Source organism: Eubalaena glacialis, chromosome 9 (assembly GCF_028564815.1).
Source record: "Eubalaena glacialis isolate mEubGla1 chromosome 9, mEubGla1.1.hap2.+ XY, whole genome shotgun sequence".
NCBI lineage: Eukaryota > Metazoa > Chordata > Mammalia > Artiodactyla > Balaenidae > Eubalaena > Eubalaena glacialis.
In genome coordinates, this window is record NC_083724.1 from 22,839,706 (window position 1) to 22,983,884 (window position 144,179).

The following is a 144,179-nucleotide window of genomic DNA, read 5'->3' on the forward strand; positions in this document are numbered from 1 at the left end:
TGCTGCGGAGCAACTAAGCTGGTGCGCCACAACTACTGAGCCTGCGCTCTAGAGCCCGTGAACCACAACTACTGAGCCCGCATGCCACAACTACTGAAGCCCACGCGCCTAGAGCCCGTTCTCCGCAACAAGAGAAGCCACCACAATGAGAAGCCCGCGCACTGCAATGAAGAGTAGCCCCCACTCACCACAACTAGAGAAAGCCCGCGCAGACCAACGAAGACCCAACGCAGCCAAAAATAAATAAAATTAAAAAAAAAAGACTTGATGCTGAACTGTCTCATTCTAATAAAAAAAATCAAAAAATTTTTTAAGAATTAAAAAATAATAAATAAATAAGAATCCAAGGGGAATAGTACTGTTTGCCTGATTTCTTATCTGTTTTTATTCTGTGATACAGAATGCATTTTTGTAGGTAGCATAATTTGGGGAATAAGGTAGGGCATAAGTATTGAATGAAAATAGTCTTGAAAAGAAAGAGAAATACTTATCCATAGAAAGAAGAGAGTAAGAAAATGCCAAATGAGGCTACATAGGCATTTTGAGACAAAAAGAGAAAAGTGAAGGAACATAACTTCTCATTCAAGAAGAATGTGAAGCCATCTGCAAGGAATGAGGTAGGTTTTATATATATGACTAGAAAAGTGTGGAAATAGTTTAGTCTTTAGTTAGTTAATATCAGGATTTCTCAACCTTGGCACTATTGATGTTTTGGGATGGATAATTCAATCTTTTTTAGGGAAGATGTGGGGTTTTCCTCTCCGTTTTAGAATGTTTAGCAGCATCCTGGACTCTACCTATTAGATGGCAGTGGCAGCCTTTCCCCCAGCTGCGACAACCAAAAATGTCTGCAGACATACTTAAATGCCCCCTGGGAGACAAAAATACCTCCATTTGAGAACCACTGGTCTAGGTGTTGTTGGAATATGATAAGGGGCCTAAAGATACAGACATTGTCTTGTTTGAAGCTATTTCTCACATCTAGGACATTGTTGGCACATTCTGACTCTCCAGATAGATAGATAGATAGATAGATAGGAAGAAAATGAAAGGAAATAATGATTGATAATTGGCATTGAAGGACGAGATGAAGTTGCATAGCGTATATTTGTAGTGGAACCAATGAGACTGATTTTATAGTTAATATTTTCTCCCCAAATTATGGAGATTCCAGGTCCAGAAGAGGTGAGAGAAACCAGAAAGCTAGAAGTCAAAAGAGGAAAGTATTTAAAGGAGAAGGAGGTCAAATAGTCTTAGTTTTTAGTTGTTTTTGCTTCCAGCTATTTTTCTTTTTGTTCTTTTTTTTCCTGTAAAAGACAATACAAGTTGTTTAACTTCCTATTAACTTTGTACATACTGAGCACATAGTAGTTGTTAAAAAATTATTTGTTAAATTAATTTATATTCTAAAGTACAAGATTGGGTCTGAATTCAAAATATGAAGTGGTCTGAAAGGGAAGTTGAGGAATAGGATAGAGATAGGTTAAAAAGTAGACCTTAATTTAATTACATCCTTTGTTACTAAAAAACAAAACAAAACCTAGTTGAAATAAATAATACAAAAATTGAATATTTGTTAGTTCTGGATGGTGGGAATATCTATGAAATATCAAATAAATAGAAAAATAAGGAAAAATAAAATAAAATAGAATAAAATATGAAGTGGTGAGAATTGCTGTTTACAATTCAAATCTTTTGATTTATGGGAAAAGTACTCCCTCAGTTTTTCATATAATTATTTTTCCTGCATTTGGAAATGTAACTATTAATGTAATATCCTCTTCCCAAATTTAGTTTAATGCCCAGTCTCCTCCATTTAAAAAATATAAAGCATAAATACAATCAAGGATGCCTCAAACAATATTAAGACTTCTTCTGGAGAGAAAAAGAGAAGTAATCATTTTCCCACCTTTTATAAGTATGATATTGGCTACCTTAGATATTTGTGATATTTGTTATAACTAATTATAGTTTGAATTTTCAAATTTAGACCTTAGGAAGTTATTTATTTTATAAGTTGGTTCATTTTTCATTAGGTACATAGTAGTACTGTTACGGCTTTTGTGGCTCAAACAGCTAGATTTCCCATAGTTGTGGTTAATCTGGTGAAATATCTAAATGAGTTACCTAATCAATTATTCTTCTGTATCTCTACAACTTATTTGTTAAAATAATACAACAGGGGTTTCCCTGGTGGCGCAGTGGTTGAGAATCTGCCTGCTAATGCAGGGGACACGGGTTCGAGCCCTGGTCTGGGAAGATCCCACATGCCGCGGAGCAACTAGGCCCGTGAGCCACAACTACTGAGCCTGCGCTCCGCAACAAGAGAGGCCACGATAGTGAGAGGCCCGCACAACACGATGAAAGGCCCGCACAACGCGATGAAGAGTGGCCCCCGCTTGCCGCAACTGGAGAAAGCCCTAGCACAGAAACGAAGACCCAACATAGCAATCAATCAATCAATCAATCAATAAATAAATCTTTAAAAAAATAATACAACATTTTCTCCTTTTTATACTCCCATAACTCTCAGGACATTAATTTTCTGAGGGAATAACTAGTTACTTATGTGAATGTCTTCTTTTCCCTGCCACAGTGACAGAGTAGAATCATCTGCTCTCCCCAACTAGCATGGTTCCTCCATATAATATACGCTTAAAAATAACTGATGGATAAATCAGTGACTGAACAATTACACCTCACTGGTTGAAGTCAGAAGACTTGTGTTCTAGACCTACCTATGTAATTTTGGGCAAATCGCTTAACCTCACTGGACCATGAAGTGTTATAACTGAGCAGGACCTTATGGGGCCTTCCCAGGACAGACTTCTCCCCCATATCCTCTGCTTTAACTCCTCTCTGAAGTACCTACATAACAGTATCTGATGCATATTTCCTGAGTTGTTTTACAGATGGTAAAACCACCAACAAATGGAAGAAATTAACTACTTGATGATCATAAGCACTAGCCCCCAGACCTACTGGTGCCTAAGGATTGATAATGTTGGCCCCTGTCACACGCCCTGTTACCTCACTATCAACCAATCAGAGAATTGTGCACAAGCTTATCACATACCCTGGGATGTCCCTCCCTCACTTTGCCTTTTAAAATGACTTGCTGAAACCCATTGGGGGAGTTCTGGCTTTTTGGAGCACTAGCTGTCTTGAACTCCTTCCTTGGTGCCCTGCAGTAAATGCTGCACCTTCCTTTACCACAACCTGGTGTCAGTAGATTGGCTTTACTGCATAAGGGTGAGTGGACCCAAGTTTGGTTCGGTAACAGTATGAAAGGTGTTAGGGTAAATGTTACCCAGGGAAATATTAAAGTGTAGAGGTGGCTTTTTCATTTTTCTTAAGGAAATGGACACTCAAGCATAACTGTTTATCCCAGCCTGTGTTTTCTTTGGTGGGTACAGAGTCAAATATAAGCATGGATAAAGTTTTCATCCTGGCCAGAAACTTCACTTATGTGAATTTTCAATGCGTGTGAAAGATCTGATAAACATGTGAGGTATGAGATGGTTCATAATTAGAAACATGTTGAGGGGTTGGACATGTGGAACAGAGAAAAGTGATAGTGTTTATAGAGACAAATGTTGCAAAAATAAGCTACAATAACATTTGGCTTCTTTATGTGAAAAATAAAAGTAAACTAGTGAATATGAAATGTTAGGTTTCTCTTCTATACTTGAGAAAATTTCTTTACATGCTGATGCTACCACAGCTCTTTTCTAGCACTATTATCTAGGTTAATTAGATTAAATATGTTGTGCTAAAATGTTTGCTCTCAATCTATTTATGTGAAATAGTCCCTTACTGATCAAAAGATAGTATGTGAGGCTACACCCATAAATTAGCAAACAAGACAATAAGCTACTTATGCAACACATTTGTGCAATATTATTTCATTTCATATATCCAGATTTTCTCCATTAGCAGTTTCAGACTAATCTGCAATTCTGTTTCAAGATGATTATTTGCCATATTCATGTCATGTTCCCTTTGGCTGGTGTGTGTGTGTGTGTGTGTGTGTAATATTTCATACACATTAGTGCTCTTGCAAAAACATCAAAAACCTAAAAATACCAAAAAAATTTTTTTTGATAGCTATTATTTCAAAATGACCTAGTGCCAGATTTTAAGTAAATTAAATATTCATTTCAGAGCTTATTCTAGATAAAGCATTGTGCTAGTTACAAAGTATATAGTTAAGACACGGTCCATGGTCTACCATCTCAGGAAGACTACAGTCTAGTGGGGGAAGCAGACACAAACAAAACAATTATAAAGCAAAGCATGAACATTTCCCAAAGTGGGATGTTGACAAAAACTCTAAGAGTGCTGAAAAGGTAACAACTAATTCTAAAAGTATCAGTGGGAGGAGGAAACATTTGAACTGAACCTTATAGAATAAATTGGGTTTCAACATGTGATCAGAAAACAAAATAAAACAGCAGGAACAAAGACTTGGAAGTGGGAGGATCTGGGAGATGTTCAGAGAATGGCCAGAGGTTCAGGGCTGCAAAGTAAATGGGGTTGAGTGAGTAGTTGTTCCTTGGTAAGGATTTCAGATTTTATCCTGTATGTGAGAGAAAGATGAAAGAATGTGCAGCAGAATGATATTCTCAGTTAGTTGTTTTAGAAATATCATCCTGGCAGCAGTGTATAGAATTGTCTGAAGAGATGAAAAACAACCTCAGACAAGGATTTGTGAGCTTCTTAAAGGTAAAGATTTGTTTTCCTTATTTTTGCATCGTCAGTGCTTCGTATTGTGCCTGGCACAAAGTACGTTCTCAAAAACATTGAACATTATTACTACGGCCTCGACACCACAGCATGTGAATATAACAATGAAGCTTAACATCATCACGGGAGATTTCCTCAAATGTGTGGAATTAATCTGGATAGAAAGGGAGCCTTCCCCCCTTCCTTTACGGCTCCTCCACTTAGTTTATATTCAAGTGTATCTAAACATTTATTTCCACCTAGATTCAAAATAATAATGGAGCAAATAATGGTGAATTAAAACTTATGGGGAAAAGTAATTGTCCTAAGATTCTCTTTAAATGCATAATTTTAGAAATTATGCAGAAACATTACTGAGAAAAAATATAGATGATCTAGATATGATAAAATTCACTGTAGATATATAAAGAAAACTTTTAGAAATTTCCAAAGATAAGCAAGGAGAAAATATTCGCAAAACATATAGCAGACCAAGAACAAATATTCTTTTTAAAGAGTGTATGGCCTAGCTAAAAGCATGGATTCTGAACCAGACTGTCTGGATTTGCAATTCTGTCTCATACTTTCTAGCTTAACACTACTTAAATTAGATACCTAAGTTCTCAATGTCCCAGTTTTCTTATCTGTAAACTGGGGTTTGTAATATGGTATCTAGTTTATAAAGAGTGGCAAAGTGTTTATAATAGTGTTTGTCACATAGTAAATGCTCAATAAAAGTTAGCTGTTTTTAAATTATTATTCTTAATGTGGCAGAGACTACTATGTATGTCCCCCAGATCTGTTCTCTCCTTCCTATTTTAGTAATAGAATCTCCAAGTTGTAACTATGCACATGACTGTCCAGAATAAAACCTGAATCTCCTAACCTTTATTACAGAGAGGACTGACCATGTGACTAGGGCCTAGCCAATGAGAGGTAAGCAGAAGTGTCATGTGGAAGCTTACAGGAACCTTCCTTAAAAGACAGCTAGATACTTACCAGATTCTCAAAATTAAATAGAATGAAATTGATCAGGGTCAGTGAGAATATAGAGCAACAGGAACTCTCAAACGTTGCTGGTGGGAATGTAAACTGGTATAATCATTTTGGAAAACAATTTGGCATTCTTGAATTAAATGTAAAAATATGCACATTTCTCAATAATCAAGAAATTCATTCCTAAATTTATATTCTAGAGAATGGTATATGTGTACTAAGATACATGTACAAGGATATTGACAGCAGCATTATTTGTAATTGCCCAAAACTAATAATCCAAAGATCCATCAATAATAGAATGGATAAACAAGTTGAGGTATATTTATATGAAGGGAGTATGAAATTGAATTAACATATATACGTACAAGAACATCCACTGAATGGAAAACGCAAGAACCAAACTAACACAAACAGTAGGATTCAAAAATAGGCAAAACTATATCATTTAGAAATGCATACTCGGGTGAAACTTTAAAGAAAAGCAAGGCAATGATTATCATAAATCAGGATTATAGTAATCTCTAGATCTAGGAGGAGAATTCCTCTAGGGAGAGTTATGATTAGAAAAGGAAACAGAGAGCTCCTGAAATTCTTGTAATGCTCTGTTTCTGAGTAGAGTTTGCATGGATGTTTCTTTAAAATAATTTTTAAACTACACATTGTCTTATGGACTTTTCTACATGAACATTGTATTTCACAATTTAAATTACAGATTATATAAAGGGACATTGTGCTTTTGGTCTCTCCTCTTTTTCATTCCTTCCTCCATCCTGATGCCTGAAACATAGATACTGTCACCTGAGACCATGAAAACAAGGATCACAAACTAGGAACATCAGAGTAATGAGCTGGAAGGTAAGTCCCTGAGGACTTTGTGAGGACAGCTGCCATATCAGTTTTGAACCTTTTACCTCTATGCTTCATTTACATGAAAGAGAAATAAATTTTATATTATTTTGGAATTTTCTGTTTTTTACACAGCCAAACTTGATATTAACTAATATACCTATACTCAAGATCTTCAAAAAGACAACCTACTCAATAGAAAAATTGCCTGATCTCATACACACACACACACACACACACACACACACACAATTCCTGGGCAATTAGTTCCTGGAAGAAGAAATCCAAAGGGCTCATAAACTTCTAAAAAGTGCTTAATCTCAGCAGCAATCAGAGAAATGCAAATTAAAACAAGATAGTATTTTTCACGTATCAGATCAGCAAAAATATTTAAAGAGCAATATATTCATTTCTGTTGAGTATTCAGGAAAATGGTTCCTCTCAGGCACTGTTAACATAAAATGCATAAATTTTTGGGAGGTAAATTGGCAATATCTATTAAATCTGAAATGCTCTCACTTATGTGAGTCAGCAAAACAACACAAATATATACCACAGAAATAACAGCAATAATATTCAAGACCATATGTCCAAGAATTCTTACTGCGGTATTATTTTCAAGGTAAAAAACTGGAAACAATCTGTTAAAATCCATCAGTAGTCGAAAGTTTGGATAAATTATGGCACATCCTTACTATGAAATATGTGGCTGTTTAAAAATGAGTTAAATCTGTATGTCTTGATCTGGAAGGTTGTTCAGGATGTATTGTTTAGTGAGGGAAATAAGTAACCCATTTTTATATAATTGGCCAAACTATTTTGTGCATGCATACCTGTATAAATTTGTATTAACATGCAGGAAAGTGTGAAAAGATACACCCCAGATTGTTAACATCATCTACCTGGGAGTTGGGGTGGTAACAGAGATTACTTTTTCTGTATCCATCTTCGGATAGTTTTACTGGTTACGATGAGTATAACTACTTCGTGTTACTTTTGTAATTTTTGCAAAATTAAATTAAAATTGGTTTAATAAAAGGTATACATCCAAGAACACAGAATAATTAATGTAACTCAATGCCAGATGAACACCTTTACAATTGATTCTTGCTAAACATAAAATCCGTATCGCTGTAGCAAACTGCACAAACCTCTACAACGTAGAACGAAGTAGGTAACTTACTGTGGCTTAACCACTGAGTTTCATAATTAGTATTTCGTTAATAATTAACTTGAAAGAAACCCATGTGTTAGTAAAATAAATAAGTCTATGTTACTTCTTGCAATCCTCTGGGAAGGAATCAAAGGCCAAGCTATGTCAGGAAGGCAGGAGTTAAGAAATGGAGAGAAAGGGACAAGTCTCCTTCCTTCTCAGGTGGCTCTAGGGACTCCTAAATGACTCTGTCGGTGAAAGGGCGGCTGTGATCAAGGTATACAATTCGCATTTCCCCAGTCTAACTCGTTCTCTTCCTTCCCCTCCTCGAAGGTTCTTCTGCCAAGGCACGACCATCACCTAGCCAGACATGTCTGGAGTCACGTTTGCCTCCTCCCTTTTGCTTTCCTTTGCCCCTGAATCTGGCTGCTAAATCCTCTCATCTGCCCTCTGGCACGCCTCTGCCCTTGCCCTCATCTGGTCCCTCCGCGTTCGGCGCAGCCACACCAAAGAATTCCAGACTCCTGTGGCCGTCGCGACTTTTCACACCGGCTCCTCCGAGCTTCCCGCCACCATCCCCACGGTCACTGTCCATCCTGTGCCGCGAAGGTTTGCTCACCCGTGAGTACCTCGGCGCTGACCACATCACGTGCCCGGGCCGTCTCCTGCCTGGGCGTCCCAGGATGTGGGCCACGGCAGACGGAAGTGCCCTTATCCCGAGGGGCGGGGCAAGAGGGCGGGGTGGGGCGACGCCTGGCCCGGCTGGCCAATGAAAGCACTGAGCTCAAGGTCAGAGGCCAGGTGTCCAGTGGGCGGGAATTTTCTCCTGAGAAGAGCGGGAGGACGCGATTTCACCTCTGGTAAAAACCCTGAGAGGCTGGAGAGAGGAGGGAGGTAAGGTGTTCTTGAGCTGAGGGGAAGAAAAGGTCGGGCTGGGGCCAGAGTATGGCGACTCCGAAATCTCTAGAAAACAGATTTGTGAGGCCCGGCTGATGTGGTTCTGTGGGGACAAGACCCCAGAACCAGCGCCCACCTAACCTAATTGGGCAAGAATAGAGGGTGTGAAAGGAACAGAAAGACCAATAGGATTTCTAGCCACTAATTAGGTTGCATAGATTAAACAACTTGAGAATATCCGTGAACCTTGCCTCCTCTGCGATTTGACAATGGTGAAAGTGTGGTTTTTATGCAAGGAAGTGAGGAAGGGAAGAAATCTCCCGATACCTGAGGCTGGTGGAAGGAGATGGGAAGACTGCAAACCACACTCACCTCTGTGTGATCTTAAGTAATCTTGGGAATAATATTCCATTTTATATTTGTACGCTGTAAATAGATACAATTTTTATTTGTCAATTCTGCCTCAATAAAGCTAGGTGGAAAAAATCTTGGGAAACCTAACTTCTCTAGCATTGTGCATAAGAGCCTGACCTAATGATTTGTATGCATTTCTATTCTGACCCAACAGAGTCCTGTCAGGAGGTAGCACAGGAGCAATAAAATTTTTAGGAATATGTAAGGAAAACTATTTCAGGAATTGCTGCAATTCAGAAGTTGATTATTTTAAGATACCTTCTCTCTAACCATGATTTTGCTTGTTTTCCCCCTTGTCTTGGATTTTAGAAGTAAGGCCAGTTTCTCTCTCTTCCTGTCCACCCACCGCTATGAGATGGATTCAAATATCTGTAATGCAGTGAAATACAGTTGACAGATGAAAGAAATTTTATGAATGTATATGATGTCCGGTATCTTATTTAAGTACTATACATTTAGCATGAATTTAAATGATTAACTTCAATACAACAGTAATTATTGTTTAAGGTAGTTGATGAGAGTGATGAATCCAAAGCTGATAGAATATTAGGCTTCACAAGAAAGGAAAATTTAAGATAAACGCTGACAATAAACTGAATGGATATACTAGGTAGAGTTGGTTGATTTTTAACTTTTTCTACTATCGGGCACATTCAGATAATTTTTCCTGAAAGTGCAATATCAAGAAGTAGAAATTCTAGAATCAATATTTGCTTCAAAGATCAGTGATACTCTGTATGGAAAAGGTATGGAAGTACAATGATTGGAAATATTTCCAGAGAAGTAATCACCAGTTAGAAGATGCTTATGTTGGCATTAAGTAAGAGTGAAAGAGGGTACCAACACTATGTGTTCCCCACATTTGTTGATATCACAGAATCTAACAACATTAAAAAGTATTCATATAACTTATTGGGTTTGTTTTCATTGGAATGCTTATTATAATATCCAAAATGTCTTCTGATTCATTAGTGAAATAAAATAATTGCGCTCTATATTAAGAAGTTTGCACTTAGATTTTTAACCCAGTAATTGAGTAGTTAAGAATGTTCACTTGACGATAACTGAAAATAGGAATAGATTCATAGCCAATTAACGTAAATGAGATCTTCAGTTCTTCTGGAGAGCAATTTTACTATTTGGAAATAGGTAAACCTCAAACAGATTTTAAATGATAATGAAACTAAGGCAAGACCATTTGGATTAAAATGTATATTTCATTCACTGAAAGCTTACTGAAAAACTACTACTGTATGAAAACTTCTAGTTTATATCTGAATTCCCAAAAACATTTTAAATGATTGATCAAAATGCTAAGAACTTTCTGATAAACTGGACTGTGTCCTAGAGTAAATATTCTAAGATGTAATTCCTCTGATTCTCACATAAATGAGAACCATTTTGGACTCATTCAGCATTCAAAATTTATTGAGACAATCTGGGACTAGCAGATGCAAACTATTATATATAGGATGGATAAACAACAAGGTCCTATTGTATAGCACAGGGAGCTATATTCAGTATCCTGTGATAAACCATAATGGAAAAGAAAAAAAATTTACTTCATTAGGTGAATTTGTTGATTTACTAATAATGACCCAATGACCTAAAAATAATATACCATAGTTGCTTTATTCCAAATGAGGTAGTAGGGAATTCTAACTCAGGCTTTTTATTTTCTAAGAGAGTGGAATTTTCCAAATCCTACTCCACTGCTTCAGCACAGTTTTGCCCTTGTGGTTATTTGATTTCAAGACCACTGAGGAAATACAGTTATCCTGAGAAAATCACTCTATCAGTCTTGTGAACCCCAGCCTCTTTTGCAACAAAATGATCACATTAAATATATTGCAATCCACCAACTAGGAGTTGTATGGATAAAATAGTATGAAAAAATATATGAACAATTTTATACCAATATATATTATTTTCATATTAGATTTAAATCATAGTAATAAATGTTATTTTCATAGTTAAATTTTTATCATTCAGAGCCTTTTTTAAAATGAATGAACCAATGTTTTGTGATTAAGAATGGTTTTCTGCTCCTGGCTTTGCTGTTTTACCAACATTTACTTTTAATTTTTATATTTCCGGACGTTGAAATTTTTACTGCTTCCAAAGAAAGAAGACATGTTTCCAGCATTCAAATATTGCGCAATAGACTATTCATATGAGGTAGAGTGTTACTGGATCACTACCTATTTACTAAAAATTATGATATAAAAGTGTTATCTACATTCACTGTATGATTATGATCATTTTTCAGTAGTCCTTAGAGTAATCCTTAGTCTAATTACTTTGAAATTCATTTAAAATTACTTTCCACTTTTAATATACCTTAAAAATGCTACTTTGGGAAGGAAATTATTGACAATTTAACATGAATTTGAAGCTGTCAGCAGGAAAAAATATAGAAACTCTTGACAAGTTTGGACTGCTTTTATGAATGATCTTGAGTGATCTTGAGAGGAGTGGGGAAAAAGCAATCCCAGTTATCTTTATGATAAAATGACAGTAACAGTTATGTATTGGCCACTTACTATGGGCCAGATACTTCGCTCTTTTGATGGATTATATCATTTGATCACTTGCTCTTTTGATGGATTATGTCATTTTGATGATCATAACTACTCCATGAGGAAGATACTATTATCTTATCAGGTTTTACAGTTTTACAGGTTAGAAAAATGGTGTCTAGAGAAGTTAAATAGCTTGTACAAAGCTGAAATTCAAACCAGGCACATTGTTAAGAAACTAATTAAGGACTTCCCTGGCGGTCCAGTAGTTAAGACTCTGCGCTCCCAATACAGGGGACATGGGTTCGATCCTGGTGGGGGAACTAAGATATCGCATGTCGTGCAGCAAAAAAAAAAAAAAAAGAAAGAAAAAAGAAACTAATTAGAATAGTTGTCACACAACAGTTCATAGTTCTTATGATCTTAATTAACAAGTTAAATTTTGGGTTTCTTTATAACCTTGACCTCCATCTATCAGGAAAAAAGTTGCTCCACTATAACTAAAACTGTGTTATATTTTATAGGAAATAAAAAAGGTATATAGATGTCTTCAGGTTTTCTTATTCCCTCATAACCGAGGAAGGCAAATGTATCATTATAACACATATATGGTGGGGAATCAGAGGTCATTGTTACACAAATATTTATGAATATATTATCCACTTGCAAAATTAGTCTATACTCAAACATCCTCAAACTTTTATCCTCGCCAATGGTATCTTAGTTTCTTGCTGATATCTTAGTTTCTTGCCATGATGCAATACAAATATACTAATCAATGGCAAATCTTGCAAAAGATACTGGGTTTTGTAAAGTTCGTGAAAACAGTGTTGAAGAACCACTCAAATAACAGGTAAAGCTATTATCAGATGAAGATTTTACAAAATTAGACCAGATTACAGACAAGAGAAAGAGAATGGTTTGAATATCAAAGGAGTCAGAGATGCCTTGGGAAAATTTGATTAAATCCTCAAATATTTTCTAGAACTATTTATGATCAAAGGTGAAATAATGATTAGTATCATGCATATCATCATATAATACAGTTTTGAGGGAAACTATGACAAAAAATCAGTTATAAATATAAGCTAACTATGAACAAAATTTCATTAAATATAAATTTTAATTTTTATAATTTTATTTCATTTTTTAGACAAAGTTCCAATCAAGCTTTTCTTTCCTTTTTACTATGAATCTTTGGTCCTCATTTTATATAAATTACTTTAACTGAGCTTTTCTTTGTACCATTTATTCTTAGATAATGAAGACCTCTTATTTAATATGTTACTATACCTTCAGCAAACATAAAACTCTTGGGAAGTAATGCAAGAAACTATCATTTGTCCAAATACATAGAATAATGAATTCTGTGGGAAGTTGAGAGTCACTGAGGGACGGCTTCATAGAGGAAATATTGCTTAAGATGAGCCTTGAAAGATGGATAGAATTTTGATAGCTAGAGAAGAGTATGAGGGCATTTTTCAGAGGCACAGTGTAGACCACAGTGTTGATGAGGAAGTGACCACTAAATGTTAATGGGGTAGTAATTGATCTATTTAAAGACTACAGTTAGTATTAAAGAGTAATGGGAAATAAAGCAGGAAACTAAAGGCAGACCCAAGTATAGAGAATTTTGATTTATAAGCTTACTTAACTGATTTAACATCCTTTTAAGGTTTAATTATTAGATTTTTTAAAAAATTAGTAACATATTTGCTGGATGTCACAAGTGAAACTGCAAAGACGTAGAAAACAAAAGTTAAGATAGCCATATTATACTGTTAAGTGAAAAACAGCACATCGCTAAATGGTATATAAATGATGTGATTCCATTTTTTTTGTCACACGCGCACACACACTCACACTCACACACACATTTTAGCCTAATCTAGAAAAGAAAGTATCTAGGAAAATACATGAAACTATTACTGATATGACTAGGGACCTTGACTTTCTCAGTTATGTGGTTCTGTGTTAGATATTTTATAATGAGCATGTATTACCTTTAAATAAAAATAATATAAATTTGAAAGAATAGAGAATTTTAATATTCTGAATATTGACAGATAAGTATTTTAAATCCACTATCTATATATTAAAAGATTTTATAATCTTACTTTCTTACATAGAATGTAGTTAGAAAGAAGTTTTGCAGAGATGCTTTATTGCTTCGAATCCCTTCATGTTTATATCAAGATGAAAATTATCCTGCAAGAGTTATTGATAATAAATTTAGGAGGCCATGGACAAGAGGTATGTTTTATTTTTATTTTTTAAAAATCTATTTTAAAAAGTATTTCAGAGTTTAGCATAATAAATTATTAAGAAAATGCAGTGATTTTCTCATTATATAAAATTGTATTCATATCAGAATTCCAAGAAGTTTACAAATTAATATTTTTATGACAGAATTTAGGTGACAAAGTAAGGAACTGGAAAGCTTATACTAGATATGAATAGAACAAATAAAAGATATGTAGGTGATGAAGTCTTAAAATATTCTAACATTGTAACATTTGTTGTACTATAATAGGATCTTGTTCAACTGTAGGAAGGCTACTTTAAGTTGTAATAATACACTGAATATAAAACTATTTTTAAATGTATATATACAAAATACCATCTTTTGCTTTTATCATGTCATAGACTTAAGAAAGACTAGCCTCCCTGGAGGATACAAGTCAGTTAACATTTATTTACCCTGTATTCTGTATAGGCACCATTACAGGTGCTAAGAACACAGTTACTAATAAGACATAGAAATAGTCCCTGCCTTCAGTGGGTTTTCAGACAGGTAAGGAGGATGCAACAATAAAACCATTAAATATGTAAACTAATATTTGGTATTGATAAATGTATAGAGAAGACACATAGTGTAATGTTATATGAAATTTCAGGAGTAGGGAATGCTATTTCCTAAGATGGTTAGGGTAGAACTACAATGAAGAGGTGGACATTTGAGTTGAGATCTGAGTAATAAGACAACAACAGCCATAAAAAGATATAGGGGAGAAGCCTTTCAAGCAAATGCAACGTTCCTGACTCAGGAATAAACTTGATGTGTGTAAGGACCAGAAAGTTAGGCCATCATGACTACTTAATGAAAAAAGGGGACATCTGACAAGTAGGCAGGTTCTGAAAGATATGAGGCTTTGAAGGCCATAAGATGGAGTTTGTTTGTTTGTTTATATTATGGCTGATATGGTAAGTCATTGGACAGTTTTAAGAAAAAGTGGCATAACCTGATTTTTGCATTAGAAAAACCATTCTGGTTGTTTGGAGGTTGGAAGGGGTAGGGATTGGGAGGCAAGGGTAGAGGCGAGAAAATCAATCAGGAAGCTACTGGTATGGTTCAGAATCTAGACTACTAGGTGAATCTATACTCTACATAAAAGATGGTACCTTAGACTAGGCTTATAGTAATAAAGATGTGAGAAGTGGTTGAGATTGGGATTATTTTAGAGGTCCAGCCAACAGTGAGAGGGTTAAAAAAAAAAATAGAAGAATAAAGAGTTTCTTCTAGGTTTTTGACCCGAGCAACTGGGTGGATGGCAGTGCTATTTCCTAAGATGGGGAAAGGCTTGTGGGGAAGCCAATTCGTAGCTGGAGTCAATAGCTCTGCTATGGCCAGGTTAAAATGCCTATTAGGCATCTAAGTGGAGACATCAAGAGGCAATTGGTTATATTAATCTTGAGCACAGCTGGAGTTTCAAATTGGGGTCATTGATATGTAGACTGCACATTCATTTGTAGAACTGTATGAAGTCACTGAGAGCATGAGTATAGATAGAGCAGAGAACCTAGGACAAAGCAGTAGAACACTCCAACCATTAAAAGGCTGATATAGAAGGTGAACCCAGCTAAGAAGGCAAGTGAGGTAGAAAAACCAGAAGAGTGTGGTGTTGTAGAAGTCTAAAGAAGAAAGTGTTTCAAGAAAGAAGAAGTGGTCAAAAGCATTGGTCCCTGTTAAAGTGTCAAGTAAGATGAGAATAGTGTGTTGATCATTAGCTTAACTAAATGTAGATCATTGATGACCTTGGTAAGAGCGGTTTCATATTGTGTATGAAAGCCTGATCAGAGTATGTTGAGAAGAGAATGGGAAGTGGGATGTGAGATGGTAGTTATAAACAACTCTTTTGAAGAATTTTGCTATGACGGTAAATAGAAAAATAGAGGTGCATTAGCTGAAGGGAGAAATAGGGTAAAGAGTTTATTTTTTTAGATGTGCGAATTAAAAAAATATATGTGTGATAAGGAAAGAGACTATAAAATGTTTGTCTGCCAATGGAAATAATCTTGGTAAAAAGAAAGAAAATGATGATGCAGGAAGTAAAAAGGATAACTTAGTAAAAGAGGATAGTATCAAGAGCACAATGGAAGGAGTTGGTATTAGAAGCCAGGATGGTTCTTCCACTATGATAGGATAGGAAGGCAGGGTTTGTAGGTACTTATGCTAGTGAGATGTTAGAATTGGTGATGGAAGATGAGGTCGTTCTTTTCTATTTGTACTAAGTTTTTGTGTGGAGGCAAGGACATAGAGAGTGGGTAGGGGGATGAGTATCAAAAATTTGAGGGGGGGGAGTGTCACATAGTTGTCCTGAAGAATGAGAAAGTCAGTTTTATTAAGAAGGATATTAAGATGAATTACCATTATCATCTGTCAATGTTGGATGCCCATTTAAAAGTTATGGTCAAAATCTCAAGTGAGCTTATTCAGAATGGCTTTTTTTTTCCAAATAATTTTCAGCTGTTCTAGTGTACATATACAAAGTGAAGAGTAGGGGGTTTCCTAAGTTGGTATAAGGGAAAGAGAGGCAAGGGAATTAAGAGTCTTTGTAAGGGAGTGATTATGAGACTGGCCGTGGAACCTAAGCTGTATGAGAAAGGAAGTGAGGACATGAGGGAGGATGAATATATTGTAAAAATGGAAGGGTCAGTGGATTGAAGGTCTCAGTCAGGTTGGAAATAAGGTAGAGAGTAGCTTTCATCAAATGCTTCTCTAAAGCTATAGAAGGAAAAAAATGAGTTAATTATTTTTCCTATTTCTTTTCCTTTTCTTCTTTTTAAAAATAATAATAACAATAACACCAAAATTTATTAGGCATTTACACCATGTCAGGCACCATTCTAAGCAATTTACATGTCTTATCACATTTAATCTTTACAACAACACTTTGAAAAGGCCATTATTGTTCCTAATTTGTAGATAAGGAAACTGAGGTAGAAAGAGGTTAAGAGATTTACCCAAGATCATACAGTTAATAAGTAGCAGTATAAGTATCTAGGCAGGGTGATTCCAGAACCTGTATTCTTTTTTTTTTTTTTTTAAACATCTTTATTGAAGTACAATTGCTCTACAATGGTGTGCTAGCTTCTGCTTTACAACAAAGTGAATCAGCTACACATATACATATGTTGCCATATCTCTTCCCTCTTGCATCTCCCCCCCTCCCACCCTCCCTATCCCACCCCTCTAGGTGGTCACAAAGCACCGAGCTGATCTCCCTGTGCTATGCGGCTGCTTCCCACTAGTTATCTATTTTACATTTGGTAGTGTATATATGTCCATGACACTCTCTCACCCTGTCACATCTCACCCCTCCCCCTCCCCATATCCTCAAGTCCATTCTCTAGTAGGTCTGTGTCTTTATTCCCATCTTGCCACTAGGTTCTTCATGACCTCTTTTTTTTTTTTTTTTTTTTCCCTTAGATTCCATATATATGTGTTAGCATACTGTATTTGTTTTTCTCTTTCTGACTTACTTCACTCTGTATGACAGACTCTAACTCCATCCACCTCATTACAAACACCTCCATTTCATTTCTTTTTATGGCTGAGTAATATTCCATTGTATATATGTGCCACATCTTCTTTATCCATTCATCCGATGATGGACACCTAGGTTGCTTCCATGTCCTGGCTATTGTAAACAGAGCTGCAATGAATATTTTGGTACATGACTCTTTCTGAATTATGGTTTTCTCAGGGTATATGCCCAGTAGTGGGATTGCTGGGTCATATGGTAGTTCTATTTTTAGTTTTTTAAGGAACCTCCATACTGTTCTCCATAGTGGCTGTATCAATTTACATTCCCACCAACAGTGCAAGAGTGTTCCCTTTTCTCCACACCCTCTCCAGCATTTATTGTTTCTAGATTTTTTGATGATGGCCATTCTGACCGGTGTGAGATGATACCTCATTGTAGTTTTGATTTGCATTTCTCTAATGATTAATGATGTTGAGCATTCTTTCATGTGTCTGTTGGCAATCTGTATCTCTTCTTTGGAGAAATGTCTATTTAGGTCTTCTGCCCATTTTTGGATTGGGTTGTTTGTTTTTTTGTTATTGAGCTGCATGAGCTGCTTGTAAATCTTGGAGATTAATCCTTTGTCCGTTGCTTCATTTGCAAATATTTTCTCCCATTCTGAGGGTTGTCTTTTGGTCTTGTTTATGGTTTCCTTTGCTGTGCAAAAGCTTTTAAGTTTCATTAGGTCCCATTTGTTTATTTGTGTTTTTATTTCCATTTCTCTAGGACCTGGGTCAAAAAGGATCTTGCTGTGACTTATGTCATACAGTGTTCTGCCTATGTTTTCCTCTAAGAGTTTGATAGTGTCTGGCCTTACACTTAGGTCTTTAATCCATTTTGAGTTTATTTTTGTGTATGGTGTTAGGGAGTGTTCTAATTTCATACTTTTACATGTACCTGTCCAATTTTCCCAGCACCACTTATTGAAGAGGCTGTCTTTTCTCCACTGTATATGCTTGCCTCCTTTATCAAAGATAAGGTGACCATATGTGCGTGGGCTTATCTCTGGGCTTTCTATCCTGTTCCATTGATCTATATTTCTGTTTTTGTGCCAGTACCAAACTGTCTTGATTACTGTAGCTTTGTAATATAGTCTGAAGTCAGGGAGCCTGATTCCTCCAGCTCCATTTTTCGTTCTCAAGATTGCTTTGGCTATTCGGGGTCTTTTGTGTTTCCATACAAATTGTGAAATTTTTTGTTCTAGTTCTGTGAAAAATGCCAGTGGTAGTTTGATAGGGATTGCATTGAATCTGTAGATTGCTTTGGGTAGCAGAGTCATTTTCACAATGTTTATTCTTCCAATCCAAGAACATGGTATATCTCTCCATCTATTTGTATCATCTTTAATTTCTTTCATCAGTGTCCTATAATTTTCTGCATACAGGTCTTTTGTCTCCTTAGGTAGGTTTATTCCTAGGTATTTTATTCTTTTTGTTGCAATGGTAAACGGGAGTGTTTTCTTAATTTCACTTTCAGATTTTTCATCATTAGTATACAGGAATGCAAGAGATTTCTGTGCATTAATTTTGTATCCTGCTACTTTACCAAATTCATTGATTAGCTCTAGTAGTTTTCTGGTAGCATCTTTTGGATTCTCTATGTATAGTATCATGTCATCTGCAAACAGTGACAGCTTTACTTCTTCTTTTCCGATTTGGATTCCTTTTATTTCTTTTTCGTCTCTGATTGCTGTGGCTAACACTTCCAAAACTATGTTGAATAATAGTGGTGAGAGTGGGCAACCTTGTCTTGTTCCTGATCTTAGTGGAAATGGTTTCAGTTTTTCACCATTGAGGACAATGTTGGCTGTGGGTTTGTCATATACGGCCTTTATTATGTTGAGGAAAGTTCCCTCTATGCCTACTTTCTGCAGGACTTTTATCATAAATGGGTGTTGAATTTTGTCGAAAGCTTTCTCTGCATCTATTGAGATGATCATATGGTTTTTCTCCTTCAATTTGTTAATATGATGTATCACGTTGATTGATTTGCGTATATTGAAGAATCCTTGCATTCCTGGAATAAACCCCACTTGATCATGGTGTATGATCCTTTTAATGTGCTGTTGGATTCTGTTTGCTAGTATTTTGTTGAGGATTTTTGCATCTATGTTCATCAGTGATATTGGCCTGTAGTTTTCTTTCTTTGTGACATCTTTGTCTGGTTTTGGTATCAGGGTGATGGTGGCCTCGTAGAATGAGTTGGGGAGTGTTCCTCCCTCTGCAATATTTTGGAAGAGTTTGAGAAGGATAGGTGTTAGCTCTTCTCTAAATGTTTGATAGAATTCGCCTGTGAAGCCATCTGGTCCTGGGCTTTTGTGTGTTGGAAGATTTTTAATCACAGTTTCAATTTCAGTGCTTGTGATTGGTCTGTTCATATTTTCTATTTCTTCCTGGTTCAGTCTCGGCAGGTTGTGCATTTCTAAGAATCTGTCCATTTCTTCCAGGTTGTCCATTTTATTAGCATAGAGTTGCTTGTAGTAATCTCTTATGATCGTTTGTATTTCTGCAGTGTCAGTGGTTACTTCTCCTTTTTCATTTCTAATTCTATTAATTTGAGTCTTCTCCTTTTTTCTCTTGATGAGTCTGGCTAATGGTTTATCAATTTTGTTTATCTTCTCAAAGAACCAGCTTTTAGTTTCATTGATTTTTGCTATTGTTTCCTTCATTTCTTTTTCATTTATTTCTGATCTGATCTTTATGATTTCTTTCCTTCTGCTAGCTTTGGGGTTTTTTTGTTCTTCTTTCTCTAATTGCTTTAGGTGCAAGGTTAGGTTGTTTATTCGAGATGTTTCCTGTTTCTTGATGTAGGCTTGTATTGCTATAAACTTCCCTCTTAGAACTGCTTTTGCTGCATCCCATAGGTTTTGGATCGTCGTGTCTCCATTGTCATTTGTTTCTAGGTATTTTTTGATTTCCCCTTTGATTTCTTCAGTGATCACTTCGTTATTAAGTAGTGTATTGTGTAGCCTCCATGTGTTTGTATTTTTTACAGATCTTTTCCTGTAATTGATATCTAGTCTCATAGCGTTGTGGTCGGAAAAGATACTTGATACGATTTCAATTTTTTTAAATTTACCAAGGCTTGATTTGTGACCCAAGATATGATCTATCCTGGAGAATGTTCCATGAGCACTTGAGAAAAATGTGTATTCTGTTGTTTTTGGGTGGAATGTCCTATAAATATCAATTAAGTCCATCTTGTTTAATGTATCATTTAAAGCTTGTGTTTCCTTATTTATTTTCATTTTGGATGATCTGTCCATTGGTGAAAGTGGGGTGTTAAAGTCCCCTACTATGATTGTGTTACTGTCGATTTCCCCTTTTATGGCTGTTAGTATTTGCCTTATGTATTGAGGTGCTCCTATGTTGGGTGCATAAATATTTACAATTGTTATACCTTCCTCTTGGATCGATCCCTTGATCATTATATAGTGTCCGTCTTTGTCTCTTGTAATTGTCTTTATTTTAAAGTCTATTTTGTCTGATATGAGAATTGCTACTCCAGCTTTCTTTTGATTTCCATTTGCATGGAATATCTTTTTCCATCCCCTCACTTTCAGTCTGTATGTGTCTCTAGGTCTGAAGTGGGTCTCTTGTAGACAGCATATATATGGGTCTTGTTTTTGTATCCATTCAGCCAGTCTGTGTCTTTTGGTGGGAGCATTTAATCCATTTACATTTAAGGTAATTATCGATATGTATGTTCCTATTCCCATTTTCTTAAATGTTTTGGGTTTGTTATTGTAGGTGTTTTCCTTCTCTTGTGTTTCTTGCCTAGAGAAGTTCCTTTAGCATTTGTTGTAAAGCTGGTTTGGTGGTGCTGAACTCTCTCAGCTTTTGCTTGTCTGTAAAGGTTTTAATTTCTCCATCAAATCTGAATGAGATCCTTGCTGGGTAGAGTAATCTTGGTTGTAGGTTTTTCTCCTTCATCACTTTAAGTATATCCTGCCACTCCCTTCTGGCTTGCAGCGTTTCTGCTGAAAGATCAGCTGTTAACCTTATGGGGATGCCCTTGTGTGTTATCTGTTGTTTTTCCCTTGCTGCTTTTAATATGTTTTCTTTATATTTAATTTTTGATAGTTTGATTAATATGTGTCTTGGTGTGTTTCTCCTTGGATTTATCCTGTATGGGACTCTCTGTGCTTCCAGGACTTGATTAACTATTTCCTTTCCCATATTAGGGAAGTTTTCAACTATAATCTCTTCAAATATTTTCTCAGTCCCTTTCTTTTTCTCTTCTTCTTCTGGGACCCCTATAATTCGAATGTTGGTGCGTTTAATGTTGTCCCAGAGGTCTCTGAGACTGTCCTCAGTTCTTTTCATTCTTTTTTCTTTATTCTGGTCCGCAGTAGTTATTTCCACCATTTTATCTTCCAGGTCACTTATCCGTTCTTCTGCCTCAGTTATTCTGCTATTGATCCCATCTAGAGTATTTTTAATTTCATTTATTGTGCTTGTCATCGTTTCTTGATTCCTCTTTAGTTCTTCTACGTCCTTGTTAAATGTTTCTTGCATTTTGTCTATTCTATTTCCAAGACTTTGGATCATCCTTACTATCATTATTCTGAATTCTTTTTCAGGTAGACTACCTATTTCCTCTTCATTTGTTAGGTCTGGTGTGTTTTGACCCTGCTCCTTCATCTGCTGTGTGTTTTTCTGTCTTCTCATTTTGCTTATCTTACTGTGTTTGGGGTCTCCTTTTCACAGGCTGCAGGTTCGTAGTTCCCGTTGTTTTTGGTATCTGTCCCCAGTGGCTAAGGTTGGTTCAGTGGGTTGTGTAGGTTTCCTGGTGGAGGGAACTAGTGCCTGTGTTCTGGTGGATGAGGCTGGATGTTGTCTTTCTGGTGGATTTGTCCACGTCTGCTGGTGTGTTTTGGGGTGTCTGTGGCCTTATTATGATTTTAGGCAGCCTCTCTGTTAATGGATGGGGCTGTGTTCCTCTCTTGCTAGTTGTTTGGCATAGGGTGTCCAGCACTGTAGCTTGCTGGTCGTTGAGTGAAGCTGGGTCTTGATGTTGAGATGGAGATCTGTGAGAGATTTTCGCCGTTTGGTATTACGTGGAGCTGGGAGGTCTCTTGTGGACCAGTGTCCTGAAGTTGGCTCTCCCACCTCAGAGGCACAGCCCTGATGCCTGGCTGGAGCACCAAGAGCCTTTCATCCACACGGCTCAGAATAAAAGGGAGAAAAAATGGAAAGAAAGAAAAAAAGAGGATAAAATAAAATAAAATAAAGCAATTATAATAAAAAATAAGAAAAAAAATTATTAAGAGTAAATTTATTAAGAAAAAAAATTTTTTTTAATTTTTAAAAATAGATTTATTAATTTTTTATACTAAAAATAAGAAAAAAATTATTTAGAAAAAATTTATTAAGAAAAAAAAATTTTTTAATTTTTTAAAATAAAAAATATGAAAAAACTTATTTAAAATTTTTTTAAAAATAGAAAATAAGGAAAAAATTATTAAGAAAACATTTATTAGGGAAAAAAAAAATTTTTAAGCCAAAAAAAAAAAAAAAAAAAAAAAAGGACGGACCTAACCCTAGGACTAACGGTGAGAGCAAAGCTATACAGACAAAATCTCACCCAGAAGCATACACATCTACACTCACAAAAAAAAGGAAAAGGGGAAAAGTTAATATATCCTGCTCCCAAAGTCCATCTCCTAAATTTGGGATGATTCGTTGTCTATTCAGGTATTCAACAGATGCAGGCACATCAAGTTGTTTGTGGAGCTTTAATCCACTGCTTCGGAGGCTGCTGGGAGAGATTTCCCTTTCTCTTCTTTGTTCGTACAGCTCCCGGGGTTCAGCTTTGGATTTGGACCCGCCTCTGCATGTAGGTCCCCTGAGGGCGTCTGTTCCCCGCCCAGACAGAACGGGGTTAAAGGAGCAGCTGATTCGGGGGCTCTGGCTCAGTCAGGCCGGGGGGAGGGAGCGGTACGGAGGAGGCGGGGCGAGCCTGCGGCGGCAGAAGCCGGCGTGACGTTGCAGCAGCCTGAGGCGCGCCGTGCGCTCTCCCGGGGAAGTTGTCCCCGGATTACGGGAGCCTGGCCGTGGCGGGGCGGTGTGGAGAATGACCTGTGCTCGCCCACAGGCTGTTTGGTGGCGGCAGCAGCAGCCTTAGCGTCTCATGCCCGTCTCTGGGGTCCGCGCTGATAGTCGCGGCTCGCGCCCGTCTCTGGAGTTCGTTTAAGTGGCGCTCTGAATCCCCTCTCCTTGCACGCCGCGAAACAAAGAGGCAAGAAAAAGTCTCCTGCCTCTTCGGCAGCTGCAGACTTTTTCTCGTGCACCCTCCCGGCTAGTTGTGGTGCGCTAGACCCTTCAGGCTGTGTTCACGCAGCCAACCCCAGTCCTCTCCCTGGGATTCGACCGAAGCCCGCGCCTCAGCTCCCAGCCCCCGCCCGCCCCGGCGGGTGAGCAGACAAGCCTCTCGGGCTGGTGAGTGCTGCTCGGCGCTGAGCCTCTGTGCGGGAATCTCTCCGTTTTTCCCTCTGCGTCCCTGTTGCTGTGGGATCCGCGCTGATAGCCGCGGCTCGCGCCCGTCTCTGGAGCTCGTTTAGGCGGCGCTCTGAATCCCCTCTCCTTGCGCGCCGCGAAACAAAGAGGCAAGAAAAATTCTCTTGCCTCTTTGGCAGCTGCAGTCTTTTTCCCGGACTCCCTCCCGGCTAGCACCGAAGCCCGAGCCCCAGCTCCCAGGCCCCGCCCGCCCCGGCGGCTGAGCAGACAAGCCTCTCGGGCTGGTGAGTGCTGGTCGGCACCGCTCCTCTGTGCGGGAATCTCCGCTTTGCCCTCCGCACCAATGTGGCTGCGCTCTCCTCCGTGGCTCCGAAGCTTCCCCCCTCTGCTACCCGCAGTCTCTGCCCACGAAGGGGCTTCCTAGTGTGTGGAAACCTTTCCTCCTTCACAGCTCCCTCCCACTGGTGCAGGTCCCGTCCCTATTCTTTTGTCTCTGTTATTTCTTTTTTCTTTTGCCCTACCCAAGTACGTGGGGATTTTCTTGCCTTTTGGGAGGTCTGACGTCTTCTGCCAGCGTTCAGTGGGTGTTCTGTAGGAGCAGTTCCACGTGTAGATGTATTTCGCATGTATCTGTGGGGAGGAAGGTGATCTCCGCGTCTTACTCTTCCGCCATCTTGCCCCTCCCTCCAGAACCTGTATTCTTAACCACTAAACTTTTATATTTTTCAGTGAGGCACAGACTCAGATGTTCAGTTGTTTGTTCAAGGTAACAAGAATAGTAAGAGCTAACGCTTAGGTAGAATACAGGTCCTTTACCTCTTCACTCAATTGCTGCTTCTGACACTAGCATATGACGTGGTCCCTCGCCTTAAGGAACCGAGGGTCTAATTTGGGAGACAAGCTATAGATACATATAAAATTTTAAACTATGACTGTATATGATTAAGTACTGAAGTGAGTGCCACTGACAATATTATGGCCCTTCAAGGGGAGTGTATCAGAGTGAGCTGGAATGGTAACTAAAGGCTTTATGAGAAGTTACATGAGCTGTTGAACAAGGTTATCTGGGATGGTAGTGCTGTATAAGCAAAAGAGAGGCTGTAAAAATGAGGATGCTCTGTTCAGGTGATATTGTTCTGACTGTGGTAGAGAGGGTTTTTTGTTTTTTTTTTTTTAGTGGGGGTTGTAATAATGAGAATGATTATTTAAGTATTTGGAATCTGGTATAACTTTGAAAAAATTACATTTGTGAACAAATAAAGATAACACCATAATGTAAAAGGTGAATGTTTGGCTTCCTTGTATTAAGTTTAAAAGAAAATTCCAGAAGCTAACGTTTACCATTCTCCTTTCTAGTTTCAGCTGTTTCAGTTAGGGGAATGACAGAAATCTCAGCCTTGGATCAATGGAAAGCAAATCTCTTTGTGGAGGAGTTCCTTGAGAAGTATGTGTCCTTAATCCCAAATTTCCCCTTTACATCTAGAAGATGAATAGTAAATTCTCCAGACACCTGAGAGAGAAGATCCTTTCCTTTATATCCTCACAGGTTTTCTTCTTTTATCCAAAAAACAAGCCCTAGTCTGAACCACAAAGGAGGGGTTAATCGAAATGATTTACAGCCTCTTTTTTATCTTTCCCTCATTTATCACATATTAACACTTTTCTATGCATTTGTATTGCAAAAGACAGAAATAAATCCAAGACGCTATTATGCTTTTAACAATAAGTAAACTTTTGGTGGAAAGTGTCTATAAAAAATCCTTTATATTAAAATCAGTCTTTTTATCCCTGTAGTAGAAATGCAGATTAAGGCTGTTTTCTAACATACTTTGTCAAAACGTTATTTATTATTAGTTCAGTCATTCATCAGATATTTATTGGATACCATTCTGTATGCTGGATACAGGATAAAAAATGAATAAGATACAGTCTCTGCTCTCAAAGAACACAAGAAAATAGGGAATAGAGATTTATAAATAAATAATTACAATAGAATGTGGGAAGTACAATGCCAGAGATAGGAACACAGAGCATAATATGAGGAAGAACATCTAACCCATTCTATGATGTTCAGGTAGACATAAAGTAGAGATTTTAGTGCAAATATAAATAATTTACTCTGCTGCTTCACTTCATGCAAAGAGTGCTGATCAGACCCAGGAAGGATTTAGTTATTGTTCAGATTTCCAGTTTTAGTAATTTAAGTTTTCCTTAGTTACAGAGACGCCCAATATACTATTTCTGTCATCTAGGAATTTAAAAATCAGGTTAGGAAGATAATATATGAGCAGAAAAAATTAACAATGTTAAGAATTAAATGATAATATAAAATGACCATCAAAAGGTCTATCACAAGGTATAAGGTCAATGCAAAGTATCTATCACATGACTAAACTGTAGAGCAGGGAGGAAGCAGAAAGGTGTAGTGAAAAGAGCTCTGCACTATGAAAAGATGTGGACTTGATTTGAAAAGTCAAGTACTGACTCCTCAACAAGTCATTTTCTCTCTCTGATCTTCACTTTCTGTTTCAGTATAATGATGGTGAGTCAGTGTTTCTCAAACTTTAATGTACATATGAATCACTGAGGATCTTATTAAAAATGGAGATTCTGATTCAGTCAGTCTGTGTTGGGACCTGAGATTCTGCACTTCTAATATGCTCTTAAGTGTGCTGATGCTGCTGGTCCAGGAGCCTACTTTGAGTTACAAGATACAAGATGCTCTCTAGAATTTCTTTTCACCCTAAGAGTTAGATTGGTAGGGCTGTGCCTTTATAAGCAGGAGAGATCAGCTTCACAAAGAAGTAGGAACTGAGCTTGAGCGGGACAAAGAAGGAGAAACTAACTTGAGAGAACGCATTTCAGGCAAAGGAAACAGCCCGTCTGAGTAGAGGCAAAAATGTGCAATAATTACTCAACGAAGGCAATGATGAGGCTCAAACAAAAGATTCCTGTATGAGAGAAATGCGAGGCCCTGAAGGAATGGGCACTCCATCATATCTGACCCTCCATTTTGCAGTACCAAGATCATGTCCATGGCAAAGAAGGTGGAATCTGTGGCACCACCTAGAATAAAATTTATATTTCTCTGCCTCCCTGTAGCCACGTGACTGAGCTCTTCCCAAAGCATATTAGCAAAAGAGGCTTATGCAATTTCTGAGGAATGTCCTTAAAAGGAAGTGGTGTGTCTTTCTCCTCACTTTTCTCCTTCCTGATGTTATTGATAGAATACAGATGTAACAATTGGTTCCAGCAACCACCTTGGAGTATACAGGATAAGAACTAAATCTAGGAATGGCAGAGTGGAACAAAAGAAGCCTCAGTCCCTGATGAATTGTGAAACTGTCTCACTAGCCATGACCTTCTAGCCTTGAGACTTTTTGTGTGTGTTTTAGCCATCATTAATTTCAAGTTTGTCTCATGAAGTGAAATTTAATTTTTAATAGCCTTTACTCTTTAGATCAGTTTTTGGTTCACAGCAAAATTGAGCAGAAGGTTTAGAGATTTCCCATATCAAAATTTAATTTTAAATTCGGGAGCTTTATTACCTAATGGAAATTAAGAGTAAACATTCTGATCATTAGCACTACCTAGATTTCCTAAACCTTGCTTTTCCTCTCTTTCTCACCTCTGTTTCTTCTTCCTGTTTTGTTACTTCTTAATATTGATTCTAAGACCTCAGTTTTTTTACTTTTATTAATTTGTTAGTATACTGTTTTAACATACATAGGCATTTTCTGCCATGTGTCCTGAAAAACCTTATGTTCTTCAAAACTGCACACTAAAAATAACAGGGCATACAGGAAAATTAGCTTCTGTAGTCAAAGCTATGCAACTTGCAACAGAGCACTAATAAAAATAATAACTATTCTAATTTGTTTTAAAAAAGACCACCAGCATACTTGAAAAGACATGTTAAATTCCTAACAAATAAATACATATTAGGGTAAATATAGAAATTTGAAAAAAATGAAGATATGTTAATGGACAGGCTAAAGGAGGAGTTGAGGCTACTGAATTATGGAGACAAGGGCAGAATGCAAAAAGATCATGGAGAACCATGCAGTAAGCTTCCTAGCTTCCAGGACAGAGCTCATGGCCAACTAGAGCAAGAGGAAGAACATATAACAACATTCTCTATTCCTCTGTGGCTTGTTGCATTCAGATAAATGCAGTTGAATACAGGACATTGCACATATATTTAGTTCATGTACACCTCATAATAACTATGTGAGATGGGTATTACAATCCCAACATTACATGTAAGAAACTAAGACTCAGATTAAGTCAATTGCCCACAGACATGTAGCTAGTCAATAGTTGGAGTGAGGATTCAAACCCTCAAACCGTAGTCTGTATGACTTCACACCCTATACTCTGGTTTGGTTTATATAACATCTTTATTGAGATAAAATTCATATCCATATAACTCCCATTTAAAATGTCCAACTCTGGGACTTCCCTAGTGGTCCAATGGTTAAGACTTTGCCCTCCAATGCAGGGGGTGCATGTTCGATCCCTGGTCGGGCAGCTAAGATCCCACATGCCTTGCAGCCAAAAAAACAAAACATAAAAGAGAAGCAATATTGTAACAAATTCAATAAAGACTTTAAAAATGGTCCACATCAAAAAAATCTTTAAAAATTTTTTTTAAAAATTTAAAAAATAAAGTGTCCAGCTCAACAGTTTTTAGTATATTCACAGGGTTGTACAACCATCACTACAACCAACTTTAGAGCATTTTCATCAACACAAAAGAAATTCTGTACCGATTAGCAATCACTCCCTATTCTTTCCCCCTTACCCTGGATGGACAACCACTGGTCTTCTTTCTGCCTCTCCAGATTTGCCTATTCTGTACATTTCTTTTAAATGGACTCTAACTAAAATCATACACCAATCCCAGCAGGGGGGGCGGTGGTGGTGATTTCCCCACACCATGAAGCAATGCTCTAACACCAGGTGGGTGTCTTACGATTCAACTCAATTCTGACACTATCAACCTGGAGATAGCATCAGATCCCACAGGTTAAGGGTTTAGTTCTATAAGACTGCCCCCGCACCCCACACTTTAGATGCCGTTTGCAAGGTTATCACCTGTGCTTCTGACTGACCATCTATAGATTGGAGGTTCCAACAACCCCCTCTTTGGGTTCAATCAACTTGCTAGATAGACTCACAGAATTACAGAAGCATTTTACTTACTGGATTACCAGTTTACTGCAAAAGGGAACAGTCAGATAGAAGAGATACATAGGGCAAGGCATGGGGAAAGGGCATGGATCTTCCATACTCTCTCCCATCACCCCACTTTCCCAGCACCTCCATGTGTTCACCAACCTGGAAGTTCTCTTAACCCTGTCCTTTTGGGTCTTTAGGAAGGCTTCATTACATAGGCATGATTGATTACATCACTGGTCATTGGCAGTTGATTCAACCTCCAGCCCCTCTCCCCTCCCTGGAGGTCGGAGGGGTGGAACTGAAAGTTCCAATCTTCTACTCACATGATTGTTTCTCGTGGCAACCAGTCCCCATCCTTAGGTGCTTTCCAAAAGTCACCTTATTCACATAACCAAAGATAACTTTATCGCTCTCATCACTTAGGAAATTCCAATGGCTTTAGGAGATCTGTGCCAGAAACGGATATGAAGACCAAATATATATCTCATGTTATAAATCACAGTATCATACATACAGTATGTGATCTTTTGTGACTGGCTTCTTTCACTTAGCATAATGTTTTTAAGTTTCATCTATTTGGTAGTATGTATCAACACTTTTTTTTTTTTGGCCACGTGGCATGAGGGATCTTAGTTCCCTGACCAGGGATCAAACCCTTGCCCCCTGCAGTGGAAGCGTGGAGTCCTAACTACTGGACTGCCAGAGAATTCCCAGCACTTCATTATTTATGACCAAATAATATTCCATTTTATGGATATACCATATTTTATTTATCCATTCATCGGTTGATGGATATTTTTTTCCCCTTTCTGGCTATTATGAGTAATGCTGCTATAAACATTTGTGGACAAGCTTTTGTGCAGACATATGATTTTATTTCTCTAATGGTGGAATTGCTGGATCATATGGTAACTTTGTGTTTAACTGTTTGAGGAATTGCCAGACTGTTTTCCAAGCAGCTGTATCATTTTACATTCCCACCAGCAGTATATGAAGTTACAATTTATTTACATCTTGTCAACGCTTGTTATCATCTGTCTTTTTGATTATAGACATCCTGGTGGGTGGCTCATTGCATGTCATTGTAGTTTTGATTTGCATTTCCCTGATGGCTAATGATGTTGAGCATCTTTTCATGTAATTATTGGCTTTTAGTATATCTTCCTTGCAGAAATGTCTATTCAAGTCCTTTGCCATTTTTAAATTGTGTTATGTGCCTTTTTATTATTGAGTTTTAAGAGTTCTTTATGTATTCTAGATACAAGTCCCTTATTAGATATGTGATTTGCAAATATTTTCTCCTGTGGATTGTCTTTTCACTTCCTTGGTGGTATCCTTTGAAGCACAAAATTTTTAGATTTTGATGCAGGTCGGTTTATCTACTCTTTCTTTTGTTATTTGTGCTTTTGGTGTCATATCTAAGAAGGCTTTACCTAAACCAAAATCACAAGGATTTACTCCTATATTTTCTTCTAAGAGTTTGCCTGTGATTTTTTTTTTTAAAGACATAAATCAGATCGTGCAATGTCTCAGTTATTGGTGGTTTATCCATTTCATCAGTGGTATCCCATTTCACATAGAATAAAATCCAAAGTTCTTACCAAGTCCTGTAAGATCCAACATGATCTGGTCCTTGCCCACCTATCTAATCTACTCAGTTCCAGTCACCCTGACCTTTCTGCTTTTCTTAGACTATGCCAACCTTGCTCCCCTATTTTAAGCCTCTGTATGGCTTACTCCCTACCATTATTCAGGTAGCTGTAGCTCCTCAGAAGGCCATTTACTAACTACACTCTCTAAAATACACCTTTTGTCAACCCTCTGGCTGTTACTTGATGTTCTAGTGTCTCTTTTTATTTCACTCATAACAGTTTTTCACCACCTGACATTATGTTATTTACTTATTTATATATTTGTCTGTTGTCCCATTAGCAGGTAAACTTCATGAGGGCAAGAACTTTGTTTTGTTCACCATTCCACTCCCAGTGCCTAAAGAGGTGTTAGCACATCGTAGACACTCAATAAATATTTCATTTAAGTTAAGGAATTAGTGAACTGCAGTGGATGAATTTACTCAAAAAGAATGATATGGAAAGAAAGCAAAGACAATATAGACTGGAAGCCTGGGAAACATCAGCACTACAAGTTAGGCAGAGGGAGTGGCACCAATGAACAAAGAATAGATAATATTGGACAAGGAGGAGACCAGGAAATACTGGCCTTTACAGTTCACTTATATCTATGGAAAGAGAATTGATGGGGTTTTCTCAAAACTATAGTCCCAAGGATTTTTATAAAGTACTGACTCTGTCAGTAATATTTATTTTTTTAAAAAGCAGTTATCTAAGCACTAAATTTAGAAGTCTATAAAGATCCACATAGGAATCAGTGTTCTTATGAGTAATATGGACCTGGGTGAGTTGAAATATTTTTTCTTGTACCTTGTATTTTCTTAAAGAGTAAAGCAGAAACTTTAGAGATTTTTCTATATATGATTTGGGTATGACATGTTCATTATTTTTCTCTAATTACATTGGGGAATTACATTGATTTTGGTTCTTTCAGTCTGTACAGAGAATTATTAAGGCTAAAATATTTTAGGATATCATAAAAAATGTATATCAGAATGTGTAGCTAAATTGCCAATAATATATTTATCTGTTGCAAAAATCAGTGGAAAGATCTCTTGTAAGTCCAAATACCCCAATGATATAGACAATGGCAGATATACCTGGATCAATCAGGAAACAGGCAAGGTACAGGCAGGGTCAAGGGAGCCAAAAAAAAAGTTCCCAGGACTAACAACAGCTGGAAGTTGTTACCACCCTAAGCTTGAAGGAGCAGTAACCAAAACAGTAAGAACTGCAGCTATGGGAGAGAGGCTGTCTGATAAAAGATGTAACTGTTGGTAGAAGAATGCAGCCACTTCTCCAAACTGTGGCCCAGGAGGGAAAGATTTGGAAAGAATAATATTTCAACCTGTTTGTTTTCCCACCTTTGATCTCCTGCCAATGCTTCCACTGGTTGAACGCAACCAGAAGACAGAGCAAGGGAGCCTAGTTGGTTCACAGAGATCAGTCTCCTAGGTTGTAGAACAGAATGTAAAAGGTTGGATAATGACATGGAAAAACAGACATTCAATATCCAGCACAAGGGCATTTTGGCAATGCATGGCAAAGTCTAAAAATCTATGTATCTTTAACCTCATCATTTCCATTTTTAGGAACTGCATTTTGAGAAAACGATTAGACAAGTGCACAAAGATATTCCTTGCATTGTTGCTCATAATAGCAAACAATCACAAGTTTAAATTTCCAATACTAGGGAACTGGTTGAATAAATTATTATTTACCAATACCAATGGGTTCTTGTTCATCCACTCAAAAATGGAGTGAATGTACATTGATTGACATATAAATGTGCTCATGCTTCATTGTTTAGCAGAAGAAGAACAGGTTACAGAATACTATGTACTTGAATCCACTTTTATTTTAAAATATTCCAAAATAATTGAGAAAATACAAAATTTTAAAATTCATCTCTTGAATGGTGGAGCTATGGGTAATTTTTCTCTGGATCTGTTGGAATTTGGTAATTTTCTAGAGTGAACATATACTATTTGTTAATAAAGATGTTTTAAAATAGGACATACACAAAATCAGTAATTTTCTAAAGTCACAGGAAAACAGTTACAGGAATGGTGGCCAAGCTTAGCTGTGAATTTGAGGAAATTGTTCCAAGTTCAAACCCAGACTCCCAAACTGAAGTAGAAGAAGCCAGCTTATATACCCATAAGGACTACAATGAAGTCTTTACGCATGTCAACGGCTTAGAAAAATGTCCATTACTTCAAGCACAGAAGCAAGGTAAAACATTTGTTATTTCCATTGTTATAAAACATTTCTTACTAATATACAAATTTTCATTTCAGTGACTTATTTTTTCTTTTATTGGATTTTTAAATTTTTTATTTTGCTAAGGATATTCACCCACAAAATTGTAATTCTAAGTTTCACATTAGTGAAATATTTTCTTTCATATTAATCCCCTTTTTGTAAATGTAGTTGTTTTTGGAGTTTAAGTGTGCTGAGCTTCAGAATAGCCTCAGAGGTTTGATCATAGGTTGCTCACAACATATTGCTATAATGATATTAGCATCTATGTACAGATCTGATGACACAGCAGTCTGGTGTAACATTAAATTAGTAGATTATTAAGTGATAGTTATATTTTATTTTCCCAAATATGCTAAAGATTTTCAGTCTTATCTAATTTATATGAAACCATAATTCAAAGTGGAGATAGAAGAGTTGCAGTATTAGGTCAAGAAATTCACTCCGTTTTTGCAAATTTACAGTAAGTAATAATTAAAGATACATTTTATCCAAACTATATTCCAAATCTCTCATCTTACTAGAGAGTGATACATTTTTCCAACTGTGTAAAAACTTGCTGAGAACTACCTTTCTTGTATGTATAACAACCTATTCCCTTTTTATATTGAAAAACTTATGTCTCCATTATATAATTGCTACTATCATTTAAGATATGCTTTAGCTTGAACATGAAAAATAATTTAGGGTTCTTTTAGTGCTGTTTTTATGTAGATACATAAATGGTGTATAAAATTTTTAGTGTTGGTAAATATGTGTGTGATATAGAGAGAGTTAAATCCCTCTTATAGTTTGAGAAGATAGAGATTGCATTAAAGACTAAACTTGAGAGCATGCTATAATAGGAAGAGCCTGAATTTGGAGTCAGAAGATTTGATCATAGTCTAAATCTACTCTTAAAAAGTGGCACAATTTTGACAGTTATTAAAAAGTTTATGGCTTTCAATTTTCTTCTATAATTTCTTTCTTTTAATTCATTCTTTTAATTTCTTATAAACAATTTTGTGGGGATCAAATTATATATATGTACATGTAAAGATATGATATATAAAAAATAACAGGCTACCCAAACACAGCTGTTATTATATTAATGGGGCAAGCTAGAAGCATCTATTGGCAAATTTCATAATATCTGTCATCAGCTAGAACCAGAAGCTTCTTTAACTATTATACACCGAATGAAAATATGCTTGAGTTTCCCAAATACATATGAATTGTCCATATCCTATATCTCCTTAAGGGTCCTGTGTCATTTGACGTCACTTTATAAATTTAAATTTGCAATTCCATTTATTTTCCTTGCAGTTATATTGATTGCTACCAGATTTATAGATACTTTGGTCTCACTGTCTAAATGGAAAGGAATGTATTATACTTTGAGATTCAATTGATACTGTAAGTTTGCTCTGTCTTATAAGAAATATAGTTATTACTAAATTATAAGTTAATTCCAAACATATATTTCTTTAAGACATAAAAACAGTGGGTTTTTTTTTATTGTTTGTTGGTTTGTTGATATGTACTAATTTTTCTGTAATATTCACATATTATTTGTCAATAAATGTAACCATTTTTATGAATATCCTTTTAGACATCCCAGGAATATATAAACAAATAGAAATTTTTAATTTTTAAAAATTGTACATGTGCATAGTTTAGAGAGTCACATAGTTATTCAATGTTTATAATAAAAAGCAGCAGCCCCCTAGCTTCATCAACCACCCACATGTATTTTAGCTTTATAGAGGTATAACTGACAAATAAAATTGTAATGTATTTAAAGTGTACAATGTAATGATTTGATATACGTATATATTATGAGAGGATTCCCACCATCAAGTTAGTTAACACATCCATCACCTCACATATTTACCTTATTTTTTCTTCTTCTTTTTTTTTTTTTTTTGGTGGGAACACTTAAGTTCTACTCTCTTAGCAAATTTAAATGCTACAGTATTATCACCTATAATCACCATGTTATACATTAGATCCTCAGACCTTATTTACTTATAACTGCAAGTTTGTACCCTTTACCAACCTCTCTCTATTTCCCCCACACCCCAGTTCCAGCCCCTGGCAACCACCATTCTACCCTCTGTTTCCATGAGTTTGGCTTTTTATTTTTTAATTAAAAAAAAATTTTAGATTCTGTATATAAGTGATACCATGTGGTAGTTTTGGTTGTTCTCTGACTTATTTCACTTAGCATAATGCCCTCCAGTTTCATTCATGTTGCAAATGGAAGGATTTCCTTTTTCAAGGCTGAACAATATTCCCTGTGTGTGTGTGTGTGTGTGTGTGTGTGTGTGTGTGTATCACATTTTCTTTACCCATTTATCTCTCAACAGACACTTAGGTTGTCGGCTATTGTGAATAATGCTGCAGTGAACGTGGGAAGACTCTCTTCGAGATAGTGATTTCATTAGGCATCTGTTTCTCCCTTTACAACATTTATATCTTTTTTGGTCTTACTGTGCTGGCTAGGATCTACAGTACATTGTTCAATAGAAGCAGTAATAGTTGCCATCCTTGTCTTGTTTTGATAGTAAAGGAAATACTTTGTTTCACCATTAAAAATGATGTAAACATTATTTCAATGTTTACATCATTTTCAACGGCGAAACGTTAGAAAAACTTACATACTTTATTGGGTTGAGGAAGCTTCTTCTATTCTGAGTTTGCTAAGAGCTTTTGATCATGAATGAGGACTGAATTTTATCAGTCCTCATTCATTTAAAATTTTATTAATGAATTTTATGTTTTCCTACATCTTAAGTATATAGAATGTCCCTTTACTAAAAACTTATAATCCTGTAATCTAAACAAAATTGTTTTACTATTGTGATCATATTGTATATGCCTTATAGTATTTTTAAATGTTAACAGTATTTTGGGAACATTTCACCATATATTTAAGTTTTCTTCCAAATCATGGCTTTTAATGACTGCAGCTTTTAATCTTATTCATGTATTATAGATTTCCCAATTAATGTTGTTTTTAATTTAAAGTACGTTCCTAAATGTATTGTGGACCTGAAATAAATAGATTGCCAGATATTTCTCCTGCAAAGATGGGTTTATTTGGGATCAGCAGAGACTTGCAATTCCAGGTCTGCAACCATGGTGAGCCACATGTAAGTCCTTGCCCAGCAACGGGGGAACTCTTTTATAGAGGGGAAAAGGAAGTTGGGAGGGCTATAGTAAACAAAGAGTCTATGGCTTTTCATTGGCTGAGTCCTTGCCAGGAAAGAAGAGGCGTCTTCCTTCTTCTGTTGGGCTCTGCTATCATAGCAGAGCATGAGATCTTCCCCTGATCATCTCCCAACTCTATTTAATGAGGCTTCTGTTTCTTAATTTTTTGCATTACGTTTCCATTTCCAATTATTTCCTTAGAGTGAATTTCTGGAAATGAAATTATTGATGTAAGCATTTTTTGGCTATATGTCCACTAGCATGGTATGAGAATACCCTATTCATGCCAGCCTTATCATCATTACTCTTGATGTTGTAATACATTTATCCAATGTGATGGGCAAAAAATTATATTTTTGCTTGCATTTTTTAAATTACTGGTGTTTAATGTTCATTTGCATATTTTTATGTTGTGAGATGATTCTCCTTTGTCTCTTTTTCTATTCTTATATTTTATCTTTAAAATAAAGATATCAATAACCCCAAATATATTTAATTTGAACCTAACCAGTCCTGTTAATGTTTCCTTCATGATTTCTTTCATTGTTTTTAATACTGAGAAAATTCTTCCTTGGATTAAATAAATATTTATTCATATTTTTTTTTAAATTTATTTATTTATTTATTTATTTATGGCTGTGTTGGGTCTTCGTTTCTGTGCTAGGGCTTTCCCTAGTTGTGGCAAGCGGGGGCCACTCTTCATCGTGGTGCGCGGGCCTCTCACTATCGCGGCCTCTCTTGTTGCGGAGCACAGGCTCCAGACACGCAGGCTCAGTAATTGTGGCTCACGGGCCCAGTTGCTCCGCGGCATGTGGGATCTTCCCAGACCAGGGCTCGAACCCGTGTCCCCTGCATTGGCAGGCAGACTCTCAACCACTGCGCCACCAGGGAAGCCCTTTATTCATATTTTGTTTGAGGTTTTCTTCAAGATTTTAGCATATGTTTAAAAGTAAAAATAAAAAATTTTTTTCCTAAATGTTTTGGCAGTTGGCCCAATATTGTTTGTGGAATGCTCTTTCCTTTCCCCACTGATTAGAAATGCCACTTACATCATATGCCAAATCCTCATCCACATTACTGTTTGTTTCTGGATTTTCTATTATGTTCTATTGATTTACCTATTACTGTGTCAGTATCATACAGTTTTAACTATTTAATACACTAGTGTAACATGTATTAATAGTCTCCTCATTTTTTTCCTACTCTCACATCTGTATTCTTCCAGACTTACTTTGTAATCAGTTTTCCAAGTTCCAAGACAGACCACTTGAGATATTGAAATGTTATTGGTACCTTTTAGAATTTTTACCATAGTTAGTCTTTTTAGCCAGGAAAACGGTTTATCTTGCCTTTTCTTCAAGTTTATTTATTTATTGATTGATTGATAATGCTCCTCAGTAACATTTTATGGTTTCCTCCATATACTTTCTGCACATTTTTGTTATGTTTATTCCTCAATATTTGCATATTTGTGGCCATCATGAACGAGTTTTTCCATTAATTTTTGACTAGGTTTATATATATATATATATATATATATATTTGAAAACCATTGATTTTATAATTTTTTATCAGACACTTTAGTGAACTCAGTTGTTTTCATTTCGTTATCTTGGGTTTTCTAAGTAGACAAAAGTATCTTCTGCAAAGAATAACCCTATCTTCTTTCCTGTCAGTAGACCTCTTTCTTTCTGCTTTTTTTCATAGTTAACTAGCCAAAATTTTGTTTCCTCATGACAATTTAACACTCCTCTACAATAGAGGAAAACAGTCTCCTCATATCTGTGTTGGTACATATACTAGTGGTAATAAGGTAAGAAATCCAGGGTATGCTGGATTTCTTAGAATGTAAGGAAGTAACACCCCTGGTAAAACCTTTGATAGTTATAAAGAACATTAGTTGTGGTGTGGTGCTGCCCTCAAGTGGCTCCAACAGAAAAAGGTGGTTACAATGTTCATTGCAGCACTATTTACAATAGCCAGGACATGGAAGCAACCTAAGTGTCCATCGACAGATGAATGGATAAAGATGCGGCACATATATACAGTGGAATATTACTCAGCCATAAAGAGAAATTGAGTTATTTGTAGTGAGGTGGATGGACCTAGAGTCTGTCATACAGAGTGAAGTAAGTCAGAAAGAGAAAAACAAATACCATATGCTAACACATACGTATGGAATCTAAAAAGAAACAAAATGGTTCTGAAGAACCTAGGAGCAGGACACGAATAAAGACGCAGACGTAGAGAACGGACTTGAGGACACAGGGAGGGGGAAGGGTAAGCTGCGATGAAGTGAGAGAGTGGCATGTACATATATACACTACCAAATGTAAAACAGATAGCTAGTGGGAAACAGTAGCAAAGCACAGGGAGATCAGCTCGGTGCTTTGTGTCTACCTAGAGGGGTGGGAAAGGGAGGGTGGGAGGGAGACACAAGAGGGAGGGGATATGGGGATATATGTATACATATAGCTGATTCACTTTGTTATACAGCAGAAACTAACACACCATTGTAAAGCAATTATACTCCAATAAAGACGTTAAAAAAAAAAAAGGTGGTTAGAAAACAAGACCTCGTAACTGGTATGAGACATCCTCATGGACTCCCAGAAATACCAGGATGAGCCTGTAGGAAGGAAAGACAGCTAGAGGGGCTGTGTTTGAAAGTGGAAGGTGGAGATGGGGATATAAATGAATGCTGTTTGGGTTTTTACTGTTAACATGACTTCATTAGTACTTACAGAATGGATTTACAAACAAACCATCTTTAAATCGTCTCAGCTAAACCCTGCTTAGACATGGAACTGATTTTGGCTAGCTTTCTGCGGTGTATCATGCATGGGAAGCTCTTGGCCACAGGATTGTCAAGAACTTAACAGGTTCCAATAAACAGATAAACAATCTCTTAGGAGGCTAGTTTACACAACAAGTTCTCTTTTGGTATTTTAAGTTAGCACTAGGCAAAGAGATGGTCCCTGCCTCTCTACTCTACACCACATATTTATTAAGCACATGTATACCAGTGATGTAGCTGGTCATGGGAGACATCACTTCATGCTATCCTTCTCTCATACCATTCTAAAATTACTTAACTGAAAGGCCACTGCCCAAAACAAGAGACCATTGCTTCCCCTTCAAGGTGGCTTTCGCTTTGGGGAGCTTGGTTTTCTGAGTAGTTCCTCATCTGAGCTTATATTTTCCTCTTTTTTTTTCCACTCAGAGATTACTGAGGAATGGGAGTAGGTTTTATGTTTCCTCCTGGGCCTAGAAACTGCTAAAGCACTGACACTGTTAGCTAAGATTCTAAAGTGACCCAAACATGATAGGGTCGGGATAGAGAGGAGAAACCTATTCCAACAATTAACTGTTAGCAGTCGTGTTTCCTAATATGTAAGCTGTATCACATTTTTCTAGTGGATACTTCACTACACAGCTTCCATTGTAATTAATTTTATAACAAACATGTTTGAACAACCTTAGCGTGCTAGAATCAGAGTTGGTCTCATTTATAGGCTTTTTAGACCGTCTCCATTCCCTACATGTCAGTCTCTGGGGATGAATTGGAGACCTTAAGAGATAAAATCTTACAGAGAAGAAAACACTAGGGTCAGCAAAAGTCAAATGCTTTTATTTCTTTACAATCTTGCTGAGGCTAGCCCTGGCGATTTTGAGGCATAAGACCACAAGATATTTTCCTCCATTGATTACATTAATTCTGTTGGAAAAAAATATGAGTCTTTACAACTCTTTCAGGACATTTGGTTACTACTCAGTGTACTAAATAATGTTAAATTTTATTGAGTTTCTGCCTATGTACCAGTACTATGCTACATGATTTATTTGCGCAGTACAATGAAGAACTAAAGAATTTAAAATGTGTTTGACTATTATGTATAAAATAAGCTACAACAATATATTGTACAACACAGGGAATATAGCCAATATTTTATAATAACTATAAATAGAGTATAACCTTTAAAAATTATGAATCACTATATTGTACACCTGTAACTTATATAATATTGTACATCATCTAGACTTTAAATAAATAAATAAATAAATTTAAAAAATGTGTTTGAAAACCCCGACTGTATCAATGGCTGACTACAGTAACTATCTAGATCCTTTTGTATAACTTTTAGATTTTTTCTTCTTCCTGTATATTTCTTATTTATTTTCAGATTTGTATATTGATGATGAAGAAATAATTTTTGTAAATAATTTGATGGCCTGTAGAAGTCAGCTACCAACTTTGCAAACTCTGTTGAGTAGGCTAAAACTATTTTTGGTAAAGGATCCCCTGTTAGATTTCAAAGGACAGATCTTCACAGAAGCCAATTTTTTCAGGTACCTAATTGCCCAGTGTTGTGAATATTCTTAAGAGAAGAAAATATTGTTTGTATGCTCACAAGTCTAGATGTTATCAATCATAGTATTTTATCATTGTTTACTTCAACTCTAATTTTAATCACTATGTATTTTGATTAACTACATTTGGTATGTACCTTGCTTTTAGTAAACACTAATATAATGTTTTATTTTTTGTTAAGGGAGTGTTTCTCTTTTCAAGGAGATATGCAAGGTTTTGTGGAAGATTTTTACATGGATAAAGAGAACTTTTGTCAGGAGAAGCTAGAAGATACAGTAGGTTTAAATGAAGCTGTAATATTTGCTTTCAGTAATTTTTAAATAAAAGTTAGCAAATCACACTTTTACAAGATGTAGTAATATACATTGGCCACCTACTATTGTCAAGTTAAAAAGACTTGATAACGGATTGAACGTGTATCAGTTAAGGAGTCAAATTTACTTCAGAGACAGCGGTCTAAACCTTGGCTACACATTGGAAGTACTTGATAAATTTTAATAAAATTCTGAAGCCTGGATCCTACTCAGATATATTCTGATTTAATTGGTCTGGTGTGCAGCCCAGGTATAGGGAATTTTTTAATAATTTTAATCAATATACCTGGTATAGGACATTAAGTGGTCATATATATATTGGTCTTAAGGCGTTTAAAGGTTTTTTTTTTTAACTAAAAACTTTAACACACATGGTAAAAATATTAATTCACCTATTAGCCCCTTTTCTCCAGTCCCCCTCTTCCTCCCCTGTTAATTCTGAGAGTTATGCACATATAGTCTCACTTGTTGAAGAATCCAGTTCTGTAGGAATGAAAGAGATAAATTCTATGGAATGCAGTAAAGATCCATTCCATTCCATCTGCTCTTTTTACTTCTCTCCATTCACCAGCTCTCATTTGCTGCAGTGATTGTTTTTAATTTAGAATTTTGAAAATTTGTTATTAACATAAAAGAAGATACTTCTGCATCTAGGGATATTGTATGTCACTAATGTAATCAGTGGCCATGAAGGATATTACTCAGAGAGAACATTGCTTGTAATATATTTTTTTGGCTGCTACACTTACTTTTTAAATAAAATGTATGCAGAGCATTAAAATTTTTGAGTGTGGGTTTAGTTTAAAATTTGGTACACCAATTAAGCAAATGTATCTATTTATGAACTCAGAAATATTTATTTGGAAAACCTCACTAAAAACTAGTTTTACCTATATGTTATTTCAGCCATCATTTTTGCCTGAGTGTGAATTCTTAATATCTACAAGCCTCAAACAAGAAGTTGATATTCCATCACTCTCAGAACTGAAGGAGTCATTAAACTTAATGCCAGAAACAATAAATTATGTAGATGAAAATGAAAAGCTTTTCAAAAGAGGTGAGAGTTAATTTTAAAATCTGTTACTTGTTAGAAGTACTTAATAATGTTTGTTATAAAAATTCTTGTTCATTAAACTTTTTTCTCAGCCTTCAGATTTTTGAAGTGTCCTGTAAGTTTACACAACGAAATCTCAAAATTATTATTGATAAGACACTTTTCTCATTGTCTCCTCTTTATACACTTGCAAGCTTAAAATGTCTCTGAAATTAATCTAACCATTTCAAGATAATTATAAAAATAGAGCTAAAACACATATGACTGTTTTAATTTTTTTGAGTTATTTTCTTATACATAGTGACAAAGCACTAACAACTTCTATGCTGACTTTAGAAGCTCAGAGTAAGGTTATGATTCATGGAATCAGATGACTGGGAGAGTCATAACCTAGAATTTAGATGGTTTCTTCCCAGTTAGACTAGTAAATATTGTTGAAGTCTTTTAATATAATTTAAGCCCCAATATTTAACTGTCCTCTCATACATTCCAGTTGAAATAATCGAAGATAAATAACATTAGGGAGGAGTGAAGGGGGATTTGTGATATCCATTGAGAATAGGGATGCTTGCCATCAACAGAATTGAAGGAATTCTTGCAGACAAGACTAAATCAAGGGGATTACTGATGAGCCTACAAGTCAAGCAAGGTAATGAAAAGCCAACCTAAGTAAATAGATCAAATTTATACCAGAACTTGGAAATCTAGCAGAGCTCAAAACTGCAGGTGGCCCATGGGCTTGTTAGAAGGACACAGATCTGTGCATGGCAATGGAAAAGGACAGGTGAATTTACTGAATGACTGTGGTGCTACACTCCCAGCCTTCACTTGGCCCTGATGGTGTACTAAATGACTCCTCAGAATCATTGCCACTGAGGAATGAACAAGATTACAGAAAAACTAATATCATAGTACTTTTGCTGGTAGTAGACTTTTTCCTTTTTTTTTTTTTTTTTCCAGATCTTACTATCAAGCATGGAATTCACATTGAGGATATAAAATGCAGCTCCACAGAAATTTTGGCCATTCAAAGTCAATGTGAACCAGAGTACAAGGAACCAGGTAGAAATTTTGAATAAATCATGGAGCTTATCAGGGGATACCTATATATGATGTAAAAGTACAATACATTCACATATAAAGTCTACTATGAGACAGTTTTCATGTTTAAAATTTGATTATTGCAAGCCAAGTTGTTCTTTTCTCTTATCTATCCCTTTACATTTGTTACTATTATTAACATCCTTCTAGCATCAAAAGAGGAGAGTTACAAAGATTGAGGAAGAGGAATAGAGGAAATAGCATTAATATTAAAAATAGAAATCTTGTAATTTTATAGCTCAGTTAAAAAGAACTTTATATTTTACCTCAATATTAGCAATCTTGCTGACCCTTGTTATACTTTTGTAAATTTAACTTTTTAATCCCCAAAGCAATCACATCATTATTGTTACTATCACTATCCTACCAAATTTGGAATCTCAGAATCATCTCTTGTTCCAGTGTAATGCCAGATTGTATTGCTCCCTAACTATGTTGATGATGCTGTTATTTAGTTACATTTATATCTGATCATATTAATCATCTATTTGGAAGTATACTGCTTTATTTATGAAAGTGACAGAAACACACTGACTACTTACGATAAATGAGGATTAGTTTTTCAAGCCCACCCTATAAAAGATATAACTCTGTGCTAGGCCACCTAGACTCCATACTTTTTAAGGTGAAAAATTACTGTCTATTAATACTGTTTGTTTAACATCACCAGTATTTAGTATGGAGATAAAAATAGTACTACCTCTTAAGTACTGACAACATAAGTTGTCAGAATTGAAAACATTATTACACATAAAATCTTAGAATTTATCTTATATAGTAAACAATAAAGTTTAGTTGCCAATGTATTTTTTAAAAATCACTAGTATCATAGTTGAGACACCATGTGGTATATGTGTAATCCTTTATATGGATGGAAATTTAAAACTGTTATTTTGTATTTCAAATAACCCAAATTTCTTTTGATTGAAAATTTCTCTTGTAACACAATGATCAAACATAATAGTTGCTTACAAAAAGTTATGAATTATACATAATTTTATTCAATGTTTATGTAACATGATTTTTAAAATTTTATATATTCTAGTAGAGTTAGAAATGCCATTAACTCATCTACACCTAACAAACCAACATTCTTCAGTGAATTCATTATGTGCAGAACTTCAGAAATTTCCATCTTCTCCTGCTTGTAAAGTGTAAGTAAAGATTAAGTCTAGAACTCAAATTGCAATTCAGAAGAAGCAATCTTTAATTAAATCTCTCCATATAAAGTCAATTTCCCAGATAACTCTGTGAAAAAAATGTAAGAGATTAAATAGTGTTCATAGTAAGCAACTGAAGGGAATATATGAATATATATTTACATAATTGTTTTTATATGCATAGAATATCTTTAGAAGGGCACACAAAAATCAGGTACTGTTGGTTGAGCCCAGAAGGGAACTGGGTAACCTGGCAATATAGGAGCTAGTAAGTGATCAAGCTAGGCTCTTTTATACTTTTAGTATTTTGAATGTGAATATATTACCATTAAATATAAACAACTTGAAAATTTTAATTTTAAATTTAAAATTTAAACAATCTGCTTAGAACATTGCCAGTGGATGCTTACCAATGACACTGCCTCTGTTGTCACTCACTACCATGAAATACAGTGTAGCGGTATATTGGTTTGTTAGGGCTGCCATAACAAATACCATAGACTGGCTGGCTTAAACAACAGAAATTTATTTCTTCACAGTCTAGAGGCTAGAAGTCCAAGATCAAGATATCAGCAGGATTGGATTCTTTCTGAGGCCTCTCTCCTTGGCTTGTAGATAGCTGTCTTCTCCCTTTGTCTTCACGTGGTCTTTCCTCCATGCATGTCTATGTCCTAATCTCCTCTTCTTAAAAGGATACCAGTTATTTGGATTAGAGCCCACCCTAATCACCCCATTTTAACTTAATTACCTCTTTAAAGGCCCTAGCTCCAAATACAGTCATTCTAAGGTACAGAGAGTTAGGGCTTCAACATATGAATTTTGAGGGGGACAAATTCAGCCCATAATAAGTAGTTAAGAGCCCTGAACTAGAGCCAGATTGCCTGGCTGTATCATTTACTAGCTCTGTGATCTTAATTGCCCTGTGCCTCAGTTTCCTTATCTGTAATATTGGGATAATAATTGTACATACCTCATAGGGTTGTTTTGGGGTCTTCCAAAAGATTTGTCATACCTCTCTGACCAGGAAGAGCCAAGGATAGCAGAGCAGTGTGTTCAGTGGTTGAACGATAGATTTGGCTATCAACTTACTTCCCTAGGAGTACCAGAGATCACATCCCCTCTCTAACAGAGGACATCCACTGACCTTCTTTACCTGTGTCAATGTGGTATTGGTGTTGGGGAAACCAGATATGTAGAACCAAATACTGAGCCACAAATCTGTTCAGTACAGCCCAGGATGGTCTGTAATCTTCTCAGAGTTTATACTGCAGGGTTGGATCATTGTATTCTAGTTTGAGCCAAAATTGCATAGCTTAATAGCCTAGCATCTTTGTCCTCTGAGTCTGAGATAGCTTTGATTGCTATCTTATACCATACAGCATACCTGTAATTTAATGTTTTTTATGTTAGATTAGTCTGCCATCCTGGAATAAAGTCACCTCATTCCCCTACTTCTTATGCTAGTTACACAACTAAGAACATAACCAGTACAACCCCCTTCTTCCCCACTGTAATCCTGGAACTTAATATGTCCTAAAATAACACAGTTTAAGGAAAATTACAGGAACGTCTCCAAGTCTCTAATAAATCATTCCCAGAGTGGACACTGTGTGCTGGGTTTTGAGTTCTTAGCTGTGACTGGCTGATCTGCCAGAGGAGAATGCTCTTGGATTACTGGAAGCAACTGGAGCATCTCACCACTAGCTGCTCAGGCTTCTATTAATGGTCTCAGGAAGGTGTCACAGCATAAGGTGGAGGAGCCTGACATTGAGGGCCCCAATTATCTTCATCTTCTGGCAAAGAGGTATTTCCTTTGGGGGGTAACTTTGTGCTATACAGAACTCTACCATGAACTAGAACTGCCCATATCAGATATGAACTCTAAAAAAATAGCATGGGATGAGTACAGAAACTACCTAAAATTGGTTTAAATATTTTTAATCCCTTTGTTAAGGTGCAAGATGTTTATTTGCAGGACCTATACTTCTTTTTTTGTGTGCTGTTTTACTCTTTTATTTACTCCATATACCCTAATCCATCTGTTAAGGCAGATTGGCAGTTAGAAACAAAAACTAGCTGAAATTAGTATAATCTTGAATTCCAATCTGATACTGAAAGTATTTACTTAAACTGCAGTAAACTCTTTAATCACACAAGTTATATACCTACTTATTGTTATAATTCAAATATCTAATGAGAATTTATGAAACTTGTCTTATCTGTGTATGATGATTTGCCAAAGTTAGAACAAAAAGACTTTTTTTTGGTGTTTTAAATAGCAATGTTATTTTATTTTATTTTATTTTTTAACATCTTTATTGAAGTATAATTGCTTTACAATGGTGTGTTAGTTTCTGCTTTATAACAAAGTGAATCAGCTATACATATACATACATCCCCACATCTCTTCCCTCTTGCTTCTTCCTCCCTCCCACCCTCCTTATCCCATCCCTCTAGGTGGTCACAAATCACCGAGCTGATCTCCCTGTGCTATGCGGCTGCTTCCCACTAGCTATCGGTTTTACATTTGGTAGTGTATATATGTACATGTGTCGAGAAAAGGGAACCCTCTTGCACTGTTGGTGGGAATATAAATTGATACAGCCACTATGGAGAACAGTATGGAGGTTCCTTAAAAAACTAAAAATAGAACTACCATATGACCCAGCAATCCCACTACTGGGCATATACCCTGAGAAAACCATAATTCAAAAAGAGTCATGTCTATTTACAATAGCCAGGACATGGAAGCAACCTAAGTGCCCATCAACAGATGAATGGATAAAGAAGATGTGGCACATATATACAATGGAATATTACTCAGCCATAAAAAGGAACGAAATTGAGTTATTTGTAGTGAGGTGGATGGACCTAGAGTCTGTCATACAGAGTGAAGTAAGTCAGAAAGAGAAAAACAAATACCATATGCTAACACATATATATGGAATCTAAAAAAAAAAAAATGGTCATGAAGAACCTAGGGGCAAGACGGGAATAAAGACACAGACCTACTAGAGAATGGACTTGAGGATAGGGGGAGGGGAAGGGTAAGCTGCGACAAAGTGAGAGAGTGGCATGGACATACATACACTACCAAACGTAAAATAGATAGCTAGTGGGAAGCAGCCACATAGCACAGGGAGATCAGCTGGGTGCTTTGTGACCACCTAGAGGGGTGGGATAGGGAGGGAGGGAGGGAGAGATACGGGGATATATGTATATGTATAACTGATTCACTTTGTTATAAAGCAGAAACTAACACATCATTGTAAAGCAATCATACTCCAATAAAGATGTTTAAAAAAAAAAAAAAGAGTCATGTACCACAATGTTCATTGCAGCTCTATTTACAATAGCCAGAACATGGAAGCAACCTAAAGTGTCCATTGACAGATGAATGGATAAAGAAGATGTGGCATATATATATACAATGGAATATTACTCAGCCATAAAAAGAAACGAACAAAAAGACTTAACGCTCGTTCAAAGCATTACGCTCGTTAAAAGCCTACGCTCGTTCTCTTGTCTAGCTGTGACCGGCAGAGGCAGCGTGGCGGCATAGGGACGGTAGCCTTGCCTGGCTACTGTAGCACTAGGGTGTCAGTTGGTCCTGCCCAGAACACTTCAGTTCTGCCCTGCAAGTATGTATTTAATAACTGATTGGTGTGTCCCTTTAATACAAGAAAATGGAAACTGAGCAGCCAGAGGAAACCTTTCCCAACACCGGAACCAATGGCGAATTTGGTAAACGCCCTGCTGAAGATATGGAAGCTGAACAAGCTTTTAAAAGATCTAGAAACACTGATGAGATGGTTGAATTACGCATTCTGCTTCAGAGCAAGAATCCTGGGGAAGTGATTGGAAAAGGAGGCAAGAATATTAAGGCTCTCCGTACAGACTACAATGCCAGTGTTTCAGTCCCAGACAGCAGTGGCCCCGAGCGCACATTGAGTATCAGTGCTGATATTGAAACAATTGGAGAAATTCTGAAGAAAATCATCCCTACCTTGGAAGAGGGCCTGCAGTTGCCATCACCCACTGCAACCAGCCAGCTCTCTCTCGAATCTGATGCTGTGGAATGCTTAAATTACCAACACTATAAAGGAAGCGACTTTGACTGCGAATTGAGACTGTTGATCCATCAGAGTCTGGCTGGAGGAATTATTGGGGTCAAAGGTGCTAAAATCAAAGAACTTCGAGAGAACACCCAGACAACAATCAAACTTTTCCAGGAATGTTGTCCTCGTTCCACTGACAGAGTCATTCTTATTGGAGGAAAACCTGATAGGGTTGTAGAGTGCATAAAGATCATCCTTGATCTTATATCAGAGTCTCCCATCAAAGGACGTGCTCAGCCTTATGATCCCAATTTTTATGATGAAACCTATGATTATGGTGGTTTTACAATGATGTTTGATGACCGCCGTGGACGTCCTGTGGGATTTCCCATGTGGGGAAGAGGTTGTTTTGACAGAATGCCTCCTGGTCGGGGTGGGCGTCCCATGCCTCCATCCAGAAGAGATTATGATGATATGAGCCCTCGTCGAGGACCTCCTCCACCTCCTCCTGGATGAGGGGGCCGGGGTGGTGGCAGAGCTCGGCATCTTCTTCTTCCTCCGCCACCACCACCTAGAGGAGGAGATCTAATGGCCTATGACAGAAGAGGAAGACCTGGAGACCGTTATGATGGCATGGTTGGTTTCAGTGCTGATGAAACCTGGGACTCTGCAATAGATACATGGAGCCCATCAGAGTGGCAGATGGCTTATGAACCACAGGGTGGCTCTGGATATGATTATTCCTATGCAGGGGGTCATGGTTCATAGGGTGATCTTGGTGGACCTATTATTACTACACAGGTAACTAGTCCCAAAGATCTGGCTGGATCTATTATTGGCAAAGGTAGTCAGCGGATTAAACAAAACCGTCATGAGTCAGGAGCTTTGATCAAAATTGATGAGCCTTTAGAAGGGTCCGAAGATCAGATCATTACCATTACAGGAACACGGGACCAGATACAGAATGCACAGTATTTGCTGCAGAACAATGTGAAGCAGTATTCTGGAAAGTTTTTCTAAGACTAGTGAAGAACTGAAGGAGTCCTGTGTCTTTTTTTTTATCTGCTTCTGTTTAAAAAGCCAACATTCCTCTGCTTCATAGGTGTTCTGCATTTGAGGTGTAGTGAAATCTTTGCTGTCACCAGATGTAATGTTTCAGTTCCTTACAAACGGGTGGGGGGTGGGGGGGTGTGCAGAAACACTGAAATTTTGAAACAGCAGCAGAGTGAGTGAATTTTAATTTTTGTTCATTGGTGGTAGTTTAAAAAAAAATCCCCCCATGTAATTATTGTGAACACTTTGCTTTGTGGTCACTGTAACATTTGGGGGGTGGGACAGGGAGGAAAAGTAACAATAGTCCATATGTCCCTGGCATCTAGTCAGAGCAGTGTGCAGAATGTAATGCTCTTTTGTAAGAAACGTTTTACGATTTTTAAAATAAATTTAGTGAACCTAAAAAATAAATAAATAAATAAATAAATTAGCCGAAGGTTCCAGGGCCATTTGAAACAAAGGAATTTTCTCATCACTGGCGAAACGTAAATTGTTTCCATTGGTTCATGACTATAAAAACTTAAAAATCCCTATTTAAAAAATAGATTTACACCTCAACTGTGAAACTAAAAACAAAGAGAAAAAGTGTTTAAAAAAAAACAGAAAGGAAAAATAATATGTAATGTTATTATACTCTTAACTTGCTTTTATGGCCCTAATTACTTTTATTTCAGAACACAACATTTTGGCTGGAGGTAGGCCCAGTTAACAAATATTCTGAGTTCCTGCTACATATAAAACTCTATGCTAGATTTTATGGTGCTAAAAAGAAAAGTCTGTATGGCGTTGCATCTTTATTTCCACACTGATTACTGAATCGTGAATATATTTTTATACATGACCAAAGAAGATATCAAATTCAGACATATCTTCAGAAAGCTCCATTAAGAATGAGAATAGGGACTTCTCTGGCGGTCCAGTGGGTAAGACTCCACGCTTCCACTGCAGGGGGCACGGGTTCAATCCCTGGTTGGGGAGCTAAGATAGCTGCATGCTGCGCAGTACAGCCAAAAAAAAAAAAAAAAAGGAATGAGAATATTTGTCTGTATTATTGTTTTCTGCTGAGCATGGCTTGCCTAAACATTTTCTCTTCCTTTCACTTTAAAATAATCGCCTACAATATGAGGTGTCTAGTTGTCAAAGAGACCTTGGTAAGGTTGAAGAATTGTCTAGATTCTCAAATATTGCCACCACATTCCAGATTTTTTGATTATGTGGGTAAATTGGATGGTTTAGACGTAAGACCTAGTTGTCTGCTACTACTCAGAACTGTCAATTTAACTAGCAATACCTACAATTAGCATGCTCATATATGCTCCATACGAACAGAGAAACAAAATACAATCAATTCTCACTTAGGAGGGAGTGGGAGGTTTGGGGCATAGATTAAAGGGTTTGTGAATTAATGGTCTCTTCCCTACCAAGGCTAATAACTTCATACCTACTAATAAGCTGTATTTACTGATTTACACTGCTTGTCATACATACTTCCTTCTCTCCTCAGCACCCAAAACACACAAACAGACACACATCGCTCACTCACACACAAGACTGAAGGACTTGAACTAAACTTTAGGACCTGTCACTTCCTGAGAAGGTAGAGCAGACAGAACTTGTTCATAGTTCTGATCCTCAGCCAGTAGTAGCTCCAGAAATTCTGTTTAGAATGGACTTGGTGGGGACAGCAGTTTTATAAAAATTTGTGTTGAAGCTACCATTTTGTACGGTAAGCAAGGTAATTTTGTGTAAATCGCATTTTTATTTTGGGTGGCTTATAGTGTTGGTGCTAGCAGGGTTTATGGAAGGAAATGCTAAAACCCTCCCAAGTCAGTCCCCTCTGGCTCCAGGTTCCACTGAAGGAAATGGAAGGAAGTAGAAGTAAGTTATAGGAAAGCAGGAGCAGTTAGGGAGCTGACAAACTGACAAACCTTCCTAGGGTAGGAGGAAGTAAGCATTTGAAATTTGGTCTATGGAACTCTCTACTTCAGTTTACACATTTATAAAATAGAGTTCATTTTTTAAAAATAAATTTATTTATTTTATTTTTGGCTGCGTTGGGTCTTTGTTGCTGCACGCAGGCTTTCTCTAGTTGCGATGAGTGGGGGCTACTCTTCGTTGCGGTGCGCGGGCTTCGCATTGCGGTGGTTCTCGTGTTGCGGAGCACAGCCTCTAGGCGCGCAGGCTTCAGTAGTTGTGGCGCACGGGCTCAGTAGTTGTGGTACATGGGCTTAGTTGCTCCGCGGCATGTGGGATCTTCTCGGACCAGGGCTGGAACCCGTGTCCCCTGCTTTGGCAGGCGGATTCTTAACCACTGAGCCACTAGGGAAGCCCTAAAATAGAGTTCATTTTTGACATGTTTTGAGTGTAGAAAATACTTAGAAAAATACTTTTCTTGAAATTTTATTATGCAAAAAGACAATATAATTAATAAATTAAACTTTAACTCTTCTTTTTCAGTACTTTGCTTATTGCTGAAGAATCAGCTAACAAATACTGTATGGTGTGGCAATCAGAAAGCTGCAGAAGCTCTTTGAATCCATTTTTGTTTAGAGGTAAAGATTAATTGATTTTGAATGCTAAATAGAAAGTATAGATAAAAGGTACAATCAGTAGAAATGTATTGTCAGTATTATTATTATTATTATTGAAAACACTGTCATTATAAAAAGCACCATTCCAAAATTAGGATTTCAAAATTTATAATTCTAATTTTGGGTTGAGGCTTGTAATGCAGTTAATAATATTAAGTAGTTGTGCTACTTCAGTTCCTCCATACAATATTCTGTGTCCCTACTTAGGCTAAAAAGTAATGAAGCGGAAAGTTCTGTGTCACAATATTTAAAATGATAGTCATCATAAAAATCTGATAAAATATATCATCTTGTTTAGGCTCATTATAATGAATTGGAATTTCTGATTTAATAAATCTTACGTTAACTCTTCAAAATATTGTCGAATGTATTAATTTAGTAATTACTAAAATGGTCAAACAAAATAATAGTTCCATCTCCTACTAAATAGTAGAATAATTTTAACTTCATGATATTTCCGTAAGTTGAAATAAACCTTTATGTGACTTCTATTGCTATAATATTTTGGACTTTTACAAATATTAGCATCTTGAAGATGAAATACTAGACATAACTTTATTTTACTTTTTTTCTAATTTGTAAAAATCTATTTTGTAAGAAATTTCCAGTGTGGTTCTGTTTATTGCGTTTTTTAATCTTTTTTGCCCTGTGGACTGTTTCTCACTATTCGTTTTTTGGTTTGTTGTGGTTTTTTAAGTGCCAAGAACTGAAGAGCCCAACAGTCTATATTCAGTTGCAGATTTTAAAAAGATATTTTCTATTGAAGAAGAAAGCCTTGTGGTTAATCCTGAAAACGCAGAGTGGTGGAAACAAGCAGGACTAAATCTGATAATGACAGAAACTTTGGAACATCTAAGTACATATCTGTATCGTAATAATCTATCTTCTGATGATAGTAAACTGGAGACATTTTTGCCTACCAATGTGCTTCAATTAAAATGTAAGTATGTAATAGTAAATATCACTTGTGTAAACATTTTCAGAATGAGATGTTAGATACTGGCTTTCCACTAGGTTATTGGGAAAATAAAACTAAATTCCAACATTCAATATAGCTCTGGCTCCACCAGAATTTATAACTTTGACCTTCACTAAGCCTCATTTTCTTCCTTGAAAAAATGAGGAAGTTTGACTAGCTAATCATTAAATCTCTTTCTGTCCTAAAATTCTATGGTCTCAGCTTTAAATGTCTAGCCATTTTCAATTAGTGTCTTTGTTTTCTTTTATAAATGATTAATTTCTAACCCATTTTCTGTTTACATCAGCCTAGATACAAACCAGCACTGTTATTTTTCAACCTGACAGCTGAGCTTTAAGTGTTCAATAATATCTAGTAATCTCTCTTCAACAATAGAAAATCTTCCTTTGTTACCAAAAAGTTTACTCATTAAGGGTTTTTTACTTGTATAATTTAAGAAGACAAAAATGTCTTTTGAGTTAATGTTTTTTCTTCTTCTGGGAACTTTATGTTCTCCCAAGTTCTTTGAGCATATTTATGATTATTACCTTGAACTCCTTATTGGGTAGATTGCTTATCTTCACTTCACTTAGTTCTTCTTCTGGGGTTTTATCTTGTTCCTTCATTTGGAGCATAGTCCTCTGTCCCCTCATTTTGCCTGATTCACAGTTTTTATTTCTATGTGCGTGGTAGGTTGGGTATGTTTCCCAGTCTTGTAGAAGTGGTCTTTTGTAGGAGATGTCGTATGCGTCCCAGCAGCACACTCCCCACTGGCCACCAGAGCTATATGCACTAGGGGTGCCTCTTATGTGGGCTGTCTAGGCACTTCTGTTGAGGCAGACTGACTAATGTGAGTGGTCTGATAGGCATGGCTGGCCCCTTGTTCAGTTGGTTGCCAAGCCCTGCCCTTGTGTGGAGGCTGCGGGCCACTAGTGGGCGGGGCTGGGTCACAAGGTGGCTGGAGCTCTGGGGGCCCCTGGGGTTACTGTTGGCCCACTCATGGGCAAAGCCAGGTCCCAGGATGGCTCGTTATAGACCTGCGGGTCACAGATCTAGTGTCAGCCTGCTGGTAGGCGGGGTTGGCTTTTGACCCGGCTAGCTGTGGGGCCTGGGGTGTCCTGAAGCTGGTGTCGGCCAGCTGGTGGGTGGGGTCAGACCCTGAGGGGCCAAGGTGTCCCAGAGCTGACATTAGCCTACTGGGGGGAGGCAGTGGGGCTCAGGGGATGCAGTGCTAGTGCCCACCCACTGGTGGGTGGAGACAGGTGCTGGGGTCTCTGGCTGCAGGGTCCTGGGGTGTCATAGCTGGTATTGGCCTGCTGGTGGGCAGGGCTGAGGCCTAGGAGATTCTGGGGCTGTTGTCCAGCCACTGGTGGGCAGGAATGGGTCCTGGGCCTTCTGGTGGTCAGGACCAGGTCCCAGGGTGGCTAGGGGTTCAGGGGTGCCTGCTGGTGGGTGGGGCTGTGTCCCCACGCAGCTAGCTGGTTGACCTGAGGCGTCCCAGTACTAGTCGACAGGCTGATGGGTGGGGCCAGTCCCAGCGCTAATAAGCTAGAGGGAGGATTCCAAAATGGCACTTGCCATCACCAGAATCCTCATGGCAGAATGAGCTCCCAAAAAGTGGCTACTGCCAATTTCTATGTCCCCGGAGTGAGCTCCAATTGCCGCCGGCCTTTTTGGAAATCTCTCCAAGATCAGCTGGTGGGTCTGATCCAGGCTCCTTTCAAAGTACTGCTTCTGCCCTGGGTCTCAGGGTGAGTGAGATTTTGTGTGCCTCCTTTGAGAGTGGAGACTCTGTTTCCTACAGCTCTCCTGCTCTCCCAAAAGTAAGCCCCTGTGGTCTTCAAAGTCAAATGTTCTGGGGGCTCGTCCTCCTGGTGCATGACCCCAGCCGTGGAAGCCTATGTGGGGCTCGGACCCCTTACTCTTTGGAGAGAAACTCTGCAATTAACCTCTGTAATTATCCTCCCATTTGTGGGTCACCCACCCGGTCGGGGGGTATGGGTGTCAACTATACTCTGTCTCCACCCCTCCTCTCTGTCTCATTGTTGTTTCTTCTTTATATCTTTAGTTGTAGAAGATCTTTTTCTTCTGGTCTTCAGGTCTTTCTCATCAATAGTTGCCCTGCAAATAGTTGTACTAATTTTGGTACACCTCCCCATGGGAGGAGGTGAGCTCAGGGTGTTCCTGCTCCACCATCTTGGCCACTCCCCCTCCTCTTTTGAGTTATTTGGGTTGCTATGTATGCCATTATAGTAAATGGAACATACTTAGACTCAATTATACCTTTTTGAAATATGTATTGTTTTAAATACGTATTGTTTTAAAATCAGTTTGTGCAATAGTTAATAAATTTAGCTTTTAAAGGAGCTGGGGAAGTTTACTTTTCGTTTATTACAGAGTAAATAAATATATTTAAAAGTGAATTTTAGGGACTTTCCTGGTGGTGCAGTGGTTAAGAATCCCCCTACCAATGCAGGGGACACAGGTTCGAGCCCTGGTCTGGGAAGATCCCACATGCCGCAGAACATCTAAGCCCGTGCACCACAACTACTGAGCCCACATGCCACAACTACTGAAGCCCACGTGCCTAGCGCCCGTGCTACACAACGAGAGAAGCCACCGCAATGAGAAGCTCGCGCACCACAACGAAGAGTAGCCCCCACTCGCCGCAACTAGAGAAAGCCCGCGCACAGCAACAAAGACCCAACACAGCCAAAAATAAATAAATAGATAAACAATTTTTTTTTAAAAAAGTGAATTTTAGACATTATTGTGTACGTTGGAAGACTGCTCTAAGGAGATAGGAATTGGGGTGAGAATTGTTATCAAGGGATGTTTCAAAGACAGAAGACAGAGGGCTTTGGATGTGGTAGAAAAGAGGGTAGATAAACAGACTAGGTCAAGCAAATGCACACCAGTCTATCCTAAGACCCAGATGGTTACCCATGGTAGAAGAAGAATTTTTAAAGAGATGAGGTCAGATTGTGAGACAAAGAAAAGAGAGAAGATGATTTTATGGGGTCTTCCAATATCCATAATAATGTATTAAATCTATAAAACTATGTATAATCTTTATTATGATATGTAACTATATTGAGGTTACAATGAAACATATAACTCATCTTGTTATCTAGTAGAATTATGAATCCCGAAGTTTCATTCTGAAGTTTAAAAAGCAATAACTTTATCAGGAGCCCATGGCCACGTTGTCAGGATAGGGGTGGTTAAAGAGAGTAGTAGAGGAAAATAATCAGAAAAGTGAAATTGTAAACAGTTCCTATTTACCTACTAAACACTCCAGAATATCTCTAGAAAATATCTCAGAGGTTGCCAATTGGTAGCACTCAGATCCTGTTCAGCCCACGTACTGTTGACCCATATGGTATTTTAATTAGTTACCAGCATTTAAAATTTGGAGGGTTGTACGAAAGTGATCTGTATTTTGAAATTGTCTTTAAAATTCCAAAAATCAGACTCAGATTCTCACATGGCAACAACTGGTTAGGGCTGGTAGTAGCTCACCATTTAGACAGACCATGCACCCTCCAGTTCACCGTAGTTCCCAGCACTCACAAATTGAGGCCAGGTGTTGGTTGGTATTTAGCATTACTCTTGCACTTTTGTCTTATATTTATAATAGTTAAGAGAAAAGTAAAATGTTTCCGATACCAGTATCTCTAATAAAAGCAAAAGCAAAAAAATTTATAGACCACATTTTGGAAGAAAAAAACAAAATCTATCTTCCCAAAGATTATGATTTAAGCACTGGCCCTATACTTCACTCATTTACATTATTTAGCTGGCCTATAAGGCACTTATGTTTTTTTCAAATAAACTTTGAGGTATAATTTACATATAATAAAATGCACTTGTTCTAACTGTACAGTTTAATGAATTTTGACATATGTGTTTTTATACCATGAAACTATCACCACCATTAAGATATAAAATATTTCTATCACCAGGAAGTTCCCTTGTGCTCCATTGCATTCTATAGTGATTCTCCTTCTATCCCACCCTTCTCCCCTACCAGCCTTCACCCCTGACTTCAAGTAACCACTGGTCTACTTTCTGTCACTATATATTAGTTTCCCTTGTTCTGGAATTTCATTTATGGAATCATACAGTATGAACTCTTTTGTGTCTGACTTCTACTCCGAATAACATTTTTGAGATTCACTCATGATATTGTGTGTATCTCTAGTTCATTTCTTTTTTATTACTGAGGAATTTTTCATTATATGGATGTACCAAGGTTTGTTTATCAACTCTCCTGGATTTTTTCTCTAGTTTTTTACTGTTATGAGTAAAACTGCTATGAATATTCTTGTAGAAGTCTTTTTGTGGACATTTGTTGTCATTTCTCTTCAGTGAATATCTAGGAGTATAACTGTTAGGTTTTATGGTAGGTGTTTGTTTAACTCTTTAAGAAACTACTTTTTTCCGAAGTGGTTGCTCTGTTTTACATTTACACCAGCAATGTGTGAGGGTTTCAGTTACTCTATATCCTTGCCAACTCTTGGCATTGAAAATCTTAAATTTTAGCCCTTCTGATGGGTATGTTGTGGTATCTCATTGTGGTTTTAATTTGTATTTTCCTGATAATTAATGACGATGACCATCTTTTTACAAGCTCATTGGCTCTATTTATACCTTCTTTTAAAAAATAATAGCTTTATGGACATGTAATTCACATACTGTATAATTCACCCACTAAAAGTATATACCTCTCTGTGAATACACTAAAAACCATTGAATTACCATTCAAAGTTAGTATATTCACAGAGAGGTATAATCATCACCACAATCAATTTTAGGAGATTTTAATCCTCCCCCAAAAGGAATCTTGTACCCATTAGCAGTCACTCCCATTCTCTGTCTTTATAGATTTGTCTCTTCTGTATGTGCCATAGAAATGGAATCATACAATATGTGGTCTTTCGTGACTGCTTTCCTTTAGCATGTTTTCAAGATTCATCCATATTGCAGCACGTGCATATCTTATATGAAGTATTGATCAAATATTTTGTCAAATTTTTAATTGACTTTCTTTCAAAATATTAAGTTATAAGAGTTCTTTATATATTTTGGATACAGTCTTTTTTAAAGTATATGTATTACAAGTATTTTCTTCTGGTCTGTGGCTTGCTTTGTATGTAAGTTTTTGACCCTTAGAATAACTGCAGGTATGATAGCTCCAAGGCTATGACTTGTTAGACTATTGACAATAGTCTGGAATTCTTTCTTTGCTCAGTAACCTTAGCTCCAGTAGTAGGAAAAAGAGGTGCTGAATTTTTATCCTTTAAAAAAATATTTTATTCAGACCAAAAATTGATTTTAAAAGCAGTAAACAAAGTACTCGTAAGGATCAAATTATATTAATAAGAACCCAGAACTAAAGGTTATCTTAATACCCTAGTAGAACATTCATTTAGGCCTGAAAGTCATTGGATATTTTCATTTTCTGTTTTCAGCATGGCTAGAGCATAAAAGTTGTTCCTCACCTATTAAACTTATTGAGATATCTACAAATGATCATTTATCACCTTCACAAAAGACTCCACCTCTGGCAAAAGAAGTAACAGACTCGTATTTTTCTGATGAATATGTTGCTGTTGAAAGACCACGAAAAGAAGAAAAACCAAAGAATGACCTAGAACTAGGTTATAGAATAATCCGAACTAAAGAAAATAAAGATTACTTGGAACTTGACAGCACAGTACCATCTACTGAATCATCTTCCTCTTCCAAAATTGAAGAAGCATCTTTTAAACATGGTAAAAAACAGGAGAATAATTTGGACCTTTTGCATGACTTTATTATGCTGCGAAATAAGTATAAGACTTGCACCTCAAAGACTGAAGTCACAGACAGTGATGGAAAAGATGGTGAGTAATTTAGTAATATTTTGGTGTAGGTATGATAGCTTCAAGGACTAAATGTATAATTTATTATAGAAGGTAAAGAAATAAAGCTCTTCAGATAAAACACATTATTCTTCAAAGAAGTCAAAGAAAATGTCATTGATTCATGACACATTATATACGGAGATAGATATGGGATATACAGATATAGATGTAGATATGTATTTTCCAAAAAATTTAAAAGTGCATTTGAACTTTTAAGAAAAAACTTTTAAGTTTACTATTTGTAAAAACTCACTTTCTACAACTTGGTCATACAGATTCATAACATTTCTAACTTTTGCTGATCATGCTGCCATTCTTTTTTCTCTTTTAGCTCACAGTTCTACCTCCATATTTTAACTTGTATTTTAATGTGTACTTAAGAACCTTTTGCCTGTTTGATTGCCTATTACTCTTTTTAACTTTATCAAAGAGTTTCTGTTTGAGTTGTAACTGTTTTACATTCATCACTTATAAACATATCAGTAGTATAATGCGTCATATCATTTCACTTCTGGTAAAAAAAAATTCTAGAATTCTAGTATTCTAGAATGTGTTTGACACAGATTACCCAAATGAAATAAGTACAAAAATATTTATTTGTGAGAGTTAGAGTATACTTAGGTCTTACTGTCCTATGTATTGATACTGTTAATGTACACAAGGTCTTGCCCTTGAATAAACTGTAAAATAAGACAAGAAGTAAAATATATACCAAAAATTAGTTTGAGAGTCCAATGAGCTTGCTAACTAAACACCAGAATTGGGCAGAGTACCTACCCAGACCCAGACTATGCTGGACTGGGCCAGGATTCCCCATGGTTGGGGAGCTGCTTGGGAAAAAGTCATGACATAGAAAAGCAGAAAAGAATGCTTGTTCTTTGTGTGCAGCATGATATGACAGCCTTTTATAGATCTATATAAAGTTATATTACTTTGTCAATCAGTGCATTTTCACAATGAAAAATTCAACAAAAATTCAGAAAAGTATTTAAAGATCTCAGAATTTTGTGACCCTTTATGTTTATATATATTAGTCATAAAGTTTCTTCTCATGTAATTGTTTGACCACATTATAACTTACCTTGCTAGGTGACAATTCTATATGTAACAGATCTTTCTAACCAATTTGTACCATAATTCAGAGCATAATTTCTACATGAAAGAATGAGCAAAATATAAAGAATTATCTTATGAATGTGATGCATAAATAGGAATTTTTTAAAGATTTGTTGTTTTCAGGTTTGTGAATGTTTTCAGATTCTATTCATATTTGAGGCCAGAAAACAAAAAAAAAAAGGAAACCAATCCAAAATTAGCCCTGACATCCTTTTCTGATTGTCATACTTGTGATGATGTCTTGTAACAAGGTATATTGGCAACAGAAAATGAGAGAAAGCAACAAGAAAGGAGAAAAAGATAAAAAGAATATTTTCTTATTTTAAAAGTTAGCCATTAATTAAACAATTAAAGGAATACTGATGTTAGGTGGGAATGCTCTGTACTCCTGATGTTTCCTCTATTAGTATTATGTTCCTGGCCTCTTTGCCCTTTAATGTGTTCTCCCCAGAGGAACTGGAATTAATTATCTGTATTGTAAATTTGAAAAAGAATAAATTGGGCATAAGCTTGCAGGAATGAGCTGCCTCACAAGTAACAGGCATTCTCCTCTGCTTCTCTATGTCATGAATCTTTCCCAAGCAGTTCCCCAACAGTGCAGAATCCTGGCCCAGTCCAGTATAGTCTGGGGCAGGGTAGGTAACTCTAATTCTGTTGTTTAATTAACAAGCTCTTTTGACTCTCAGACTAAGCTCCTTTCTCCAACTTAGTTTTTATTAGTAACAGAGGTAATATTTTGATATATATTTTACTTCTTGTCTTATTTTATAGTTGATACAGGGGTGAGAAAGAATGCTACAACTTATTAGGCCCCCTCAAAAACTCCAATAATTTGTAGTATTTAATCATAGCTATTTAAATTATTTATAGTTAATAAAAAGTATACTTGAAAATAATAAAAAGCTAGTTTAGGATATTTTACTCTGTTTTTTTTTTCACTGTGTATTTAAAGCTCATATATTCAAACGTTTCAAGATGGCAATGTTTTTCTAAAATTATCTTGTAATCATATTATTAATGGACAACATTGCAATCTAGTTAATATAACTCTAATCATAAATAAATTACATATATATATATATTTTTTAATCCTCTACAATACTTACAAACGAAGGAAGAAAACTACAGTTATTGAACATTGTGTACCAGGCACTAAATCACATATCAGAGATAAACATGATAACGTTGCTGACCTTGAGAAGCTTACAGTGTAATAGAGTGGACCAGACATGCAGATAATTTCCATACAACATTGTCAGTGCCAGGAGACTATGCCGAGTGCTGAGGAAACAAAAAGGAGAGGCACTTTGCTGGCCTGGAAGTAGAGTGGACAGTTATATAAGGCTTCCTGTAGAAAATGCCTGAGAGCTAATGGGTAAGTAGTAAGAAATGACCTTATTAAGAAAGGATGGAGACAGGTAGGGTTTGGGGCATAGGAGAGAATTAGTAACAGAGGAAGGGTCTGTGGACAGTCACAGAGAAATGAAGTATAACAGTATGTGGCTTTTAGGTGTCAGGAATCATCCTTGGTGTTTATAACACCTTATAACAATATTCGAAGTAGGTATATTAATCAATATTTTACATATGAGGAAACTGAGGCTAGTGTCAGAACTGGGATTGAAACCCTGATCTGATGCCAAAGTTCCTTCCTTTATTACCATTCAGCTTCCTATCCAGCACAATAAGTCCATTGACCTGAATAGTTGCTCAATTTAATACTGATGCATTTCAGAGAATTTTAACAATTATGATCATATTACAAGAGAGCATTTTAATCAACATTAAGTTTCCCTGAACAATGCAAATTAATATTTTTATTAGAACTTCAAGACAAAGAAGAACGTTCTTTAACTCTTCAAGAAGAAAATCCTATTGTTTGTACTAAGAAAACACTAGAGAAAGCAAATCAGGAAAGGAGAGCAGATAATGTCATTGAAATTCAAGCATCAGGTATGCATTATGCTTTTTAAATGCATTCAAATTAAGTAAATTTGAAAGCCCTTTCCTGGGTATCTAGGACACACCTTATTTTCCATGTAATTTTCTTCACTTGTTTCAGATATTTCTTCATTCCAGTCCTACTTTCAGGTTATTTCCAAACCTGGAGTGCCTTATTCACTGCCTCTGCCCCTCCCTCCCCATCACCCTATTCCAGTCCACTAAGTGTTATTTCTTCCTTCATTTAAACTGCTGCTTCCCTACATGCATCAGAGAACAGCAAACTGCAACTCCTCACTCAGACTTTTCTTCCCAGTCTGGAAAAATGAACTGTTGATGGTTGCTCTCTCTGTTCTCTTACCCACCATCAAGGTGGTGTAAATAAGTTATTATTGATTCCTATACCAATTAAAATTATTTGTTCTGCTGTAAAGAAAAATATTCTTTACATTGACCCCTAAAGAACAGCCTGCTTAAGAACATCATGCTCACTATTAAAATCGATAAGGAAATATGACACAAGTTCTTGAATATCATTTCATTCTTTTGGCTAAATTTCATTTATGACCTTTAGATGACAATGCAGATCTTTAAATATTGATATTCTAGTGAAAACTAAAAACACTTTGTCATTGTTATAAATGTGTTCATCTTAAGGTTGTAAGCTAATAGTGGAGGGAAAAGAAAAAAATTATGTGATTCTCTTCCTTATACTTGCCCTGCCAAATTAGTCACTGAATAAATCCTTTCTAATAAACAAGATAGCCATAAAATTATATTAATTCTACAGAGGGTTTTTTTGTTTTGTTTTTACTAGTTTATTTAGAATAAATATCCTAAAATAAGCCTCTATAGAATCTCATGATTTTTAACTCAGAAAAGAATTTGGATAGAGTTCAGGTTTCCATGAAGTAGCATGTATGATTGATTTGTCAAAAAGAACATACCATCCTTATAAAAACACTGCCTTTAATGCTTTCATTTTTGCAGATAGCCAGTGCCAAGCATACTGTCTCCTAGAAGCAGCAGCTTCTCCTATCTTAAAAAAACTTGTATGCCTCTGTACGCTTCCTGCTGCTAACTGGAAATTTGACACTGTTATTTTTGACCAAACAAGGTTCCTCTTAAAAGAACAAGAAAAAGTAATAAGTGATGCTATTCACCAAGGTGAGTACAAATAAAAGTCACATTATTTTAAAGGATATAAATTTATGGATTATTAGAAAGTGCAGAAATTAGTCATAGATGGAGGCATAACTGTAATTCAGCATATGGCACCCATAGACCAATGCTGGAATATCCGCTAAGCAAGGATAAAAAGGTAAGAAATACAAGTGTCGCCTGCTTTTCATGTTTGCTTTATGTCACTTTGATTTTATGAAGACCTACATTAATATCTGTTTTCACTAACTGAAAGAAATCAAAGAGGATTTTCATTTTTATGAAAAAAGGTATTTGCTTCTTTACTCCATTTCAGCTTACAAAAGGTTTCATAGGAACTCTCTATTTTCAGATAGTGGGGGAAACCTGTATCATCTGGCATTGCTTCTCAGTAAAGCTCCTAGTTGACATATATATTACTTGACGGATTCCTCTTGCAGAAACCAAATTAACCCTATTATTGTTAGCATCTGGACCACTTAGGTCCCTCCCAAAAAGGTGGGGGGAGGTCAAAAAGTAAATTGATTAAAGTCAATCCTGGACTTTTGCTTCTGGCCAAAATGGAGTAACAGGGATTGAATTTACCCTCCTTCCAGAAATAACAACAACAAACAAACAAAAAGACAAAGACAAAATAGAGGAAACCAGTTTTTAAGATCCTAGACATCAGGCAACGAAGCACAACGATTCCTGAGAGATGGGAAACAAGTGAGGTGAGCCCTACCATTGCCCTAGCTTACTGCCTTGAAAGAAATGCCAGGCCATGGCACAGGGAGAGGTACCAGAGGCAGAGCTCAGTGGACAATCTGAGTTGAAGAAGCAGAGCTAAGAGTCCAGGGAGACCAAGGCAGCTAAAGTTCAAAGGATAGAAGGTTAGGGGCTTCCCTGGTGTCACAGTGGTTAAGAATCCAATGCAGGGGACATGGGTTTGACCCCTGGTCTGGGAAGATCCCACATGCCGCGGAGCAACTAAGCCCGTGTGCCACAACTACTGAGCCTGAGCTCTAGAGCCTGCAAGCCACAACTACTGTGCCCATGAGCCACAACTACTGAGCCCGCGTGCTACAACTAATGAAGCCTGTGCACCTAGAGCCCATGCTCTGCAACAAGGGAAGCCACTGTGATGAGAAGCCTGCAGACCGCAGTGAAGAGTAGCCCCCGCTTGCCACAACTAGAGAAAGCCCATGCACAGCAACGAAGACCCAGTGCAGCCAAAAATAAATAAATTAAAATAAATAAATTTTAAAAAAAGGATAGAAGGTTAGAGAGCAGAGAGCTTCACAAGGAGAGTCCTAGAAATTTGCAGAAAGTCTCCCTGAAGTATTCAGCAGAGTACTGATCAAAGAGTATATGTGAGGACAATAGCCAAAACATAGAAACAACCTAAATGCCCACTGACAGATGAATGGATAAAGAAGATGTGGTACATATATACAATTGAATACTACTCAGCCATAAAAAAGAATGAAATAACGCCGTTTGCAGCAACATGGATGGACCTAGAGATTATCATACTAAGTAAAGTAAGTCAGCCAGAGAAAGACAAACACCATATGATATCACTTATATATGGAATCTAAAATATAACACAAATGAACTTATCTATGGAACAGAAACAGACTCACAGACATAGAGAACAGACTTGTGGCTGCCAAGGGGGTGGGGTGGGGGAAGGATGGATTAGGAATTTGGGATTAGCAGATGCAAACTATAATATAGAGAATGGATAAACAACAAGGTCCTAATGTATAGCACAGGAAACTATATTCAATATCCTGTGATAAACCATAATGGAAAAGAATATGGAAAAAAAAAAAAAGAACAGCCATCTCAAAAAAAAATAAATGTATATGTGAGGAACTAAACTACCAGAGGTTGGGAAACAAACCATCTGAAAAGATTAGAGGGAATAGTACTCTGAATTCACACGGGGCAGGAAATAATGTCTGTTCCCACCAGCCAGACTAGAAAAACTCATAATTCATGGAGTATTGATCACCGTACTTAGAGAAGTCTTGTCTCAGTGGTGGGGAATAATTATCCCTAGATTTAGCACTGCTCTGGACCTGCCTAAAAAAACCATAAAAGCAAGACTCAAAGTTATCAAACTATTTCCAAGGAACTTAACTGCATCCCAGAACAAAGCTTAAGACTATTTATATGAATACAAAAATATTTAGCACTAACAAGGTAAAATTCACAATGTTTGACATCTGATCAAAGATTGTCAAGCATAACAAGAGACAGGAAAACACAGCCCATAAGGAGAATAATCAATCAAAACAAACTCAGAGCTGACAAAGATGTTAGTATTATCAGAGAGGACACTGAAACTTATTATAACTGTATTCCATACATTCAATAAGCTAGAGACATAAAAGAGATGCAAATTGTAGTTTTAGAGAATAAACTACAATGCATGAGATGAAGAATACACTGGATGGAGTTAATGGCAGATTAAATATTGCAGAAGAAAAGACTAGCTAACTTGTAAGCATAGCAATAGAAACTATCTAAAGTAAAACCCAGGTGGATAAAAGAATAAAAAAGAAGGAAAGAAAAGAGCATAGCGGGCTGTGAAACAACTTCAAATAGCCTTACACACTAGCATTAGAGTTCTCAAAGGAGAGGCAAAAGGGGGTAAACAGATAAAATATTTGAAGAAATAATGACTGAAATCTTGCCAAACTCAGTGAAAGCTACAAACCCACAGATCCAAGAAACTCAATGAACCCTAAGCACAAGAAGCATAATAAAGCTACACCAAGGCATATTATAATCAAGTTGCTCAAAACCAGTGATAAAGAGAAAATTGTCGGAGCAGCCAGAAGGAAAAAAATATATGCTGCAAAAGAGAAACAATGACAAGGTTGACGTCAAATTTCTTGTCAGAAATAGTGCAAGTGAAAAGACAGTGAAATAACATCTTTAAAATACCTGAAAGAAAAAACCACCAACCTAGTTTTCTGTACTAGGCAAAAATACATTACAAAAACCAAGGGGAAATAGAGATGTTTTCAGACATACAAAAGCTGAAAGAATTCATTGGCTGCGGATCTGCACTGTAAGAAATGTTCTCCTAAAGACAGAACAAAATGATACCAAATTTGGTTTCTCTGCTCTCTTCTTTTCCCTTCCTGGTCATGATTGACTTGTTTACACAAGTCCTTCCAGGGAGATACTACCCATAACTGGTTTTTCTGTTGCTCCTTGATTCCCAGTGACCACTGATTATTTGCTTTGATCTTCATTGCTTAAATCAATAGTTTTCATACTTTTTTTTTAACATCTTTATTGGAGTATAATTGCTTTACAATGGTGTGTTAGTTTCTGCTTTATAACAAAGTGAATCAGCTATACATATACTTTTTAGCAGAACTCTTTGTTCAATAAATATTACATGGCATCCCACTATATAAAACAGAGAGAAGTAGAGCTTCTCTGGTTAAATTAGGCCTGGAATCCGGTCTTCTTGGCCCCACTTTTGCATGCAGTAAAATCCGATCTATCATCTTCAATAAGCTCTGGAACTACATGGAACGTATTAATTAGATAATTGTCTTGTCCCTATAAGTACCTCTTTTGTTTGAGTCATATCTTTGGACAAATATTCCCAGGTGTCTACCTCCATTTCAAGGTATTGCTTTACGTTATGATCCTCCACCTTTATCTAAACCAGTTGGCAAGTTATGAGTTTAATTTTCTTCTTGTTTCATAACTGGGAATCATTGTCCTTCTTCCCACCAAGAGTAGAAATAATTGAACATTCTTTGGAAGCAGCAAAGTATGAACTCTAAGGTTAGCTGTAGGGGTTGGAATGCCAGCTCCATCATTTATTCACAAATTGACCTTGGGCAGTTACCTAACCTCGTTAAGACTGTTTTCTCATCCATAAAATCAAGATCATAGTAAACTTGTCTGATAGGGTTATTGTTATAGATTCAATGAAATAAACAGATTATATACAGCTTGGCACATAGTAAGCACTCAATAATAAATGTTATCTATTATTGTTAAGCATTCTGATATATATTCTAAAGTTCTAATGTATATTCTGTCTTTAAATTATGTTTTTGCTTACCTAGGTAAAAATGTTGAAAGAGAAATGACATTCAAGTATGCTGCCCTCTTACACCTTTTGGTAACAATTAGAGATGTCCTTTTAACATGTAGCTTGGACACAGCATTGGGTTGGTGTGAAAATTTTTTATTTCCCCTTTTCTTCCTATTGAAATATTTTGTCTGAAATAACGTTTACTTTTCTGAAAAAGATGCGCTTTGTAAGAAATTATGTAGTTTTTTTTCCTTCTGCATTAAACATTATATATATATTGACATAATTATAATGGAATATATATTTTATTCTACTTATATTCATTAAAAGAAATTTTCTGTAACAACAATCATCACCTAGAAAAATAGGTGTAGGATTCTGTATTCTAGGCCTGAATTACAGACTCCTAATGGCCTTAAGGGATTTGACTGTGTAATCATTATTATGCACTGCATTTTTTAAAACATCTTTATTGGAGTATAATTGCTTTACAATGGTGTGTTAGTTTCTGCTGTATAACAAAGTGAATCAGCTATACATATACATATATCCCCATATCTCCTCCCTCTTGCGTCTCCCTCCCACCCTCCCTATCCCACCCTTCTAGGTGGTCACAAAGCACCGAGCGATCTCCCTGTGCTATGTGGCTGCTTCCCACTAGCTATCTATTTTACGTTTGGTAGTATATATATGTCCATGCCACTCTCTCACTTCGTCCCAGCTTACCCTTCCCCCTTCCCGTGTCCTCAAGTCCATTCTCTACATCTGCGTCTTTATTCCTGTCCTGCCCCTAGGTTCATCAGAACCATTTTCTTTTTTTAGATTCCATATATATGTGTTAGCATACGGTATTTGTTTTTCTCTTTCTGACTTACTTCACTCTGTATGACAGTCTCTAGGTCCATCTACCTCACTACAAATAACTCAATTTCATTTCTTTTTATTATGCACTGCTTTTTAATGTAAGATGACACTTTGACATGCACATTTTAGGTCCTCATTGAATATCTGTGGCTTCGAATCTTTGCTAGATGCAATATAGCTATATAGCAAGATCTTCTGCAATTTCTTTTTTAGTTGTGCATGTAAGTTAGGATATGAATTACTTGAGTATTAAAAATCAAACTATTTTGAATGTATTGAAAATTTTAAAGATTTTGGAAATTTTTTCTAAACTATTAAAATCCTTAAAGTATCTGTCTTACTGCATTACTGTTTTAGGCCCCTTATTGCTGGTTGTTTAGACTTGTTTAGTAATGGTATATTTTTAGGATTATGTTTTATGATTTAAAGTTTCTAGAACCCATTATATACAAAGTGAAAATAATTTTTCTCTGATCTATGACCCAGACATTTTCTCTTATCTGTGACTCAGACAAATATTATTTCTCTAATCCAAGGTTTGGATAAGTACTGGGCAGCAGCAAGTTACAACTGTACTCCCTCTACATCACTGGGAGTTGTAATACTTGGCCAAGTATTATATTAGTATTATCTGGCCAGGTATTGTAACTAAGTTACAGCTACCTTTAGAAAGCCCAACATGATGCTTTTCCTTTCTTCTCCAATTAAAGCATTTGAGTGTTGATGCTGGATGAAGTTGTCTTGTCTCCATTCCCAGACAACTATAGCCCTAGTTTACAGTATCTGTAGCTAGTATAATGGTGTAGTGTCACATGCTTCTGTTTAGTCACCTGTCTTCATTATAATTTTCAGCTGCCATAGAAGATTGTCAGTCCTACCAACAACTAAGCTAACTATAAAAGCATAATAGTAAGGCAGAATATCAGAATCTAGAATATTTGGATTCCCAGGGAGAGTACAGTTGTGACTCACTCGTGCTCAATACTTATCAAAATCTTGAATTAGAGAAATAATATTTATGGAGGATTGCTTAAAGTATATTCACCTTTAAGTACTCTACATTTTACCCTAGGATTAAGTGAGACCATTGAGAGCTATATACTTGAACTGAATTGTTTCCATTCCTCAAAGAAATGCCTTTACTAAATCAAACTTTGGCATTATTATTTGGCTACCTTGAGGAACACTTATAAAAGTAAAATCCTTGTTGGAAAACATAACTTCTTAAACCCTGGGTACCAAGCCATAGTGAGTAACCTTGCTGCCTTGGACATTTTTAGAAGAAGGCTTTCTCACTCCTCTAAACCTCTCAAAATCAAAGAGCAAGTTAGGTTGTCCTCCTTTCTTTCTTTGTGAATAGTGACAGAGGAAGAAAGGTCCATGTGGGTCTGGCTGCCTACCCTGGACCCAGAATTCTGTATTTTCTCCCAGCTTCCAATTTGCTTCTTCTCCCAAACTAGCAAGGTAATTAGTTTCAAGGTTAAAAGTATAGAGTTTCACTTCTGGGCTTTAACCCAGAAATAAATTCAGTATTGTGTAATGAGTACTGTAGTAGAGATACATAGTAATGGCACAAAGGATGGTGACTGTTAGCCTTTCAAGCTGAATTTTTTTTTAAATAAGTAGGAGTTTGCCAAGTAAATAAAGTATGAAAGGGTATTGTAGGCAGAATTAAGAGCCCAGAAGAATGACTTAGTAGGTGTATGACAAACGGTTCCATGTGGCTAAATTGAAGAGTACAAGGTGGAAAGCAAAGAGAGCTAAGCCTGAAGAAGTAAGAAAGAGCCAAATCATGAAAAGCCTTTTAAGCTACACAAAAGAATTCAGTCACTACTCTGTAAATAAAAGGGAACCATTGAAACAGGAAAGCTACTGGATTAGGTTTGTCTTTCAGAAGGTTACATATAATGGCAGTATGGAGAATCAGTGGGAAGTTTGGAGATTAGTAAGCAGAAAGAACATAAATCAGTCTCTAAATTGCCCATCATTCTAGCTGTATTAAAATAAAATTAGAATTAATATGTACATAGTATAAAAATATGAACATGAACATTAAATTTTTGATTTATTATTGTATTTATTGTCCAGATATTCATTGAATACCTGATCTACATAAGTTACTCTGCCAGGTGCTCTACTTCAGTAATTCACAAAATTCACTGTGCAGTAGAATCACTGGGAGAAGTTTTACACATAGGAATCCCTGGGACTCAATCTAGATTTCTTGAATTTGAACCTTCAAGGATAGGTCTCAGGATTCTGTGTTTAAAATTGCTCTTAGTGAGTCTGAATTTAGGCACTTCTGTTTTAGCAGCTACATAAATTAATTATGCTTAAATATCATGGATTATGAGAGCTTACAGACTAGTGAGGTTGTTAAGTCATATACATAAATAACCAGAAATCAAGTGCAAAGCTGTATCGATAGCATACCAAGAAAATCTCAGTGAAATGCATTACCACAGGACTTGCATGTAAGTGTAGATTCTAGGGTTTAGGAAGAAGGCAATAGCATTTAACAAGCCAGAAGGCAGGAAAGGATGAGAAATATTCAGAGAATATGTAGAGTATATCCAGTTATATTGGTATTATGTAGCTTAAAAATAGACATTTGCTACATATTTCTCAGCGTCACTTAAATTTAAGGTTTTCATTAGTTGCTATCTTTGATCAAAATCAGAAAAGTAGTAAAGGGAAATTTAACTGTCTCTGCTATGACCCTTACTTCCTTTTAGGTTTTTACCATGCAGTTTCTAAAAGAACAAAAAGACATGCTTTTTTTCCCACTTTTGTTTTTAACAGGATATTTGTCAAATGCAAAAGATATCTACAGAAGCATTTTAGGCTCCTATTTGGATGACATTTGGCGACAACTGGAGATTGTACAGTTTATTAGGGAAAAAAAGCCTGAAACCAACTACAAGATACAAGAATTGCAATGTCAGATACTAAATTGGATGCAAAGTGGACAGCAAATTAAGGTAAGTACTGAAATAAAGCAGATAACAGCAATCAGCTTATATAAGAATTGGATGTAAGATAAATTTTTGCATTTAATTTGAAATTATGAAATAGTATAGTATATACTATTTGGTCCCTTGACAGTTTTCTCCTTAAGTAAGTTAACAGGACAGAATAAGACCCAGAGAAGGGATCATTGGCATCATTATTTATATGTCTTGAATTTTTTAAATAATTTAATTTTTATTATACATAGTTTTCTGTGGATTAATCCTTTAAATCTCAAAAATTTTGTTTTCTACTTGTAAGTTCATGAACACATACCCAACAATAGAACTACAATAATTAATTTTTAGATATTGAGCCAGAATCTCATCTTATATAATTCTAAAAAAAAAAAAAAAAAAAAAAAAGCACTTGTTTATTCCTTGGATTATGTTGGAAATTTTTTGCCCACTCTACCTCAAGCATTGAACAAAATTTGCGTAAGTAAAGATTTAAGAGAAAATACTTCAAAAAACATTTTCAAGCAGAAAAGCATCTCAAAATCTTTACACTAAATCTGGAAACAAATTTGGCCTTTTTCTTCGTTTTCCTCTCTGTCCCTGCTGGGGATATTTTTATCCCCAACTCTATGGTTACTTGGGTAACTTGCCTAAGTCATTAAAACAAATTAAATCAATCAGTAAGAAATTTAAAATTGGGGAGTGATGTCAGCATCATAGCAGGAAGAGATGCTCTCTCGGCTCTCCCCTTCAATCTGCAACCAGGAAAACATCCACAACTCAACAAAAGGGCCTTTGCCCAACACACCAGGACACTGGAGAGTTCCACCCATCTGTACATGTAAAGATAGGTGGAATGGAACCCATAGAAGAGGCGGAACTGGAGGATCAGCATAGGCAGTGCCTGCAATTTTGGCCCCTGGGCTGCAGCAGGTGAACCCCAGTCCAGCAGAACCCAGTAGCAGCGAGGGCGGCTTCCCACATGACCCCGGCCTCCCACTTGCACTGGTACCCACAGCCACAGATAGCTGAGCAGCCGTGGCACGAGGCCTGTGACCCTGTCCCTCCAGCTCAGAGCCACCCACAGCTCTGGCGCCCCACCCTCCATCAGCAGTGGGTGAGCCCAGAAACCCAGGAGCACCAGAAAAGGAACGGCACACATGACCCCAGTTCCTCCTCCCGGCCTTCCTGCTCCTCCTGCAGTGGCAGAGCCTGTGACTCAAGGATCCCAAATGAGGCCACCATCCTAGTACTCAGGCAGTGACATCAGTAACACCAGAAACAGCAAGGCACCAACAACCCCAGAGGCACAAGCAGTGATAACAAATGCTTTGGGTGACCCCTCTGACGTAGACACGGAGGGTAGAAAGTGCCAATACTCACACACAACCAGAGGCAGCGCAGGTAAGAGAAAACAATGTGCTATAGTGCCACCTACTGGAAAATAAGAGAAAGGCTTCTATTTACAATGGAGAAAAGACAGCCTCTTCAGTAAGTGGTGCTGGGAAAACTGGACAGCTACATGCTAAAGAATGAAACTAGAACATTTCCCAACACCATACACAAAAATAAATTCAAAATGGATTAAAGACCTAAATATAAGGCCAGACACTGTAAAACTCTTAGAGGAAAACATAGGCAGAACACTCTTTGACATAAAGCACAGCAAGATCTTTTTTGATCCACTTCCTAGACTAATGAAAATAAAAACAAAAATAAACAAATGGGATCTAATTAAACTTAAGAGCTTTTACACAGCAAAGGAAACCATAAACAAAACAAAAAGACAACCCTTAAAATGGGAGAAAATATTTGCAAATGAAACAGCCGACAAGAGATTAATCTCCAAAATATACAAATAGCTCATGCAACTCAATATCAGAAAAACAAACAACCCAATCCAAAAATGGGCAGAAGATCTAAATAGACATTTCTCCAAAGAAGACATACAGATGGCCAAAAAGCACATGAAAAGATGTTCAACATCACTAATTAGGGACTTACCTGGTAGTCCAGTGGTAAAGAATCCACCTTACAATGCAGGGGACACAGGTTCAAAGCCTGGTCAGGGAACTAAGATCCCACATGCCACGGGACAGCTAAGCCCGCGTGCCACAACTACTGAGCTCACACGACTCAACTAGAGAGCCTACAGGCCCCAAACTACAGACCCCACGCACTCTGGAACCTGTGCGCCACAACTAGAGAAGAGAAAACTAGAGAGAAGCCCATGCGCTGCAACGAAGAGCCTGAAGTACCGCAACTAAGACCCAATGCAGCCAAAAATAAATAAAATAAATAATAAATAAATCTTTTTTAAAGTCACTAATTATTAGAGAAATGCAAATCAAAACTACAATGAGGTATCACCTCACACGGGTCAGAATGGCCATGATCAAAAGACCTACAAACAGTAAATGCTGGAGAGGGTGTGGAGAAAAGGGAACCCTCCTACACTGTTGGTGGGAATGTAAAGTGGTACAGCCACTATGGAGAACAGCATGGAGGTGCCTTCAAAAACTAAAAATAGAACTACCATACGACCCAGCAATCCCACTCCTGGGCATATACCCAGAGAAAACCACAATTCGAAAAGATACATGCACCCCAGTGTTCATTGCAACGCTATTTACAGTAGCCAGGACATGGAAGCAACCTAAATGTCCATCAACAGAGGAATGGATAAAGAAGATGTGGCACATATATACAATGGAATATTACTCAGCCATAAAAAAGAACAAAATAATGCCATTTGCAGCAACATGGATGGACATAGAGATTGTCGTTCTGAGTGAAGTAAGTCATACACAGAAAGACAAATATCATATGATACCACTTACATGTGGAATCTAAAAAAAGGGTATAAATGAACTTAGTTACGAAACAGAAATAGAGTCACAGATGTAGAAAACAAACATGGTTAACAGGGGATAAGGGGGGAGGGATAAATTGGAAGTTTGGGATTGACATATACTCACTACTATATATAAAATAGACAACTAATAATAACCTACTGTATAGCACAGGGAACTCTACTCAATATGCTGTAATGGGCTATATGGGAAAAGAATCTTAAAAAAGAATGGATATATGTATACGTATAACTGATTAAGTTTGCTGTATAACTGAAACTAATACAACATTGTAAATCAACTATACCTCAATGAAAATTTAAAAAAGAAAGAAAGGAATAGAAAAGATGGTGTGGAATTTGGAGCATGGCCAGGCCAGGAGTGCGATTTCTCTGGAATCCTCTGCCCCAGTCCCAGAGGATGCATTAGGTTTAAGGCAGAAAAATGACTGACAAATTACTAGGTCACTGAGTGTGAAATTTACATTTTTTGCTCCTTGCTTTCACCCATCCAATAATTGTATCGACCTAAACAGTAAAGATATTGCTATTGTCTTCTTTATTGCAGCACCTCTGAAAGGGGAACTGCTGTGTCTCAGTAGATTTTTTTTGCTGGATAAATCTTTTCCTTGTGATAAATAAATCTCCTAACAGGGTCTTATGTTTTTTTAAAAAAAGAGAAAGGTTTCTAATTTATAACTTGTTGGTTCATTAAAATCAAGTAGAAAAAATTATTTTTACCTAAAGAAGAAAGGTGTTCACTACTTCAGATATGTCAGCTGAGGAACAACTTATCCAGCACCATGAAGAACCACAGCAACACTGTATCACAAAAACAAAATGACAATTCAGCAGAAATCAAACTTAAAGTCATGGAATATTGCAATCTAACTGATAGAGAATTCAAAATAGCTGTCATGAAGAAATAACAAGCTACAAGAAAACTCAGAAAGGCAGTTCGATGAGCTCAGGAATAAAATTAATGAACAGAAGGAATACTTTACCAAAGAGACTGAAACTAAAAAAGAACCAAACAAATTCTGAAGCTGAAGAACTCAATAAATGAGATTGAGAATTCACTAGAAAGCATTGGAAATAAAGAAGACCATATGGAAGAAAGAATTATTGAGCTCAAATTTAGAAATCTAGAGATGGTACAGGTAGAAGAGGAAAAAGAATTAAGATATAAAAAAGGGGGAGATTTTATGAGCGTTATCTGACTCTTTTAGGAAGGGCAACATTAGGGTAATGGTTATCCCAGAAGAAGAAGAAACAGAGAAGGTAGCAGAGAGTTTATTTAAAGAAATAACAGCTGAGGACTTCCCAAACCTGGGGAAGGAACTGGATGTACAAGTCTATGAAGCTAAGAGAACACCTAATCACCTCAATGCAAAAGGATCTTCTCCAAGACACTGTCAAAAGTCAATGGAAAAGAATTTTAAATGCAGTCATTGAAAAAAGGATGCAACCTACAAAGGAATCCCTATTAGCGGATCAGCAGATTTCTCAGCGGAAACTCAACAGGCCAGGAGGGAGTGGAATGACATTCTCAAAGTACTGAAAGATAAAAACTGTCATCCAAGAATACTCTATCCAACAAAGTTATCATTCAGATATGAAGGAGAAATAAGGGCTTTCCCAGACAAACAAAAGCTGAGGGATTTTTATCAACACTAGACCTGCCTTATAAGAAATGTTGAAAGGAGCTCTGCTACCAGGAAAAAAAAGGCAAAAGTACACAAAACTTTAAGGTGATAAATAGATGAACAGAATCAGAAAATTGCAACTCTGTATCAGAATATGTTTTTAAATACTTTATTACAACATAAAGGTTAAAGGGAGAAATATCAGGAAAAAAACAATAGCTACTTCAATTTGGTGACTAATGCAATATAAAAAGGGATAATTTGAGACAAGAAAAACATAAAAGGGGAAAAGGAAAAGAAGGGAACCCATATAAGCAAATGAAGATAAGATGCTATCAGCAGAAAAAGGACTACTTTATCTATGATACATTTCACACAAACCTCTTGGTAACCACCAAGCATAAATCTAGAACAGAGACACAAAACATAAAAAAAAGAGGAAACTGAGAAAAACATAGAAAACCACCAAGCCAAAATGGCAGACAGAAACACAGGAAAAAGAAACAATGGAGATATAGAACAACCAGAAAACAAAAGATAGAATGGCAGTACTCAGTACTCATCTATCAATAATCACCCTAAGTGTAAATGGATTGGATTCACCAATCAAAAGACACAAAGTGGCTGGATGGATTAAAAAACAAGAGCCAACTATATGCTGCCTCTGGGAGACTCACTTCAGCTCTAAAGACAAACATAGGCTCAAAGTGAAGTGATAGAAGATGATACTCCAAGCAAACGACAGCCAAAAGAAAGCAGATGTAGCCATACTCATATCAGACAAAATACACGTTAAGCCAAAAAAAGGTAACAAGAGACAAGGAAGGACATTATATTCTGATAAAGGGGACAATTCATCAAAAAGACATAATAGTAAAACAAACAACAAAAAAAGACATAATAGTTAGTAATATCTATGCACCTAACATAGGAGCACTGAAATATATAAAGCAATTTTTAACAGACCTAAAGGGAGAAATTGGTGCAGCACAATAATAGGAGGGAACTTTAATACCCTACTTACATTAATAGATAGATCATCCAGACAGAAAGTCAACAAGGAAACAGTGGTCTTAAATGAAACATTAAACCAGATGGATTTGATAGATTGGTACAGGACATTCCATCCAAATGCAGCAAAATACACATTCTTCTCAAGCACACATGGAACTTTCTCAGGGGTAAACCGTATGTTGGGACACAAAACAAGTCTCAATAAATTTAAGAAGATTGAAATCATATCAAGCATCTTTTCTGACCACAACACTATGAGACTATAAGAATATAGCTGAAAACATCACAGATATGTGGAGACTGAACAACATGCTACTGAGCAACTATTGGGTCAATGAAGAAATCAAAGAAGAATTTTTAAAATACCTTAAGACAAATGAAAATGAAAATACGATATACCAAAATCTATGGGATGCAGCAAAAGCAGTACTAAGAGGGAAGTTTATATCAATACAAGCCTATCTCGAGAAACAAAAGTCTCAAATAAATCATCTAACCTTACACCTAAAGGAACTAGAAAAAAAATAAATGAAGCCCAAAGTCAGTAGAAGGAAGGAAATAATAAAGATCAGAGCAAAAATAAATAAAATAGAGACTAAAAAGACAATAGACGAGATCAGTGAAACTAAAAGTTGGTTCTTTGAAAAGGTAAACAAAAATGACAAACATTTAACCAGACTCACTAAGAAAAAAAAAGAGAAGGCTCTGATAAATAAAATTAGAAAATAAAGGAGAAAAATAACAATGGATACCACAAAAATACAAAGATTGTAAGAGAATATTCTGAATAGTTAGTAACCAACAAAGTGGACAACCTAGAAGAAATGAAGAAATTCTTAGAATCATGCAACCTTCCAAGACTGAATTATGAAGAAATGGAAAAATTGAATAGACTGATTTCTAGTAAAGAGATTAAAACAGTAATGAAACAAAAACCTCCTAAAAAACAAAAGCTCAGAATCAGATGGCTTCACAGGTGAATTCTACCAAACATTCAAAGAAGAATTAATATCCATCCTTCTCAAACTCTTCCAAAATATTGAAGAGGAGGGAATACTTTCTAACTCATTTTACAAGGCCAGCATTACCCTGATACCATTACTGACTAATATCTCTGATGAATATAGATGCAAAACTCCTTAACAAAATAGTAGCAAACCAAATACAATACATTAAAAGGTTCATATAGCATTATCAAGTAGGATTTATTCCAGGGATGCAAAGATGGTTCAATATTCTCAAATCAATCAGTGTGATACACCTTAGCAAAATGAAAGATAAAAAACATATGATCATCTCAATAGATGCAGAAAAAGCATTTGACTAGATTCAACACCTATTTATGATTTAAAAAACTCTCAATGAAATGGGTGTAGAAGGAGTGTATCTCAGCATGATAGAGGCCATATATGACAAACCCACAGCTAACATCATACTCAATGGTGAAAAGCTGAAAACTGTCCCTCTAAAATCAGGAACAAGACAAGGATGCCCACTCTCACCACTCTTATTCAATATAGTATTAGAAATTATAGCCAGAGCAATTAGATAGAAAAAGAAATAAAATGCATCCAAATTGGAGAGGAAAAAGTAAAACTGTCACTGTTGCAGGTGACATGATTTTATGTGTAGAAAACCCTAAAGACTCCACCAAAAAACTATGAGAAATGACAAAACAAATACAGTAAAGTTGCAGGGTACAAAATCAACATATAAAAATCTATTGCATTTCTATATGCTAAAAATGAGCTAGCAGAAAGAGAAATTAAGAAAACAATCCCATTTACAATCACAACAAAAAGAACAAAAAATACCTAGGAATAAATTTAACCAAGGAGGTGAAAGACCTGTACACTGAAAATTATAAGATATTGTTGAAGGAAATTAAAGATGCAAATAAATGGAAAGATATTCCATGCTCATGGATTGGAAGAATTAACATTGTTGAAATGTCCATATTACCTAAAACAATCTACATATTCAATGCAATCCCTATCAAAATCCCAAGGACATTTTTCCACAGAAATAGAACAAAAAATCCTAAAATTTATATGGAACCACAAAAGACCATAACTAGCCAAAGCAATCCTGAGAAAAAAGAACAAAGCTGGAGGCACCACAGTCCTTGATTTCAAACTACATTACAAAGCTATAGTAATCAAAAGAGCATGGTATTGGCAGAAAAACAGATACATAGGTCAGTGGAACAGAATTGAGAGCCCAGAAATAAACCCACACATATATGGACAATTAATTTACAACAAAGGAACAAAGAAGAAACAATAGAGAAAGGATTGTCTCTTCAATAAATGGTGTTGGGAAAACTGGACAGCCACATACAAAAAAAAAATTAGACCACTGTCTCACACCATACACGAAAATCAACTCAAAATGGATTAAGGATTGGAATGTAAGACCTGAAACGATAAAACATAGGCAGTACACTCTTTGACATCAGTCTGAGCAATATCTTTCTGGCTATGTCTCCTCAGGCAAGGGAAACAAAAGCAAAAATAAACAAATGGGACTACATCAAACTAAAAAGTTTTTGCACAGCAAAGAAAATCATCATCAAAATGAAAAGACAACTTATTGAATAGGAGAAGATATTTGCAAATTATTATATTCAATAAGATGTTATATCCAAAATATATAAAGAACTCATACTACTCAACAACAACTACAAAAAAAATTTTTTAATGGGCAGAGGAGCTTCATAGATATTTTCCCAAAAAAGACATACAGATGGCCAATAGGCACATGAAAAGATGTTCAACATCACTAATTGTTAGGGAAATGCAAATCAAAACCACAATGAGATATCACATCACACCTATCATAATGGCTATTATCAACAAGGCAAGAAATAATAAATATTGGTGAGGATTTGGAGAAAAGGGAACCCTCATACACTGTTGGTGGGAACATAAGTTGGTGCAGCCACTATGGAAAACAGTATAGAGATGCCTCAAAAAATTAAGAATGGAACTCCCATATGAACCATCTACCCCACTTCTGGGTATTTGACCAAAGAATACAAAAACACTAGTTTGAAAAGATACACCCTTATGTTCATTGCAGCATTATTTACAATAGCCAAGATATGGGAACAACCTATGGTTGATTTGTTGTCTCCACCCTGCATGCCCCCAAAACTGTAATGGTAAGTAGGAAAGTATAGCAGCAAATCATTGGTTTTCTCCAGCAATTCAAACCTGCCTGGGTTAAATTTAACACTTACAGTACAGGCAGAGACAACTTATATATAGTCACCTATATTGGAATTCTTGAGGAATGCTAAGAATGCCCTACCCCAAAATACTTTCCTCATTAATATTTGATCTTACCAGAATTTATTCCTTTGTGTTCAAGCACTGATATCTTTTGCAACACAAATATTTACTTTGCCACCTTATTGTCATTAGTTTCATGTAACCAATGAAGTTTGTTATTTTTGTCACTGTAGCAAAAAAATATGAAAAAGAATAATCATTCAGATATACATGTATATGAAATTCTTATTTTTGAACAGGTGCTGATTATAATAAGAATGGATTCAGATGGTGAAAAACATTTACTCATTAAAACCCTTAACAAAATAGAAGGTAGGGAGTTTTAAATTATGCTTCATTTGCTAACAAATGCTTGAATATATAAAAATGTACTGATCTAACCAAGTTTTTAATTAAGATATGATTAACACACCATAAAATTCATACTTTAAAAATATATAATTCAGTGGGATCTAATCAGTTTTTAAATCAATGTGGACTATATTAGTCTGCAATATAAATGTACTACAATGTACTTATATGTACATTATCATTACTGTTAATTATTATTACCAATTGACACCTTTTATTGTCTACTAATCGCTAATATTATGGACTACTTACAACTCTATGAATAGGTTTTATTAAGTCAATTTTTACAAATGAAGAAACTAAAATTCATAAAAGTGATGTATCACGCCAAAATCACAGGTAGTAAGTGAAGGAATCAGGATTTGAACCTAAGTCTCTCTTGTTCCAGGGTCATTTTTCAACTCTTCTACCCACTACTGCCGCCTCTGCCAACCCTTTCCACCTTGTGCTGTGGAACCCATTGCTAAGATGTAAACTTTTCTCCTTCTTCATCTCCTAGTCTTAAGTGAAACCCAACTTTCCCTAGATGATAATGCTTCCCCTGTATCCCTTTCATATAGAAGCTGATAATTTTCTCTCTCTATGTATAGGGATGAGAAGGCCATTTCTTGCTTTCCATTATCCTTTCCAAAACTTTATTCCTCCATCCTTTGAGGTTATGCCATATTGCCTTGTCCTTCTCTGCTACCCCACAATCATCCATGGACAGTTTTGCACCTGGTCCTGCCATTATCCTAGGTGTCTTTAATGTGAATGATTCATTCAACACCCTGACCTTTTAGTTTCATTGGCCTTCGCAACAAATATGATATTCACTCCTTCACTTTGCTATCGACCTTGTGATAATACAGAACTGTCCTGCCTCTAAACTTTAAACTCTGATACATTGTTCTCTGTCTACAGCTACCTCTAGCTCTTTCATGATCTTCAGCATTCTAGAGATTTATAAATTGTCAACTCCTTTTTTCATTTTTTTCTCCTTCCAGAATTGGTGATGGCCATCACTTTAATCAGTCTTGTTCTTCTATTGTATTGATACCTTCCATTTAAACTTCAACCCTCAATCAATCAAGATTTAATCTCTCTATCCTACACCTGAGCTGCTGATCATTACTGGAGAAAATCAGATAGATTTGTACCACTACAAAATCAGGTTCTCTGAACTTATAAGGGCTTTTAATAATTCTTAACAATCTTTCTATATGTTCTTAGTTCCCATTCCTATCATACTAATGGCTGTACCATAAACCCCTACCATGCCACTCATCCCCTCATTTTGAGAAGGGAATTATGCCTTCTAACGTCCTTTAGTCCAGTAATAATCCTCCTTAGTTTCATCTTCCCCACCATCTACAAACTTACATTTATTTCTTCTATTCTTTTATCTTTCCTCCTTTCTCTACAGAGGAGGTGAATCTCCACCCTTTGAAAACCAATCTATCACTTGTGCTGTGGATCCCATCTCTTCATGCAGTCCCAAACATTTTGTTCCATCAGTTATTTCCCAGCCAGCCTTCTTCTCTAATGACTCTTTCTCTTAATCTTTAAGCCTTCCAGTCTTAAAAATAAAATAAAATACCACCCTCAACCTGTGTCAACCTTTATTTATTCTCTTCCCTCTATGAACTGCATCTTTTGTCATCTCCCAAAATATTTCTTTGCTCTAACCCTACCAAACTATTTATCATGCTGTTTCCTATCTCCATGCCTTTACACTTCCTGTTCCTGCTATCATAATGCTCTTCTCTCTTCTTTAGGAAGCTAACTCCTACACATCCTTTAAAAATTAGTTAAAACATTTGTTTAGGAAAACTTGATTTAAATACTTTCCCTCTCTACGCTCAGGGTATTATGTGCATCCTTCTAAGGCACTTCTTACCATCCTGGGCTATAATAACTGATTATCTTGTCTGTTTTCCTCACTAAAATTTCAGCTTCTGGAAGGTAATGACCATGCCCTGATTTGTATCTCCAGCATCCACAAAAATGCCTGGAACATGGAAGGCACCTCATAAAGATTTATTGAATAAATGAATGAGCTAATGAATACCTCCCTATATACCCTACTTAGACTAAGACTAGTGAGAAAGATTTAACTGAAATATATGCAAGTATTGTGACAAATATCTGCTTCTCTTAGTAAACTATTAAAACATATCAATAGTAATGTGAGAATGGAAACTCTTTTAAGCAGAGCCTTATACGGTGCTATTTCTTGACGATGTTATCATGTGCTAGAGTCCAAATTTTCAAGCATGGATCTTATTATTTCGTTCAGTTTTCCAGTCCTGGGAAGATGAATTCATATTTACCAAATCACAAGATCCTTACTAGTACCAAAATGCTAGAGCAATACGTAACAATTGTGGAGCTGAAGCTGCACAGTTGTCTAGACAACCAGGGTAATTGGAAACTTTTTTTTTTTTAATTGGGGTATAGTTGCTTTACAATGTTGTGTTAGTTTCTGCTGTATTGCAAAGTGAATCAGCTATATGTATACATATATCCTCTCTTTTTTGGATTTCCTTCCCATTTAGGTCACCAAAGAGCACTGAGTAGAGTTCCCTGTGCTATATAGCAGGTTCTCATTAGTTATCTATTTTATACATAGTAGTGTATATTGCGCTGACCAATGTTAGCATTATAAAACAAAGGGGGATGTATGTATATGTATAACTGATTCACTTTGCTGTACACCTGAAACTAACACAACATTGTAAATCAGCTATACTCCAATAAAAATTCTAAAAAATAAATTTTAAAATATTAATAAGACAAAGGGATTTGGATAACCAAAGGAATATTTTTGTGAAGAAGCTGAGGAAATATTCCTGCCCCACAGAAAAGAATACTTAAACCTACTTAATGAGACACATTTTCCTTTGATGTCACGTAAGATATATTGGCAAATTATTGCTGTATATATATCGGTTCTTATGTAGGTTTCATGCCAGACATTCCTATTTCTCTTGACATTTGGGATTATATCATTACTACTCTTATTGTTTTGTTTCAACAAGGTCTGCTGACACAAAAATATTGACTCTATATACTGAAAAATGTTCTTACTCTCTTTGTAACTGGCAACTATCCTCTGTATCTAGAAGCTAGGCCTTTTTTTCTGTCTAGTGTTAGAAAATAAAGATGTGGTTCCATCGTTCCATGTGTTTGAAAGATCCTACTAATGTGCTCAGAACGTAATCTGCTTTGGGATCAAAGCTAGTACAAACCACTTAAGGAGATTAGGTTTTAAATAATATGACCTCATAAATTACAAAAGAGAAATACTACTAACTCCATTCTTATTATCACCAAAACTACTGTCATATCAAATAAACATGAAATTATTAAACATTACTCTGCCATTATTACATCACACCTTTGGGAACTCTACAGTTGACAAAAGTTCACTAATAGAGTATAGAATTTATTTTAACTAGAATTAGCTACTCTTAAATCAATTATGTCTACCAAAAATAAACTGTATATGTGGGTATAATAAAATTTTTAAGTTTATTATATTTTGTTTAAAATATAACATAAATAATATAAGTAATTTAAATGATAATTGAGAAGCAGGAGTGAATCTACAAAACAGGTAGTGTCCAGGAAGTCTTCCTTTTCTTATACAGCAAGGAGAAAGGAAAAAAAATTCCTACCAGACTGAAATATAGTCTCTTGCTGTTTAGTTATGTACTTAAATTTTTGGCTAGAAAAAAGGTAAAATCTACCATAATTTTTAGCAAAATAAAATGAACTGCACAGAATTGGTGAGTGTTTAGTTATCTTAACATGAAGTTTTTGATCCATTTTATTATTTTACATAATAAATTCAGAATTTCCAGGCTTATATACACACAACATACATACACACCAGAAACAGTGCCCATGGCTCAAACTTTCTGATTCCCTAGACTTAGAAAAATAATCCTTGTTCACAGATCTTTAATTCATTTTTATGGTAGTGAAATATATGACACACCTAACAATATATATGAACAAAATATTGAAAAAAACTTTTTGTATTACTCTTTTTTCCAACAGGTTTGACACTGACTGTCTTACATTCGAACAAAAAAGATTTTCTGGAATCCAAAGGTGTTTTAAATGGGTAAAAACATATTTGTTCATCTATGGGGAGGAGACATACCAGTTCCACAGGAAAAGTGCAGTTTCTCCTAGAACTTAACTTTTTAAACAGTTTTCTTAAAACCAATTTTTAAAAATTTATTTATTTATTTATTTATTTGGCTGCGTCAGGTCTTAGTTGCGGCACATGGGATCTTCGTTGCGGCGTACGGGTCTTTTCGTTGAGGCACGTGGACTTCTCTAGTTGCAGTATGTGGGCACCAGAGTGCACAAGCTCAGTAGTTGCAGCACGCGGGCTTAGTTGCCCTGCGGCATGTGGGATCCTATTTCCCCAACCAGGGATTGAACCGACGTCCCCTGCATTGGAAGGCAGATTCTTAACCACTGGACCACCAGGGAAGTCCCAAAAAAGGTTTACTAAAACCTGAAATTAATCAATGTCTCTACTCTCTTCCTGAAAAATGCTTTAACTAAGTTTATTGCCTTGTGTATTATGTATTATTGTCGTCCAGAATTTTAGTTCAATCTTTCTTTAGTATCTCCAAATTATCATTGTTATTGTTAGTGACAGTACAAGTAGTACCTATTTAGACTTACACTTGTTTTTTTTTTACCAGTGTTTTTGCTCAGCATTGTTTCTTATATTTTCTTCATTCCTTTTGAGTTTCCTTCTTCTTGTAGTACATCACGTAGAAATTCTTTCAGTGAGAGCCTGCTAATAATAAATTTAGTGTTGACTTGTCTAAAAATGTTTTTATTTTGCCTTATTTTATGTGAAATTATTTCTAGATAGAAAGCAGCAGTAGAGAATTTTAATTATAGTAAATGCTATGTTATATGAAATTCGAAGATGGGAAAGATAAACTTATGATATTTAAGTACCTATCTTTTTGTTGTTGTTAAATCACTTATGAAGCCCATTGAGGAAAAAAAAAGCCATTTCAAAGTCGTCAGGTAGGGACTTCCCTGGTGGCACAGTGGTTAAGAATCCACCTGCCAATGCAGGGGACATGGGTTCGAGCCCTGGTCCAGGAAGATCCCACATGCTGCGGAGCAACTAAGCCTGTGCCCCACAACTACTGAGCCTGCACTCTAGAGCCCACGAGCCACCACTACTGAGCCCGCGTGCCGCACCTACTGAAGCCTGCACACCTAGAGCCCATGCGCCACAACAAGAGAAGCCACCGCAATGAGAAGTCCATGCACTGCAACGAAGAGTAGCCTCCTTTCGCCACAACTAGAGAAAGCCCGCACACAGCAACGAAGACCCAACACAGCCAAAAATAAAAATAAAAAATAAAATAAATAAAAAAAGTAATCAGGTAATATTCTATTATATAGATTCTCAAAGATTAAAATCTCACATTTATAAGAAAATGAGGTTGATTTTTCATGGTGATTTGTGTATTACTGATAAGACTCAGGTAATAAAATAGGGTCCCTTGCATATGAGGATGTGAAATAGTCCTCAGTTTTTTTATATCCTGGTTTGTTTGTTTTTTCTAAGTATGACCATCAAAAAGAAAGATAAAAAGAGATTAGCACAATTGGAAAACAAGTCAACAGAAAATACGCCAGTGTCCTTCCAAGATAAGTACGCATAGATTAGAGAAGAATAAAATAGCCAAAACAGTCATCTTTTAGCATTCCAAGTGTATAATGACACAAGACTAATTCTATTTTCTTGGCTTTTTTTGTCTTCAGTACAAGTTTCTGTGCAGTTGTGCACAATCAATATATTGGAGCAGATTTCCCCTGGAGTAATTTCTCATTTGTGGTGGAATACAATTTTGTAGAAAACTCTTGTTGGACTGAACATTGTGAAAAATTGAATATTCCTTACTTGGCCTTTAAAGTGATTCTTCCAGACGCAGTTTTAAAGAGTAAGGATATAAACTAAAATTCCTTTTTTGTTCCATTAGCATGAAAATTTTCTGCTTTCTATTTCTGATCTATGGAAAGAGAATAAACTATAGCATTAGAAGACTTGAGTTCAAGCTCTCACCTCACCACCAACTGTGTGACCTTGAGCAAGGCCTTTAACTATCTCTTTCCTCATATTCCTCTTTTGTAAAATAGCCTTTACTGATTCTATTTGTCTTCATCCCTTTAGCTTCTAAATTTTACTTATAATAGCACTATTAAATTATAATTATATCTAATCTTAATCTGACTTTTATGCAACAATATTTTTATTGAGTTTTAGGGAAAAATATGTCATAGTATGTTGACTGACACAGAGAACTTTTAATACATAACAAAAAATTATGCACAAATGCTTGGCAAAGAGTCTAAACCACTTTGCATAGCATTTGGTTTCTTTGTATTTCTCAGTAACGCTTCACATGACTAAGGTTGTGAATTCTCAGATCCATTAAATTAAAAAGCCTGTATGTTTTTAGTCCCAGTGCATCTCTCATTCAAAACTTGCCATAAGTCACTTTCCATCCACCTCAAGTATGAGTAGGAAGTTTGAATTCTGAGATATTCCAACTCAATTCTAAAAATACAGTAACCATAATTATTACTTTGGAATCTTTGATATGGAGATTTAAGCGTTAACGTCATTAAATAATTAAAACATGGGTTCAATAAAGGATAAAAGTTAAACATTCATCTTTAAACTGAATTTATTCAACCAATTCTTTATTTGGGTCATTTATAATGCTTCAATTTTCTACTGTTATACCACAAGATTTATAGTAGTTTATATATCTTATATATCTTTATGTACTTGTTCTAAGAAGTAAAAATTCCAGGGTAAAATGAATTGCTGGTTCAAAGGTATACACACATTTATATATTGCCAATAGCTTTCCAGAAATTCTATCCCAATTTATGTTTATGCAGAAAGTGTGAGAGAATCCTTTCCCTCATAGTTTTACTATGAGTAGGTATTATTAATCTTTTAAATTTTTGAAAGGATTAGAGGCAAATAATATTTTATAGTTGTGTTAATTTGCATTTCTTTGATTATCCATATCATTTCATAAATGAATTGATCTTGTATAGCCATTCTTTTATAAATTACCTGTTTATGTCCTTTGTCCACTTATTTGTTGAGGTATATGACCTTTTTCCTATTGATCTGTAGCATTCCCTATGGATTATTGTGCATAATTTTAAATTTTGATGTAAATCAGTATATATATTTACACAGGAAATGTCCAATATGTACTAATTGAATAAAGCAGATATTAACATTCAGGTAGAGTATGATCCTGTTTTTTCTTTTCCTTATTTTTTCAAGTGAATGTACATGTGTAAGTATGGACAAGCAAACATATAGAAAAAAGTGTGGAAGTATGTGTTAAACTCTGTTTTTAGTATATAGTAGTTTTAATAAATTCTATTAACTATTATTTCTAGGAGTAGAATAACATATGATTTTTATTTTATTCTTCAGACCTTTCTTTATTCTGAATTCATATTTTTACAATGAATGTTTTATTTTTATACTACTCCCTTGAGCATACACCTGTTATTCTCATGTTTAGTAAAAAGAGAAAGAACCGAGGGATGAGACAAAAGAGAAATATTTATAAATTTTTTCATATTTAGGAAGCACCTTGCTGGATAGTTTTGGTGGTTTTCTTTTGGAAATTCAGATTCCATATGTGTTTTTTGCATCTGAAGGACTTCTTAATACTCCAGAAATACTTCAGTTGTTAGAATCCAAGTAAGTTATTGATTTCATAACTCAGGAAAGATATATATACCCTAATTGGCTAAATATTATGCTATATATGTGGCACTATTTCTTTCTGATTCAAGCCTGGAATTATATCACATAGCAATAGTTTTCCATAGAGTTTATGTCAACTTATACTTCTCTCCCTATAGTACACCATCATAATTATTGAATATTGTCTTTTTTTGGTTATATATCAATTTTGTGGAGAAAAAATAGTAAATTATTATTTCAATTCATATTTTAATTGCATTTCTTTTGTTACCAGCAAATATGAGCATTTTATGTTGGGGCTGTTTTCTGTGAATTACATGGTCATGTCTTTGGGTCATTGATATTATTGAGAATGAGTATTCTTATTTAGAGGACTTTAAATACTGACTAGGAAAGAAGATTATGAAGTTCTAAATGAATTCTCAAGTTTTTAGACCTTTAGTTCTAACATCATACCAACACGGAGCATTTTTAAATGATCTAAAACACTATCATAGCATACAAGTTGTCACAGGAAGGTTAGACATTGGGCTATATATCAAGGAAAGATAATTATGCTGTGACCTTCGTTAAAATGCAGATCTATTTTCCATGCTTTTGTTTTTATATCTTAAGGCTGTGGGGCATTCACAGAAAACTGTGAGCTTATAAAAGATAGTTTAAATCTAGGCAACTTTTCAGGAGAAAAAAGAAAATTCTGATAAATGCGGAATGTTTTAGTCTCATAACACAATGTTTTAATTTCATGAATTATTACTTACGGAGCCAGAATAAATTGGTCAAGACATTTATAATAGGGGAATTCCCTGGCAGTTCAGTGGTTAGGACTCCGCACTCTCACTGCCGGGGGCCCAGGTTCAGTCCCTGGTGGGGGAACTAAAATCCCACAAGCCGTGTGGGTGCGGGCAAAAAAAAAAACCCCAAAAAACAAACAAACAAAAAAGACATTTATAATAGTATCATGTACAGTAATATTTAGCAAAATACCTAAGGCAACACATATCTCAACTAATTTGTCATAAACTGAATAATTCATAATTTCATTCCTCAAATTTCTTAAGTAGAATAAATTGAGGTATGAAACTTGAACAGTAGTTCAAATAATTTAATATGCAGGAGGACAATAAAGTTTTTCTTAAAGAATTTTTCTTAGCCATCTGTCACCCCAAAATATTATATTTTACAGATATAATATCACATTGGTGGAGAGATGCTGCAGTGAGTCATTGAAACTCTTTGGAGGTACAGAGCATTATGTAGTGGTGACAATTGATGAGGACACCACCATAATTTTGCAGGTAAAACTATACAATAAAAAATATAAATCAAATATATTAAAATACATGTGTAACCATGTAATCTATTAGCTTTAGAGAGCTTAACTATAATCTACTCATGATTTCTTCCAAAACTTTGCAAATGGGCCATAAGTGCTAAAATCATCACCATGGAAAATGGCTATTACCAAGCTTTTTCAATGCCTTGTAATTTTTGACATACTTTAAGAAGATAGAGCAAATATAGTGTCTTTAATATTATGTATTGACCTTTTTAAAAATACATTTATAGAATAATTATAGTGTTGAAAACTTTAAAAATCAAATTCTAGCCACTGTGTTTCTTAAAAGGAGGTAACATATTAATCTGTAATTGGTAATACGAGATTTCCTCTAAAGTAAGTGGGGATTGCCTATAAATTAGTCAGTTTTTAAAGAGAGAGAGAAAATCTCTTCAAAAATCCATATATTTTGGAATTTAAGATGTATGAATCTCCCTGATATGTTTGCTTGATTGGAGTACAAATTACAAAGAAATTAATTTAATAGTGTGGGAGTGGAGAGCAGAAAGCAGTTTGATGGTATGGAGTATAAATTAATGGCACGTATTATGGTAAGGAAGAAGTCTGATTTGACAAGCAAATGTTAATACTATAAGAATTATATGACGGAAACAAAAAAGCTCTGTTAGAAAGATTCTTATGGAATATTGTGTCTTGCATATTTAAGGTTATTAAATAACAATTATTTGTGGGAGGGAAATCCTGTTTGGGAAAACTTTTTTAATCCATGCTTACATAACTTACTGTTAGAATAAAATACTTCTTGAATTATTCACTCTATCAAAAATTAATATTGTTAAAGGAAAAAAGGGATTCTAGATCATTAGACATTCCTATAAGTCCATTAACTGCTGCTTTTTCATCTTCCTTAAGTAAGCATTAAGTGCAGATTATCCCATGGGTTTTTGTCCTTAAGAGTAGCCAGATCCCTGTCTACAAAGAACTTTGCCCAGATAGGAGCACTCTGTAGACTGCTTGCTTCATGTCTAGGACTTTGGGAGATTCATGAACCCTCCTTGCTGAGGCTATCATTAACCGTTTTACAACTACTGTAGCTTTTCCCCTACTACTTCCAGTGTGACTTTAATTTTTCCATAAAATGGGAACCCATACCCATGCTTCTTCTCAAGTTATAATTTATATATCATAGATTCTAGAAATATGGCAACAATAATTTCGTAACAACTGGTCAACCTAGTGAATCTTTTTATTTTATTTATTTTCTGGTAGGACCTAGAAGAATTAAACTGTGAGAAAGCATCAGACAATATCATTATGAGACTGATGGCATTATCATTCCAGTACAGCTATTGTTGGATAATTTTATATGCCAAAAAACCATTAAACTCAGAGTAAGTAAACACGTCTCCATCCAAAGTCACATATATATCTTTTAAGTTATTCCATCTTCTTCTTTGAATAAAAGTAGCTATGTAAATTTTCCTCTTGCTCATCTAGTTTGCTTTAAGTAAGGGATTCTCAAGGTGAAGGCATGCCCTTAGGAAAACAAATCGGAATTTTGGAGATGATACATTTCCCCTGGACAGTCAGTGCAAATCATGCTCCCCTCCTCTACCTCACTAAGAATTGCTGCTGTGTTTCACTTTTTATTAATTTTTAATTCTGGACTCGTCTGTTAAAAAATGTCATTCTTAAATCACTTCTCTCTAAAATTTTATTAGATATACCAACTAACTAGCATCTTACTATACTTTCTTTCATTGATGTGCTTAACTGAAAAATTGTCCCCCAAATCCACGCCAAGACACTGGCTCAAATTATCATTATATGTCTCTCCTTTCCCTCATTCTAAATTTTATGAACGTACTGCTTTCACTTTCTCCTTTTATTCTTTGCAATCTGGCTTTTCTCTCTATCTCTATACTGATCTCTATCTCTCAGATGTCACTCATCATTTGTGACTTTCTTATGATCATATCCAAAAATATTTTTATCTTTCACTGCTCTGAAGTATTTAAGACTATTGTCAGTGCTTTCTGTCTTGAAACTCTTCAGTTCCATGGCACTTCAATGTTTTTGATCTTCTACCTCTCTACTTCTTCTCTGTCTTTACCTCTTCTTCCTTGTCCCAGTCTCCAGATAGATATGAAATCTCTTTTTTTCTTCTATTTTGTCCATTAAAAATCTTATCCTCTCCCATAGCTTCAGTTATCATCTTTCTGCATGTAATTATTATATTTCTATCTGCAGCTGCAGTCTCTCTTTGAAATTCCTGACATAATATCTCTAATTTTCTATATAATATTTCCACTCTGATATTCCACAGGCTCTCAAAGTTAACATAGTATGAGTTCATTTTATTCTCTATTCCCTCCAAAACTGTATCTCCTCTTTTCTGCCCTTTAGCTATTTATGACCATTGCCTTTCTTTTAGTCATCAAAACTGGAAAACAAATCCTATAGATTCAACCACTGGACTTTCATCTCTTCCCTCGCTCTATTTATATTACCAACATCTTAGTTCAGTTTCTCATTATTTTATGTGGACTATTATAACAAACGGTTTTCCCACCTCCAGATGACTCTCAACATTACTCTCCATAATCTGTCATACACTCAATTAATATTCCTAAAACCAGGCTCTTATTATTTCACTCTGATAAAACACCTTCACTGACTTCCCCATTATTTACTGAATATATACAGACTACTCACCCTAATATTCAAAGTCTTTGGCATATAATCCTAACCTATATTTTCAGGCTTACTTTTCACTGCTTTCCATTTCAATCAAAAGTTCTGCTCATTGGCTTGCAAACATCCTCCTTGCTTTCCTACTTCTACTTTTGCTCATACAGTTCTCTCTTCCTACGATATTCCTTCCTTCCTCCAGCTATTCCATCTGGTGAAATTGTGCCTATTTTTCAGGACCTACCTACTTTTTCTAGTCAACCTTTCTTCAGTATCCCCCACTCATGCATATAAACAGATATTTAGTTGTAACCTTTTCAACCTTCAAACTCCTTAGCTCCCTGTTTTCTCCTCATCTTTGGTATTATCGTATTTTGTTTTGTATTATCATTTTGGGGCACTTGCCCTACAGCAATGACCACATTGCTTTCATATGATAGATGCTTGGTAAATACTCCTTGATTGAATGAATGAATCTTCCCAACTAAATTGCACACTAGCCTTATTCACTTTTTAATCTCTACAATACTACATTACACATACCACATCATAGTAGAAGTTTCAAAAATATTCTTTAGTTATTAGATAAGGTACAGATATCTTATCTTATTTAACATTATATTATCTGTGTGATTTTTTTCCATTATTGACTTTCTTGTTTGACTCCATTTTTGTTTATCTTACTGTACCAAGCTCTTTGTATAAAATTATTATTATCATGTGAGGATAAGTGTAAGTTAGAATGTAAGAATACAAACAACTTGGTTCTTATTCCTTCCTCTATTAACAATAACCTCTAGTAGTCACTTAACATAGTTTTTCCTTTCTACCAGAACTGAAAAATTAAAATAATTATTCAGTTCTAACGGGGGGATGGGAAAGCTGGGACGAAGTGAGAGAGTAGCATTGACATATATACACTACCAAATGTAAAATTGATGGCTAGTGGGAAGCTGCTGCATAGCACAGGGAGATCAGCTCGATGCTTTGTGACCACCTAGAGGGATGGGATAGGGAGGGTGGGAGGGAGGCTCAAGAGGGAGGGGATATGGGGATATATGTATACTTATAGCTGATTCACTTTGTTGTACAACAGAAACTAACACAACATTGTAAAGCAATTATACTCCAATAAAGATATTTTAAAAAATTATTCAGGTCTAAAATCTTCATTTTGAAGATTAATAAAGGCTGTAAAGCATTTTAAGCTTTATCAAGAACTTGGAAGTATTCTGGATAAATAATTGATTTGAAATTTTTTAAAGTTGTTTTTAGATTAGTATCCACCTAGAGGTGCAATTGAAGTACAAGAGATAACAAGAGGAGATTTACACTTATTTTTATCCAGATGTTCATGAAAAAAATTAATTATGTAACACTCTGAGATTGTTTCGTGTTCAGGCTAGAATTATCATTTATTCACAATAATATATTATTATAAAATGTAATTCTGTTCAGACTTCTAGGTATCTCGGTTTCATATTTTTAGATCATTGGAACATTTTTAAAGTATCTTAATCAACTGACCAAATGAGGAGAATTGAAAATACAAAATAAAATTTTTTAATTACTTTAGTAGTTCATGCCATTAGTTCCTGTTTGAGAAAATGTGTCAGGAGTCCCCAAGACAACCCCCAAGTTGATGATTTGTTAGGAGTATTCACAGCGCTGAAAATATTCTTTACTCAAAGCAAATTCAGCAAAGGGAGAAAGGGCGTGGATCAAAGTCCAGAGGAAACTAGGAGGAAGCTTCCGAGAGTCCTCTCCTAGGAGAGTCACACAGAACATGCTTAACTTCCCCAGCAACGAGTTGTGATAACGTTTGTAAAATGTTGTCTACCAGGGAAACTCGCCAGACACTCAGTGCCCAGGGCTTTTATTAGGAGCTAGTCACAAATCAAAACTCTAGATTCCAAAAAGAAAGCAGGTGTTCAATAGAAACCACATTGTTTGAACAAACAGTTTAGGCACAGTGTGTCTCTCTTATCAGCCACTCTTTTGAAAAGAGCTTACCTGAGAAAGAAGCCAACAGAGGAAAGAAGAGCAAAGAGATTAAGAGAGCCATTGTCTCAATGACATTGTTTGAGTCCCTAGATCCAAAAATGTCTTCTCCTGGACCCCTTAGTAATATAAGCCAATAAATTTCTTTTTCGTTGCTTGGAGTACTTAAAGTGGATAAAGATAGTAGAAATATCCACCCACAGCTCGAGTCACATCTGACCTGCTTAATAACTATAGATAGGAAAATAGCGGTGTTTTTTAAAATTACTGAGATATAACTGAGATATAAGATTGTGTAAGTTAAAGGAGTACACTCTGTTGATTTGATACATTTATATACTGCAATATAATTACCACCTTAGTTAACACCTCTATCACATCATATAATGATCATTTAAGAGAGTGTTTTTTCTAACAGTTCAGGGAAAAGACCCAGGGAGGATTCTAGTTATCCTGGCTCTGGTCATATGTTCATATCTGAACCTGATACTTTGGCCAGGGGGATGGAGTATTCTAGTTGGCTAGGCTTCAGTCACATAGCCATCCCTGGGGCTAGTAAGGGGATGAGTTAAACTTTTCTACACACACACACACACACACACACACGCACACTCAGCATCTCCTAGATTTAACGGTACTATTGAAGAATGGAGGTGGAACTGTTCTTACAAAAGAGTGCTGCGTGGGCAAAAAAAATGAGTCTGCCACACAAGCATTGTTTTAGCCAGGTTATTCTAAAAACTTTATAAAACGTGAAAAATAAAATGAATTTTAGTAAGTATAGTCAGACATCAAATGAGTAGAATATAATAATATAATTTTTTTTAGGTACTATCTTACAGAAAAGACACTTCATCACCTAGCTTTGATTTATGCAGCTTTGGTTTCATCTGGGCTAAAATCAGAAGAACTGGATGTAAAGGTATTCTTTTTCTATATGTTTGTATTTTTCATAAACCAAAATTTATGAAATCTGAAACTCAACTTGCCCAGTGAGAAGAAACATTAAATGGGTAAACTAAAAAACACTTAAAAGCCATATAAAGAACAGTTTCAAATTAACAAATATTCTTTCCACTTAAATTTCTGCTCTAAAAGCCTTTAATGAATTTAAATTCATATTTTATCTCTTCATTACTACTTAGATTTTTTGAAACAGGTCAGGATATGAATAAAAATAAATATCCCTTGATCAAAAATGTTCACTTATGAGAGACATACTGTTTTTATCTGCTGTAAAATGGAAATCTTATGACATATGAATAGAGCAATATCTTGATGATCTCTAATCAGTCTCCTTTCTTGGCTTTTTTTCAATGTCCCACTCTGAAGTTTATATATTTCCCCAAAATTCAGGGCTCAGTCCTCTACTATTATCACTTTATATTCTTTCCTTGATAAACTCAGACATTCCCACAAATTTAGCTTTCATTTTTAAGAAAATCCTTAAAATTTTTCTAACTTTTCTTAAGGTCTGCACCTATATTCTAGAATTCTACTGGAAATCACCACATGAATATCCCACAGGTATCTCAAATTCTGCATATCCAAAACACAACTTCTCATCCTCCCCCAAACTTGATGTTGACCTAAAACAAGTAGGCTGCCAGTTATTTCTGCAGCAAAAATGGGTTTATACGGGATCAACAAAGAACTGCAACTCAGGGCCTGCAACCATGGCAAACCATATGCAAGTCCGGGCACAGCAAGGAGAGGTGAAATCTTTTAAAGAGGGGAAAAGGAAGTTGGGAGGGTTATAGTAAACAAAGAGTCCATTGGAGGAGTTGAGAGTTCGAAGTATAGTGGCTTTTCATTGGCTGAGTTGTGACAGCCTCTTATTGGCTGAGCTCTTGCTAGGAAAGAAGAGGAAGTCTTTCTTCCTATTGAATTGTACTATCATGGTAGGGCATGAGAGCTCCTCCTGCTGGTCTCCCAACTCTATTTTAATTAAGGTTTCTGTTAGTTTTTTACACCTAGTTTATGGCATCACTATTCTAATCTAATCAGTAGCTAAATCTTCCTTTTAACTCTGCAGTGTCTCTAGAGTATGCCTCTCCTTTCTACTCCCATTGCTATTTCCCTAAATTCAGGCCTTCACCTCTCACTTGGTGTTCTAAGGTAACTTCCTAATTAATCTCTTTATTTCTACTCTTTTCCCACTCCCGTGCATCATGTATATTGACACCAATTACATTTCTGAAATACAGCTGTGAATATTTCACTCCCTAGACCGTAAGCGTAAAAGAAAGGGAACATGCTTTTCATTTTTGTCTTCCTAGCACCAAGCACAGAGCCTACGTAGTAGGCTCTTGATAAATATTTGTTGTTGAATGGAATTTTTGTGCTCAAAAGACCTTCTGTAGCTTCCTACGTCATCAAAATAGAGTTAACCTCAGGTGGATTCAAACTCCTCCATGATTTGACCCCTAGTAATCCTTCCTTTAACATCATTCTACTCACCTTTTCCTGAATATGCCCCCACCTCTCAGCCATCTGATTCTGTCCTGTCTTCCCCCAGAAATACTATTCCCCATCCCCTTACTGCCAGTCTTCATAGTTCTGACTTTTTCTACCCAGCTCAAATACCACCTCCTTTAAAAAATTTGCACCACTTATACTCTCTCAAGATGAATCTCTCCTCCCATCCTCCTAATAATGCTTTATACCTTTATTATAATATGAGGTGTTTGTTCATATATCCTCCACCCTGGATGGTGAGAACTAGGCCCTTTTCTTTGTAAAACCTATAGCATCTAGCACAGTGTTTTGTACACAGTAAAAATATTCAACAAACATCTACTAAATAGAATTCAATGAAAGCAGAACCTGTTAAGAAAATCAACAAATGATCTATTTGAAATAGAATCCAGATAATTTTGATCCTGTGATGCATGTTAAACATAGAAGTAAAATTCTTAGAAAAGTTATCTAAATAAATATAAATTTGTCTCATTTATTCATTCAAGTGAGGTTTTACCACTTAATCAGCCTCTTTTCTCTTCAGCTAATAGAAAGCAGTCATATGCAAAATATGCTTTAGAAAATCATTTTAAAAATCTATACATGGGGTATCTGATACCAGTAAGTGACCCTATTCAGGTACAGTGACATGATCCACAGAGGACATGTTCCAAGGAAGGCATTTGGAGATGAAATAGGAGGTACTGCTCAGGCACAATCCATTCCAAATGAAAGTCTGTTCCCACCTGGATCAAACTACTCCAAAAGCTTTTCAAGTTTACGTAATAATCTTAAAAGTATGTCCATTTTTGCATGGAATTTAAGAAACAAGATGATTAATTTGCTCTAATTCTTGTATCAATGTATCACCAATACTCAAGCCTCCCATTCTCCTAACTTGATGACCTTATGACATTAAAGGGGGTTCCCTAGACTCGTATTATTTTAGAATACATTTAGTAATATGGCTTTTGGCCTCTTAGGCCAAAAAAATCCATCAGGTTGGATTATTTTTTTATTTCCAAGCATCTGGAGAGCCTAGCCATAAAGGGAACATTAAGAAATTTAAGTACATTTTCTTAAACTAAAAGAAAATACAGCTAGTATTGTCATGCCATATTTTACTCTAAACAATGTTAGCGGGGGTTCTTGAATCTCCCAAAGCCTAGCCATGAGCTCCAGAATCCTTACCCTTAAGTTAAGGTAATATTCATTACCATTATAAAATTACGCCCTTTAAAATAAAATTTATATATAAATAAAAGTCTCAAATCTTCTCAAAACGTCCAAAACTTTTAATAAAATAAATTTGGAATCAAACAGTGTATTTCTGTGTACTCTATATATTTAATATAAAAAGAAAATCCTTCTTTAGCATGCATATACCCCCAGGTATATGCTAGCAGTTTTGTATTTGTTATTCTTGTGGAAGAAAAACAAAGCCGTAATTATTTTGTGAGGTTTGTACAGTCTTTGTTTCTTAAATTTCCACTACAGGACAGAATATTCATATTTTTAAGATGTGATTGTTTAGGGCAGTGTTCTCTATCCACATTAAACTGCTAACCCATGAACTATCTTTCCTTCAACCAAAGCCAAAAGACGAAGCAGAAGATAAAAATAGAAATGAAAGGGGAAGGAAAAGGCTGGCATTTCAGAAGAGGGAAGGGCATGGAGGAAAACACAAGAGACAGGAAGTAGGGGATATTAAGAAATTCTTTTTAGAGTTAAGTTTAACACACGCACACATCACACATTTTTGGCAGGGGTATCTTACCATCAAATAAACCAAGATTGGATGAACAATTCCAAGAATACTCTAAATCAAAACATATTCTTCTTTTTGAATACAGCATCAAATTAATCTGTAAATATCCTTATTTTTCAACTTTGTTTTTGAAAAATCTTGCACTATTGTTTAATTCTTATTTTTATTTGAGAACTATTAAGTTTAACCTAGAAAAAGCAAAATATTAATTATTGCTAGTGACATCCAAATTGCTTTTTTTCTAATACAGATGAAATAAAACACCAAATATGTTTAAAAGACTTTATTAATAAATGCCAAATGGAAGTGAAGAATAACAATTTAGTTCCAAAAATTAGAAACTACAAGGATATCATATTTAAAGAAGGAAAGTAAATTGTTTATCCTCACAAATAAAACATCCTAGATTTCACATAGATAAATTAGTAAATTATATCTAAAATAGTGTACACAGATTAGAATCTGCTGGGGGGGGTTTTCTCCTAATTGCAAACAATTTTTGAGTGATATATTTTGTTTCCTAGTATTTCCTATAATCTAACATAAAAAATATATTTTAGCTTATAATTGCCCCAGGAGTGGAAGAGACTGCACTGCTAATTCGACAAATTGCTGACCACAATTTAATGACCTCGAAGAGGGATCCTCATGAATGGTTGGATAAATCCTGGCTTGAAGTTTCACCATCTAAGGTTTATTTCCTAATATAGAAATTAGATATTTGCAAAGCAAATATAAATACATGTACTTGAATTCTCTTTCTGGTAGCATTTTCTTGTTCTATCATGCTTGCATGAACATATGTAACAATAGCCATAATGCACAGCATTTATTTAGACAGTTTTCCAGAATTATGAGTATTTTTCAATCTCATAGAACTGTTCTTTTAATAAATTTATTTATTTTTGGCTGTGTTGGGTCTTCATCGCTGCATGTGGGCTTTCTCTAGTTGCAGCGAGCGGGGGTTACTCTTCGTTGTGGCACACAGGCTTCTCATTGCGGTGGCTTCTCTTTGTTGCGGAGCATGGGCTCTAGGCACGCGGGCTTCAGTAGTTGTGGCTTGCAGGCTTAGTTGCTCCGTGGCATGTGGGATCTTCCCAGATCAGGGTTCGAACCCCTGTCCCCTGCATTGGCAGGCGGATTCTTAACCACTGCACTACCAGGGAAGTCCCTCATAGAGCTATTTTAATGGGATCTTTTATAATGAACTTTCAAATCTAACTTATTATAGGGTGATCTAATGGCTTCAATGTCTAATATTTTTAAAATATAATAATTTTTCTAATTCCTACATTTCAGCATTCAAGAATAGTAGGTATATTATGAGAATAGCAAAATTCTATCATTCTGTGATTTGTCAGTAACTCAATTATGTAATTGAAAGTAGAGTTATGAAATAGTTATAAGATTAGTTAATTTTTAGAAATTCCTTTTGTTTAAGCATAAATATTTCCAGGCTCTCATACCAACCTAGTGTTTCTGTTACCTTTATTTTTAATATATTCAAATCCTGAAACCATGAGAAAAGAATGATGAAGATCGTTATGTACTAACTTGGAATGACCTTCAAAATATATTAAGTGAAACATGAAAGTTGCAGTGCAGAGCATGCAGTACACTACCATTTGTGTAAAACAAGGGGAAATTAATATTTATATGTATTTGTTTGTAAATGAATAAAATACCTCTGGAAGGATACCAAGAAATTATAACATTGATTATCTCTAGAGAGAACTGAGGTAATGGAGTAGGAATGGGACTTTTCACTATATACCTTTTAGTGCCTTTTGAATTTTGAACCATGTGACTATTTTACCTACAGAAAAAATAAAATTATAAAACAAATAAATAAAATAGTCATATATATTAAATCACAGGACTTTTACATGCCTAACAGAACATAGCACTATCAACAAGTATGGGTATAATTAATTATGAAATATATGTATGTATGTGCAATTTCCTTCCTACAAAGGCGTGTCCAATCTATTCACATGTCTGTCATTTGATAAACTAAAAGAGGGTGCAAAAAGCCAGTGTAACCCAGAAAAAAAAAAAAGAAATTTGGCAATAAAGGTGGCTGCTACATTTCTAGACATTTATGAGATCTCTCTGAAAATGTATATTTTTAGACTGTCAGGGTCAGTTCTGGTTGATAGTAATTCTTCCTGTACTTTTCACAATAAGCCTTTCCTGAAATTATAACATCTGTTAGATATCATAAACATGGTTCATTTAACCAAACCATGATAGTATATGGTCTACAAAGGGAGAGCTAAAGAAATCTTGAGCTATATAACTAAGTCCCCTAAAACAGCGGTCCCCAACCTTTTTGGCACCAGGGGCCGGTTTCGTGGAAGACAGTTTTTCCACGGACTGGGGTAGGGTGGGACGGTTCACACGGTGATGCAAGCGATGGTTCAGGCGGTAATGCGAGCGATAGGGAGCTGCAGATGAAGCTTCGCTCGCTGACCCTCCGCCCACCTCCTGCTGTGCGGGCGGGGGGCTGGGGAACCCTGCCCTGAAAGGTAGAAGAGCTGTCATTAGATAAAACGATTGTCATTTGAAGGAAATAGACTGTAATGAGTCTCTTTGGATGAGTGATTAGACTGAATGAACTTTAAGATCCTTCCCAATTCTAGGTGTATGAATCTTTACTGACAAACAAGTTTCCTTCCTCCTGGCCATACTTTTTTCCCCCAAGCATCTCAAATTGAGTGGTAGGTGCAACAACACAAATTTTAATCGGCTGGATTGAGTAGAGTAAGAAAAAACCACTGGCTGATTATTCCTTACACTTTTTTCTAGGAAGAAATGTACTTACTTGATTTTCCAAGTGTTAATCCATTGGTGGCTCAGCTCATGTTAAATAAAGGACCTTCACTGAACTGGATACTATTAGCAACTCTTTGTCAGCTTCGGGAACTCCTACCTGAAGTTCCAGAAAATGTGTTAAAGGTTAGCTATTTGAGATCCATATTCTTCTATGAGTTTATTTCCTTTGCATTTGAGTATCTATTTTTACCATAAGGGTTTTCAAAATGAAGTTATCCAAGTTTGTTTTGGACTTCACAGAGCAAAGAAATGATTTACTTAAACTAAATTTCATACAGAATTCTCATTGGTCGTCAATCACATTATATATTTTAAAGCTATCTTATATAGATAATTCTGTACAGATCGTTTATCACACTTCAAATCACTTTGAAGTGTTATACTATCCACAGATATTCAATTACACACTCTATTCATATGTGTTTACATTATCTCTTCCAAATAATCCTGAAGCCCTTCTTTATAGTAGTAGCTAAAGAGAACTTTAGTCTTATCAGTAAGTTTCTTTAATTTTTATGAAGGAAATGGTATTCATGTAAATTGTGTAACTAAAAATTTTATTTTAAGTGATTAGAAAATAGATGCAAATTACAATAAGTTTTTCTTTTAATGGAGCCTAATTAAGTTATGTTCTCACTACATGGATCAATATAATACCTTTGGATGGACTACTTATTTATATTTTTCCTTATTTCCATTTAGATAAGCGTCATTACTTATATTTACTTGACTGATGTTTATGTTGTATTTTTGTTATATTAATTAATTTTTTAAATTTTTTTAGCATTTTTGTGACATCACTTCCTTATTCAAGATTAGTCCTTCCATAACAAAATCACCTCAAATTTCATCACCTCAGGAAAATAGGAATCAAACTAGTGCCTTTACTTCTCAGAGTTCAACTCCTGGCTCTTCAGATTCTGTCATTCAAGAACATAATGAATATTACCAATATTCCGACTTAGGAGAGACAGTGCATGAAGACACAAACACTGCTTCAAATTATAACTCTTCCCTTATGAAACTAAAAGAAATGCCATGCATTTTACCACCTGTGACTTCTTACAATCAGACCAGCTACTGGAAAGAGTCCAGTTGTAACCCTAACATAGTGCAGAATAATTCTTTCCTGACTAATACGGAAGCAAGGAATGTGTCTGGTAATTCCTTTCTGAACCAGAATGATTCAGAGTCAGATGTCTTTTCTTTGGGTCTAACAGTAATGAATTGTGAAACCATGATATCACCAATTGACACTCAGAAGAGAGTTACCCCTGACTTTATAAATTATCAGAAAAAGGGAACACATGAAGCAAAAGGACCTACAAATAAAGAATTGTCTGCCCCTGTCTTTTCAGTAGAGGGTTCTCAATCTCCTCTTCATTGGAACTTTAAGAAAAATGTATGGGAACAACGGAATCACTCATTCAACTTACAATATGGTGCAGAGCAGAATACATGTGACAAATGGTACTCTCAGAAAGATAATTTATTCACTAATCAGCAAAAATGTCTATCGGATGAGTTAGAAGGCTTCATATGTGAAAGTTCAAATGCTGAGACTAAAAAGACTTTCTGGAAAGAATTACCATCCGTCCCCAGTTTGGATTTATTTTGTGCTTCTGATTCTAATGTAAGTCAAAAAGAATTCAACAGTCTTTATTTCTACCAAAGAGCTGGAAAATGTTTAGGACAGAAAAGGCACTCTGTATCTTCATCTAACTCAGGAGACAAGAAATCATTAACAGGTAATACTGTCTATAGTTGATATAACTACTCTCTAATGTAATTTTAAAAGATAGACTCATCTCCAAGTTAAAAAAAATTTTTGTTTTAATTACTACACTTAAGAATCTTCAATAACTTTGGCATCAAAGAAAATCAAAATTCTAATTATAGACTTTTAAGAAAATAAAGGCAAAGAAAATATGTCAAATTCTCGTAGCTTTAGATAAGCTAAGCATTTAACTTAAGAAGTTACAAGTAAAAACATGGAACAAATCTAAGTCAAGCAGAAGGCTAAAATTAACAAAGATTAAATAAAGAAATTAGTGAATTAGAAAAGTAGCCTCTTTGTCAAGCAGGGATATTTAATGAGCTAACATTTATTAAGAACTTATTAACTGATTCACTTTGTTATAAAGCAGAAACTAACACACCATTGTAAAGCAATTATACTTCAATAAAGATGTTTAAAAAAAAAGAACTTATTATATTTCCTTTATGTGGATTATTTAATTTTGACAATCCTATTAAATAGATACTACTATTGGCTCTCTATTTTACAATTGATGTTTCTGAACATTTAGTCATATCAATTTTTTAAAAGAACAATTTTATTTTCTCACTTCTGGTAATTATACCTTTTATTTCTGTGTTATTTCTTATTGCCTTGGCCTAAGCATTTAGAACAAAATATTAAGTTCTGATGGTCATACAAAGGTGGCCTTACTATGATGGGGAAAAAACAAAAAGAAAGGAGAAGCTGGAAGCTTCAAAACTCCTCTTTTGCCCAGGCCATTTTGTGAGGCCAGAAGGGGCCCAGAAAATCTTATATTCTTTGTTTTATTAAAAGAGGAACACTCAAACTATATAAGTCCCAGACTCACAAAACTTGGATTTGGTCCCATTTAATAGTCATGATTTGTTTTGTTCCTGATTTTAAGGGAAAATATTCTATCCCTAGTTTTGTAAGAACTTTTGTGAGGAATAGATGCTGAATTTTATTCAAACTCTTTTTGGTCCCTATTGAGGAAAATCAAACATGTTCTCTCTGTTGACATTAATGTAAATGTTTACAGGTTTACTAATAATCATTTTTGTCATTTCTGTGATAAACCTAATTGGCTTTTTTTAAATATCTTTATTGGAGTATAATTGCTTTATAATGTTGTGTTAGTTTCTGCTGTACAACAAAGTAAATCAGCTATATGTATACATATATCCCCATATCCCCCTAATTGGCTTTTAAGGAATGATTTTTTTAAATATGCTATTAAATATGGTTGCTAATATTTATTTGATTTTCATATCTACATTCATAATGAAATTAATTTATTGTGCTCTATTTGTACTCCGTAACAGTCTGACATGAAGGTGATTCTGGCTTCATAAATGAACTGGATGAAAATTTCATCTTTTTTCCACCCTGGTTACAAATTAAGAATGTGAATTACTGTATATTTTTTTAACATAGGGCATCCCAATGTATGAGATAACCCATTTTCTCAATGAGAAGATCTCAGAAATTATTTTTTAATAAATTTTAGTATTTAAGGTTTTAGGGATATAGATGGAATAGTCAATGTCTACCTATATTTTAATTCATTAATTTAGTTATAATATATTTTAAAATCATATATCATATAAATAATGTTGGTTTAAAAATATTTCTTTTTTCCACTTTGCAATTATTTTTATAAAATAACTTAATTCAAACAGTTAACAAGAATCTTTGATGCTAGTATCTTCATTATCACTATGGCAACTTTTGACTTTTTTACTGTGGTTTTCCATAGCACATCATTACCTCCAAATATGTTGTTTAAGATGTAACACTTTTTGAATTCATATTGATGCAGCCCTAGAAAATTTGTCCAGAGCCATTGGTATAACCTCAAGATAATTTTCCGTTTGTTCTGAATGATTATTGGGGTCTCTATGATAAAATTATTTATTGCCTTGCCTTTTGAATTTGCTTATAATGGCATCCAACTCTTGCCATTGAGATTATATGGCCAGGAATAATTACTACTGTTTTAAATATTTTAGCCTCCCTTTTTATTGATTTAATGAATCAATCTCTATAAGTATCCAAATCTAGAATATTTTAGGCTAATGTGTCATATATAATACAATCATAAAAGATGAGTCTATACGTGATCACTACCTATCATATATCAGAGCTCAGGATAAATTTCACAACATTACAGATATACATTAAGAAACAGGCTTAATGAAGGAAAACTTAAAAGCAAGAGTCTTAAATCCAGGGAGATTTAATTGTTTGTACAAGGCATAAGCATACAAATACAAATACATGTATCTAACACTAATCAGTATTGGGCCTTTAAGAACAAGCACATATATGCTAAAAAAAATGTAATTTTTAATAATTATTTTATCTCAGTTTGGAAATTTTAACACTTTGTAAATAGATGATGAAGAGACAGGATCCACTTGAACCGCTGGAAAAAAAATACCTACACGTATTATTATCAGCAATAAAATGGTTTTCCTTTTTCTCCTTTTAACAGATTTCACATGCTCACAACTACCACCATTCAAAACACGACGTCTAGTGTATGAAAAAGTCCCTGGTAGACGTGATGGACAAACTCGTCTGAGGTTTTTTTGAAAGAAAGGATAGTGCTGCATGCCACATTTCATTCTTTTTTATGATAAACCAGTAATACAATGATTTAGATTTGCTCATATATCAACGAAAATGCAATTGTTCTTTGATGTTCTCGGTGTTTCTACATTAAATTTTCATAATATATATCTTGCCTTATAGTTTATATCTTGCCTTATAGTTTATATCTTTGTAAGTAAAGTATCCTAATTAACATAATATTGTTATAAGATCCAAATAGCTCCCAGATTCACTTAAACATGAAAAGCCTTTTTTTTTTTTTTTTTTTAAGAGAAACAGAAAACCTTGCCGGATGTATATCAAAGGGTTGTTTGTTGTCTCCTGAAGGGCCTGCTGCCTCCACCTTTCCAACAGCAAAAGCCTTTGAAATGAGCCTCCATCTCAGTCTGACCCTCTAGTCCAGAAGTGAAGATCACCACAGTCAACCCTCCACCACCAAGAAAGTTAAAACCTAGGGCAAAATTGAAGTTAGAGAACTTCCAATTTAAATGCTGTCTTCATAAACAAAATTTTCAAACAAACCACTAAGAGAAAATATTTGCGACCCACATGACAGAAAAAGGGCACACATTCCTAATATACAAAGAATTCCTACAAATTGATAGGAAAAAAGACAACCTAATAGAAAAATGGGCAAAATATATGAATAGATATTTCACAGAAGAAACAAAAATAGCCAATAAACATTTGAAACAATATGCATCTTCATTATTTATTAGGCAAATGCAAACTAAAACAATAAATTACTGTTTTTTCACGTATCAGATCAGCAAATTTTTGAGAATTCCAGTGTCAGCATATGGGAGAAAGAACGCTTTCCTGTATTGTTGGTACAACATTTGGGGAGGATAGTTGGTATATTTTTACATGGATGATTGTAGGTTTCTAATTACTATATTATTTGTATTCCATTGAATACATTTAAAAGAAAGATGTAATAATTTTATTTTAAAATGTCAGTATTTCTAATAAAATTTTATTCTTTGCAACTATTCAAAGTTCTGATAAAACTTTTATATGTCAACTCTAAAATGGAGGTCCATGGATTTGAGACATTCTTTTTGCAAAAATGTTTGAAGACCACAAGCATTCTCTCTCTCTCTTTCCTGGCTTCTGAAATTATCACCCTGTTACTACCAAAATTGACCTCTATCTTTTTAGATCCAAAGGACATTCAGACATCACCTCACTTGATTACTCTTCAGTGTTTGATACTGTTAATCACATCCTCCTTTTTGAAAATGGCTTAACTTGACTTTAAACCAACTCTCTTACTCTTTTATTACACTTTTATTTATAGGATGTTTGGTTTTGCTTGGGTGTGTGGTGGGTGGAGACTTCAAAGAGAAACTATTTCTGGAAATTTTATTGGAATTTCTGTTGTGCTTTCTTAAAGTTTTGGCAGGATTTCTCCTAAACTAAGGTAAGGCTGTCTTAGCAGTTTGCGGATCTCCTTGATCCCATCCTTTTTTTTTTAACTTTTTTTTTTTTAAATTTATTTACTTATTTATTTTTGGCTGCGTGGGGTCTTCGTTGCTGCACGTGGGCTTTCTCTAGTTGCGGCAAGCAGGGGCTATTCTTTGTTGCGGTGCGCAGGCTTCTCATTGCGGTGTCTTCTTTTGTTGTGGAGCACGGGCTCTAGGCCCGCGGGCTTCAGTAGTTGTGGCACTCAGGCTCAGTAGTCATGGCACATGGGCTTAGTTGCTCCGCAGTATGTGGGATCTTCCTGGACCAGGGGTCGAACCCGTGTCCCCTGCATTGGCAGGCAGATTCTTAGCCACTGCGCCACCAGGGAAGTCCCTTGATCCCATCTTTAATTAGCTTGCAGAGGAGAGGAGTTTCTTTACAGGCCCTAGACTGGGGCAAGCTTAGGCCAAGCTATCAACACCCACCCCCCTGCTTCCTCACCAAATAGAGTGAAAGCGTCTGAGTCCTCCTGCCTGTATTTCTCAATGATGCTCGGTGTTTAAGGACACATTCATTCTGCCTGGGTCTGGAGCAGCCTCTCGTGCTGTTGCCCATCAGAGGTATTATTGGGAGGCAAGTCTTGTGTTGGTAGCCTGGGAACAGAGGATAAAGTAAATGAGTTCTGCTTCAGCAGAGCACTCCCAGGGAGCGATTGTCACATGACCGGTTGGGTTGGCCCACAGGAGAAGCCTGAAGGGTTTGGATAGGTCCTTGTTAGGGGGTCAAAAGTGTCAGTCCAGCCTCCAAGATCCTCTCCCAAACACCATATCACATGGAATTATTTAGAATAGGCCCAACTTCCCAGGTTGGCTCTTGCCATGGAAACTTCGATTCTCTGAGAGCGTTTCCCCATGAGGTTTTTCATGTTCTAAGGGGAGTTACTTGCCCTTAGATCTATGACTGGTAGTTGTGATGCTCACCTTTGAGGGCTTTTGAGTAGCCTTACCCCCAAGTTCCTAGGCCCAGCCCAAACTCTGTAGGACTCATCAGAACATCAGCTGTCCCTTCCAGTTGTGGGTGGACATAAGATACTCCTTCCCTCGTCAGTGAGACTCAGCGTACAACTGGGGATCAACACCAGGGTGTCCCACGCCTTGCCTCTCACAGTAAGAGCCCAGTTATTCTCCCCAAATAATAAACCTGCCCTAAAGCAAAGTATCCAACAATTTTAATAAATGGAGTAGCCTAGGTTGGAGGGGATGGGGGAGTGCAAACTGTAGCAATCCAAAATGAAAGCTGAAAAAAATATGTTTTCTGTCTTTTGCTTTTTTATTTGGTTTATCATTTTTACCGTACAAGAATTTTAGATTCCATACTAAATTAAATTATTTATTTATTTAAGCTTAATTTGATCATCAAGTATACACATCTTCTCTTTTTTGATTTCTGGGTTTCCTGCCTTGTTTACGAAGCCCTTTTTTACCCTAAAGTTACACAACTATTCTCCTAACTTTTCTTCTAATGCTTTTTTATCACCTTTCTTTAACCTATGTGGAATTTTTTTTGCATAGTATAATACAGGCCCAATTTTATTTCCTTCCAAATGCATAGCCAATAATGCCAGCACTATTTGTTAAATTAACTATACTTTCCACGGAATAGAAGAAAAAAGTCAGGTCTATTTCTGAACTATTATGATCCATCCAATCATCTATTTGTCTAGTGCTATACTACAATAATATTGTTTACTTTGAATTTTTTGTTTTGAATATTTTGTTTTTTTAAGTCATATTGTTCTGATTCAGCAGCTTCAAAGTAAGTTAGTATCTGGTAAGGCAAGTTTCACCCTCCCATGTTTTATACACACACATGCACGATTTTGTTTTGTTTTATTTATTTTATTTATTTTTTATTTTTGGCTGTATTGGGTCTTCGTTGCTGCACGCGGACTTTCTCTAGCTGCAGCAAGCGGGGGCTACTCTTTGCTGCAGTGCACGTGTTTCTCATAGCGGTGGCTTCTCTTGTTGCAGAGCATGGGCTCTAGGCCCACTGGCTTCAGTAGTTGTGGTGCATGGGCTCAGTAGTTGTGGCTCGCAGGCTCCAGAGCGCAGGCTCAGTAGTTGTGGCGCATGGGCCTAGTTGCTCTGTGGCATGTGGGATCTTCCTGGACCAGGGCTCGAACCTGTGTCCCCTGCATTGACAGGCGGATTCTTAACCACTGCACCACCAGGGAAGCCCACACGCACAGTTTTAAAAGCTATTCTTGGACACTTGATTTTCCATATAAACTTTTAGATATTTTAACCAGTTTCCCTTAAAAAATAAAATAGGAATTCCACTAAATTTATATAAATTTTAGTAAGATTGCATTTGAATGAAATTGTCCTAATATCCTGAAATTTATTTGGACCCTGTTCTATAAACATAAGTAAAATCTTTTATGATTCTTGCACTTTTGTTAAATGTATTTTCAAGTATTTTTTACAGTTTTGTCATTAAAGTGGAAATGGGATAGTTTCCATTTCTATTTTTTAAAATTATAGTTGATTTACAAAATTGTGTCCATTTCCATTTTTAACTAGCTATTGTCAGTGTAGAAAATGCTTTTTATTTTTCTATACATACTTTGTATCCAGCCAGCCTCCCAAATTGTAATATTACCAATTCAAGTATTTCTTTTACTAAACTAAGTTTTCAAAGTGTAAAATTATATAATCCATAAATACAGATATTTCTTCTTAAATGTTTATGCCATCAAGTCATTTGATGAAATCCAATAGCTGTTCTGAATAAAAACTAAGTGAATTAGTGAAATAAGAGAAACAAAGATGATAAAGACAGTTTATTAAAATCAACAGCAAATTTCATATTACATGGTGAAATGTGGAAGCATTCAGCATATTAGGAACACACAAAATACTTTTTATCACCACTATTATTCAGCACTACTTTGGAAGTCTTAGCTAATGCAGTAAGATGAAAAAATGAAATGATGTAAACATTCTCTTCTTTAAACCCTTCATGTAATGAATGACATTGATAGATTTGCTTATGTTGAACTAGCTTTGTAAGGTTGTATCTTCTCTTGATAAACTACAGAACTTGACTTGCTTATATTTAAGACGTATCTATACTCATAAGTGAGATGTCTATAGTTTTCTTGTACTATCTTACCAAGTTTTTGCCAAAGGGAAAGTGAAATCAAGAGATATTTTTTGACACAGAAAAACTCTACATAATTAACGCATACAACTTAATGAATTTGGAGACACGTATACACCTATGAAACCACTAACACAATCTATACCATAAACTTACCCATCACCTCCAAAAGTTTCCTCCTGCCTTATTATTTTTTGTGATAAGAACAATTAACATAAAATCTACCCTCTTACCAAATTTTAAAGTATCCAGTACAGCACTGTTAACTACAGGCACTGTGCTAAACAGTAGATTTCTAAGATATACTCATCTTTTATAGCTGAAAATTTGTTTTTTTGTTTTTGTTTTTCGTTTTATTTGTCTGTGCTGGGTCTCAGTTGCGGCACGCAGGATCTTCATTGCGGCATGCGGGATCTTTTAGCTGTGGCATGCAGGAATCTTTTAGTTGCAGCATGCAGGCTCTTAGTTGCAGCATGCGGGATCCCTGACCAGGGATCGAACCCGGGCCCCCTACATTGGGAGCATGGAGTCTTAACCACTGGACCACCAGGGAAGTCCCGAAAAGTTATTTTTTAATGGAGATTTTTTTTTTAATGCTTTTTGTTGTTAAGACGGAGAATGGAACATGTTTAAATGCTGATAAAAGGATGTAGTAGAAATGTTGAAGATAAAGGAGAAGAAGGCTAACTGATAGTGTGACATTTCAGAGAAGGTGAAACGGATCCACAGAATAAATAAGAGGGTTAGAAAAAGGACACCTGAATTTTGATCGAATGGAAGGGATTCAGATCACTTAGATTTGGAAGTTTAGTGGCCGGAAGTTAAAGGAGTTCCATCTTATGACTTCTACATTCTCTACTATAACACTACTTATGTTCAAATATATTCTCATTTATTTATTTATGGATTTATACATAGCTATTTCAAAGAGCAAATGTTGCCAGTAATTGAGATATTTCTGCATGTTATACATATATCTATTTTTCACAAAATTCTATGAGGGCTTGTAAACAAAAATTTCACCTCCCACTTCCAGCACTCAATCTCACAAGCAAACAAAATCTATGAAGCCTTAAAACAAAATCAGACACAAAATGTTGCTGTCATTAGCAGAAATTAAGCAGAAATTTTATTTCCAAGCTCTTCAAAGATTATAACAAACACAAAGTATTCTTTTAAGTGTCCCAAATTAAATCAAAGGCACATCATCAAAGTAAAACACTTGTGACATTGAGAATTCATTTAGGTTGTAATATTTTCACATCACTTTTTTTTTTAATCATTTGCAATATTCTGTAGATCACATTTAAACATTGTTTTAAAGACATGAAATAATTCAGTATTTTTTTTAAGTAAAACCACCATTATAAAATAGAGGAACTTAAGAAGACAAAGATCAAATCTGCTTCATATACAGGATGGGGCAATCTAATACACAACACAACATTAATCCTTTCAAACAAGTTTGCTAAGAAACAGCTCCCATATTTAGTGTTAAAAATAAAACAATCTTCTCATTTAGAAAAATCAAGACATCATTTGATTAATAAAGCCCATTCTTCCCCCAATTTTATACTTGCTTGTCTTCATTTAGAAATTATAAATTCATGAGAAAAGAACAAATTTTGTTATGGTATAAAAATCTTAGTCGGGAACAACAAATTACAAATATTTAATTTTTTTAACAAACAATACTGTTTTCCTTCCCAAAATGTAAACATCTAGTAAATAAAACATACGTAACATTCCAGGTATAGAAACACTAGTAATTCACTTAATGAAAGAGGTGTATTTTGGTATATTTGGTGGTAAGGTTTTTGTTTAAGTATAAAGCACTTCAACAAAGAACCAGGCCATTATTATTTAAAATCTACTCCTTCACCCAGTTTCCTTGAGTAGAAACTCATAAATTTCCATAGAATTTTGGCTAAAGGACCAGGCCACAGGAAAGGTTCTGTGAAATATCTAAAAGTCATTTGGCTGGAGAAGTGTGTTCTTGAGATTTGGAGGCAGTCATTCATCACTTGGTGCTTCAAAGCATTCCTCAGCGGACTTCTTCCCGACTGGAGAGAGAATTTGGTAGGCTTTCACTTAGTAAGATTTATACATAAAATTAACTAGTCATCATTTCATAGGTCACTTTAGGGTTCTCAAAGAAGAAAGTAACATGTCAATACCAGAAAATCCAAACTACACCATTGAATGAGTAGGACCCATGAAAGTGCTCTGTAAAAAGAAAAATGCTATGCCAGCATAAGACTATTATTTTAATACCATAAATGTGGACATTTTCCATTAAAAGGTACAATAGTATCTGATAGTATGATTACTTCCTTCTTGTTAATGTGAATAATTTCCTTTTCAAGTATATGAGAAAAGACCTAAGATGATTACTTCCTGTATAAACACCCCTTAGAACATGTAATTTGAAATATATTGGCCCCAAAAGACGCTAATAATTTATGCCCTGACCTGTTCCCCCGCCTCCAAAAAAAACAGTGAAAATGTGAATGAGACCCCATACAACACACTAGAACCCAGGAAATTTATTATAGGCCACCAAAGAGGTGTTTTCATTTCAAGAATAAATTTTTAAGGTTCTTTTAACCCTACTCACACTTTCCCCAGTTACTCCATTTCTTCCTCCATTAAAACACAGAAATACATTCTGAAAGCTTCTAGGAAAGAAATCACAGCTGGTGATAGGTCCAAGTCTCCTCTGGGGAGTCCTTAGTCCCAAGAGTAACAAGTCAGTTGATAGCACCAAGCAACAAATCACAACTCCAGGATGGTGTAAGGACAGAGAAGATGGTATTGAGGTCAAGAAATTATTACTGGCCAGCTCAGTTCAAAAGCTCAAGTACATAAGGATATTAGCATCTCATGAGTTAGTGCAAAGAGCATTGAGACTCTTCTAATTAGATGTATTCCACAAGCAGGCGGATTAGAGTCACCCTTCAGGGAAAGTTGTGCATTTTGCTGGGTTTATTTTAATTCCCCCAAGAACAGTAGATATTTAAAACTCAGTTGCCCAAGTCCTTTGGGAAGCCCCATGATAATGCCATGGCCCCAAGACGGCCTGGTGTATCATTACTCACCAGTCTTCAGAGTAAAGCACAGGATCTGGGCTCCCGAAAGGGGTTGCTTCCGGCTGGAACACCTACCAGCAGGGCGTCCTTGCAGGCATTCTGCATGCAGTACTGTTGAAGCTCTGCCGCTGCCTGAGAGACCTGAAACAAAGGAACAAGGGCTTGACACGCTGCTCACAGCCAGATCCATCCCGCAGTCACTTGAGACTCTGAAAAATGATCATACAACCTGACAAAGGTCATACTTTGTACAACCTCCAAGAGTCTTTTTTGCTGAAAGTTCTCATAATTGAACTCCAAAGAGGAAAGGTTACAATTTCTATAACCTTGATTTAGGGTATTTTTGGTTTAGTGGCTTACTCAACGAAGGAAAGATAAAGCCGTATCTTTCATCCATTTAGAATCCTTGTTTTGAGACTGAATTTGTAAACAAATAGCTTATCCTAGTGTGCCCTTTACAAATTTTCACTTATAAAGCATGCATTGATATATCCAGGTCTGCCATGTGAACAGACTATTTTAATGTTTACAAGGCTGGATGGAGCCTTATCTGGTCTGCTCAAAACAAGTGACAAGGTCCCTCCATCATGTTTTTGAAGCAGAACAGCTTATTGGTTAAGAGTGCAGTCTCTGGACAAGTTACTTAACTTCTCAGTACCTGTTTTCTCATCTGTGAAATGTATTTAGTAACAGCGCCTACCTCCCTGAGTTGATGTAATAATTAAATGAGTTAATGCACGTAAAGCACTTAGAATAGTGTTGACACTAGTTAGCAATCATTTGTGGCAGACTGCAGAAATAGTCACAATATTTTGCAGCTCCTACCACCAAGAAGTAAAGTCTTTATCCACCCCTTGAATCTGGGCTGGCCTTGAAACTTACTTTGACCAGGACAATGGCAGAAATAATGGGCAAGTTCCAAGCTTAGGCCTCAAAAGCCTTTGCAGCTACTTCTCTTGCTATGGTTGCAACCGTAAGACCACCATCAAATGAGCCCAAGCTAGCCTACTGGAGGTCTTGTGGAGGAGAACCAGTCAGCCAAACCCCAGCCACCTGCCTACCAACCTCCAGACATATGAGTGAGGCCATCCTAGATCATCCAGCCATCAGCCAACCCTCCATTTGATGGCAGATGCACAGAGAGCCCAGCAAAGACCAGCAGAACTATACAGCTGAGCACAGCTTAAACTGTTGATCCAAGAATTGCGAGTTTATAAAGGTGGTTTTAAACCACTAAGTTTTTTGTTTTTTTTTAAAAAATTAATTAATCTATTTATTTATTTATTTTTGGCTCTGTTGGGTCTTAGTTTCTGTGCGAGGGCTTTCTCCAGTTGCGGCGAGCGGGGGCCACTCTTCAGCGCGGTGCGCGGGCCTCTCACCATCACAGCCTCTGTCGCTGCGGAGCACAGGCTCCAGACGCGCAGGCTCAGCAGTTGTGGCTCACGGGCCCAGCTGCTCCGCGGCATGTGGGATCCTCCCAGACCAGGGCTCAAACCCAGGTCCCCTGCATTGGCAGGCAGATTCCCAACCACTGCGCCACCAGGGAAGCCCAAACCACTAAGTTTTGAAGAAGTGTATTAAGCAGCATTGACACAATATTATTCTGCCTTTCTTCTTAGCCTCCATTTGATGCATATCTGTACTTGGAGGCTTTCCTTGCTTTCCATTTTTCTTGTACTGAAAAAGTGTTTTGTAGAAAATCTCACCCATATTGTACAAAAATGTTCCAATTGCTGTTCAAGTATTACTACTAATTTGCTTTAATTTTCCAAGCTTCCAAATAACTGAAAAAATCAATTCCTTAGGTGTCAGTTACTATCTAGTTTCTAGAATACTTTAGGAATTTTGGTTTCATTAATGTAATAACAGTCTACTTTATATCATATAAACATGTAATATAATATTGCCAAACTAATGTTTAAGCTTGCCTTTCCCTCAACAGAAGTTCTGACATTTTCATGTTAATTATAATTGGAATTACTGATTATATATATATGTTATTAATTCAAAAGAAATTTGGAACCAATTATGCTCATGCTTATTATCTCACCTTCAGAGTGAACGAGTGAACTCCACACATGATGGGTGGAAAGAGACTGTCTCCCAGGACTCCCAGAGAAATGGGACTAACTGCACCCTAGCCTAAAGAACATGGTCAAAAAGTTAAGGTGAGGGATATGCAAAGCAAATGAGAGAAGGGTAAAGTGGTCAGCATTTCTCTAGCACTTTCAAGGGAAAGAAACTCTGGCCTGGGAGAATACAAGCCCAAACCCTTAGAAGTTGTATCCTCCCAATGGAGGTGGGATAATCCCTACCCAAATCACATGACTTTCCTTGGTTTGAGCCCAGGCTGACCCATCAACTTCTGAGAGACTTCTCCAAAGCAGAGAAGGGGTCCTTGGAAGGATACTGAGCACTGAAGCACTGGGAAGGGGTGCCCTCCATCATATGCTAAGAAACTGGTATTCTGGTTTATTTACCAGTTAGCAAGTCTGTGAAAGAGAAGATGTCTCTGGGTGTACTGAGAACATCCATCTGTCACTGAGCCCTGAAATGAGTCAAACCAGACCCTGGAAGGTTGTGATTCCCTAAGGTGCTGCCTGAGAAAAGCCCTGCCAAGCACCCCAAACCATACTCCCATGAGGACACCCCGCAAATAAGCTTATTATCTGTGTGACTTTGAGCTATTCACTTGACTTCTCTGGGTCTCAGTTTCATCACCTGTAACTATTTTTTAAATGTAGATAAGAATACCTTCCCCAGCTACTTCACAGGGTAGGCAGGCATCTGGCTCACAGTTTTTCTTTCCACTTCAGGTCCCCACATCATCTTAAACATTTCCAACAACCCTAGTTTCATTTCCCTGAGCTCCTCTCTTCAAACAACCTTCTCCTCAACAGCAGTAGTTACAGCCAACACCTGTAACTGCTCCGCATCTGTAATTTCACACTCCAACATCCTGCCTTCCGATCACAATCTCTCCTGCCCATCCAGGGTGCTGCTTCCTTTCTCCTCACTACACCTGCTCTTTGTCCTCAGGGGGAACATCTCTTCCTTTTTTGTCTGGCCCATCACAGGGAGGCTGCCTCTGTTCCTTCTCCATTCAGCCTGGGTTCAGCTTCTTTCCGGCCAGACCTTCAAATTCCTTGCTCTCCACTCCCATTTCTATCTTTCTGGCAAAACTCCCCCGCTAACCCACTACTTGGATCAACTACCATTCACCTTGGGCACTCAGATTCCTGGGCAGCCAAATACTGCTGGAGACAAAAAAAAAAAAAGTAGGACAATCAATCTCACAGTAGCTGGGTCTTCAGAATCACAAGGTGTCTATGATTGTGCCTGCTAGGGGGTCCTCTCCCATTCCCAACAGCACTCTCTCCCTCATCTTCAGCGCTTGTGACACCATAAGTTCCCTTTTTTCTGCCTTAAAAGAAAACTTGGCCTCCTATTTCACAAAGAAAATTGTCATCATACAAGGTCTTAAGCCCTTATCTGGAAACATCTATGTTAACACATAACCTTCCTCCTTTCTTCCTGTCTCAGAAGGTGCCCCTCCAACCCCAGGTCCCCTTAGACAGACTACCTGTCTCTACCTCCAGTTCTCCTTCTCCATTTGTTTCTCCCCCTCGACCTAAAAATACAGTGTGTTCCTTCCTCTCAACCTCAAAATACAGCTTTTCATTTCCTAAATTAAAAAAAAAAAGGTTTCCTCTTTAAAACCAGATTTTTTTTTCAAAAAAGTCTTTCTATCCTATTACAATCTAGATTCGGCATCTACTACTACATATGTCACTGAAACCTCTTCTGCATTCCACAGCTCTCTCTCTACCTTGTTTTAGAATCAATTACATCAATTACTCTCTGAAATTATTTTATTTATTGGTTAGTGTGTTTATTGTTTATCTTCCCCACTAGAATGACGTATTCTCAGTACCTAGAATAGGGCCTGGTACAAAGAAAAGGCACTATTGAGGTCCACAGACTATCGCAGCAGTGTCCATTCATTCACACACACATTCTACAAATAATGCTATATACTAGTTGGTAAACACAATTACACATCAGATGCTCTTTAATCAACTGACTAAACATTGGACACGTTGACTAAGCCCCAGATTTGTGAAAACCCCTCCTTCCTCGCTTCAGTACCCTTGCTTTCCCTTGCTTCCCTTCTCGCGGCCATCTCTTTCGGCGGGTCCCGGGGTTCCACGCTCTGGTCATTTCCTACAGTTTTCACTCCCATACGTTCTTTCAGCCTCGCTCTCTGAGCTTCGGCCCAGGTAGCCAAACACCTCCCGGGCATCCCCTCAAAGTCCACGTATCCGAAACTTACGCATCATCTCTCCTCCCTACCGTAGCGAATGGCAACGCCATCCATCCTGTCACCAGGCCAGAAACCCGAGCAGCGCCCTCCTCCCCCCTCACCCTATCAACCCATCACCGAGGCCCATCTATCCATTCAGCCTCCTCCGCAGCTCTGGACCCCATCCTCCCGCACCAGCCAAGTCCGGGGGGGCCACCAGCACGTTGCCCGCATTCCTGGTGTCCTCGCGTCCGTCGGGCACCCCGAGTCATTGTCCCCATCACTGAAACGTGACCGCGCCAGGGCTCTCGGCCCCGGACCGCCCTCGCGGGGACAGGTGCGTTTCTCCCGGGCGCCGGGGTCCGGGCCCGGCCCTGCGCGGACTCCCACCGCCCGAGGCCGAGCTGCGAGCCTGGTCGGGCGCCGTCCTCGGGGCCGCCCACCGCGTCCGGCCAACCGGCTCGCGCTCGGGCCGGCCCCGCAGCTGTCCGCCCGGGCGCGGCCTCCTCCTCCCAGGCCCGCGGACGGCCGGGCGGGAGCAAGCGGTCTCCGCACCCCGAGGCCAGGCGCCGGCGCGGGCCTCACCTTGATCCTCTCCACGCCGGCCTCCAGCTTGAGCTGCTCCACCAGGCGCTGCAGGGCGCTCACGCTAGCCCCAGAAGACATGGCGGCGGCCTGGGCTCCGAGCGAGTGAGCGAGCCGGTGGGCGGGCGGAGACGCGAGGCCCCGAGGCCCGGCACCGCCCCGGGGCGGGGAAGCAGCTGCGCCTGCCCCGCCGCCCGCCGGCCGCTCCCGGCCTCGCCCGGCAGCCGCTCCCCTCAGTGGCAGACCCAACAGGTAAGCGACACCTTGGGGTCCCGCGCTGACTGACACCTAACTCTGCGTTCTAAGCAGGGAGGGCGCCTGCGTCTACCCCTGTCCCCCAAGCCGCGTCGCGGGGCCCACACAGGGCGCCCACCTGCACATCGAAGCTTCTAGGAGGAGCAGGAGTGGGTGTGGGGGGTGGAAGAGGCGAAGACGCTCTCCGGGAGACTCAGAACTGTGACTGCGTGTGGCTGGAGCAAGGTGTGGAGTGAGTGGCAGAAATAAGGCGCCACGTGTGAAGGCTTCGAAGCCCTGCGAGGGAGTTATCCTCGGGTAGGTGAGGACGGTCGATGGGGTTTCCATGCAACAGAAACAGGTTTCTGCGTTAGCCTGTGACTGTGTGACGGGAATCCTAGCAGTTGACCCGGTAGGGTCAGTAAAGTAAGCAGGGTAAAATCGCAGACCCTGACATCTTTGTAGAACATACAGAAGAAAATTAAATTCAGCCCCCCTTACTCCCGTCTCGCCGTTCAACTGTAACCATTGTTTCTGTTGTGCTGCATTTTTTTTATAGTGGGCATTAGTTTGTTCACAAAACTGGCATCATTACTATATGTAAAACGTGTGGTTTTTTTTTAAAATTAATTTATTTTATTTTATTATTTATTTTTGGCTGTGTTGGGTCTTCATTGCTGCACGAGGGCTTTCTCTAGTTGCAGAGAGTGATTGCTACTCTTCATTGCGGTGCGTGGGCTTCTCATTGCTGTGGCTTGCCTTTGTTGCGGAGCACAGGCTCTAGGCGTGTGGGCTTCAGTAGTTGTGGCATGCGGGCTCAGTAGTTGCGGCTCACCGGCTCTAGAGCACAGACCCAGTAGTTGTGGCACACAGGCTTAGTTGCTCCGCGGCATGTGGGATCTTCCCGGAGCAGGGCTCGAACCCGTGTTCCCTGCATTGGCAGGCGGATTCTTAACCACTGAGCCACCAGGGAAGACCCAAACGTGTGTTTTTTGTTGATTTTGTTTTTCGCTTAATGTATTATGAATATTTCCTTATTATTCTTGTGCGCCATTGTATTTGTTAGAACCCACTTAAACTGAGTAATGCAAAAAGGTAATACACTGGCTTGTGTAACTGAAAAGCCCAGGGACTTTAAAGTAATGGGTTTAATTGCCCAAATAATAGCTGTGGGGCTCTCATTCTCCATCTCTTGGCTCTGCTTTTTCTGAGCATTGGCCTTGTGTTTTTCAATGGTAAACAGACTCCCTCTAGTGCTGCGAAGGGAAGTTTCATGCTTTCATTGCCCCAGCCTAGGAACCCCAGGAGCAGTAGCACCTCTTCTCTGTCTTTCTAATTGCTGCAGCAAAAATCCCCATAATGGGCCTCACTGACCTTATTGAGTCATGTGTCCACCCCTGAACCAGTCTACTTGAAGGCAAGGGTTTGTGTGGTGTTGGAATGCCCGGATTAGCTGCACCTGGCCGAGAGCAGGATGCGGGCTGGGGTCAGCCCCACCTCTAGTGGGCCCTGTGGTGTGCCACCCAACTTCCCATTTAGGACCAAGGCATTCATTGCCCCACCTGCTGGGAGTAGCAGCAGCTGATGCCTCTCAGCTGAGTCCTTCTGGAAACTGCCCTTAGCCCGAGAGCCCCCCCTCCCAGGGTCATCTCTCATCCAATGACGGATGTGTGGGATGCATAAGATCTGCACCCCAACCCCCTTGCCTCAAGCTGGCACAACAGTGAAGGATGATGGCAGCTCAGAGCTCCCCCTGGGGTCATGTGAGGCCTTTATGGCAGCTGCCTCACAGTTCAGTTCCTCCCTCTGCCTAATCCCCAGTTCCTGGACTGCCCCCACAGGTGTTGATCTTGACACTGCCCAACAAACTTTCTGCGTGAAAATCTCCATCTCAGAGTCTGTTTCTCTGGGGAACCCAAACTAAGACACCCACCCAAACCATATGGACTGAAAGGGGAAGATCAGTTCCCTAAAGGAAAACCAGGATGCTGATACTAGAAGGGGGCCAGGGGGAGTCAAAAAAAAGATCTGCTCTTCAACTATTATTTTTAATGACTGCATGATAATCCATTGTACAACTGGGTCATAATTTATTTACCTATTGCCCTATTATTTAACACTGTGGTGGCCACCTTAAACATACAGCTTTGTGTATGTTTTTTATTTCCTTATGATGCATTCCTAAAAGTGGAATTGGTGGATCAAAGAATATAAAACAGTTTTTAAAACTTTTCCCTTCTTTATCCTCCAGAAGGTGGTAGCAATTGCTATTCCCACCAGAAGGCTGCCTGTTTCTCTGCACCCTCACAGTTCTGTATTGTGGTTCTTTATCTCTAAAAACCTAATAGATGAAAAATGGTGTCTTAAGTCTTTTAGATGTCTTAACTGTTGAGGCTGAACATTTCTTCTATTCCTTTTGTGAGCTATGTGTTCAATCTTTGAGGTGTTAAAGAGTTTTTCTTACCTCATGACAAGAGCAGATTTGCAAATTATAAAGGCCTCTCCAAGGGGCTCCCTCACCACAAAGAACATATATTCTTGTCAAAACATGAAAGTACACGTTAGAAACGTGACTAAATTGGTGACAGAATAGAAAAGTTGTGTGTCAGAAAGATGAGGCAAAGAACTCAGAGCAAAGATATAGATTGGAGGATCAGGAAAAGCTCATCTTAGATGGTGAGACCTAGACCTTGGAGACATGTGTCCTGCAGATGGCAGAAAGGAAGGGGGAAAGCAGGGAGAACAGGAGGCCATGCACACGTGGAATGAATTAGTTAATGAATAAAAGAAGGCTCTAGTGAGGAACAGAAAAGTCACAGAAAACCTCATAAGAAACAGGAGTTTGCGGCAAACAGCGGGGTAGCCACATGGTAAGACATTTTAGGAATATTCATCTGGGATGAGGATAGAAAATGAACTGAAGCTGGGGAGACAAGATGACTTCAGTAGTAGTTTTGTCTTTTTGGTGGAGTGGCTGGATCCAGGCCCTAGAGAGGACTGTGACGGTGGGATGGAGAACAAATTCAAGAGACTAAATCAGTAGGACTTCACTGTAGTTATGAAATGCAAAGGAAAGTGGGCAGAGGCTTCTGAAGCAGAGAATAGGTGAGATCTGATGCCTGTCACAGAAATTAGGAAACAGGACTAGGTTTGAAGGTAGGAGCAAAGAATAAGGATGAGTTTGGCTTAGGAGAAAGTAAGTCTTCAACTGTACTGCTTCGTGCCTCTAGGCTGCTGAAAATGTTTAGTGGCAGATGTTGATGTGGGAGACATCTGCACAATCTAATGGTAGCTGAAGAAATGAAATGATCTCTAGTTAGAAAAGGGGGCTTTGGGGTTGCCCACGGTGAGGGAACACCCAAGGTGATACTTGTGTGTCAGCCATGAGGTAGCAGAAAAGGTCTAGGAGTGTGCCCCATCTCCCTCCTTCATGCCCGATCACACCCACCACCCTGCTTGCTGCTGTATGATTGATTGTGCTTTTCTTGGAGAGAAGTGGTCTGGCTTTGAAAGAAACAGCCAGGTTTTAGCATCCAGCCTCCTGCAGTGATCCATAGACAGGCAGGCTGGGTGCCACTTGTAACGGAGGGCTGACCATCTGTGCTTTGCTTTATACATCACCAAACTGTCTTCTCATCCATTATTTTTGCATCGTGGAACTTCAGAGTGGAAAGAGACCTTCAGATAAGGTAGTCCATTCCCAATTTTAGAGACGAGGAAACTAAGGCCCACTAAGAAAAGTGACTTGCCTAGTATCACACAAAGTGGGAGGAAAAGAACTTCCATTTTAGCTTTCAAGAGAAGTCACTGCTCACCTGGAGGACTAGAGTCTGTCCCCACAGATGCAGTTATTTCCAGAGCTCTGAAAGGTGAGGCATGGGGACAGAGTATCCTTTCCTCCTCACCCCAGCTAAAATGCACAGATCACCAGTGTATTATTTTAGAGAATTTGTTACCCATTTTTTTCTTGGTTAAGATAAAAACTTATAAATTTCCACTGTTTCTAAGAGTCTCAGTACTTTTGAGAAATGTCAGTGTCCTTTTAAAGACAAACATTTCATTTGTTTCCCTGTTGTGATCTGTAATTCTTCACTCCTGACATGTATTTTGTCACCCTTTTACTAACAGTAGGTTATTTTTCCAGAAAAGCAGCTTTAAATCACTCTTCTCCATAAAAATAATGATAAAATGGGAAGGTGTTTCTGCTACCTTCAGTTTTCTAAAAAAGAAACAGGGAAACACATTAACAACTATATTTAATGTGACACAGTACAATGTACCCAAAAAAATCATTTCACTTCCTTCTACCCATTGCATTATTTTTAGAACTTAATGACTCAGGAGTGAAAGATTCACCAACAGATGTGTGGATTCAGCTTCTCTAGAGAGATTTTTACAGGCTGCTTGAGACTTTGAGAGGCAGTGTGACTTGGGGCTACTTGATGTTCTTTTGAGCAGCCATTCCAGGCATGCCTCTGTATCTCACTAGAAGTGTCCCTTCTGTAAATGGAGGCCTTGAACTAGTGAGTAGCGGATTATTCTATTCTCTCTGAAAGTTCTTTCTTTCCTGAGTTGTCATCTCAGCTGCTTCACCTTGTACCCCAGGGTACAAGGGGCAGGCGGCTGCTTTTAAGACACACAATTCCAATCCTAAGGAGCATCACTTTTCCACTCTAGCACAGTACTCTGCACAAAGTAAGGGGTTCAAATACCTATTTAAATAATAAAGAAACAACGGGTTTGTAATCATCACCAAACACTCTATTACCATGGATTTTAACAAACGAGACTCTTTCCTATTCCCTCTGAAGCATTAATATATGCCAGCCATTTTACCCCATCTTATTTAATTCTCATAATAATCCTGTGAAGTAGTTAGTATCCCTGCTAACTATTAGAGATGAAAAATGGGGTTCAGAGGTTAACCTGCCCAAAGTCAAACTATTAGTTGCAGAGCCAGGAACCAAACTTTGGTCTATCCGGCTGCAAAGCCTGAGCCATTCCCCTGCATCCTGCTCACTCTTCTTGAGGTTATAAAAGGAGACACTGTCAAATGGGAGGAAGTTTCTTCATCCCCTAATGAAACTGGGGAGGAGCCTGTAGGAAATCCCATACGTCCCTGCTCTAAGACCATGTGATCCACTCCATACACAGTTGTCAAGGATACTCTGAATCCATTAAGAAACTGATTAAAGTTTATGACAAATCATATAGGCTTTTTACTTAGATACTCATAACATTTCTCAGTTGCAGGCAATCTAATCTCCTTCAGACCCTAAACCTATGTAAATTTGCAGGCTTATAGATTTTTAAGTCCTAATTATCTAAAAAGATCCCCTCATTTCACAGATGAGGAAACCAGAAAGGTTAAATTTGTTTAGCAAATTTTATTTAGTTATTAGGGGCTAGATTTGGCCTTAGCCCATATTTAAGTGTGAAGAGTATCACACTTTGTAAATAAAATTAATTATAACTCATCCGGGGCCTTCCCTGGTGGTCCAGTGGATAAGACTCCATGCTCCCAATGCAGGGGGTCTGGGTTTGATCCCTGGTTGGGGAACTAGATCCCACATGCATGCCACAACTAAGAGTTCACATGTCACAACTAAGAAGTCCGCATGCCGCAGCTAAAAAAGAAAAAGAAATTCATCCGTACACAACTATTTTGTATCAATACCAACATTTATCTGCCTCAATTGCACAATTGTAACTCAACAGAGACCATGTCTGATTTAAAGTCTTTAAGTAGCTAGACCTATTCATACTAATGTCTAATAAAAGCTATTTCTCTTTAATTTCCACAGAACTTTCAGTATGGGGCTGGCACACTGGTCCATAATACTAGCTGCATGTTAGCTTAGCAGTTGGCTTCTACTCGAGGAAATATTTCCAAGGTGTGGGTGTTAAAAGTTTCCTGCCATTTCAGTCAAAAAAAAAAAAAAAAAAAGAATCTCAAAGGAAGTAAAACTACTATTTTTCTAAACATAAATTCAGTAGTAGTACAATAGTTAATTCTATAAACTGAACTATTTTTTCATGTAACATTTAAAATTTCTGTATACCACTTGTAGTGTTTAAAATTCTACGCATGGCCCCTACTTGATAGATGTGTTATGAAACTGCAACCCAGGATTTGTAGAACTTGGAGAATTCATAAAGAAATAAGACCAGTGAGGGAAGGGTCAGTTTTAGAAACTGCTGTGAGGATATTTGACATGAATGTAAGTAACCCTAAGGGTAATTTTAGCACAGACCTCAATTATAGGAAGTGATAATAGAAAGCAATAAGCAGCTATGCTCTATAAACCCCTGAATTCCAAGCAAGGAGGAAATGGTGATAGCCCTAAAATGAAGCACAAGAGAACTAACTATAGTGGGGTTCTGGGATCCCCTGCCCAGAATTCTTCTCCAAGTGTTTCTGAAATGGAGAAGCTTTTGGTTCTTTGGTGGGGGATTGGCAGAGTATGGAGACAGTAAAGATACCCAAAATACGTGAATGACACTTGTGACGCAACTAATTGCCCTTCCTTTCCTCCAGGATTTTGAAGCATAAAGCCATTTTGTTGAGGGAAGGGGAGAAAAGAATCATAGTCCTTCCGTTAAGGCGAGTTCATTCATCTCACCCATACGATGACCATGGTTCCAAAAGACCAACCAAACTTTTACCAAGTGAGCAGGCTGCCAGGAACAATTCCAGAAATGAGACTTCTATATAAAGACAGAAATACAGCAATCTAGCATATATGCAAAATAATATCCAAAGATACATGGTTTTTATCAGCCAACCTTTATGAATGCTAACATATTCAGTCCTCCTATTTTTCCTTATCACTAGGTTTTTTTGAAATACAGTTAATCATAAATTTATTTGAAATTTTAACAGAAGGGCAAGAGCCTCCGTTTCTTTCTGGTCTGCATAACATATGGTACCCACGTCTAATCTTAGGTGATAATGCTGTTGTGTGGCACGTGTGTGGTAACATCTTCACTGGGACAGGGGTTACTGACTGCAACCATAGCACCTTTCAAAGGCATTTACCTATGGTTTAGAGTTGGGCATTTGGGGTTTGAAGCATAGCTTGCTACAATTTAGCACTGTAATTTCTCCACCCTCCCAAAAAAGAATGGATGCATAAAACACTTTCATCTAAAGTTTACAAAAATATAAATATTATATAATTTCAGAATTTTAAAGCTGCAAAAGGCCTTAGTGATAATCTGGTCAAACTCCTCCCCTAATTTTCTAATGAGGAATTGAGGCCTTCACTCACAGGCTAAATAACCCACCTCAGGCCTTTTGCTGTATTAGCAAGGATGGAACTCTTCCCTCCTGCATCTTTGTATGTGTCACATATTTGGGCTGAGCTCTTGAAAGGACTAGTTTACTTTGAGTAGAAACAGACTCTGCGTAGCTACTATGCTACACTTTTATGCTACGTCTTTTACAATTATATAATACAAAAGCAATATGTTAATCTTTGACTTAAAATGTCATACCAACAAACTTGTGATATATTGCAACCGTTTTATTAATATGATGGACTGGGATATGTCTTTTAACAGGAGTATTGATTCACTACCATGAATGTGTTTCGATACTTTGCTGCAGTATCATACTTGATTCAGTCAAATTACGTGTGAATTACTTTCACTTTCACACGTATAAAACATTTACATTTCATTGTTTGATAGAACGGCACACAGCCATGCACCTCTTCTTTCTGGTTTATATGCATGTCAATATGCTCACATAAAATGGATTTTTCACCACTCAAGGACTTCATAATATATGAACTTTTCATGACACTATTTCTGCTCTTTTTTTTTTTAATTGAAGGGGGGTAAAAAAGCAATACTGTGGTACGAAAGACCTTCTTACAAGGTTCTTTCTGGAGAAATGTGTGAGAATACACTTATAGTCCTATAATGACTGTAATCAAGCTCATCCTACAAGGACATGAAGGTAGAGTCACTCTCCTGGAGAGTTTCTGATTTTAGTAAGAATATTATGACTGGAGGGGAGATATTATAAAGACAGTCCAGCAGAAGACTCTCCTAGAGAGATATTTTGAACATATTTCAAACCTATAATGACTGTCATAAAGATGACATGATAGTTGAATCATTTTGCTGAAGAAGTCTGTGTCTAGAAAGACACTCAAAAGTGTAATTAAATGCTGTTATAATTTTTATGTTTTGTGAAACTATTAGAGGCCACAAAAGCAGAAAAATGTAGCACTATAACAAAATAAGGAAACACGTTTGAAGAATAAACACTTAACACGCAAAAATTTTAAATGGTATCTAATAAATTTTCATGTCAAATTTTTTAACCAAACATATAAAATTTTTAAATGGCAACTAATAAATCTTCATGTCAAATCTTTTAACAAAATCCACAAATTGATTATAAAAATTGAACAATCATAAATGTCTTATGTATAAAGTTTGAAGGGAAAGTTTAAATTTCTGCATTATTCTGTTTAATCAAATACTTGAGGAATTTTAGTTACTGCTGAGGAACAGTCAGTACATTTCTAAAATAATTCAGTTATGAAAATAGCATCACAATTAAGGTTTGGCATAGTAAGTAGCATTCCAGCAATCTTCAGTCATCCACAAACATTAGCCGTCCGGGCCCTTCATTCTTCATCCACCTCCTATATCTCTTCCATCTAGGGTCATTTGCCAGTCTTTTCTTTAGTTCCTCTTCTTGTTCCTGTTTGTAGACCTGTAAGTATAAATAAAATAAACTGACTTGACAATCCAAAGAGAAACATTTGTCATTAGCTTTATGGCATGTTTATATTTTTCAAATATAACTTTAGGTATAAGTTTCCAATGAATGTATTGGTTTGTCTTCTGAAGACCATGCACCTAAGATTACTAAGCAATTAAGCACTTTAATGTTCAGTGTTAAATAAAAAAGAATAACTTGTGCAAGAACTAGTAATTTTTTTCACTGATTTCTGTAACCTGGAAATACATTCTTTTCCTCCTTGAAATCATATATAAGCTGAGTTTAAAGGGTTTAAACATTTCCTCTCTATGACTAATGTCCAATATTAAAGAATCAACACTTTATTTTTTTAACTCTGTAAATTTAACAGATGACTTTCAGTTTTGTTGATCCTAACCAAGGAACAAAGTGACCTTATAAATACATTTGTCTCCAAATTGAACTTACAACTACTTTTATCTTCAATGATAATTACTGGTTTTTCAAAATATTTTTAACTAAAGTTCCCAAAGAAGGTTAAATAAACCACAGAGGTTAAGAACAAAGAACATCTTTCATTTCTATAACCTTTCGTGGGTATCAGTTGAAGCTAAATGGACAAGTTTTCATAACCAATTTCACAGCCATATCAAATTTCAGAAAGAAATTATTTTACTTCCAAATTTCAGGAAGTAACGACTAAGATAACCTCATGTAATACCGTGATAATTCAGCCCAGGATAGCACTCTATGACAGACAGAGTTTATTGTATAGTGGGCAGCTTCAACTACTTAAAAGTGAAAACTTATCAAATAATTTAGGAGCTACCATGTTACCTTCCATTTTTATGTTCTTTATAAGTAGGCTGAATATATCTACTTGCCAAATCATTCTGGCAATTCATAGTACAGTTTAACACAACAAATTAGACCATACTTTAAATTTTTAGCATTAGTAAATTAAAGTATTTGAAGTTCATCTTTTAAAAAGACAAATTATAGGTTAAAAACCCACTGTTCCACTACTAAATATAGTCATACAGTCAACAAAAGATCTTTCTATATTTAACTCTTCGATTTCAGAAATTTGAGCACACTTCTGTGATCCCTTGTCACATACCTAGTTTTAAGTTGGTAACGAAGGTTACAGTAATTACCTCATAATTCTCCTTTATCCAAAGCTCCCGTTTAAGAAAAGTTTCTTTCTGATGATCTTCTAGACTATCAAACTGAGACTTTGACATCTTCATAGATTTACGTATGATATATAGTCTTTCTTCTTCCCCATATTCTTTGCCTTTGATGTTAAAATTATAGATCCACCGGCAATACCAGACTATATATGAGCACAGGTGAAAGGGAGCTAAGAGAATTTGAAACAGGAGAAGGTCACGGAACTGGGGTTTCTGATAGCCTCCCTTTATATCTATTTTACTTTTTATAATGTTCTTTATGATGTTCTCCTCCTCGTCACGAATTTCCTCTTTGGACTTTTTGTTTCTGCCCTTCTCTTTGGCTTTTCTCAGCAATCCCTGCTGCTTGGCAATCTCCATGGCTTGGATACGGTACTTGGGCACTGTGGCCAGGTAGCTGATTGCCTTGTTGTAGCTGTTCCACCAGCTGAAAAACTAGAATATTTAACAAAGAAAACTGGGTCATTTTTATTACCAAAATTCATCTTGGTGAACACAACCCCCCCCCAAAACCTATTCTGATTAAAAACAGGGACCTCAAAAATCTTACTCTGTAAGTTAAAGATACAGTTGAATAATGCCCATGTGGACACGGGATCTCCAGGCCTGATAAGTCAGATAAGCCCTGAGCTGAGCCAAAAAGCCACTGATTCTCCACAGGAGACACCCAGGATCAGAGGATGGATCGGTGGAATCACATCACACCTGTTGATTTCACATCTTTACCATGTGACTCTTCCCTAGATCACAATTAAGAAATCCCTCTTCTTCTATTTTTTTTTTAAGGTTGCAGTCTACTTACTGGAGGAAGAATCGAATGGTAAAACTAGTTGGTGAGGAGTTTCTTTCAAAAAATCCCTGGGTATAGACTCAGGCAACTATAGACCATCTGCACATACCACAGTAATGCTCATCATATTCTGAACTGAAAGATTCAAATAGGTTTGAACTCTTTACTTATTTGGACAGGAAGACATTAAGTCACTTCATAAATATATTCAACCACAAAGGGTTTTATTATCAGAAAAAGTCCTACTCCTCATATAGTACCTCCACACATTTCAGCTATTTTACTGAATAAATACAGCAGTTGTACCAATAATATCCCGAAATATTACAGTAGCAATCTATTAGGAATAGCAAAAAAAAAAAAAAAAAAAAAATAGGGTATTATGTTATCTAAAACAGAAAAGTAAAATTGCCCTTCCTCTCCCTGTTGAAGAGGCAACACTACAAAAGCTGATATATTTAAAATATACAGCTTTAGTTTTCAATAGGAATTCTTTTGTCATATCGATTGAATTTCATTTCTGGGAATTAAACTGGAGAAGTAATTCTGAAACTAGCAAATTGCTTCATTCTAGTCACTTGACTTTCTTTTTTCTTCTAGAGGAGGATATGATAGGTGTGGTTAGTTGAGGAATAATAGTAGGGAAAACTCATTTCAGGCTAAACTTATATTTCTGTGATATTTTAAAACAACATAAAAAGTTACTGTAGCACTTTTAGTCTATTTCAGTGGTTTTCAAACTGAGCAGGAGTGCCCTTAGCTGCCATGGGGAAATGTGTGAGACGTTTTTGTTTGTTACAATGATGGCAAGCTCTACACTCCTGGCATTTGGTGGGTAGGTGCCAGGACTTGTTAGGCCATATTAAGGAGTTTGGAATTTTCCCCAAGTTTAATGGGAAATCATTGAAAAGTCCTATGAAAGTAGTTTGGTCCTTGAACAATGCGGGGGGGCACCACCCTCTGCAGAATCTGAGTGCAGCGTATAGTTGGCCCTCCGTATGCATGGCTCCTCCCTATCCTCCGATTCAGCCAGCCTCAGATGGTGCACTGCTGCGGTTCGGTACTGCATGTCGTGAAAAGAATCCGTGTGTAAGTGGACCACTGCAATTCCAACCCATGTTGTTCAAGGGTCACCTGTAAATGATATGATCTACTTGGCGTTCACTCTGGCTGTTGTATGGAAAATACTCTAGAGGGGGCAAGGAGAAAAAGATCTGAGTTTTTTGTTTGTTTGTTTTTGACAGTTATATAATGACATTCATGATTTCTTAGATTGCCTGCCAACAAAGATTCCAATATTATCAATTGGTTAAATAAATATTTCTCTAATATAAAAAATTAATCTCACCTGGAAGTAAAATTCTACAAAAAGGTACTTCTAGTTCAGTTTGAATGACTAGCACTAGCCACTGTGCACTCCTGCACATGCACGTAGATACACACATCCATCAATACACACCTGGAACACTGAAATAGCGCACACACTGACCAAGATCACAACTCTCACATCCACTTTAGGGGCTAAGCGCCTGCTGTAGTAGTGGTAGTAATGGCTGTAGTACTCTTCTGGGTGATCCAGCATGTAATCATAATCTTTTCGTGTTTCTTCATCCTGTAAAATAACAAGATATCCAGTTTCATAGGACAGCTCATAAAATGGTCTTAGTTAATAATCTGTTAAAGTCAAATCTAGAATTCTGTAATTATGTAATCAATCTGAATAAAAGAACAAACTGTCAAAATCAAAAAATTTCCCATAATTCCTCAAAGGGACACACAAATTTGTTTCTAGAACTTTAATACTAGGTATAAAGCATAATAAAAAAATTTCGTCAAATTCTTGAGGAGTATTAGTCCTCCTGGAAAAAATAAAAACACTTCAGTAGCAATGAACCATGCCTTTTTAGCCCGTGCTGTGGTGCTAATAAGGATGTCGCCGTGTTCTTATAATTGAAGAGCATGTTGACACCTACTCTCAGTAACTGTTGATAGAAAAAAGAATGTTTATCTCTGTTGTATATATTCACAATCATTTCCCAACCTTGTATAGAAGGTTTTCTTTTGAAAGCAATGATTAAAACAACAAAAGAGTAGACGAAACCAGTCTATGCCCTCAAAATTGAATTATGCTCATCCCAAGGAAACACTGAGACATCGATGCAGGATAATGGTCAAAGTCTAGCTTTGTGATATTAGGCAAAAATTTTAGCCTCTCTGAGCCTCACTCTTCTTCACTTGTAAATTAGAGATATTAATAGCTGCCCTACTAATTTTACAGGGTTATTTTGTATATCAGATGACATACAGTATACAAAAACAGGTTAAAAATATGTAGTATTTCACTATTATAACACATTTTCACAGCCCAGTTCATAAATAAGGTAATATATAGCTCTTTCTTTTTTTTTCTTTTTTTTTTTTTTTAATAAATTTATTTAGTTATTTATTTTGGCTGCGTTGGGTCTTTGTTGCTGTGCGCGTGGGCTTCCTCTGGTTGTGGCGAGCGGGGGCTACTCTTCGTTGCAGTGCGCGGGCTTCTCGTTGCGGTGGCTTCTCTTGTTGCATAGCACGGGCTCTAGGTGCATGGGCTTCAGTAGTTGCAGCACGTGGGCTCAGTAGTTGTGGCTCGCGGGCTCTAGAGCGCAGGCTCAGTAGTTGTGGCGCACGGGCTTAGTTGCTCCGTGGCATGTGGGATCTTCCCGGACCAGGGCTCGAACCCATGTCACCTGCATTGGCAGGCGGATTCTTAACCACTGCGCCACCAGGGAAGCCCCTGTATAGCTCTTTCTTAATCATGCAAACATGTTGAAAAAATTATAGCATTCTGAAATGCTGCTCAAATGGTCACAAATAAAGCATTTCTTAAAACCTTCTCTAATTTTAATCAGTTTCTAACAGGTATAAACGCCAATCTTTTACTGAGCTACATAGGTTGAAAAGCTACCAAACTAGGTTATGATTTGCTTTTTTTTTTAATCCCACAGGAAACCTATTTTTCAGCTTGTCTTGTTTCCAAAAAATGTTAAAGACTAAAACTACAGCAAATTCTTTACTCTCTATAAGTGAGTACAACATAAACCATCATGAAAAAAAATCTTTCTTTAACCTAGATGACTTCTTTCTATGATAAATTAATTATTCAGCATTCATAAAGTTGCAGATTATTAGCTAAACATTTCAAAATCTGCACTTAGTGCTTTGTTACCACAGAGGCGCTGGGGTCTGTTCAGGGCCTCCTCCTTTCTTTTTTTTTTAATAAATTTATTTATTTTTAATTTATTTTAATTTTATTTTTGGCTTCGTTGGGTCTTCGTTGCTGTGCGCAGGATTTCTCTAGTTATGGTGAGCGGGGGCTACTCTTCATTGCGGTGCGCAGGCTTCTCATCGCGGTGGCTTCTCTTGTTGCAGAGCATGGGCTCTCGGTGTGCGGGCTTCAGTAGTTGTGGCATGCGGGCTTCGGTAGTTGTGGCTCGCAGGCTCAGTAGTTGTGGCACACAGGCTTAGTTGCTCTGCAGCACGTGGGATATTCCCGGACCAGGGCTCGAACCCGTGTCCCCTGCATTGGCAGGTGGATTCTTAACCACTGCGCCACCAGGGAAGCCCTCAGTAACAGTTCTTACATTCAAAATATTTTTTACCTCTGACTAGAATTTGAAACTAGATGAAGTAGTATCTAGTATAATTAGATGTAAATATATTTAAAGTCTGTTCCATGGCACTGTATGGAGGGCCAATATGCGAATCATCTATTATATAAGGAAAGCTGAGCTCAGGCTGATATTATTTTCAAATTCACTCCTTGTATGTTCTCTTCCATTAGAAAAGATTTTCTCGGGAGTTCCCTGGTGGCCTACTGGTTAGGATTCCAGCCTTTCACTGCCATGGCCTGGGTTCAATCCCTGGTAGGGGAACTGAGATCCCGCAAGCTGCGTGCCACACACCTCAACTGTCAGTCCATTATTCCTCCTATAAGCCATCATCATATTCTAGAGTTTCTAACCTAAAGAGGGTAAAACGTTACAGGTCATACAGATAGCTCTGAAGACTAAAGCCTATGTCCCTTGATGTATTTCATTCTGAGTACTTCAAGACATCCTTTGAGAATTTTTCCATTCTCCCTCCATTTTTTTGCCCTTTTGGCTAATTTTATAGATATGCTCTGCTTTTGGCCTGAATTCGTTGCCTTTTAAACTCAGCCTCCCAATCTTGGCAGATGCTTTTTGAAATGTATTTCTTCAAACACGATTCTTCTCCTTGCTCCAACTAGATTACAAGTAGTTTTGAAACTAACTGCCCCCCTGAGATGAGATTCCTACAGTCCTCCAGCATCACTATCTCTGCACAGTCCATTGCCCAGTCTGACTGTCTGTACTCCTCGTGGTTGAAGTATACAGCAAGATCTGTGAGTGTCACTGAAATCTGCTCTGTGAATGTCATGCGTCTAGTGGCTGTTCTCTTGTTTGTTCATCTTAGTGAAGGTCACAGTCCATAGAATGCAGATGTCCTTCTTCAAGCTTTTCACCCATATCTTCCCCCAGAGTCACCATCTCACTGGTCCCTAGATTTGTGACTTCATCAAGTCCAGAGCTTCATTTAACAGGATGGTCAGCTAATGCTCCAGTACCAGCAACTCCAAAATTTATACCTTATGTCTAGCCTCTCTACTGTAACCAGAGCCTGCAGGGTCTATTCAGGGCCCTCTATAGTGAGTCCTCAAACTACCTCATCCCTGTAAAAGGTTTCAGGGTCAAGTCTAAATTCTCTTAGAATGGTTTTCTTTTCCTTGGGGCCACCATAATTTCATGACCCTGTTTTGGTCATGATTAGAGACAAGAAGGTCTGTGATCTCCTTGTTACAGCATTTATTCAGCCACAATCTTCTTTCTTTAATGTGTTTAAAGCTTTCTCTCCAGAATGAAGAAAATGGATTTTAGGCTGAGGCATGCATAATACACTTTACAAGGTTGCTCAAGGTTGGCACAAATTGAAGAGTTAGGGATTCTCAACAATCTAAGTCAAAGTCCTACTCTTCAGTAGCCTACTAAGTTTAGAATCAACCTAATAAGAACACAGGATACCAGGAATATTAGCAAAAAAGAAAAGACAGACTGGGATCCAATTAGAGAGTTTCACGTACATTCTTACATATTTTTACCATATATTTATTTTTAATACCATATATTTATTTTTTCTCCTACCCATCTTGGGACTAAAGTAGCCTCACAGTTTTTTTGTTTGTTCTGTCCAATGCTTCCCAGTGTCTAGTAAGGTAAGTTCAATTTTCCTTGTCATGCAACAAGGCCTCCATAACTGACCCAAACTTACCTACTTAAGAAACATCTTATCACTCTCCCTTCTTTTGCCCATAGCAAACATTCAGAGAGCAATTTCTGGAATTTGGTGTGTTCTTCAAGTACAGCATGCTCTTTTATATCTATGACTGAACAGATAATTATTCACTTTAACTCAAATGCCCAAGCCTTTCTTCCAACCTCATGAGCTCCTATTAATCCTTTAGAACATAAACATTAGTAGACAGATTTAGACCACTCTTATTACACTTATTACCTATTTATTATAGCACTTATCACATTGTAATCATCAGTTTTTTTCCTTTCCTTGAATGAGAACTTCTAGAAGGCAGGTAGGGTGATTCCTTAATCTCTGTATATCCAAGGCCTAGCACAGTGCCTGGCATTCAATAAATATCATTTCAAAACTGAATGAAATTTTATAAAGGCTCTCCCTCACTACAGACATCTCTCCAGCCACACAGGTCTCCACCTCACCAGGAAGGTGAGACAGGTGATTATGCCACAAAAACTTGGGCTTGGCAGAAATGACTGCTTGATTTCATAGCTTATGAAGATATGCTAATGTGGCTAAAATAGCTTAAACCTTAAAACAGTGTAATATCTTACCTTTCAATAAGGTAGTACTTTTTCTTTCAGCAATTTTGTGGATCTTAAGGTCCCAGGGTCAGGAGATTCCAACTTCTTTCCAAAACCAAAACCTTTATACTTGTTTCTTCCTCCTCTCTGTCCTGAGCCTTGACAAGCAGGGCAATAAGCTCCTTGTTTCTAATCTCTACAGGAAAAAATGGTGCTTCTGCTGGTGTCCACTCCACTCCCAATCCTCTTGGGCATATGCAGGAGGACTGGAACATAACCACCAATATCTAGATCAGAAGTGAACAAGAGGAAACCCACAAGCAAAGAAAGCACTGAATCCTTCCTTCTCTTATGAAAATGATCGTTCCCCCCTCCCCAGAGGCAAAAATATATTATGTTCTTGTCCTTGAAAGAAATAATGAATTGTTTGATTTCAATAAACATAAATTGCAATAATTAGATATTGCAGCCAGTTTCACTTTAAAAATCTTCGATTATACAAATAATAGAAACCATTTAGGATGGCAAAGGCCAAGAATCAATAATATATGAAAATATAGTAATAGTTTGTTCATTCTTAAATATATATAGTAATCCTGTTTTTAAGAGAAATACACACACAAATGATCCTTTAAAAAAATAACATCTGTTCCCCTAAATTTTTTTCCAGGCCATTACACCCTACTAAAGAGGAAGAAAGTTAACTGCTCTGAGTTTTCATTTCTCTTCCTGTTCCCTACCCACCAGCCACTCGTGCAACTATCTTCTACGTCTTCTCTTCTCAGTCTACATGTGGTCATAGCAATTTCCATCATTTGCAGTATCACCTATATATCATATACGAGTGACACACAGATCTGTTTTCCCTGCTCCTACTATTTTCAGATACCTCCTGAACACTTCCTAAATGTAACATAAATATCTCAAATTCAACATGCTCAAAACCCAAATCTGCTCCTGTGTCTCAGTTAACGGTATCACCATCTACTTGGTTACCTGAGCTTTAAAAAACCTTAGTTATTTTCAGTTCAGCAAATAGTTATGCAGGGCCTTAAGCCATGTGCTGAGCACAAAGGAGGATAAAAAAACAAATAAATTAAGGACCTGGCCTCAATAACTCTCCCATCTACAAGAAGAATCTAGCAAGCAAGAAGAGCACAATTCAATGTACTAAGGACTAACTCTGCCTGAGACCACTGGTAATGGGATTCACAGAAGACATGAAATGAGTGCTAGATCCTGAAAAGCAAGTAAGATGTGGTAAAATTTGTTCCAGGCAAGGGGAACAGCAAGTGTTAAGGTACAGAAGCATCAGTGTATAGAACAGATTCAGTGAAGCTTAAGCACTGGGAAAGTTTAGGGAAGAAAGGAGTAGTAAATGTGGCCAGGAAGATAGGTTTGGATAAGAACCACAGGGGATCTTATATGCCATGCTAAAGTGTTAGGGTGTTACTGTCTGTGCTATTCAAACATAAAATGTTTTCGAGTATGAGAAAAATAAATAGCATTGAGTAGAAGTGTATATTTTGGGATGATAACTCTGATAGTATTGTAAAGAAAGGAATGAGGGAGAAACAGATTTTAGAGACTAAGAAGTAGAACAAATAGGACTTAGTGATTAAAGGGGTACAGGAATCAATCATGTTGAGCATGAGAGTGATGTTTCTAATTATAGTCACTGTGTGAACCATGTTATTCTAAGAATAAAGGAAGAGGACAGCAAGTGTGGAGAAGAGGCAGGGGAAAATTGTGGAAGATTTTGAAATGGGGAGGAAAGAAAATTACTGGATAGCTTTTCAATGCCTGGAGCCTCCAAGGATTATCTATTCCTGTAGGAGGGGTGTGCCTTTATTTGTCTTTGAAAAGTCTATTTTAACTTTGTAGAGAAAGAAGTAACTTGTGGAAAACTGGAAGTAATGCAAATAATTCTTATTCACAAAAAGACAAATCGTGACCAGTGGAATTAAGGCAACTGATAACTGCCTTGTCATACTGACCAGTATTACAGGCATTTCAGCACTCCTTGTCTTGACTGTAAACTGTGTGGCACTTTTTCTCTTTTGAACCAGTTTTAATATCTTACTGGTTCCCTCATTAATTAATGAGTTAAATAAAATCGTTGACACATGTTCATTTTGTATTTGTACAAGAGTCAACCTCTTTTAAAATTTATGCTTTAACAAAGAAAACAGGATTAGTTTCATGTGTAATTTTGGGTACCTGTGCTACAAATGAGAGACAATTGAAAAATATGAACCTAGAGAATACACGAATTTCAGGGTTGTCAAGGATGTAGTTGAGTTTCATCAGGACGAGCTTAGAAAATAAAAAGAAAAGAGTACCCAAAGGACAGGACTCTAAGGAAATGCAATGTTTAAGGTGAAGGCAGAGGAAAAGAAATACATGGCTAGAAAGCTTGGAGAAGGGGGAGAGCATTACATGAAGGGAGTCAAGGGAGAACAGCTTAAAGAACTACGTGGTCAACCTCAAATGCCACAAATAGTTCCAACAGGAAGAGCAGCCCTCTGATCTGATGCTTAGAGCATCACTATTCATCTTAGGAAGAACAGCTCCAGAACGTGTGCTGATGCACATGTCAGTCTATGACAGTTTAAATGAAAGGGGGATGAGGAAGTAAGGATGGCCAACAATGAAGAAAGAAGAAAAATTGACCGTAGCTTTAAAAGAAGCAAAATTAAGGAATGAGAAATGAACCAAATAAGAGATTCTTAAGTTACCAAAGAGGAATGATGAGATTCCAGAAGACTAAGATGGAAATAAAATGAGTTCAGCCAAGAATACCTTCCTGCCTTCCCCCAACCCATCTTCCATATTATTTCCAGAACTTTCTTTCTGCAACAAACATCAGATTGTGTTACTTATGCACTTTAAAACCTCTGGTAACTTCAATACGTCAGGTTCACATGCCTGAACACAGCTTAAAGGGTCGATCCCAAACTATTTCCAGTCTCCTGAAACATTCTCCCTACCATGCACCTGACAGGCTTCTAACCTAGAAATAGTAGATCCCCTACAGTCTCTAAAAATACAGTAAGGGTCTTTGTGCTGTGAATATCTCAAAATATTCTGTTTACCCATGATAAATTTGCACAAGCAAAATTAAAACGTCAAGTGCTTAGTTTCTGGCTAGAATTATATCAACTCAGTAGTTTTTCTGTTACTCGAAAAAGCTCTGATGTGTTGTTGATACCATCATGTGTCAGGTAGTCACAGCACTAGATTTAAACACATCTGGTGTATAATCAACCTTGGCCATAAGTAGGGAATAACAGGTGAAATTAAGGGATGAGTAAAAAATAAACAACACTTATGGGTTCACAGCAGAAATAGCAAATGTGGCACATAAGGTACCACACCCTTCTTCTGGGCCCATGGGAGAACAGTTTAACATGCCATCTTTTCCACTAAACCCAGACAAGGCCCCCAAATTTACAAGTGTTACATGGAGTCGAGACCAATTACAGTGGGCATGTGAAATGAAAATTATCTGCCATCAAGCTTACTTAACTTGGCTGTTTATCAGCATCACAACTGTAATAGAAATTTACATCATTTCTATTAGTTTTATGAATACCCAATTATTATGAATGACTGATTAAAATCTGGATCGATGCTGGAAAAGAAAAACAGTAATACCAATAAGTGCAGTTAATTTTTTTCCTCCAAAACGAAGAGTCCCTGGGAAAAGCATAATAAAAGTGATCCTACATCTCATTCCTGGAACAAGCCTTGCACGCTCATGACTCCATGTTTTCGTGGATGAAGACTTTTCTCTACCAGAAATGTCCCTCCACAGTCAACCTTGGTGACTGTTCTAGATCCAGATCAAAGAGTACATTCTTCTCCAATCCCCTGAGAAGAAATAATTGTGTTCTCTCAGTGCTGCAATATAACGTACACGTTTTTATTATATAACTTAGATAAATAATAACCAAACAATAAGTATCTGTATCCTTCTTATATTAAAAGCTTAAAGGCAGGAACTGTGCCATTTTCAGTGTTATGGTCTCCTCCCCCAGCACCTGTGTCAGTACCAGTTAGAGGAAGGGTTAAGCGAATATACAAAGGGAGAACAATAAACAGTAACCATAACAGGGCAGGGAGTTCATAATCCCCTTTTTGTCAAATCATTCTTAAGTGCTAAAGCCCTGCCACATCAACCAGACTGATAAAAAAAAACTGACATGTTCCTGTGACTTCCCTGCCAAGACAAGGCTGGAGGAGCAGAAGTCTCTCTCTACACATCCCTTCAGTTTATCAGATAACCTGCACGCCAGTAATACCTCCAAGACCTTTTCTATGTTCTTCTCTCATGATCTTGCAAAATGCTGTCAAACTCTACCATTTTCTACCAATTACAGTTTTTCTAAGTGCATCCTTACCACCTATTCCCTCATCTGCTTATTTCTATGCCATCCTTCTCATTTTATCTAATTCATCCAGTTCGTATCTATATCAAAAATAATTAATGTTCTTAAAAACCCTGAGAAAATAATTTCTCCTTAAAAACAGAAGTATAATTTTTCTCTCATGCAGGAATTTTTCATTCATACCCATCCAATCTACTTTATCTGTACCACTCTTTAAAACTACAATTAATTTGGGGTAAAATGCCAAAGTAGGCTTCACATAACAATGTCAAAACGCCAGAAATCCACTTTCGATTTCCATCCTATCTGAATCTATCTCCAGATAGGAGTTTTTATTTTACAAGCATTCATTATCTATGTGCCAGACACTGTGCTAGGTGCCATGGATATACATGCAAAAATGAAGTTTAGTGGAGAGGGGAGAAGGGCTACTCAGGATTTACAGTGCAGTGTGATAAGTGCTATATCCACATAAAAAGATCCAATGTTGACACAGCGAGTGACAGTCTGTTTACTTAACTTCCAAAGTCCACGTGTCCCTGAATCCCCAGTAGTCAAATACACTAAATAGTTATTTCACCGTCTTAACTCATATTATGAAACAAATATAAAGCAGTGTGTGAAATCATAATGGTTTCAAGTCCTGCTGAGATCTAGAGGTTTAAGTTATTTGAGAACATGAACTAAGCATGACTTGGTAAAAGCATCTGACAAGTCCCTTTGCCTTCCATTATTACCCATCCTTCTTTTTCTGGTTTTTCTCAATCTCTCTATTCACAGGTAGAATCTCTGTTGCTATGAAAACAATGACCAACTGTGATAATATCTCCTTGCCTGACCAACTGCATTTAAATCATGTTAGTATCCTTATTTTTTAACAATTTCCATCTAAAAAGACTCTCTCTCAAAGAGGCATTTTTTTAACCAAGACAACTTCAGAGTCATAAATCCACTATATCTTACACAAATATAATTCTCATTTTGGTTATTCAGAGATGCTTGGTTGTTATAAGTTTTGATGGAACACCACTGTAAGATTATAATGAGGATATAGTATAGCTTTTTATATCATACATGTTAAAAATGCTAAGAGACTTGAACAGACCAAGAATAAGAAATTAAGAAGGTTATCAAAAAATTATGGGGAGAGCAAAAAGGCTCCTGGCTCCAATGAATTTACAACTAATTTATTTCAGATTTCACAAAAGAAACAATTTCTGTTAGATACACTGTTCCAGAGATGGAATCTACCTGGGCATTCTACAAAGCAAATATAGAATCAACTTTTCCCTCCATATGCCAGCAATAACTGAACATGGCTGTGAAGGAGGACACAGTATTCCCAAGGCCCTCCCTCCTTTTCAGCTCTCACAGGGTTTATTGCTATTCTTTATGGAGAAATATATACCGTATAACAAAAAGAGCAAATAGAAATGAAATGTGGTCCCAGGTCTGCAGTTGCTGCCCCCATGAGATGATATATGGAATTTCAGGTAGGCTTCTGCGGCTCATCTTCATTCCAGAGCCACTGGAACTTATCAGCTTCTCCCACTATTCTATCTGACCTGTTTGTAGTAAAGGCCAGGTGGACCTCTTATCCCTCACAAGCCCTCTTTCCAGTCTGTGGATATAATCCAAGCAAAACAGTGGTTACATCCCTGTTGCCTCAAGGGGATGACCCCAGTTTATCAGATATCTGCATTACCCAGAAATGATATCTTCTGGCAACCTTCTCACAATTCTCCATTATGACAGCAATAAAATCAGACCACCCTGTTTGTTTTTAGTAACTTCTTCCACACATGGTAAGTCAAAGTCCTTTTCCTTATTCCAGGAGAGAGCATCTGCAATGAAGTTTTTTAAAAAGTTTCTGAAGGTGTTACACTTGGAAGTGGAATCCCTATCTATCTCTATAAATTTAACATGGGAGTTTTCATAGAGCTCAACTAAGTCTGATTTCCATGGGTCCAAACTAAGCCCAGACAGCCCTTTTCTCTCACAGATAATTTTCTTTCTCCTGCAGTAATAATGAGTGGGGTTGGGGAAACTATAGAACACTCTCTCCCACCCTCCATCAGTGCAACTCCAATTCTAGTTTCCTGTTTGGAGGCATTTGCAGCTACCGCAAACCTGTCCCAATCAAGAGTAAGTGTTACTTTCTCCAGACATACTAGTTTTTAACTGCCTCAAAGTTCCTTGTTCTTGAGTGGACAAATTATTTTATTGAGCTTTTTGTTAGCTGACAAATCAGTGCTAAACTTGTAGCAGCATTTAGAGGCAACCATTACAGCCAGATCAGCCTCTGAATTTGTCTCTTCGAGAAAATGGCAAGAACATTTAGAGTCCTGGGATTCCTCCCAGCCGGATTTTCTACGGTCTCTATTTTTTGGCACTTTTTTTCAAAGTTCTTACTACCGTGCTCACCGTTTTCATGCCAAATCTACCAATCTCCAACCCCAGCAGAAGGCAACAGTCGCCACTGTTTCCGCTGCCTCTCTTCTGGAAGTTCTCCACCTGCCCAGTGCTCTCCCTCTTGTGCCACGAGGGCTTTGGAGGACCAGTGGCAACCCTTCTGGATGCTCGTCTGGACCACTATCTTTCCTCACTGCAGAAAAGCAGACTGGAGCTTCAGATGCTGGGCTACCTTGAATGAAGTTCTTTCCCATCTTTCTGAAGTCTTTGCTCAATCACTCTCTATCCAAAATAATAGGCAACCAAGCCCTCTGGCCTCAGCACTTTCCCAAACCCCCCATTCCTCAGTTAACTGCCAATAAAAATTACAATCTCACCAGTGCTGGTGAGAATTTAGTGAATTTTATGACTCCATATTATCCAAACTGCTCTGGAAAGTAAGCCATGAACTCCTTGACTCAGTATTTTCAGCTCTGGAAATCTAACCTGGAAAAATAATCCATGGTTAAATTATAGCATACCCACTCAAAGTAGTCACTAAAAGCAGACGATACAGCAACATGGAAAACTCTGCCTCATAAAGAAAAGAAAAGAAAAAAAAAAGTACCCTACAACTGCAACTGCTGTTGCATTAGCATGATGGGGCCCTTGAAGCAGTAACACTTCCACCAAATGTGATTTGTACTTAGTGATTTCTTATGGTTTGCTTTTCCCAGCAGTAGAAGAAAACAGGATCAGGCTAAATCTCCCCATCCCCACAAGACTCAATAAAACCTTTGGCAAATGACTACACATATACTCACAAAATATTTCCTACTAGAAATTCTCAGTCTTGAAACCCAAGTCATTAAGCACCTATTTGCAGGTCCTGTATAGGGGGTTTCTCATTTATCATTTAACCTCATAACAACCCGTGGAGCAGGTATCATGGCCTTAATTGTGCCTATGAAGAAACAGGTACTTTGACATACTAAGTCACTATCCAAGGTCACACAGGGGTGTTCAGAGCCGGAGTCAAACATCCGGTGTTGTTCTTAGTATTTTTCTACATCCTTAAACCCAAGCTAAATGTCACAATTAATACCATCCCCAGAAACCAAGTTTCTGTCAACTCAAATTCAGGCATCTCACTGTCACTGGAGCCCTTTCCTGCGTTCTATCACAGATCTTGGTAATAATAATCACCCTGCTTTCCGAGAGTGAGCTGCACGTTATTAAAACATTTTCACTAAATCGTAAGAAGCCCAAAGCTTTGCATAAAAAAGACTGTAACAAAAAGGAGGGGGCTGGCTGCCCTCCAAGACCGAGGGGGTTCCCATCTTTGTCAGTGGGCCGTATGCGCTCTCTCACGTGGGGAAGCACGAGCATCCTAAGGGTGGTGGCGGTGGTCGCGCCCGGCGCCGAAGTCACAGGGAGCCTCGCTCCACGGGCCAGGGGCCGAAGGGGCCACGCCGCGCGCTTCGCCAGCGGGTCCTCGCAGCCCATCCGCGCCCCCAGGCTTACCTTAAGAGTCTCGTAGGCGGTGGCCACCAGCAGGAAGGCCTCCTCCGCGCTCTCCGGCGTCCGTCCGGGGCCCTCGTCGCCGGGCTCGGGCCGGTAGCGGTCGGGGTGGTAGCGCCGAGCCAGCTGGCGGTAGGCCCGCGCGATCTCCGCCTTGCCCGCCGTGCGGCTCACCCCCAGCACCTCGTAGCAGTCCCGCGTGCCGCAGTAGAGCCCTTCCACCAGGGCCGCCGCGGGCCGCGGCAGCAGCACCGCCAGCAGCAGGGGCGGCAGCAGCACCAACCAGCGCCGGCCGGTAGCGCCGGCTCCCCGGCGCAGAGCGATCGGCGTCGCCATCCCGGCTGGGCCACGGCTCCACCAGCCCAGCCGCACCCCGGCACTCCACCGCGCGCCCGGCTGGGCTGCTGGACCCAGATCCACGTCAGCACGCGGCGCCTCCGCGCAGGCGCACCGGGCGCGGCTGCCTCAACCACTTCCGTCACGACCGTTGCTAGGGGAGCAGGACGCTTCAGCCTCCCGGCTGCTTCCGCTGTCTGTGAACGCGTTCCTAGTCCCAGCAGCTAGAGGATTTGTCCTCAGTTGGACGGACCTAAAGGATGTCTCTGTGTCTGAGGTGCACTTAACCAGTGTATGCAGAGTGCTTTACTGTCCACAGTGCCCTTCCCAAGCAATCTTTTAGGCATCATGACTTCGTTTGCTGCCATTGGTAGGTAGTCTGGCTCTCTTGCCCTCTAGTTATCAGCCTCAAGATGTGTGCCCAGGGTTTTAAAGCTGGGTCTCAGCCCCGACTCCGTCTCACTAACTCCATTCTCCCTTTCCAAAAGGAAGTTTAACTTAGAGATTCTAGGCGCTCTCTGCCTTAAAGTTCATGGCCATCTAGTTCCGGGTTTCTTAGCCTCCGCACTATTGACATTTGGCCTGGATAATTCTTTTCCTTGTAGGGACTGTCCTATGCATTGTACGATGTTTAGCAGCATCTCTGGCCTCTACACACTAGATGCCAGTAGTACCACCACCTCAATCGTGACAATCAAAAATGTATCCATGTATTCTCAAATGTGTTCTGGGGTTACGGCTGCCAGAAAAGATGCAGGTCGCTCAGTTAAATCTGAATTTCAGATAAACATTTTTTGAGTATATTATGTCCAAAATATTGCATGGGACTCTATTGCAACATGAAGAACTTTACCTCAAAAAAAGTTGTTTCTATCATTCACTCAGTAAATATTTCTTGAGTCTTTACTATGAACTAGACACTGTTGTAGGCTCTGAGGACATAGTGGTGAGCAAGGTAGACAAGGTTCTTAATCTCAAGGAGCATATATTCTGGTGGAGGATGACAGACAATAAACAAGCAAATAAACTTTAAGAAATAATAAATTCTTTTA

General features: G+C 37.1%; 4 protein-coding genes across 5 annotated transcripts; 2 read left to right on the forward strand and 2 right to left on the reverse strand.

The window, feature by feature from the left end:
- Positions 1 to 11,167: 11,167 nt before the first annotated feature.
- On the forward strand, positions 11,168 to 105,097 carry SHOC1 (shortage in chiasmata 1). The gene is made up of 27 exons (XM_061201036.1): positions 11,168 to 11,212; positions 13,683 to 13,806; positions 25,175 to 25,262; positions 32,681 to 32,865; positions 40,269 to 40,434; positions 40,638 to 40,749; positions 41,677 to 41,827; positions 42,785 to 42,886; positions 43,971 to 44,079; positions 51,654 to 51,748; positions 52,485 to 52,727; positions 58,220 to 58,633; positions 61,604 to 61,723; positions 62,702 to 62,878; positions 66,958 to 67,062; positions 70,593 to 70,771; positions 79,800 to 79,872; positions 83,956 to 84,022; positions 85,705 to 85,883; positions 87,562 to 87,679; positions 88,872 to 88,983; positions 90,255 to 90,376; positions 94,506 to 94,599; positions 98,466 to 98,597; positions 100,714 to 100,863; positions 101,525 to 102,488; positions 104,997 to 105,097. Exons 1-27 carry the CDS (start codon positions 11,168 to 11,170, stop codon positions 105,095 to 105,097), a joined length of 4,527 nt encoding a protein of 1,508 aa, XP_061057019.1.
- Positions 47,740 to 49,276, forward strand: LOC133098271 (heterogeneous nuclear ribonucleoprotein K-like). The gene is given in 1 exon segment (XM_061201035.1): positions 47,740 to 49,276. A coding segment is annotated over 1 exon segment (1,392 nt). The 5' UTR covers positions 47,740 to 47,771; the 3' UTR covers positions 49,164 to 49,276.
- A 5,730-nt stretch (positions 105,098 to 110,827) lies between the features above and the next one.
- GNG10 (G protein subunit gamma 10) lies at positions 110,828 to 117,779 on the reverse strand. Its single transcript, XM_061201039.1, has 3 exons — positions 117,662 to 117,779; positions 112,783 to 112,914; positions 110,828 to 111,747 (listed from the first exon to the last, which is right to left on the reverse strand). The coding sequence occupies exons 1-2, from the start codon at positions 117,740 to 117,742 to the stop codon at positions 112,789 to 112,791; spliced, it is 207 nt and encodes a 68-aa protein (XP_061057022.1). The 5' UTR covers positions 117,743 to 117,779; the 3' UTR covers positions 110,828 to 111,747; positions 112,783 to 112,788.
- Positions 117,780 to 126,257: 8,478 nt separating this feature from the next.
- Positions 126,258 to 143,206, reverse strand: DNAJC25 (DnaJ heat shock protein family (Hsp40) member C25). Of its 2 annotated transcripts, none has more exons than XM_061201038.1 (4): positions 142,795 to 143,206; positions 130,087 to 130,209; positions 127,772 to 128,242; positions 126,258 to 126,626 (listed from the first exon to the last, which is right to left on the reverse strand). In XM_061201038.1, the coding sequence occupies exons 1-4, from the start codon at positions 143,125 to 143,127 to the stop codon at positions 126,504 to 126,506; spliced, it is 1,050 nt and encodes a 349-aa protein (XP_061057021.1). In that variant the 5' UTR covers positions 143,128 to 143,206; the 3' UTR covers positions 126,258 to 126,503. The 2 variants fall into 2 exon arrangements, with proteins under 2 accessions (XP_061057021.1, XP_061057020.1); XM_061201037.1 differs by having other exon boundaries at positions 130,057 to 130,209.
- Positions 143,207 to 144,179: the final 973 nt, after the last annotated feature.

What these genes read in the sequence shown, in the direction of transcription:
- SHOC1 (XM_061201036.1), top strand. Translation starts at nt 11,168, where the DNA reads ATGTTTCCAGCATTCAAATATTGCGCAATAGACTATTCATATGAG. An exon ending in TAGCTTGGACACAGCATTGG is followed by an intron (nt 67,063 to 70,592) that starts GTTGGTGTGAAA and finishes TGTTTTTAACAG; the next exon opens with GATATTTGTCAAATGCAAAA. An exon ending in AAAGTGGACAGCAAATTAAG is followed by an intron (nt 70,772 to 79,799) that starts GTAAGTACTGAA and finishes ATTTTTGAACAG; the next exon opens with GTGCTGATTATAATAAGAAT.
- GNG10 (XM_061201039.1), bottom strand. Translation starts at nt 117,742, where the DNA reads ATGTCTTCTGGGGCTAGCGTGAGCGCCCTGCAGCGCCTGGTGGAGCAG. An exon ending in CCGGCGTGGAGAGGATCAAG is followed by an intron (nt 112,915 to 117,661) that starts GTGAGGCCCGCG and finishes CCTTTGTTTCAG; the next exon opens with GTCTCTCAGGCAGCGGCAGA.
- DNAJC25 (XM_061201037.1), bottom strand. Translation starts at nt 143,127, where the DNA reads ATGGCGACGCCGATCGCTCTGCGCCGGGGAGCCGGCGCTACCGGCCGG. An exon ending in CCGCCTACGAGACTCTTAAG is followed by an intron (nt 130,210 to 142,794) that starts GTAAGCCTGGGG and finishes GTTATTTTACAG; the next exon opens with GATGAAGAAACACGAAAAGA. An exon ending in GGATAAAGGAGAATTATGAG is followed by an intron (nt 126,627 to 127,771) that starts GTAATTACTGTA and finishes TTATACTTACAG; the next exon opens with GTCTACAAACAGGAACAAGA.